Source organism: Lagopus muta, chromosome 29 (genome assembly GCF_023343835.1).
Source record: "Lagopus muta isolate bLagMut1 chromosome 29, bLagMut1 primary, whole genome shotgun sequence".
Lineage (NCBI taxonomy): Eukaryota > Metazoa > Chordata > Aves > Galliformes > Phasianidae > Lagopus > Lagopus muta.
In genome coordinates this window covers 452,721-574,482 of record NC_064461.1, presented here as the reverse complement: position 1 = coordinate 574,482, position 121,762 = coordinate 452,721, and the positions used below count along the sequence as shown (strand labels likewise).

General features: G+C 48.2%; 9 protein-coding genes across 10 annotated transcripts; 5 read left to right on the top strand and 4 right to left on the bottom strand.

Moving 5' to 3' along the window:
* Positions 1-10,830: 10,830 nt before the first annotated feature.
* On the bottom strand, positions 10,831-21,964 carry NCSTN (nicastrin). Its single transcript, XM_048929084.1, has 17 exons — positions 21,816-21,964; positions 21,111-21,215; positions 19,533-19,656; positions 19,055-19,173; positions 17,880-18,025; positions 17,547-17,697; positions 17,320-17,429; positions 16,870-17,022; positions 15,401-15,505; positions 15,158-15,235; positions 14,834-15,003; positions 13,520-13,622; positions 13,174-13,269; positions 12,647-12,734; positions 12,364-12,518; positions 11,862-12,074; positions 10,831-11,711 (listed from the first exon to the last, which is right to left on the bottom strand). Exons 1-17 carry the CDS (start codon positions 21,937-21,939, stop codon positions 11,589-11,591), a joined length of 2,163 nt encoding a protein of 720 aa, XP_048785041.1. The 5' UTR covers positions 21,940-21,964; the 3' UTR covers positions 10,831-11,588.
* Positions 21,965-22,013: 49 nt separating this feature from the next.
* Positions 22,014-40,522, top strand: COPA (COPI coat complex subunit alpha). The gene is made up of 33 exons (XM_048929083.1): positions 22,014-22,146; positions 22,235-22,348; positions 22,762-22,835; positions 23,127-23,207; positions 23,508-23,584; positions 23,897-24,006; positions 27,675-27,784; positions 28,294-28,393; positions 28,894-29,029; positions 29,438-29,520; positions 30,047-30,197; positions 30,613-30,679; positions 30,789-30,864; positions 32,528-32,610; positions 33,184-33,323; positions 33,798-33,883; positions 34,281-34,419; positions 34,760-34,922; positions 35,034-35,180; positions 35,449-35,638; positions 35,756-35,851; positions 36,039-36,127; positions 36,353-36,476; positions 36,756-36,845; positions 36,924-37,033; positions 37,243-37,320; positions 37,507-37,575; positions 37,798-37,934; positions 38,350-38,536; positions 38,618-38,728; positions 38,958-39,119; positions 39,219-39,413; positions 39,730-40,522. Exons 1-33 carry the CDS (start codon positions 22,107-22,109, stop codon positions 39,787-39,789), a joined length of 3,675 nt encoding a protein of 1,224 aa, XP_048785040.1. The 5' UTR covers positions 22,014-22,106; the 3' UTR covers positions 39,790-40,522.
* A 293-nt stretch (positions 40,523-40,815) lies between these two features.
* S100A11 (S100 calcium binding protein A11) lies at positions 40,816-42,591 on the bottom strand. The gene is made up of 3 exons (XM_048929085.1): positions 42,417-42,591; positions 41,312-41,461; positions 40,816-41,088 (listed from the first exon to the last, which is right to left on the bottom strand). The coding sequence occupies exons 1-3, from the start codon at positions 42,417-42,419 to the stop codon at positions 40,936-40,938; spliced, it is 306 nt and encodes a 101-aa protein (XP_048785042.1). The 5' UTR covers positions 42,420-42,591; the 3' UTR covers positions 40,816-40,935.
* A 17,971-nt stretch (positions 42,592-60,562) lies between these two features.
* LOC125685840 (cornulin-like) lies at positions 60,563-61,827 on the bottom strand. Its single transcript, XM_048929284.1, has 2 exons — positions 61,690-61,827; positions 60,563-61,576 (listed from the first exon to the last, which is right to left on the bottom strand). Exons 1-2 carry the CDS (start codon positions 61,825-61,827, stop codon positions 60,563-60,565), a joined length of 1,152 nt encoding a protein of 383 aa, XP_048785241.1.
* A 12,396-nt stretch (positions 61,828-74,223) lies between these two features.
* On the top strand, positions 74,224-76,104 carry LOC125685916 (keratin-associated protein 10-7-like). The gene has a single exon (XM_048929388.1). The coding sequence runs from the start codon at positions 74,224-74,226 to the stop codon at positions 76,102-76,104; it is 1,881 nt and encodes a 626-aa protein (XP_048785345.1).
* Positions 76,105-81,589: 5,485 nt separating this feature from the next.
* On the top strand, positions 81,590-82,180 carry LOC125685931 (proline-rich protein 9-like). The gene has a single exon (XM_048929422.1). The coding sequence runs from the start codon at positions 81,590-81,592 to the stop codon at positions 82,178-82,180; it is 591 nt and encodes a 196-aa protein (XP_048785379.1).
* Positions 82,181-88,725: 6,545 nt separating this feature from the next.
* Positions 88,726-89,643, bottom strand: LOC125685935 (protein TsetseEP-like). The gene has a single exon (XM_048929427.1). It carries the CDS (start codon positions 89,641-89,643, stop codon positions 88,726-88,728), a length of 918 nt encoding a protein of 305 aa, XP_048785384.1.
* Positions 89,644-95,436: 5,793 nt separating this feature from the next.
* Positions 95,437-101,970, top strand: LOC125685816 (keratin-associated protein 10-4-like). 2 transcript variants are annotated; one of them, XM_048929246.1, is made up of 2 exons: positions 95,437-95,524; positions 100,396-101,970. In XM_048929246.1, the coding sequence occupies exons 1-2, from the start codon at positions 95,516-95,518 to the stop codon at positions 101,956-101,958; spliced, it is 1,572 nt and encodes a 523-aa protein (XP_048785203.1). In that variant the 5' UTR covers positions 95,437-95,515; the 3' UTR covers positions 101,959-101,970. The 2 variants fall into 2 exon arrangements, with proteins under 2 accessions (XP_048785203.1, XP_048785204.1); XM_048929247.1 differs by lacking the exon at positions 95,437-95,524 and adding an exon at positions 99,505-99,528.
* Positions 101,971-106,602: 4,632 nt separating this feature from the next.
* On the top strand, positions 106,603-107,541 carry LOC125685933 (uncharacterized). The gene has a single exon (XM_048929425.1). It carries the CDS (start codon positions 106,603-106,605, stop codon positions 107,539-107,541), a length of 939 nt encoding a protein of 312 aa, XP_048785382.1.
* The last annotated feature ends 14,221 nt before the right edge of the window (positions 107,542-121,762 follow it).

The window sequence follows — 121,762 nt, the reverse complement described above, 5'->3', positions numbered from 1 at the left end:
GGGGGAAAGGGAAAAGGGGAAAGGGGTAAAGGGGAAAGGGAGAAAGGGGGAAAGGGGGAAAGGGAAAGGGGAAAAGGGGATGGGGAAAAGGGGAAAAGAGGAAGGGGATTGGCTCCAGTGGTTGAGACAGAGCTTCAGAGTGGCTCTGGGAGAAGGTGGAAGCTGCTCCTCCCGGCTCTCCGGAGGGATGACAGGTGGTGGATGAGTGAAGGGGAAAAACAGACTGCGGGGGCGAGGGGAAGGGGGGCTCAATTGTATACTAAATGAGCCCGTATGTCATGGATCCTGGCACCCCAGACATATGGAACCCAACACAGCTGCTTTGCTTGATATGTCCAAATAGGAGCTGGCTGCGTGCTCCCTGAGGGCTCCTGGCCCCGGGCTCTTGGTGCTGCGAGCAGGGACCTGTACAGGTGCCCACAGCCTGGGGATGGCTATGGGGACAGTGATCCTGGGCAGGGGATGGGGAATGAACTTTGGAAGGGGAAATGCTGCTGAGCAAAGAGACAGCGGCCGGACTGGGAAGAGAGCCAGGTGGAGATGTACAACATATTACATCTCTCTGGCCTGACAAGCTTGTAATGAGCCATATGACTGAGAAATGGAAACCAAACGAATACAGACAGGTGATGGCTGGGGAGAAATAGCCCACATCCCATTCTGAAGGATGGGTGATGGACAGAGCGCTTGATGTGCTCTCGTAGAAGCACATACATACATACAGTCCCCACCAATCTCACATGCAATTATGACCATTAATTCCCACCCTCGTTCATATCTCAACTCACCAGGTCTCTGCTCACTCCTGCACATGCCCTCCCTTGCACTGAAATACTCAGATTTCGCTAAAATAAATTACCTGGACTTTTTCCTAGAACACAAGCCAGTGAGGCAGTAGAGGTAAAGCACCAAATGCTGAACAAAAAGTTGTTCCTGCAAAGTCCTTGGCCTGGAGAAGAGGGAAGGAGCTGCTTTAGGTATGTGCTGATAGAAAGGCAACTCTTGGGAAGTAACCTTAGGGCTCCGAGTGTCCAATAAACCCCATAATAATGGACTGCATCCTTGGGGGAAGCCTGGGCTGAGCTCTGTGTTTGATGTGCTCTGCTCACTCTCAGCACAGATACAGACCAGCCGTGTTCCAGGCAATGGGAGAAGCATGGAGCTGCGCACCTGAAGTTCCTGAAACAGCCATAGGGACAGCAGTGCCTCCTGCGCTCCTTTCACCTTCTCCAGCTCCGTGTTCCTCTCATCCCACCATCCTCTCACCCCATCCCTCCTGCTGGTGGCTCTGGGATGCATCGCTCCCATCCACTGCCTGACCTATCGGTGCGAGGTGAGAGAAAGCAGATGGCTGGGCTGCCTCCTTGGATGCTGTCACCCCTGTCAAGTGGCACTCCTGTGCCATGGTGTGCAGAGGGCTGTGGGATGCAGAGTGGTGCTGCCTCTGCATCCTCGCGTGTAAGTTGTAGTGTCAGCAATGAGTTCTGCACGGGGCCTCTCTCCCTGCTCTCAGGAGGATGTTGGCAGTGGACACCGCACTACTTGCACGAAGACAAGTTCCAGTGCTGCACCCCCAGTCCTGCTCAGCCTTGCTCCCTCTTTGCAGGGTTGGTCCCCCCTCAATAAGCTCTTCCTCTGCATGGGTGCCTCGTACTAGAGCTGCTCCCTGCTCTAGATGAGCCATAAATCTCCTCCTAAATCCATCTGCAGCAAGAACTCCCCTTGAACCCACACTTGTCCCAGTCCTACCTCCAGCAGAGCTCTGGTGATGCCCCAAGAGAAGCAACGCTTCCAAACCTCACCCTTTTCCTTGTCTTCCATTCCAGCAGTGTGACCATTTCTGAGCACTCCCCACCAGATCCACTCTGAGGCCGTTTGAGTGGATGCTCCTTTCCTTCTTTCTGCTCAGAAATCCCTCTCCTGCCCCTCTTTCACCACCCGACAACCCCACAGCATCGCATCACCGTCCCACCCCAGCAAAGCCGCCTTACCCCTGAGTTGACGACCATTCCCAGGCTCCAGCTTTCCTCTTCCTGAAGCTCAAAGTAATCCAGGAACCGCTTGCTCATCCGTCCATGGAGGAGGCAGAAAGTTGGCGACCCGCTCTGTGGGATGAGCCCCGGGATCCTTGGGGCCCGAGCATGCCACGAATGGGGCAGGAGCTCAAGGACCGTGCGGGGAGATGGACACCAAGGAGGCATGTGCCCCACGCGCTATATATGCACCCCGGCCTCGCACACCGGGTCCGACCCCAGCTGCCTCATTGGCCGCTTCGCTGCTCCCCCCCTCATAAATATTAAAGCCAAGAGAGGGGATGCCATTGGCTGTGGGGGAGGTTGGAGCCCCCGGGAGAGGAGGGAGGTGGAGGTTGGATGTGGTCCTGGAGGGTGGATGGAGGTGGTGGGCTGGGAGGAGGGAGGGAGGAGGGTGGGGGTGCTCCGGGAGAAGGCGACATCTGTTCTCCATGCATATTTCATAAAGGAGAAATGGAGAGATGGGAGTGAGCGTAGGAAGGGGAGAGATGGGCAGGCGTAGCGCTGGGTGGGACGGGAGCGGCGGGGCCGACGGCGCAGCTCTGCCTGCTGCAGGGTGAGGCGGGCTGCGCTGTGCATGCATCACCCAGGAGTGGAGATCCAGTCCCAGGCAGCTCCAATAGCATCACCGTCCCATAGGTGCTCCCCCTGTGAGCTGTTGTAAAATTCACCCGGAGTAAAGTTTGGGGAGGAGAGAGAAAGTGAAAGGAAAGGGCAACCAGAGCACGCAAGTGCTGCTTTGACACACTGCTCACCACGAGACCACGATCTCTTTTGTGGGTCAGATTCATCTGAACCTCTCGCCCATTCTCTGATTTCAAATTCTCCCATTAAACTCTGCCTTGAAAAAAATCCACTCTGTTAACAGTTCTCTCCCGGCTCTGAAAGCCGCACATCTCCCACCCTACACTCCATTCCTGCATGTGCTCTCCTGCCTGCAGCATCCTCCCTCCATCCCCTCCGCCCCTCATCCCTCGGTACTGGCTCCCTGCCCCACTCCTGGCCCCTGGGGCAGCTTCCTCCCAGCACGATGAAGCCCAGGTGATGGGCATGGGCACCTGGGCCAGCTCCAGCCCGCGGCACGGCTCAGCAGATGGGCTCAGGGTTTGCAGAGCGAGCGGCGGCCGAGGCGGAGGGATCAGGTGGTGGTGAGAAGAACTGCCTCACCATTGCTATGGCACCGATTAGCAAACAATATTCGCCTAATGAGCTCATGGCAATCATTGCATCCACCCCGAGAACAACGCACAGCACCCGGGTACCGCACGGGATGCAATGCACACCCATCACCCCGCACACATCGCTCCTCACGTAAGGGAGAGCAGCACACACATGTCTGTAGGGTCCTCAGCCCCGCACCCCCTCCTCCCCACACTCGCAGCCTGGCCCCATCTCCCCCGAGAGCCCACTGGGCTGTTTGCATTCACTTCTTTCTGCCTCCTCTGCTCCGTGTCCCTGCCAGGACGCCAGCAGGGCCCCCCCCTCTCTCTGCAGCTGATGCCGGGCTGCTGCGGGCACCCTGCCGGGTGTGGGCAAGGATGGAGCAGAGCTGCTCCCAACAGGGAAGCCAGGACTATTCTGCAGGGTTCCTGCTTCTTGCAATGGGTTCCCACTCCCGTGGCTCCCTGCTCTCTCCCCACTGCGCTTCCAGGGGCAGTGCACAGGATGTGGGTAGGGGACGTCAGCCAGGGACAGCCCCTTGCTCAGAGCTCCATCACCTTAACTCTGCCCTTCCAGCCTTCCTCCCCCCACAGGTGCTGAGCTGAGGTTACAAAGGCCCCTTCACTTCTCAGCATCCATTGCCAAGAGTGAGGGTTGCTTCTGGGGATACCCCTCATGTGAAGCCACAGCCCCAGGTCTTGCAGGAGGCTGACAGCACCATGAGAAGCTCAGGGCCATCCTCCTGTAACCCATCTCCATGTTTCCCCTTGGCTCTGACCTCCACTTGCTCAAGGCCCATGTGAGTGACCACGGTCCCTACGAGTTTGGCTGCTGCTTCCTTTGCAAGAACTTCTGGGCTTTGGCTGTCCTACAGCTGGCCAAAAACTGATGGGAGTTGGGGGAGGAAGAACAAGAGGGCCTTTGGCTTTGCTCTTCACTTCTGAATTTCCCAATTCCCTTCTGGCAGGAATTGGTATTCCTCATCATGACCACCTGGGCTTCTCCATGGCGGTGCTCACACACCACAGCTTGCAGGAACCCTCAGGATTCCCAGGTCTGCTGTTCAGTACAGCACTCAAGGAGCAGCGAATGGCAATGGAAGCACATTCAACTGCAGCACTCCCTTCCCTCCCTGTGCCCTGCGATGCTGTGGCTGAGGGAGGTCTGTCCCTGTGCCCACCCCAAGGGCTGAGCTGCTCCTGCCTCCATGCTCAGTATGGAAGGAGGCTCCGAGAGGCAGCGTTTGGCAGGAGAGGAGGTGACATATTGTACAAAGCCACCCGGGACCATACTGGCCTCTGCTTGTCAGGGAAAACAGGCAGCATTAACCCTTGGGCTGCTGGGGCCAGACCCAGCTGGAGTAACTTTCCTACAGTGAGGGGCCACACACCCGAAGGATGAGTGGGAGAGCTTTGTGGAGGCGTGGGGGTCCCTGCCACACACTGCCATTGCTAAGGGATGGTGCTGGGGCATCATCACTTCTGCACCACGGACTCCATCTCCATGCATGAGGTGTGAATGCATCCACCTCTCCAGTGAGAGCCCTCTGCAGAATCAGAGGTGCTGAGCTGCCTTTGCTCCTGCAACAACCCCACTGCTCCCTCAAAGCAAAGCCTCCTGCAGCAGCTTTGGGCTGTTCCCTGCAGCAAAGCTCCTCCAGCATCAACAGGGATGGTTTACTGCTGCTGCTCTTTTCCAGGACTGCACAAGTGCAGTTGGTAAAGCGGACAGCTGCCATCCCCATCATGCCTGGTTTGCAACCAACTGCTGCAGCTGAGCGGGCTGCAGAGGGCACAGTGCTCTGCATGGATGGTGCAAGGCCTTGCCAACCACATCGCAGTGCACGGCTGGAGCTCAGCAGGGTGATGCTCCAGCCCTTGGAGCTCCAGCCCAGGGCTCGAAGCCTCTTTGGACAGTATTGGAGCATGTGTTAGAGCAGGCTGGCCATGCAACCTGTGCACACTAATGTGTGCAGGAGCAAAGTTGTGCTACAGGACACCTGGGGAGGTGGCAAAGCATGGCTCAGCACCTTTCAGCATGTCTGTGTGCACACCCATGTTTCCCTGTACGTGTGCCCATGTACCAGCAGCCCCTGAGCCATGCAAAACACCCCAAGCCTGACTTGTGTCGTGTCCTCCTCTCCTCTCCTCTCCTCTCCTCTCCTCTCCTCTCCTCTCCTCTCCTCTCCTCTCCTCTCCTCTCCTCTCCTCTCCTCTCCTCTCCTCTCCTCTCCTCTCCTCTCCTCTCCTCTCCCTTTGTCTCCCTGCCTTTTATTGAGTGCAGGTTTTGTGAGCGGCCGGTGACAGACGGCCCCGGTGCTCGATAACCAGACAATCTGTCACCACCACCACTGACAGCTTTCACAAGGAGCCCCTTTCCTTTCATCCTTCCCAGTTCCCTTCGCCTCCGCTTGTCCCCCTTCCACACGTGCTCTCTGGCTTTGTTCCCCCTAAAAGCCAAATAGCGACAGAAGCTCCTGATCATAATATTGCTCTAATCGAGTCTGTCATAATCGGATCCAATCTAATTACGTTCAGATCCCTCTCTTCTCCTGACTCTCTCTATTGCCTGTCCATCTGTCCCTCTCTTCCCTTCCAGTCTTTGTGTCCATCCATCTGTTATCTGCAGGCCTTTCTCCCTTCCCATCATCTCCCTGGGCCCCTGCCCCATTCGCAGCGTGGCCGCCCCGGCCCTTTCCTCCAGCGGCTCCCTCTCCAATCCATCTCTCTTAAAGGCCTCTCCATCAATCCATTTAGCAGCAGCTCCCTGCCTCCTCTCGCCCATCTGCTTCTCCCTTTCTGCTGGCTGCGAGATGCAGAGATGCTGTTTTGTTTGTATGTCGATCTTGATTAGCCCCAGAAACCTTTCTGCTGGAGCCGTGCTGGCGACGAGGAGGGATCACCTGGGCAGCAGCGTGCTGGAGGTCCTAAGCAGCATCCTCCATCCCTGCAGGACCACGCATTGCTCATGGGCAGGTTGTGCAGAAAGGATGGCCAAGGCGCAGAGATGAAAGGACAAGGCCACAGGAGCACAGGGTGGGCAGGGAAGGAGCGAGTTGGAACCACTGAATGGGAGTTTTCCCATCACCTCCTCTCCAGCTACCTCCAGGGTCCTCCCATACCTTTCCCAGCAGCAGGTGCCGGTCTGTCGGAGACAAGAGCAGCAGCAGAGATGGACCCTGGGCATGATCCAGCCTGGCAATTCCTGTGATGTTATTTGTAGTTATTCAGACCCTGATTTTAAAACACATGTTGGATTCAGATGCCCACTGGGTGCCAGCCAACAACCTCTGCTTTGCTGCAGTGGGCTGAGCCTTCTCTCCTTCGTCTGGACTCACTGCTGCTCATTGAGTACGACACAAAGTTGTCGATGATCACAGCAGTGGGAGTGCTGGAGAATGACTGTAAGCCCCGTTTGGGACACAGCCTATTTTAGCTGCTGATAAAACACTGAAAAATTATTTAAGACACCAATTTTTTTTTTCTCCCTGTCTCCACTGCTTCCTTGTCTCAGAAGCCAAACAGCCTTGGCTTTGTTCTGGGTATTAATTAACTTTCCTGCCTCTTAATATTCTGGAGCCATAAAGTTCCCATGAGCTGGGATGCTGGGCACTAAGAAAACACACATTTCCTCTCCTTTCTCCTTGTCTCATTGACTGTCACCCCCATATGTCTGCCCCCTCCAGGCACAAGGGCAGCTGCAAACCCTCCTCTCTGGGCTCAGCCCCAGCCCTCTGCCTCCTGGGAGGCAGCTGAGTTCAGAGGTCAGGAGCGTCAGTGGCATCTTCTTTTTGTACAGAAATCCCTGGTAGAGTTGCACCGGGGAGAGAGCAGAGGAAATTGATGCTCGCAAAAGATGCGTGGCAGGGGAGTGTCTCCGTGAGATGCCTGGAGGCTCTGCTGGAGAGACAGCATGTGCCAGCTGCCCTTCTCAGCAAGGGGAGTCTGTGCTCCCAAAAAAAAAGCTCGTCTGGGCTTTGATGTTGCTAGAAGTGGAATGGGGAAAATGTCTTTAGAGCTGCGCCTGGATTACTGACCGACCTCAGCAGCAGGGCAGGGATGGGAGGTGGATGAAGGGTCTGAGGGGAGCTCAGTAAGGAGTGAGCTGGGCAAGGCAAAGAGATGAAGTAGATTTTGGAGGCAGAGACCCCTGTGTTCCTGGCTCAGCACGTTGTAGCAAAATGACAGGCTGCAGGTTAGTGAGCAAATCACTGCTCTCCAAGCACATCAGGAAAGCTGGTTCCAGCACTGGTGTTCTCCAGGGCTGTCCTGCCACCACCAGGCTCACCTGAGCTGGGCAGTTTTTACCTCCAAGAACAAACAGCACAAAGTGCAGACAGGCAGCTGCCCCTGGGAACTGCTGCCCCAGCCCTCACTGGCGTCAGCAGCATGTTTATTTTGAAGAGCAGTCCAGCAAGACTTGCAAGAGGTTGCATCACTTCTTTTTCCCTTGGCAGGAGGCTGCAGAACTTGCTTCTCCCAGGCTCCATCCCTTGGGGGTGAAATTGCTTTTGACTGCACAGTTCTCCCTTTTCTCCCATTTCTTTGGTCAAACACGGAGCAGGAATGATCTCCCAAACCCTTCACCCCACTTAACCAGCAGAATAAGCAACCTGCTGAATTCAATGCCTAAAAAACACCAAGGATGCTGAGTGCTTGGACAGCACTCAAAGCTGCCCAGCATCTGTGTGCATCAGGAAGAACAGGTTAGACCAAGAATGATGTAAAACAACTTCAAGTTCTGGAAGAAACTCAATATTCATGCTTTGGAAGAAGCCAAAGTCTGAGAGGCAGAAGAGAATGTTTTTTTACCCAGTACCTGCACTTGATTGCAATGCAGCAACTGCATTGGAGGGAGCTTTTGTGCCCTTCAATAATGCTGCTGGAGGGGTGGTAACCTCTGTCATTGCACAAAGCTTGCTAAAGGTTTCTCATAGCAAGAAAATAGGGAGTGATCCTATGAGTTGTTTCCCCACTGACCCACGTCCTCCTGGACAACCTGGGACACACGAGTGGTGCTTGCTGCAAACCTTCCTCACACCAAGAGGGTGCGCTGCTGTGAGTGGCAGCTTCGAAAGAAGAGCAGACATGAGCAGCAAAGTTGTTTGCTTTCCATATGCTACGCATAATTCCCCATGCAAACTTATCTAATTATCACAGAGAACAGGCTTTGAACATGGGAATTATCTTGCTTGCATCAACCTACCTCAAGGAAGGCCGTACCACCAGCTTTGCACTGTCACCCAGAGCAGCAGCAGCACGAATGGGAGCAGAGATGAGGTCCCTGACTTCAGCTTTACCTTACTTAGCCAGCACCCATCCAAATGCAAGCAATTGCACCTCAAAAACTCGGTAATTTTGCTCCTACTGCAAAGATAAAAATAAATCTACGTTTATACCAACACTCAAACGACTTTCCACATTTACGTACTAAGAAAGCCCGTATTCCCCATTGCTTATTAGCATTAGGGATGCTCTAATTAATGCACATAATCTCAGGAGTGATGGAGAAAAGTGTATCAGGGGAGTTATCAACTTTAAGGTTGGCGCAGCTGAGGACAGCTGCTGCTTGCTGTATGAGGATGGGAGGAGGAACGGGGACGTGCTCAGCTCCAAACCAAAGCAGCTACTGCATGCTGTAAAGGAAGATAAACAGGGAGTCGAGCTTATTTTATTTTCAAGCTAGGGACATGCACCTATTGCAGATAACTGTACTCAGAGTGAAGGCATGGGGAGGATGGCTTAAGAGTGAGCATTTGCAGGGATAAAGCACGAACTCTGGGCTTAAACCAGCCAACAGCAGCTCCCCAAGGGGCAGCAATTTACTTGCCATACACAAAAGCAGCAAAGGCTTTCCCAGTCCCAGCGGAGGGGAATGAGCACTCCCAAATCCACTGTCAGCTCTTTGTTTGGAGATCAGCGGTGAGACTGAGCAACTGAATATTGGTCATATTGATTCCAGCTCCTCCTGGCGCGCCCCATTTACAATCTGGAGAAAGATGCATGTGTGTTTCCATATAAAATGGGATTTCATTCTCCATGACACAAAAAGCAGCTCTTCTATCATCAACATCGTTTCTACTCCAACATTACACCTCTGTATTTTAAGTACTGTTCAGCTCACGGTCTCGAGAGCATCCCTCACCACTGGGAAGCAGGGCAGGAGTCGGGCTCGTGCCACAGATGGGAATGGGCACTGTGAGAGGGCAAGGCACAGAAACCCAGGCACAGACTCGCTCCTGTGGCTCATTTACTTCCCAACGAATCCAGCAATCCCCTTTCTTCCCCACCCCCTTTCATCCTACACTCAGGCCCAATTCCCAGAGGAATTGAGGCTCAGATCCGAGCAGCACAGCCCGATCATCAAAAGCCAGCTGAGCAAAACTAATTTACTGACCATGGCAAAACACAATGAGGAGGGCTGGAAGCACACTGATGGCTACTTTCCTTTCACCCTTCTGCTCAGCAACACTGCTGGCACCGTAAGTTTGAAGGACACACAGATCTATGATGAGGGGTAAATTTTGGGCTGACAGTCGAGCGAAGACTTTTGGTGTTCTCCAGCATTGGCAGCATTATGGAAAATGTGTCTCTGCCACAGCAGCTGCCAGCTTAGCCCCTTGCTTCTCCCGTCCCCTTGTCAGCCACTGATAGGAGGGCTGCTCATTGCACTGTCCACAGGGAGACCTGTTGGCCATCTGAGGAGTGGCATAGGCACAGACAACGGAGGCAGCTGTTTGTTTGCTTCGCCAGAGAGCAGCTCGGAACAAAAAGCTGGGAGTGGAAAATGGGGCTGGGAGTGGTGAAAGGGTTTATTTCTGTTTGTGTGGGGAAAACGAGCGAGGAGAGGAGAAAAAAAACCCAACAAAACCCAACCAGAAGCCTTAATGAAAATAAAAGCCCAAACCCAAGCATCCAATCTAGGTTTGAAATTAATTGGCTATGTAAAGAAAATACAACCCACTTACCTTACGAGGGGGAAAATGTACTTTACAAAACTCTTGTCAGATCACATGTTGTTTTGAGGTCTTCTATCTCACCTGAAGCATGTTCCAGCACATAAATAGTCAATAATTTGGGGGAAACTGATTCATTCTGTCCAAAGATTAGGAGTTAGAGGCTATGAAAACCCTTACTATGAAAAAAAGATATCTCCATTTAAACTGAGATTTCAGTTTCTTCGGTGCTGCTAGAAGAAATGAAAATAAATCAGGCACTGAAACATTCTGCCAAGTATCAGGAACAGTTTTCCTGATAGCAAGATGCATTAGCAACTGGAAAAAGTCTCCCTCAGGGAAGCACTGAAAGCACAAGGTCTGAATTACTTTAAAACTCCAGAGTTTATGTCTAGTTGAGAAAAGACTTAAACACAATAAGCCTGCATAGCCCTCTAGGGAAGCGAAAACGATGCTGGCTTCAGTGCTAGTCAGCTCTGATTTCTGTGATTAATCCTCCCTACCTGTTTTTGAGCTCCTCACTTTGGACAACAGCACTATCACATCTTTGAATCAACACTGCTGAAGAACAGGTGGATTTTCACATAAAAGGAACAAGCAGGAATGGCTGAATGCCTGGTCAGTCATCACTGCTGGCCCTCAGAGCCCAGTCCTGCTGCGAGCACGCTCTTTATTAAATGTTTAATATACCAGTGCCTAAAATGAACCAAGGCATCACCACAGACAGCACTGTAAGAAATGAGCAGCCATCCCTGCCTTGGAGAGCTATCAGTCTAAGCTGAAACAAATGCTGTTCCTCCCAAGACCAAAACGTACTGCAGCACCCACTGATTTTGGTCCTTTGGGCAGCAACTAAAGATAATGCAGGCAATGGGTTAATCTGTAAGCAGAGATTTCTTTTTTAATTAAACAGAACTATTTATATATATACATACAAAACCCAGAAAATATTGCACCATTTAAAAAAAAGGATATTTTACAACTAATCATGTGTTAAACACGCTTGTCCTCCCTGCATTGTAGTATGTACACAGATTCACAGCAACTGTTGGACGTTAACAGGCAACCCATGCTATTGGACACCATGGAAATGCACTGGTCCACACATATCCCAGAGAAAATACCCCTCCCACCCTCACCATCACGTAGGGAACACGTCCATTGCTTTGTCACCTCGGTGGCATTCAGGAACAATCCTCTCACGTCTCTCAGAGTAAGGACAAATTAAAAACAGAAGGCTTCGGGAACTTCTCAGTCACAATTTCTTTTGGGCTTGATAGGCACACAGTCTCTTAACATTTCAGGGCTCCTAACTTGAGCATGGAGGCTCTGGAGAGAACCATTTCCGTCCCTATCCAGAGAGAGGGGCATTCCAGTGTAGTTTTCTCTTTGATATTTGTAATCCAAGGACTAAGACTTCTCATGCTTTGAGAGCATCTTCAGTAAGCCACAGCCCCAGGGTCCCGAGGGATGCTAAAAAGTACATCTGCTTTGGCGTTGATAAAATGTGTGGCGACAAGAGAGAAGACCAGAATGGCAATGCCCACAACCAAAGTGATTATCTAGGAAGGGATGAGAAATACTTAGCATTGTTGCAACAAAGATAAGACAAAAATCTCATAGAAGTTTTATTGAATGGGGCTGGGGTGGTCACTGTCAGAAAGCCACAGAGACGACTCACTATTAAGGCACTATGCAAAGTGCAAACTCACCTCTAGCTCCTTGCTGGCTACTAGAAATATTCTGGCACGGATCTCCTTCCATCGACTCTCTGTCCATGTGGAATACTCTGTAGATCCCCATTCCCTCAGCTCAAAGGCAGGAGAGAGTGCTTTGCTCAGGCGAACGGTTGACCGAACGCAGTAGGGGACTCGTGATGTTGAATTAGGGTCCAGGGAACCCTGCACCCAGGCATAGTCATACATCTGCAACGAAAACAAGACATTAGGAGACAGCGAGGCACTAGCAAATAACCAGACTGTCTTCTGGTAAGAGAGAGGAGGGTTTTTCTGACTGTTCTCATTATCAGGGGATCCTTTCATTTACTCCTCCTCTGCCCTTCAGTGTCAAAACGCCTTCTTGTTGAAGGATTTGATCCAGCTCTCCCATGTGTGATTACAGGCAGTACAAAGCAATCCTAACTAGCTTCCCTCAAAAGCAGAAAACCAGAAAATTGAACAGCAGATCTGTCCTTGCCACTCTAATGGCACTTACTTCTTTCTCAGCATTAGGTGCTTTTTCAGGGTTCAAGCACTCTTCCTTGGTGAGGTTAACAACAGTGCCTGTGAGATTGGCCAGAACATACTGCACAAGGTAGGTAGTGTTCACAGGGCTGGAAACAGCAACGTAGTGCTGGGGAACATCATCACCTGGAACAGTCAGAGAATTGGAATTGATGGGGAAAATGCCAGAAGCAGTGATACTGTGGAGCTTTACAAAGTTGCCAGGTAACATATGGGGTCAAACACATCCCTGTGTTCTTCCCTATGTTGCTTACCCAGAATCCCTTTCAGGTCTGGTTTAATGATGGACTGAAACCAGGAATTGTTCATTTTAATCAGAAACCCATAGAGCATTTGAGTGATCTGGAAAGAAATGTAAATTGGTTTATACAAAGAGGAAAGAACACAGCGTCTTAATGGCTACATCTCTCAAGATTATTTGGCACAGAATACACTTTTCACTACAGAGACCAAGAGCATAGCAAAGCAGAGACTATATGTCACAACTGTACATTATATGAAAACAAAGGCTTCATTCCAGATCCATCGATTCCTTACTTGATCCCTGTGGCACACGCTACCACCTCACCTCAGTTTCCACTTCTTTGCCCTGAGACGGAAAGGCAAGGAAGTAGAGTGAAAGTTTTTCCATTCAGCTGTGATGGAGAAAGGGGGGGAGAGGCAAAGCCCTCATGGAGACAGACAGGACAGCATGCTGTGTAAACACACATAAACAGAGACAGAAGGGAAGTACGTGAGGGCTCATCATAGATGCCAGGGACTCAATTCCATCTGCTCGTACCGTTTTTGGATCTGCCTGAATAGCAGAGGTGTCGTTGGCTCCCCCTGCAAGCCGGTAGAGAGCACGGGCGACCACTGTGGCAACTTCTGCCAGAGACTGCAAAGGAAGAGTACTTTGTGTTAATCAAGATAGACAGACCCAGCAAAACAATTAAGAGCAAGCCAGAACCTACACATCCATCAACATGCTTATATCGCACCAGCATTTGAGTGCCTATTGCCTTTGGAAACGTTGAAAGCATTCCCACCTTCTTCCCCCTCTCTCTGTGAGCCCACCTGCAATCTGCCCCTACTGAAAGCCCCATCCATCCCAGACAGAGCAGCTAAAGAAAATGTAAAGTTGGAACCTTGGCTGTGTCTGTAACATACTCCAGGGTCTCCTCGGGGCTAAGCCCCTCGGGGTATTGCATCCGGATGTTCTCTGGAGTGTCGTACATACTCTGGTAGTATCTGAAAAGAAGAAAGCAAACAGAGGTTGGGGAGGAGCAGAAAGAAACCACAGGGCATGGAATTCAATTCAGAGTGTGCTTAAAGCAAACAGTGGGAGCAGTCTCCTGGGAGCAGAGAGACAGCTCTGCCAAAGCACTGCCCTGCCACACGCTCCTTAAACCATTTAATGAGGCTTTATAATTAACTTGGCCCTTCCACAGCTTCTCCCATCTGAGGATCTCCAAGCAATTTACAAGCTGTGATTAGCTTTCAGGTGGGCGACAGCCCCCATCTATTAAATGGATAGAGAAACTGAGGCAAGGACAACTCATGCAGAAGGTCTCGTGGGAAGAGAGCTTTCAAAGCAAGTCATGCTAGTGGATTTTTATTAATGCCTTGTTTTAAAGGCAGTGAGGAATTCCAAGCAAACTTTAGGAGAGATTTATACCAAAGAGTCTGCAACACATACAGCTGAACTGGGAATTGCATGGTCTATACACCTGACATTCCCAGACAACCTGGGATCGATCTCCCCAGCCTACAGATGGTCACAGACCAGGGAAGTGTGCTGTCCTTCACCTCAGCTCCTCCTGCACCTTCAAAGCAGTGCACATTTAGAGCTAAAAGGGAAGAAAGGGAAGCCACTTCCTTTTGATCATGCCAGAGATTCTCAGTAACAGAGAGGGTAGAAAAGGCAAAGAGACAATTTGAAGAGCTTGGATGAAGGGGAAAAGGCGAGAAGAGAAGAAGCGAAAAGGGGACATCTATCCTCTACCCCTCATCCCCATTTCCAAAGTTGAAGAGAAGCAGATCCCTAAGGAACACCCAGTATTAGGGTCATGTGAGGTGAATGAAAGTGCCCTTTGTAATGCCTGGGGCTTTCTGCCATCATAAATAGAAAGCTATATGGAAAAAAAAAAAAAAGAAAAAAAGAAGCATCTAGCTTCTGGAAGAACAGATGAGGCTTAGGCACGCTCAGTTGCCATTTGCTCACCTCTGGCTCCCAGCCAGCTGTGGGGAACATTTTCTGTACAAAACTGGATTTCTTTCGGTTGTCAGAATAATTATGTTGCGCTTGTTCAATTACATGGCACACGTTTGCTCCTCCACTCCCCCCAGCCTGCCGTTCCACATGTGTTGGGCAGCACAGGCCTGGCAGAGGCCTTGCAGGAGCTGGGGCTGCCCTCTGCCGGCCCCACTGCCTCTGGCCATGGGGCAGCCCAGAGTGGTACCTGTTCTGGAAGGAAGCCTGGTGGTCGGTCAGGACAACGCCAGGAATGTGCCGGGCTCGAAGGAAGCGTTGGAATGAAGATGGAGGAAGAGACTGAGAAAATCCAACTTCCTGGAAAGTGACATTTGCTCCTATGCTGCTATTAGTCAGAATATCGAGCAGGTTTTTAATCTGAAAAGGAGAAAACAGCACTGTTCCACTCTTTTTGTTTTGAATGTGCAGTTGTTTTTTTATCTGGGAAGTTTAACATCCTGAACGTTTGTAAAATGCTAAGGATGCCTCAGAATTTCAGTTAGGTGAACAACTACAAACTGCTTTCACTCACCTGGGGCTCAACAGTTGCATTCAATCGAGAGACGGGGTCTGTATGCATCCACAAAATGGAGCCATTCCTTAGAGCCACCTGCAAGGAAAGAAACAAAACCCCTTCAACACATACTAGGGCATGACTAAATCCTGATCAGAAAAAAGAACAACCAAAGCAGTGAAAAACGATGGTTGAGAAAACCACACCTAAATGATTACAGACAAATAAAGAATCAAAAATATCCCCCAGCTCGTCTCTCACCTGATTCAACTCCACAAAAGAATGGATGTTCTCCAAACGGAGAGGAAATTTATCTTTTTCCATATCGTACACCATTCGTGAACTGCCAATATAATCAAAAGTCTCCTGCAACAAGGTAATAAAAAGAAATAAGAAACAAATCCACGCATGACTCACATACAGAACGCTGCTTGGCCCAATTAACAGCATCATTTGAGAAGCTGAGGTGGAACAAAACCAAAAGTTTGGGGGCTAAGTGCTGCACCAAGTATTTCTGAAGGTTTGCATAGCCTGGCTGACACCAGAATACCAAAGGAAATATTATGTTGTAGGCTGAGATGCAGCAAAAGGCAAAATTGAAGGTAAACAGCAAAAAACCAGGAGATAGCTACTGCACAAGCAAGAAAGGCACAGAGAGAGACTTCTGCAAGTACTGATAACTCACAATGATACTGCAAGTGAGTGACAGCAGAGAGGCAATACTACACCCTCTACTTTGGTGTACAACCCCTCTGTTTCTGGGTGAGTAGAAGAGGAAGTCAGGGAAAAGGGCAAATCCTCCATTCCAGGAATTAAACATGTGAAGCTCTCCTGGAAGGAGGGGTATCTGTTTCCCTAGAAAAAGGAAGGGAAGGCAAGATGACATCAACAGTCATGGGAACTGCAAGAAGCTGAGCATTGTCTAGAATGAATCAATGCCCCAAAGAAGAGAATCCCCATGACAGAAAAGGACAACGAAGTCAGCCAGCCACCAGACTTTCCTCTGGACTATTATACAGCCAAGTCTTATCACTCCACTTACATTCTGGGAGCACGACAGAGAGTGTTTGCTCTACAGTGCTGTACGCTCACCTCCCTGAGGGAAATTCTGAATAGGGATGTATGTGCTGGGGAGGGTGAATGAAGGGAATCACATGGCCACAGCATGGGGCTGTGGGAGCCAGTTTCACAGAGCTGCACAAAAGAAGCCATCAATGTAGATGCCTTCAGGGGAACATCAGCTGTTGGCCGTCAGTCTCTCCTCCACAAGCTTGTTCTGTTTTTTTCCACAGCTGCCAACTCCAGTGCTGGGCTCTCAGAAATGAACTACATTTTGATGCTGTCAACGCATATATTTTTAATCTAGATTTTTTTTTCTGGGCTTTGTTTCAGAATTTAAAGCCTAGCCATTGCTGTTCATTCTGAATGGGAGTGGGACATACAGAGAAGCACAGTGGGAAGAGACAGGAGGAAAAGTAAAGTTTGACTTATTCATCCAGAATGAACTGTGGGGCAGAATATGCGCTGCCCCATTGGAAGCTCCATCTGCTGTTGTCATCCCAGTGAAATTAAGATCCTGTTCTCACCAGGGGAGTGGAGAGAACCACGGTGTGGGGATGCAGATAAATGACTCTGCACAAAGGGTAGGAAAGAGTTCATTTGCAAGGAGCCAAAGGCTGATTTGCTACTCTGAAACAAGCCAAATGGTGGAGCGATGCTGCTGCTCTTACCCCTTGGAAGAAGGTGAACATTATATTCCTTTGCAGCAAATGAACATCTGATGCCTTATGAAGGGCTTCAGCAGCAGCCAAGTGGGTCACAAAAGAGGAGACAGCACTCTCTGCCCCAGGTGCAATGTTCCAGAAGAAGGAATGGCTGTCAATCTGTAAGCATGAACAGCAGGCATAAGAAATGTGCAGAGGGATACTGTACTGGGAAAGCAAATCTGCTACCTCTTTTTAATCCCACTCATGCCACTGATAAGGGAAAAAATCAAATTATACTGCCCAATGAAACTCCAAACATCAAGTGCAATAGCCAATCCAATCCAAACGAAGGGCAGGAGCACAGGAAGAAATGGAAATAAGTAAGAGAAGTGTATTCTCACAAGACCCTACACTGACATCTTCCCATAACCCTTCCAGTCCACCCTCTGCAAAGCAAGATTAAGAGATACTTACCCGTGTAGCAACCATAATAAACTCCTTCTTAGGATCAACTTTTTCAGATGAATTAATAGGGTGCAAGGTGCTCCACACATTGTAATCAAGCAGAGGATCGCATACAGTCTCTAAAAAGCAGAAACAACACTGCTTGAAACTTGAGATTACAGCAGAGAGAACTGAAAGACAATCTTGTCAGCTGCAGCTCACCAGTTTTATCATGACAAGGAGAGAAATCTGCTCACCTGGATTAATGCTGAAGGTGTTTTGGATGGAGTTGCGTCTCATGCAGGTAACAGTGCTGGTGACAGCATGCATGTGGGAAAAAAGCTGCATGGCACACAGAGGGTACTCAGGGCCAGATCCATCAGTAGGGACGTTATGGTCTTGGTAACACTGGACAGAAATAAACATCATCACGAAACTTGTCTGTAATCGTATGATGTACTGCTTATAAAGCTGGATCATGTATTTTTTTCTGTAGGTGACAACATCTGTGCTGAGTTAGCTCAATTTCAGGCCCCTTTCCTGAACTGTGTGGCAGCTCCCCTCTCTCACAGTCTGGGAAAGTTAAGTACCTGCTTAATAACTTGAGTCTCATTGGCATCTTCAAGTAAAAAAATGGGGAAGTCAAAATCCTCATATGAAAGCCCACTCCCCACTGGATTCCACACAGTCCTATTGCAGTGTGCATACTGAGGGCCATAGTCTTTGGAATAGACACCTGGAAACAGAAAGAAATGGGCAAATCTGAGCCTGCAGAGAGAATAACAAACTACAGCAAAGGTAGGGCCTGCTGAGAAAATGGCAGCAAGAACAGAATGAGCACCATTATGGGCTAGGGAACCAGCTGACAAAGCTTAGAAGTGGAGCTGGTCACTGCATGAGGCAGAGTGGCAGAGTCTGAACGCTGTGCCACGCATGGAGAATAGAAAACATGCATGCTCAAAGCCATCCCATGCCAGGAGGCTGGCAGGAGCACTCAGTGAGCATTTATCACATGCTGAGAGAGCAGTGGAGGCACACAGAGAAACATTATACTCCAAAAGGAGGAACATACTAAACAGCATTTTCTGAGCTCATCATGTGCTGGAAATACCCCTAAGGCATCTGTAATGTGCCAATGGTTTTAACACCTAGGTACTGAGCAAGCAGCATGAAGGCAAAGAGGCAACAAATGCCAGCACAAACTCATCTCAGAGTTTGCACATCATCCTTCACAGCTGAGGAGGAGAAAGTTGAGTGCAAACTACAGAAAGGCAATTTCTCTCCACACAGTGTAAGACAGTAAATTAACTGCCTGAAAAAATAAATAAATGGTAAAGTGAAAACCTAACTGAAATCACGTGGGGAACTCAGGCAGGAATCAGAAACAGTACCAAATGGCTCAGAGTGGTTTCATCCACTTTATGCAAAATCAAGCTTTAATGACAAGGTGTGGAAAAAGTTTGTGTTTCAAAAATGAAAGAAAAAGAAACTGCAGCAAACCTTGGTTAGACTGAATAGTGATTTCATGCTGGTTTATCCAGCTTATCAGTCTTCCCCCAAACATCAGTCCAGGCCTCACTAAGAACTGATGAGATTCCAGCTCAGACCAGTTATTTCAAAAGGACATATCAAGCAGGTTATCTTAGACGAATTTTGACATGTGAAGTTGCAATTTCACGTGCCCTTTGCCCTTCTTGCTTTGACCTTACAATGTAATGGCACTACTTCTCCTCCCAGCAATAGGAAAAACTTAACATTTCCTTACCAAACCCATCATTGGGGCACTTCAAACCAGGAGAAAATCCCTGGGGAGGGTTAGGTTTGGCAATAGACACTGCAAGGCCTGACACTCGTGAGGTTCCCTTCAGCTGCTGCATTACCTTCCTGGAACAGAGAAAACATAGGTGATATTTTGAATTCATTAATGAAAAGTTACAATCCAAGACGTGTCATTGCTGATGCATGCTATGCTCAAGCCCACGATGATGTTTTTGATCAAAATAACCTTTCTCCTCACCAGTTGAGAACTGTATTAAGATGGCAACAACCAGAAAACTTCAACCAACCCATGCAGTAAAACACAGTAAAAACAAAAGTGCCACCCTCACTGTACTTCAGTACAGTCAAAGATGATTTTGCCATCTCTCATTTGAAAAATGACATTTTTTATCATAAAATTATGGGTCCACAGTGGTCTTTTGGGCTCCTGTGACCTAGGGAAGATAAAAACTATGACAACTGACCTGTTGAAGAGATTTCCATCTAGTAATATCATGTAGGGTGGGTGTGGGCCATCAGCAAGCACCCAGTTTAGGTCCTCCTCCTTCTCGACCACATGTATCACCCCTGTGTCTCCACTGATGGAGGCTGTGGAAAGAGAAAATACCCTTCATGTTTCACTGTGTTCTACTTCCTTCACACCCTCAACAACCCCAAAATAGGGCAGCATGGATCGAAGAGCTTTAAGGAAGAACAGCTGATACGAGATGAGAGATGGAGGAAGCAATTTGGTGAAGTGGCACCGTTTCACTGACACTGAAGAACAGCAGTTTCTCAGGAAAAAACAGTGAACAGTGCAGAATAAAAAGTAATGGAAACAAGCTCAGAGCTTTAAAAGCCTGCTTTGTTTGAGCACTGACTTGAGCTGCAGGCAGTAAGGCATAATACAGCAGAAAAATGAGATCTCAAGACAGAAAAGCACATGAGGAAGAAAAACACAAGGGGAAGACAGGATCTGCCTGTCTCAAGGACACAGTCACAGCAGCAATGGATTGCTAAAGATTGCAAGTTCAGAAACTGGGAGCTCAAAGAGAGCTCAGCAGGAGGCCTGGAGGTGCACAGGGAGAAATAAGAGCAAAAGATCACGGCCACAAAGGGGATGAGCAACTGAGTAGGTCTCCCTGCTTGGCATTTCATCCCATACCAAAGAAAGCAGAGGGCAGACAAAACACTTTTACAGGAATCCACTGATACAAACAAGCCCACAGTTAGTAATGGCTATCACTGGACACTGCTTATGACTGAGAAGGCAGAACCCCATGCCCGTGTCTGCACTAACACCAGACTCACGTCAGAGGGCAGAAGTCAGGGAACAATGCACCTTGTGCTACCTGTCAGACTACGCTGTGCTGCCCTGCAGTGGCAGCTGACAACCTCTGCTGCAGGAGTGACTCAATCAGGAAGCAAAATTCAATTACAAATTAACAAAACGTTGACTCATAGGAACCCCTTTCTACACACAGTAACTTCAGGAAAGAGTACTATGTGGATTGGGCTGCCTTGTTTTTCTTCTCATTTCTACTAGCTAAGCAGTCCTGTTCCTATACCTTAATATGACAAAAAACATACAAAGTTAGCAAGTAGTGCAGAAGCAGCTAAGCCAAACCCTCCAGTCCCTTCAGATGTCACTTTCTTAATTCCTAACACTCTGTCCCCTTCCTGTCCTAACTTGTTAACACCTAATACATTCTGCATTAGGCTCACAACTCTGCCTTGTACCCCGGGATGCTGGCTGGGCACAGACAGCAGAATCTGCAGCCACGATGCTGTGCTGTACCTTAGCTTTGCCCTGAGCAGGAACTGACTGTGTGCACTGAAAATGCTGCTCTGTGCCAGTCAAGGCATGGATTTTCAAGGACATGGCCTCTCTTAAGGCCCAATCCTCAATATGGAAGAAACACATCAGTATGACTGAAATGGGATTGGAAAAGTCAGCAAACAGTGATGAGAACACAGGGAATGCTGACTCAGGCAGGACAGCAGCATTATATCCCGTCTGTCTGGACACAGCCACCCTGAGGAACATCTCCAGCTGTACTCACACTGGCAGCCAATCTGGTGTGTAGCATTCAGAAGACGAACACACGGCGCCGTTTTGTTCAGGGGGATGTAGATCTTCCTCTCAACCGAATTCCCCTCGCAGGAACCTGAGGAGAGGACACAGGCCCACTTCAGGGAGGATAAACCAGGAGCTCCCACACTTCAAAGCCCTCTTTAAAATAGTGTGGGGGGGCACAGGAGAGGGCTCACATAATCACAGAATGGCCCAGGTAGGAATGGACCTGAAAGATCACAAATCTCCAACCCCCCCACCACATGCAGGGCCACCAACCTCCACATTTAACACCAGCCCAGGCTGCCCAAGGTCCCATCCAACCTGGCCTTGAACACCTCCAGGAATGGACGGGGCATCACAGCCTCTCTGGGCAGCTGTTCCAGCACCTCACCGCTCTCACAACAAAGAACTTCCCTGACATCCAACCTCAATCTGCCCTCCCTCGACTTCCGACCATTTCCCCATGTCCTGCTGTCATCTCCCCTCTCCAAGAGTCGACTCCCCTCCTGTTTGTAGGCTCCCTTTAGGTACTGAAGGCTGCAATGAGGTCACCCCGCAGCCTTCTTTTCTCCAGGCTGAACGAACCCAGCGGGGCTACCAGTGCCCCACCTCGCAAAGGACCTCCACCTCAGCGAGGGGTCGGCCCCAGATCACACAGGCCCAGCCCTATCCCTCCACCAGCCAGCCTCACCCGCCACCAGCACGGCGAGAAGCAGCGCCGGCAGCGGCCCGCACCAAGCCTGGAGCGAGACCCAGCAGCTCCCTACAACAGCCGTCAATCCCCGCCTCCTCCCGGCTCTCTCCATCGCCGCCATCTTCCAGCCCAGTTCCTCCAGCGCCACCGCGCATGCGCGGCGCCGGAAGCCTCACTGTGTCAGCGGAAGGACCGCCGCTCGATGGCCGGAAGTGGAAGTTGGGAGAGGGTACTTCCGGGGCGCCGACGTGGAGGGTCGGGGAGGCGGCGGCTGGGGGTGCAGCTGTGATGTTGACTAAATTCGAGACCAAATCGGCTCGGGTGAAAGGTAGCCGTAGGGCTGTGCGGTGTGGGGAGGTCTGATAGAGTTTCTCTGTCATCTCTGTTTGTGTGTCATCTCTGTTTGTATCTCGTAGGGCTCAGCTTCCACCCCAAGAGGCCTTGGATCCTCACCAGCCTACATAATGGCGTCATCCAGCTGTGGGACTATCGCATGTGCACCCTTATCGACAAGTTCGACGAGCACGATGGTCAGTGGTAGGGAGGGATGGGGGAGCTGCAGTGACCCGTAGGGTGGGCCCGGGCCTGGCCCTCAGACCTGAGGAGCTGTGTGACAAACCTTGCATTTCATTGCAGCCTCTTTGCTGGTCTCTGAATGCTTCTTTCGTGTGTGTGAAGTGAGGCTGCCGTTTTGTTTCTAGTATAAAAGCAAACTTGTCAATGCGTAAGCAAAAAGTCAGGGCTTTGCAGTGTGTTTCTATAGTTGTGCCTGTAGAAGTGAATGGGTTTAAGAGCGGGATGTCAGATTTCAGTGTGGGTTTTTGTTGCTTCGAATTTTTTTATCAAAAGAAGTAATGAAGAGTGTGAATTGCATGCTTTGAGTGATATGAGGGTCTGCTCCAGCTGTCGTTTGCCCTATTCAATCTGCTATTCCTTTTTGTAGGACCTGTTCGAGGTATTGATTTCCACAAGCAGCAGCCTCTGTTTGTTTCTGGAGGTGATGACTATAAAATAAAGGTAATGTTTTACTGCTTTAGCAATTCTTATTTCAAAGAACACCGCCCAAGGGAGGGAATTGCTGTGGAGTTATGCTCCCTCTGTTTCAGAAGGATTAGTGCTAATCACAGCAAATTGAAGTCTCTTTGAGACTTGCGTTATAAATGTTTTAAGATGGAAGAAGGTTGCTTGTAGGTAAATTAGAATACCAAAATTTCAGCCTATTATGAGGAAGTACAAAAAAGAAATAAAAAAAAGAAATTCTAGTAGGTCACAGATATAGCCTGATTGTTCTGCTTTTGTGTTGCACAGGTCTGGAACTACAAACTGCGCCGCTGTCTTTTCACTCTGCTTGGGCATTTGGACTACATCCGCACCACCTTCTTCCATCACGTAAGCAGCTTTAGTTCTGAAGTCCATACCCCAGTTTGTGGCCTTCCTTCACGGAAGGGAATTTGTCTTTTGATGCCCCAGATGGGAATATTGAAGTTGTGCTGGAGCTAATGGTATGAGTGTGCAGATATGGTGGCGTTCTCTAGAGTTGTAAGAGGCATAAACTCTTTCCCCTAGATCCTAAGTAAAACAACACAAAAAAAAAGGGTAAATTTTTGGTGGCAATTGAAAAATATTCTGTGGTGAGGGATTGTATGGGATGTGCATTTATGTCACATGTGAAATATTTTGACTTTTTAGGAATATCCGTGGATCTTGAGTGCTTCCGATGATCAGACCATTCGGGTTTGGAACTGGCAGTCCAGAACTTGTGTCTGGTAAAATCCATAGAGGCTTTAAAAAGTAACTGTGGAGTTTGGGGGCGAGCAATTTTAATTTGTTTTCAAGCAGAAAGAGTTACTGATGTTTCAAACTGTGTGCAGTTAAAGGAATAGAACTGACATCAAGGGCAGATCAGTTACGAATGCTCTGTCAGTTGTTCTTGAAGAATGGCATTTTTGTTCCAGGTTTTGTTACCAGTCATATTTTTCATTGTCCCTTTTAAAATCTAGCTTGTTGTTGTTGGTAGTAATTAAAATGCATGTTGATATCTTATGTTTATATGGTATTTTCTGTCCTTTTTTTTGTAGTGTGCTGACAGGACACAACCACTATGTGATGTGTGCCCAGTTTCACCCCTCTGAGGACCTGGTAGTGTCAGCCAGCTTGGATCAGACCGTACGCGTGTGGGATATTTCTGGTGAGCTGCCCAAGTCCAAAGGGTGTCCTGTGGCAAAGCCCACTTCAGAACTGCAATTGCTGAAAGCCAGACAAGGCAGATTCAGATCTGAGAGCAGAAAGAGTTGGCTGAAAGAGCCTCAGGCAGAAAATTACAGAGTATTGATGGGGATTTGTTTCCATCAATTTCGGTGAAGTTCTAGGTTGCTGTAGGGGAACTGTAAGGTCAGGGCTTGAACTGGTGATTGAGCACCTGGTAATGGGATTTGATTAGCCCAGGGAGTGCAAATTATGTGCATCTGACCAGAAGGGGTGGAGGCACCATGGGCCCATAAGGGCCTGCTACTGAAGGGAGAGCATCTCTTGGACCTAGGCTGCTCCTGAGGAGGACAGTTATATGACCAGAGAGCTCCTTCACCTGTTAGATGAGTTCTCCTCTTTTTCTGTATATGACTATTGGCCTACCTGGGAGTATTTTGCCTCATGTTGCCAAGAACCTGCCAGAATTCTGTTTCTTCTTGAGCAGAGCAGATGTTGACTCAAAGTAACTGTTGGGGGCTCATCTAGTCCAGCTTGTTGATGGAGCTAAGGCTTTTGCAATGGTAGGTGAGGCTAGCTGTAGCTTTGTACAACCAGAAAACTAAGGATCTGACTTTACAGCCAACATAGGTAACAAATATTGGTATCAGCATGGAGGTAATGTTATCAGCTGATTAACTTCCATGTTCCAGGTTTGTAGGAGAGATTTTAGAAAGTTCTGGGTTGCCTCTAACCCTTTGAAGAAGTCTTGGAGGCAGCAGTAAGTCATTTATAGTGAGATGAAGACAAAAATCCTCTCTGCTGCACAATGAACCAAGGCTTTTTTGGTAGCCTTGTTGTGGGTGGTGACAGGAAGCTGTATCTTCAGCATCCAGTTTGCTTCTCTTCTATAAAGTGAAGCATTGCTTGGAGGTCAGAGAAGGAGTCATAAGTCAAAACTCCAGAGTACTTTGCTGATAATCCTAGCTGTTCTTTAGGTTGTACCTGGACCACAAGATCTCACTTAAAAATACGATCCGTGGGTGAAAAGCCAGATGTACAGAAAATACTGGGTGGAAATAGAACTGGTGGAAGGCAGGCAGGGACAGTATTGGTGGTGTGCCAGTGGAAATTGTTCTAGGGACAGACTGTGGGCCTTAATCTAACCTGCCGCTCTCGCCATTGCAGTTTTGGTTGGGCATGCTGCAGTATTTGTAGTACACACTCAGACATGGCCAGCTGTGTCAACAGTAGGGACTGGGGACAGGATATCCTGGTTATTTAAAACCTGTCACCCTCTCTGTGCTGCCAGCATGGAGAATTTAACAGCTACCCTGCTAGTAAGCTTTGTTGCTGCATTCTCCCACACACTCTCTCAGTAGAGTTCCAGCTGCCAAATTGGTTTGGAGATGGTACAGAGCCTTTTTTTTTTTCCCCCCTCAGCTGATATATGATGAGAGGTTTTAGAGACAGGCTGAATTATTGACTCAGCTGTTGCTCCAGTCAGACACAACACTGCAAGAATATTAGTGTGTGTATGGGGGGGGGGGGGGGGAGGGGGAAAAATGTGGATAGATGAGAAGCAGATTAAAAATCCAACTTGCTTTTTCCCTCAAAAAAAGTTTCTCTTTCTCCAGAATGACTTCTCCTTTGCAGGTTCTGTTCTGTAGCATTCCAGTGGAAATGGTTATTTCTGATTGTTATTTTTAATGGGTAAAATCCTAGTCGTAAAGAACTCCACTTCAGAATGCTGCTGCTTATCAGTGGATTTAGTGCTCCTTGGTTTGAACCCTGCTGATAAAGGATCTTCAGTGTAAAACAAATATGCTGGAGGTTGAAGTCTATTTCCTGTTTATCTCCTGAGAGAGACTGCGTGAATGCAGCAAGAATAAGCTTTTTGATATATAAAAATGCATGAATATTTGTGTTGTATTATTCACCAATGCAGTGGAATGAAGTTCTTGCTTTTGTGGCTGATACTAACCAACAAAAACTACAAGATAACCTTCTGTTTTTCTGTCTCTTTTTAAGTATTAACCAGCAAGGAGGTTGTTAGTGGTCTTATCCTCATCAGAGTGTTTCTGTGTGTGCTGCAACACCGTGCACCAATTCCTGTTTAACCATCATCTTGGTTGGCAAATACTGAAGCCTGTTGCTTGGCAGGAAAATTCCACTGAATGCAGCAGTGGCCAGAATGCCCCAACAATGAAAGAGTCAGCAGCCAACAGCCATCTTTAGTTCCCATCTTAGTAGGTTTCTGACCTTTAAGTATGAGGTCTGAATTGTGAGGAAGAGAACAGAGCATAAGAATCTTTCTAAGGACCATCTTTGGGTCAGAGTTTTCTAACACGTCGTGTGTTCCAGAAAATGAATCACAGGAATGTTCTGATGTCTTGCTGTTCTCTTTTTTTATTCTCACTTAACTCCTGACTTCTGATTCTCAGTATGTTGCCCCTTTTCTCTAGTGACTTTAATAACTGTTCTTCTGAGTGCTTGTGTGCGTGTTCAGCTGTTTCCCCTTGAGCTGTTTTTCTGAACAGCTGTCTTCAGAATGCATGAGATCTGCCTTTCTGCTGCAAGTCCCCTCTCTGTCCCTGCTCCATCCTCAGAGCAACACAGGAGGCTGCAGTGTTCTGTGAGTGTCCTCCCTTTCCTTAGATTTGTGCAGTCACACCAGAAATTTTCCACTCATGTTCCAGTCCCGTTTCACTGGCTTGTGAAAGGCTCAAGTATTTTCTCTTGTGAAAGTCCTGCATTTCTTCACTTGCCTTCCCCAAACTGTGTATGTTTTACTGCTCCTTTCTGGAGCAGTTTGTGTTGGCTTTATAGAAGCTTCCACTTGGCTGTTCAAGCTCATATTGTTGTTTGGATCACCTGTGTGTGCTCCTCACCCACTGTGCTGAGCATTTGTGCTTTGCTGTGAGACACTGCTTTACTTGGTGACTTCATCAGGCTAACATTGCAGAAGATTCTGAGCTTTTGAGCTGCTGATCCAAGAGGAGTATAGGAATCAGAATTGCAGATGGCAAAATTGCCAAGTACTTTTATATTTAAAAGCTTATTTTGAGGTTTTGTTTGTGTGTTATGTGCAGTCTTTTCCCTTGTACTGTCAGTTCAGAGGCTGTTTTCAATTCTTACTTTCCCTGCTGTATTCCATGGGGTTTAAGGAAGGATTGCTTGATGTAGGTCTTTTTTAACTTGGAAAATTTAGTGTTTTCCAGAACTAGGAGAAGGCTTTCCTATAGCTTTAGCTCCTGAAAAATATCTGGTGTCCAGGCAGGCTGTCCAAGTGCATTATCATTATCATGAGGTCATCCATGGGGCATGGATGAAAGTCTTCTGAAAGCTGCAAGCACAGGTTAGTGAAGGAGTGAGAGGAAGAGGAGTTGGAATCCTTTGAGATGCTTCAGTCTGCCCTGGTGAGCTGAGGCAATATGTGCTGTGCTGCATTGCAGACTTCATTTTTATCATGCCTCATCTGAGCTTATGCTTTTGGGGGGAGTAGGAGAGTGTTCTGGATATTTCTCACCCTCTTTGAAGGTCTCTCTTTGCACCTGAATGTATCTGAAGGGCAAAGGGGAGCCCTCGACTTGTTGCAACATTAGAAATCTTGTCTCTGATATAATTTTTGCTTCTTCTACCCCTGCTTCTCTTTCCTGCTTGTTCTACAAGGCTTAAGAAAGAAGAACCTGTCCCCTGGAGCTGTGGAGTCAGATGTCAGAGGAATAACTGGGGTGGATTTGTTTGGGACAACAGATGCAGTTGTGAAGCACGTTCTTGAGGTACAGTGCATGTGTGCTGTGCAGTCTTTTCAAAGCTGTACAATGAAATCCATGATGTGACTCATCCTCTAAGAGAAGAAGAAAGGCTTAAACCACTGAATTTGGCTCTGTGGAATTTTGTACTTTAAGAATTTAAAAATACTGAAGTCTGGAGGTGTTTGCACTGTAACCAAACTAGTGCTGTTGTCTCTGTATGGCTAAAAGCTCCATGAAATAGCAGAAATTACTGCCTTGTGTTGCTGGAAACAGCAGAGGAGATTATGGTAGAGACAACAATGGCTTGTTTAAAGCTAGGAAGTAGTGCTGCCCTGCAGCTTTGCTCTACTGATGAAGAATGGTATCTGCAGAGCTTATCACTGTGGGCAAAGCCTATGTAAGCACTCAGTGTGAGCAGCATGACACACAAAGAGTGAGAGCTGTGTCTTGGCAAGCCTGGCTGCAGTCTTGTCTTTCCTTTGCTCTTCAGTCACAAAACTGCTTCAAGTGAATTTTCTGGTTCTCTTTTTTAGGGCCATGATCGTGGAGTGAACTGGGCTGCCTTCCATCCCACAATGCCACTGATTGTGTCAGGAGCTGATGATCGACAAGTGAAGATCTGGAGGATGAATGGTGAGTGGATTTTCCCTAAGGGAACCCTTAGGGATAAGGGTGATAAGAACTGACATTTGTTTGAACATCTGTAGGCTGAACCTGAAAGGAAATTATGCTTTGGAAGCACATCTTTATGATGCAGTGGTAAATAATCCCAAGCAGCTTGACTTTTGCAGTCTGAAGAGGGTTCAGTTTCTTAGTAAACACTTCTAGCATCTTTTGATTTGCATGCACTGCTGAGCCTGTAGGAACAGAAAAAATCCACTCTGAAGGTTGTTTTTGTTTTGAAGCTGTACCCTGGTATAGAAAGGGAAATGATTCCACAATCAGAAGCCCTCCACTACCAATGAATGTGCTTTTGCTAGCAGTTAAAGATCACAAACGTAAATTGCAGAGAATGATCTAGTAATTAGCAGATACAGCCAACTTCATTAACATGCTTGCTGTACATCTGCTATCTGATGTGTTTAAGTGTTGTTTTTCTCCTTTTCTTTTCTTTTTTTTTAACTTCTGCTTAGAATCGAAGGCCTGGGAGGTTGACACTTGCCGGGGGCATTACAACAATGTCTCCTGTGCTGTCTTTCACCCTCGGCAGGAGCTGATCCTCAGCAATTCAGAGGACAAAAGCATCCGTGTGTGGGATATGTCAAAACGGTCAGTGTGTGTCAGATTCATCTGTAATAGGGAGGATTTTACCTGTATGAGAGGCCTGCAGTTCTTACAGAAACTGAAGTCTGGTAGTTCATCTATTCTAGTGTTTGGTAACTTGTGAGAGAGAAATGTTTTTCATGTTCTGTCCCTTTTGAGATGCATGTTATGAGCATAGCTTTTAATTTAAAATCAAGTGGAAGAATGCTGACCTGTCCACTGATATTGCTGCTGTAAATATTTTTAAATGGGAATATATTCTTTGACAAAAAGGCTGTGAATACAATATTTTGAACTCTGTGGACTCCCAGTTCTGAGTGTTAGGGATGATATGAAGCTCAGATGTTTATTTTTTTGGGAACTAGTGCTTATGCTGAAATCCTATGTTCTTTGTTCCTTTTCTTGCACGTTTAGCACGGGTGTCCAGACCTTCCGCCGTGATCACGATCGCTTTTGGGTATTGGCTGCTCATCCCAATCTCAACCTCTTTGCTGCAGGTAAAGAAAATAAAAGCAACGAAGAAAAACCAAACTCGGGTGTCTGGCAGGATGCTTGGAAGTGTCTTCCTTATAGGAACTCTGTGAATCAAGGATTTACTTTTCCTTAGCACGCTCTGTAGAACGTGCTGACTTGCAGATGTGTCTATTAAATGTCCTGGAGTGAAAACAGCCTTATTTAAATTCACATAACATCTGAAAGCATCGTGTGGAATGCAGTCTCATTGTTTCAGCTGCTGTTTAATGCTAGAGGAACTTAACTAGTGAATGATCTGAGGCTGAGGGCTGGGACAAATCCAAGGGGAGCTATGCTGGGCTAATCACACTTAGAGAGATGCGTGACAGCAAGGGAAAACGTTTCTAGAAGGATGTCAGGTCTGAGGAAACCTAAATGGATGGGAACAATGAGGGGAGGAAAGTGGTATCCTTGTTGGCTCTTTCTTTGTTTGAAGGGCTGGGTTTTCTCAGCAGTAGGAGAACCCAAAGGATTTAATTCACATTTGACCTCTTGTGTGCCTTTTCCCAGGCCATGATGGTGGCATGATTGTGTTTAAACTGGAGCGTGAGCGTCCTGCTTATGCAGTGCATGGGAATATGCTGTATTATGTGAAGGACCGATTCCTCCGCCAGCTTGACTTTAACAGCTCAAAAGATGTTGCTGTCATGCAGCTGCGCAGGTAAGAGATGTGTGCTCAGAGTTTAAAGAGCTTTCATCAGTATCCTGAACCCCTTGGTAGTTCCTCTTACAGATGGGTTGTTTTGTACCATGTTATTCATATGACTTTGGTTCAGCCAGCTCTGTCAGAGGAACTTACAAAGCCTGCAGAAGTGTTTTTTAGATCAGTGTTGTGGGTAGATAAAAGCTCTTTTGGTTGCTGGTTTTGTGTTTCCAGTAGTTCAGATTGAAATGTCAGCTCGTGCAAAATGCTGATATTCTGCTTTTCCAGGAAGTGTTTTCCAGGTGGTTCAGGAAATCAAAACAGTTGTTTTGATTTCTTAAATAAACCAAGTACCAAAAAAGTGTTTATTAAAGACAACTGTTTTAGAAGTAATAGTAGCTCACTGTAACTTCAGTTTGTTTCTTCTCTGCAGTGGTTCCAAGTTCCCTGTGTTCAACATGTCATACAACCCAGCTGAGAATGCTGTCCTTCTCTGCACAGTAAGTCAAGTTTGGCTTCATAGTGTGCTGAAGAACTTTTCACAAGGCTGTGAATGGCAGTTCTGTGAAATCCTACCTCAGAATATTTTCTTCCCCTCTTTTTTTGCAGAGAGCAAGCAACTTGGAGAATAGCACTTATGACCTATACACCATTCCCAAGGATGCAGACTCCCAGAATCCAGATGGTAAGCATGTCTTCACATCAGAGTGTGTTGCTGAGTAGCTGTTCCCTTTCCTCTCCAACTGTGCTATAAGTAAAAAGAGAAGTCTCGTTTCTGTCAGCCTCTCATTAGATTCTTTCTCCATGTTTCCCAGTGTCCCTGCAGCACACATCATTTGGCAGGCTTCCTGCTTACTATATCACACTACACTGACTTGAAAAATTCATGCTCATCCCAAACTTTTACTGCCACAAATATATATTTTATAATTTTGTTATTAGGAACTTTCCATTCTCCCTTTTGACTCAGCAGGCAGCATTCCTGGCTTGTCAGCATAGATGGGTTGTAACCAGATATATTTTGTTTGAAGAGGTTTTACGCTCTGAAAAGTGGCTGTAAAAGTGACAGTGCCAGGATGCCAGTGTTCATTCTTTCTCTCAGCAAATTTCACATCAGTTTTGTGCAATTTACAAGTCAAAACATGATTTAGGAGAAGAAAAAAATTTCTCCTAACTACGAATTCCATTTGGGATCTGAAACTCCAGCTGGTTCCTCTTGCCTCTGTCCTGGCAGTAAGGATCTTGAAATGAGTGGGAGTGATGAATGAGTGAGACTGGAATTCAGCTCCCTTGTTTGCAGATATTCTGATTTCTATGGAGGAAGGGAAGATTTCTTTGCTGAATACAGAAGCAGGTATATTTGGGGAATAAAGGAAAGGGAGATTTTAAGTAAGTTTATATAGATTAAATGTTACTGAGTGTATTTCAAATGTTTATTTTGACTGAGTTGGTCAGAACTTGCTTGTCTGGGGGCACCCAGCTTGCCTTCATTTTAAGGAGGAAAGGGTTTCTTCCAGATGAAGTAGTGTCTAGGCCTCAAGAAAACCAAGTACATTTTTAAGGCATCTTCAGGAGCAGCATGTAATTCTACTGATTGATAAATATTTTTCATAACAAACTGCTATGTTTGCAAGCTTCCAATCATCTCTCTTGTCTTGGATGTAGGCATTTAACACATCCTTAAGCTTTATTCCTCTTAAGGAGGAAGTATCTCTCTTAATGAGATACTGATTTTTACCAGAACAGCATCAGCTCTCTCCTCCCTCTCTGTTCCCTACCCCCTCTTCCAACAGCCTTCTCCACACCCCAAACATCCTGCAGCATGGTTCTTTATGCACCCCTGACATGCGGAGCGCTCTGTTTATATTAGCATTTTAAAACTGAGAGAACAGCTGCGTGCTGGGGAGAGTGCAGCCTTTCTCCTCCAGCTCGTTATGTCAGTTTGCGGGGGGGGGGGGGGGGGTGTAGAAATAGAGAGGAGGGGGGTGTTGTACGTTGAAGCCGGGACCCTCGCTGCTTGCATGGTTTGGCTGGTGAGGCTTTGCTCGTTAGCTTGACAGACGGTGCTGTCGCCCAGGATGGTTGCTCCAGCGCCAAGCAGTGGCATTGGCTGCACAGCCTGCCACTTGTCTTGTGCCTTGGCTGCAGAGAGGGGCTGGCGCTGGCCACGCTGTGATCTGAAAGGACATCGGGGGAGGAAATGAGTCTCGCGAATAGCCTCAGGTTAAACATGAATTAGCAGGAAGCGGCTCCAACAGCCAAGATGGGATCAAACAAGACTGACTAATGTGTTGCCATAAGAGCCTGCCAGAGGTTTTTATTCACTGCCTGTGTCTTTCTCTCCCCAGCCCCTGAAGGGAAGCGCTCCTCGGGGCTAACAGCTGTGTGGGTAGCTCGTAACCGCTTTGCAGTCCTGGATCGCATGCATTCGGTAAGGGGACAGGCTTAATAGGGTCATCTTTTCAAGGGGGGAGTATTGTCATCTGGAAATACACAAATGGTTATGGGAGGAGTCTGGGTTAACAGAATTATTAGAGATCCGAGTGGATTGGCAAAGAGCTCTCAGCAGAGGCTGGGCTGCAGGTAGAGATGGAGAAATATAATGCGGTGAAAATGTAGCGAGTTGAAATATTATTTAACTTCTTATGGCAAATGTTGGCTTTGTTGCTGGAAGCCTGTTACAGCAGCTGGTTCACATATGACAGCTGACCAGAGCAGGACTGTGAAACAACTCTGGTTGCTTTCATAGCATGGAAGTAATACAATGGTGAAAAAGCAGCTTAGGTTTCTTTATACCAGTCTTTGTTCTCTTATGTGAAGTGCAACAAGAGAAAGAAGGGGGAAAGAAAAGAACAGTCATGGAAAATCTTGTGGAAGGCCACATGATTTGTTTTGCATCTTGATGCTGAGCTAAAATTTTGGACTAAAATAATCCTAAATTTCTTCACTGAATCCTCCTAACTGCTGCTGGGTGTTGTTACGTTTTTCTCTCATCGCATGGCAGATCCTCATCAAAAACTTGAAGAATGAGATCACAAAGAAGGTTCAGGTGCCGAACTGTGATGAGATTTTCTATGCTGGCACAGGGAACCTGTTACTGAGAGATGCAGACTCCATCACCCTCTTTGACGTGCAGCAGAAGCGGTAAGATCCAGTCTGCTGGGAGAAGTTTTAATATTGTAATCCTGTTGGCGTGAGCCCTCTGGGGACGAGTAATAGCTATTAATGCACTCCAGAATTCAGCATCAGCTGCAGGCTGCATCAGTCTGATCCAAACCACGGCTAACAACTGTTAGGAAGAGCAGAGTGCAAACATAGCCAAGGTGTAATTTATGCTGCAGGCATTATGCCATTGATCACAGGGAGATGCGTGCCATACCCTGGTAAATTCTGTGACTGTAGAATGGGGTGCTGTAAAAGTGCAAAGAAATCAAAAATCCAGACTCAATCAAGCTAAGCTTGCCCAATGCCTTGTCCCTTAGGTTTTGTATCCCTTCAAAATGCTCTTAAAATTGCAACATGATAGCAGGCTTGTGCTGGCTATGTGTTGCTAGCCACAAAGAAACAGACCAGGAATATTGTTTTAACTCTTTAATGTCAGTGCTGTCTCTTTTCCAGGACTCTGGCCTCAGTGAAGATCTCTAAGGTGAAATATGTCATCTGGTCAGCTGACATGTCCCACGTAGCTCTGCTGGCTAAGCATGGTAAGCAGGCAGGGCTGCAGTGTTTCACCTGGGTACTAGGGCATGCTTGTTCCTTCCTTAGTTGGAGCATGATCTGCTCCAGTAACTGCTCAGAGCTCTGGTTAGCAGTGATGGTACAGCTGGAGACAGATTCACAAAGTGAAATTCCCTTTCACTTTGTCTTTAGCAAAATCTTACAGGACACAGGTTTTCCTTTGTTCCTCAGGGTATTCAGCTAGTCTCTCTTTCACAAAACAAGGGCAAGTGGTGATTTCATAGTGATTACCATCATCTCCTTAATATCTGATTGTGATTACAGTCAGTATTTCTGAGGCTGTGGAGGAGAGAAGCTGTAAGTCAGAAGCAGATACTTGATAGAGCCAACTGTACCTCTTTTTGTTTCTTTTCTTGTCACCAGCCATCATGATCTGCAACAGAAAGCTGGAATCACTGTGCAACATCCATGAAAACATCCGTGTTAAGAGCGGTGCCTGGGATGAAAGTGGTGTTTTCATCTATACCACCAGCAACCACATCAAATACGCTGTCACCACAGGGTGGGTCTGGGGGTCACACACCAAGTCCTTGAAATGATTGACCTTGCACCGTGGTGATTTTTTTTCTTGGCAGACACAAAAGCTGGTGCTGCTGTAATTGTGCTTTTAGTACAGTGTGGATGTACCCTAAGACAGGGCTAAACGTTTGGTTTCTGTTTGGTTGCTTACCTTGTGCACTAGGGTTTTATTGCTGGATTGAGTGGCTGCACTGTTTGTCTGACTGGCGCTTGCTTTTATAATACAGGCTAAAATAATAACGTAGTGAGCTTCCTTTGAGGTGGGAGATGTGGCCATACAGATGTGTTGGTGTGTTTGTCACACGTGTACTGTGTTGGCATAGGGACCATGGCATCATCCGCACCCTGGACCTGCCTATCTATGTTACTCGTGTGAAGGGGAACAATGTGTACTGCCTGGACAGAGAATGTCGCCCCAGGGTCCTCACCATTGATCCCACAGAGTTCAAATTCAAGCTGGCATTGATCAACAGAAAGTATGATGAGGTGAGGAGGCATGAGAAACTCTACAGTGTTCCTTGACTGTGGCCTGAGGGTTAAGGAACGTGCCTTGCAAGTGGTGTTGTCAGCATGACTGCCTGGGTGTTTTCTTTGCAGGTGTTGCACATGGTGAGGAATGCTAAGCTTGTGGGTCAGTCCATCATTGCCTACCTGCAGAAAAAGGGTTATCCTGAGGTGGCCCTGCACTTTGTCAAGGATGAGAAAACCCGTTTCAGTCTGGCACTGGAATGTGGCAACATTGAGGTGAGATGGTGGGCAGTGTTGTGAGAAGGATGTGTCATTGGGTCATTGCTTCCTGGAGGGGGAACAATAGCAGCCCTGCTAAGGTGCAGGCCTTCTGCTGGGGTATGATTTAGTTCAGAGAAACTTGTAACCTTGTTCTTAACATCATGGGTATTGCCTGCAGAGAACTGCAGTGGTTTTTGCGGGGGGCAGAGAATTGAGCTCAAGTCTTGTGTGTTAAACATTTCCTTCAGATTTGTTGTTGTAACCACATCAGTTCTCTTGTTAGATTGCTCTGGAAGCAGCCAAGGCTCTGGATGACAAGAATTGCTGGGAGAAACTGGGAGAAGTGGCACTACTGCAGGGAAATCACCAGATTGTGGAGATGTGCTACCAGCGCACCAAGAACTTTGATAGGCTCTCCTTCCTCTATCTTATTACTGGCAACCTGGAGAAGCTTCGGAAGATGATGAAGATTGGTGAGTGCAAAAGTGAATGAGATGAGGAGCTGAGCATCATTCCTAGAGAAACTGCAGCAGCTCAGAGAAGGCCAAGAAGAGCAGTTATCTTGACTGACTCTTTTTGCTTTGGTTTAGCTGAGATCCGTAAAGATATGAGTGGCCACTACCAGAATGCCTTGTATCTAGGAGATGTGGCAGAGAGAGTGAGGATTCTGAAGAACTGTGGACAAAGTAAGTAATAGCAGATTAATGTGTTTCTCTCTGGCTTAGGGTGGAGCTGGAGAGTCTTTTTGGAATGACCACTAATTTTGGGAGAGAGATGAGAAATGGAACTAGGTGGATAGAAAGCTGATGTGAAAGGCTTTTCTTCTCCAGACAACAAAGGGCGTGCATTCATGTTAGTTACATCTAATTTCAGAGTCCCTGGCCTATCTCACAGCTGCAACTCATGGTCTGGATGAGGAAGCTGAAAACCTGAAGGAAACGTTTGATCCTGAAAAGGAAACGGTTAGCAACTTGATTAATGCTTCATAACAATGACACTGGAGTTTGGGATGATTGACAATGGGATTGGATGTTAATTTGACCAGTTTGGCAGTTCCTTTCCTGGGAGTGGGGGGGGTACCATCTTCTTTCCAATCACCACTTCTCACAGACTTGAAATTGTGCTGCTTGGTGGTGGGTGGGTCAAAGATGGAGACTTCCCTTACGTGTCTTTCTCTTCCATTCCAGATTCCAGACATTGATCCCAATGCAAAACTACTACAGCCTCCTGCTCCTGTCATGCCTCTGGATACTAACTGGCCATTGCTGACTGTCTCCAAGGGGTTCTTTGAAGGAACAATTGCTAGCAAAGGTATTTCATTGTACTTGGAAGGCTGTATTAAGTTAAAATATGCAGAGCAGATAATGTTTGTTTCTATGTCCCCTGAGGTGTTGCTCTTAAGCCACAGATTTGTTATTACTACAGGTAACAAATCTATAGATTTTTGGAATGCACAGTCAGTATTTACATTGCCCTTGGCAAATCTAAAAAATCTTTGTCTTTTTAACATAAGATGTGCTTTGGCAATTATTTTCTTAATTCCTGGCTCGCTCAGAGATGAGTAAACAAATGACCCTATCCTTCTTTTAGGCAAAGGGGGTGCCTTGGCTGCTGACATAGATATTGACAACGTTGGTACTGAAGGCTGGGGAGAAGATGCAGAGTTACAGCTCGATGAAGGTGAGTGAACACTTCTTAGAAGTGAAAAGCATGGGTCTGAGTAAGAGCTCTAACTGTGTTCCTCCCCTCTCTGTGCAGATGGCTTTGTGGATGCTGGAGAAGGCTTTGGAGAGGAAGGTCTGGGTAAAGGACAGGAAGAAGGAGGTGGATGGGAAGTTGAAGAAGACTTGGATCTTCCTCCTGAACTGGTAGGGAGAGTTTTGAGTCATTGATGCTTTTGGGAGGCTTCTCATATAGCCCAGTTGTAGTGAATTGGGAAGCAGTGGCAGCTTGGGCTTGGATGGGGCAGGTGAATACTGATCTGGGATTCATCAGGAGCTTGGTCACTACAGCTGAGGCCGCTTCTGATTTCATCTGGGTGCTGGGAACTAATCTCTACTCTGTGTTGTTCCCCCAGGATGTTCCTGCTGGTCCAGCAGGAGGAGCAGAAGATGGCTTCTTTGTGCCACCCACCAAGGGCACCAGCCCAGCACAGGTAACATCACAAGTCTGTGATTTCTCAGAAACTTTCTACCTAAATGCTGCTTCATTTTTTCTCCCAGATTTAGTCATTCCTAACACTTATGTGTGCACAGCACAGGAGCGTGTGAAGGGAATTAAGGGTGATGAGTGTGTGCATATGCACAATTCCTCTTGTATGATTTCCCTTCTGTTCTTGCAGGTGTGGTGTAACAATTCACAGCTTCCTGTTGACCACATTCTGGCAGGTTCCTTTGAGACAGCAATGAGAGTAAGTTACACCTGGAGTTTTGGGGGGGGGGGGGGGTTGGAAGAAAAGTGCCCTTGTCCTCTTCTGTTTTTGTCTCTGATGCGGTCTGAAGCTTTGTTCTGTGAATCATTCTGCATGTTTCTTTCTCTGGATGTAAATTAAGAGGATCTGTGAGCCAGAGTGATGTCTGTGCAGCTTTCTTATGGTTCTGGACAACTTAGTACATCGGTGTATCCCTTTCAGCTCCTCCATGACCAGGTGGGAGTAACAAACTTTGGACCCTACAAGCAGCTGTTCCTGCAGACCTATGCCCGTGGTCGTACAACCTACCAAGCTCTGCCATGTCTCCCTACCATGTATGGCTACCCACATCGTAACTGGTAAGCAATTGGGTTAGCTCCTCTCCTGTGCTCTTTTCCTGTTGCTATATATCTGTGAGTCTTCACCAGTTGTAGCCTGAATTAACCCTCTGTTAGATGTCCCAACCTTCAGGCTAGTTTTGTCAGAGGTAGAACATGTAAATAAACACAGATGTGTCTTTTTATTGTGATGGCAGGAAGCTGCTGTAGGAAAAATAAGTCAGATTTCTCCAGCCTGTGTTAATGCAGAGAGGTTGGTGTTGAGGGTGACAACAGTGGGAAGCACAGGCGTTGTTTATGCTGTGCTAATGGCCAAGATAAACAGCACAGCTCTAGGCCACAGTGCTGCTAAGTTGTAGCCGTGTAATGCTGGTGTGTACTTGCTGGCCTTTATGTTACTCCTGTTTGTACCCCATCCCTTTTATGGTGCCTCCAGGAAAGAAGCTGGCTTGAAGAATGCCCTCCCAGCTGTTGGGCTGAAGCTCAATGACCTGATTCAACGCTTACAGCTGTGTTACCAGCTCACAACAGCTGGCAAGTTTGAGGAGGCTGTGGAGAAGTTCCGCTCCATCTTGCTGAGCGTGCCCTTGCTGGTGGTGGACAATAAGCAAGAGATTGCTGAGGTGGGGGGCAGCTCTTCTGACTGCTGTCAGTGTGGCCATATGGTTGGAAGTCAAATGCCTGATTGTCTCCTTTTCTCAAAGGCCCAGCAGCTGATAGCCATTTGTCGGGAGTATATCGTAGGGCTCTCAATGGAGATCGAGCGGAAGAAGCTGCCCAAGGAGACCTTGGAGCACCAGAAGCGAATCTGTGAGGTACAGGAATAGAATTTCCTCATTGGGTGTCAGAAGTAGCCTTTAGGTTTAAAAAATAAAAAAGGCATGAGGAGAATCCTGTGTTTGGCCATTTCTTGCCTTTTAAAACAGATGGCAGTGATGAACTGGGGGAGGTTGGTGCGTTTCCTGAATCATTTTCAGGGCATCCAATTACTTATAGGGTTGGTAGTGATTGAATCCTTGCTTTTCCTCCTTCTCCCTGATGCAGATGGCTGCCTATTTCACCCACTCCAACCTGCAGCCTGTCCACATGATCTTGGTGCTGCGCACTGCTCTCAACCTCTTCTTCAAACTCAAAAACTTCAAGACAGCTGCTACTTTTGCTCGTCGGCTGCTGGAGCTGGGTCCAAAGCCTGAGGTGGCCCAGCAGGTATGTCCATGGTGCACAGCCTGAAATATTTCTTGTGGCAGATTCTATTTGGTTTGCTTTCTAGTTGCCCCTCTTATTGATATGCTTGCTTTTCTGCAGACCCGCAAGATCTTGTCAGCATGTGAGAAGAATCCCACCGACACCTACCAGCTCAACTATGACATGCACAACCCCTTTGACATCTGTGCTGCCTCTTACCGACCCATCTATCGTGGCAAGCCTGTGGAGAAGTGTCCACTTAGTGGAGCTTGCTACTGCCCTGAGTTTCAGGGGCAGATCTGCCGTGTCACAACAGTAAGGGAGTTTCTGTTGCCACTCACTCCTACCTACTCTATGTTTTCCTTGAGAATTCCTCTCCAGTAGCTTTCCCCTTGCTCCCTCTAGTCCTGATTTGGGTTTTGGATTATGTTGGAGGGCAGAGGACTTGACATTGGAGGTGGAGCAGTTTGGGAATTACGAAATACAATGTAGTTTAGATGCTGTCGTCGGGGCCTGACACAGCAGGGATCAGCAGAATTCATTATGAGAACCATCCAGGCTCTCAATGCTGCTGTGGGGTTGGGCTATTCTGTTACTTTTAAGCATTAATCATCACCCTTTCATTCCTCAGGTGACAGAGATCGGCAAAGATGTCATTGGGCTGCGGATCAGCCCCCTCCAGTTCCGCTGAGGTGTGTGCCAGTCCCTGGGAGGTGTGAGCTCAGAGGGAGATGGCCCTGTTTCACAGCATGTTGTGGAAACTTTCACCTCCCACCATTCCAGCTTCTAGTCGTGTCCCTTCACCGTAGCTGTGCTGTGTCTTAACTGCTCTTCCCCACCCAAGAATGCTGTAGTGAGGCTCTCTGCTGCTTCTAAGTAGTAATAACTTGGAATCCCCTTTCAGATCCAGCTGATGTTGTGTTTGTGTACCGTTGCTTCCAGTCACATCTTTCTCAGAGGGTATAATGTGGCTCTTGCTGAGACCTGCATATGTTATAGTGTACTCAATAGGAACTGCTCAAGAGGCACTGCTTGCCTCTCTCACTCTTTAGCGTTGGGCTCATTAAAGATCCTGGAGCACATGGATGGCAGAAGCAGCTGAGCCTGACTCTCATAGGAGTGTGGCACTGTCTGGAACTGGGGCCAGCACAGCACTCTCAGAAGTAACTGGAGAGCAGCTCAGCACCCAAGTGCTTGTGTTGACTTTGTTTTGTTGTCCTAGCAGCATTTCTCTGCATAATCTGCCTCTAACATGAATAAAGTAAATTGACTGTCTTGATCTTCCTGTTCTGTAGCTTAGCTCTTAAGATACTATATTATACTTCCTCTTTCCATGTCACCCATCCCACCCCTTTGTGTTGTTAGGCTGCTCGGTAACAATTTTCTCTATTTCCAAACAATAGAAAATACAGTACTGAAATAATCATGCTGGCAGGAGTTGCTTCTACTCATTCTTAGTGTGCAACTGCTACTGCCTGTGCTCCATCTATTTTCATGCTCATTACCTCATGCAGTTGTACCAGTTGGTGTTGCTGTGCCTTTCCTTGTGGTAGGCAGCAGACTGGAGGATCATCCTTGTTGGGCAGATTACACTTTGGAGCAGAGATGAGTGAGAACACGTGTTCTTGCATCAGCAGAGACAGCCTAGAGCTCTTGCTCCCTCTGGGGTTGGGCTAGTTGCTTGGTATTCTCTCTGAAATAAAGTAAGGCTTTAGGATAGGATTTTCAACTTTTATTCATAAAAACAAGGAGTGGGGATGTTGTGGCCTTTGTTCCACATTTACAAGGGTCTTGGTTGAGGAATGTTCACAGTGGGGGTGAGATGAGGCTGTTGGGACTAGGGGCGAGGAGGCTGAACGAGCAGCGCATCGTGGCAGGCCACTGCAATGCCTCCTATGAGATTCAGGAACTCCTGGAAGTCCAGTTGCCCATCACTGTTCATATCAAGCCTCTTCATCATCCTGTCCACAACAGCAGGGTCCTTCTGATTCTGCAAGAGACCAAAGGAAGGGATCAATGTCTGCCTGGAGAGAAAGGCACCTCCAGGTATGGACCCACAACTGCTGTGTTTGACAGAAGGAGCAGCATCAATTTGGGGCAGTGCTGGTCAGCTTGTGCTCTGCTTGTGGAAGTCAGGGCCTTCCCCTCCACTCTGTGGCACAGACACAGGTTTTTCACTGCCCTGGGAGCCTCCTGGCCTGGCTTTCACTCACCTTTGTGAAGGAAGCCAGCTCGGTGTTCATGAAAGCCAGGAATTCCTTCTTGGAGAGCTTGAGGTTGTCTCCTTCACGCCCTGCATACCGCTGGAAGACAGCCAGCAGTGACTCTATGCAGCGCTCAGTCTCAGTAGGGGAAACCTTGGACTGTGAAGCAGAAAAAGGGTTCAGAGTATGCTTGCAGGTTGCTCTGCCTTTGCAGAAGGGTTGTGGTTCCTAGAAGAAGGCTCAGGGCCACCTGCCATCTATTGTTTTTCTGTGCCCAACCTGTCCAGCTGCATTTTTCTTTGGTATTCATTTCTTTCTTGCTTAGCACAGCCCTGTGGTGAGAAGGGATGGGAGTGGTGCATTGGAGGGAGTGGTGGCCGCTCTAGGGCTGCAGCGGCTCCTAGGAACTCTGGCACCATGGAAACTTCCCTGGGGAACCATCGGTTGACATAGGGGTGAGGGCAGCTGCCTCTTCCTGAAGTCTTGCTGCCTTCCTCTGTGCTCTCCAGTACTACTTGGCTGAGCCTGCATGTCTGTCTTTGCCTTCTCCCCATCCCCCCTTCCCTTTGCGCTGTCTGGTCAGAGCAGAAACTCTGAGTCACTGGTGAAAAATGCGATGGGGTTGGCACCCACCTGCAGCCAGAACTTGGGGAGCTGGGCTGCTCCAGCAGGATGAGGTTAAGGCACAAAGCAATGGGCAGAAGGGGGATGTGAGGCTCTTCCCCCATCCTGTGGCTCCAATCCTGCGGGCAGGGCTGGGTGGAATCTGCACTTCCCTCTCCAACCTCAGCCTCCTCCGGCCTCGCTGCCACATCCTGCACTGCCACCCCTATTTGATGGACCTGCGCCACGGAGCTTCCTCCATCCTCTGCCTCTGCTCTCGGTTTCTTTGTATCCCCCACCTTGGATCAGCACTGCAGCCCCCCAGCACAGCGCCCGAGAGAGCAGATGAAGCAAAGAGAAAGCTTGCTGCAACCCCAGGGATCCTCTGCACCCCTCCCCGTGCCCAGGCTCCTCCCTGAGCTCCTCAACTCAGCTTTTGGCACTTTTCGCAGTGCCGCCACTCATCCCAATTCGCTTCTGCTTCTTCCCCCCCCGCCTTGCGCTCACTCACCATGGCTGGGGTCGGGGGCTCGGTGCGGTGTTCGCGGTGCGGTGCTCAGCGTTGTGCAGCAGTTGAGGGCGGTGTGAGCCTCGCCCAGCTGCGCCCGGCCCTGGTTCAGCCCCCCCCGGGGCCACGTTGGGCAATCGCCGGCTGTAACGGCGGATCGGGACGTGCCTGCGGTCCCCACGTCGGCCCGGGCCCCTCCCTTCCCTTCCGCGTTGTAGTTTTTGCTGTTATCATGCTTCCATTTTGTTTTCTCCATTTTTTTCTCTCTTTCTCTTTTTCTTTTCTTTCTTCTTTTTCTTTCTTATGCCTCTTATTACACCTCTATATCTCTTTTCTTCCCCAAGTTTAGGACTGAGCTCCCAGTGCTGCCCCACTGCTCCTTGCTGATGTGAGCTGATCATCTTTAGGGTTTGCTTTCGCTTTGGGCTTCCCTGAAGGCAGCTTGCCCCATCTCCCTGCCTTTTCTCACTGCGCAAAATACTCTGCCTGTGTTATGTGCTCCTCTCTAGGGTGTAAGGGGCTGCTTTAGAGCTAAGATGGGACTGTGGGGTCGGATGGGCACAGGGGGAACACCGGGAGCTGCTCGGGCATGTTGGGTGCACCCACGCCTGCTCAGGCATTCCTCATGGAAACTGTGATTCAGAGCAGGGGAAAATTCAGAGCAGGCAGGAAATGGGTGGGGAAGGGCCCTTCCCCCACCTGATTTCCCTCATTTACTGCCCCTCATGTTGGAACTAATAATTAAAAAAGAAGTTGCTTTTTCTTTTCCCCGAACTCCAACCTCTTCTAAATTGGAAACAGCTTCACTGCAAACAGAACAGACCTGAACAGGAAGGCTATTGCTCTGCAGGCTTCGCACTTCCCCCTGTGCTTTGCACTTCCCTCTGTGTCCTGAACATGGAAATGAAAACTGAGCCAGTGGCCGAGTGCTGTTTCCCACCTTTGCGAGAGGAAATCCCAGCAGGGCTGTGCCTGGCCCAGTGCTGTCTGTAATACGGGGTCATTGGAGGTTTCTGCTGCTGCTGTGTTTGCTATGGAGGTGTTGGCAGTGTGTGCAGACAGCCCATCTGTGCTGCTGTGTGTTTGTCACTGGGTCACACAGCAGTCGTGTGCAAAGGAGGGTGGTGGGGAGCAGAGCAATGCAGCTGGATGGGGCAGGGTCTGGTGAGAGAGCTCCTGGCTGCGTGACCTGGTGTGTATCTCAGATCAAACCACGTGAGTAGGACCCACCAAAAGCAAAGTAGGAGGATTTAGTGCTATTTTAGCAGCTCCTGTCTGGATTCAGTGCCTGAAACAAGGAAAGATCTGAACTGAGACACCCTCCCACCAGACTGAGCCCTTGTAGAAGTTACAGATGAAGACAGCAGCAGGCAGTGCAGTCATCAGCTATTTATTATGATTTTTCATGCAATACATCAGTGTGAAGAAGAAACCCCAATGCACCCTCCACCACCATTTCCCTGTGGTATCCACGCAGAACTTTGCCACTTCAAAGCCTCCGTGATGCTGGGACTGGGATTCTGCTCAGCTGCTGAGAGAGCAGAAAGGTGTGACCAAAAACTTCAAGCCTGCAGAGGTGTCTTCCCAGCCTTGAGGAATTTCAGGCTCCAGGAGTACAATCAAGTGAATGGGATTTTTTTGTCTGTGCAGTGCACAGTAAGCAGCAGAGCCAGCCACGGGGCGAGGGAGACAGAGCACTGAACTGCAGAGCTGTCATGTCACAGGGCAGAAGAGACGACAGGAACGCAAAAGACTAAGACCCAAGGAATCCAATTAGAGCAGGAAACTAACTAAATACTGCAATGGGGGGTGGGGGGTGGGGGGCATAGACATAAAGAGGGCAGGCAGGAGCTTCTGATCCTGGCATAGCTCTCTACCTGTCTGTGTTGCTGAGGGTTTGTCAGGATGGGAATCCCTAAAGCCTCTCACCACCTTGCAGAGCACCCCTTTGTGTCGAGCACTTCTATGTCACCATGTGGTCACATCCTAAGTGTAGGGCAGAAGATGCTCAGAAGAGCCCCGTGGGTGCTACAGAGGGGATGACCCCTCAGGGTGCCTTGACTTCATCCCTCGTAGGACGGCTTGGTTCTTGTGGGGCCTTGGGACTGTGTTCCTCCTCACATTGAGCATGAGTGGTAACTTCTTGCTGGGAGCTCCTTTTGCTGTTTTCCTCTTCTCGTGTCTGGCGTCTCCTCTCTGGTGAGGGGAGCTCTGCATCCTCGTGGCGGCAGCCAGCATCGTCCTTTTGGTGACGTGGCTCTTCTGCAGCTCGCTGGCCCTGCTTCTGAGCTTCCTGCAGCTCTGGATTCCGGGATGGAGGTGGTTGGCTCTTGGCCTCCCTGTTTTTGTTTCCTTGGGAATCATCTTCCTGTGAGACTTCCTCTCCAGTGGCTTTTGGTCCATCACCCTCTGGCTGATGATTCTTCTCTTCCACATCATGGAGCCGGGGACTTTGGTGGTCCCTCCTGTCTTCCCTGGGCTTGGACTGGCTGGTGTCACCCTTCAAGCCTTCCAGCTCAGGGGCAGAAGCCTGCTGAGTCCTCTCCTTTACTGCTATTGCAGACCTTTCCCGAGTCTCACCTTTCCTAGGCTCCTTGAGCTCCCTTGCATTTTCCTGGGAACTGGAAGATGGCAGATGCTGTGGTTCAGGCTCCAGGACACTACTGTCTTTGCACGGCCCAGCTGTTGGCTGTGGTGAAACATAGCATTTCCTTACATAGACAGGCTGCTCTGAGTCATCGGACTGCTGACGGATGATCTCATAAGTGGTAGCTTCGGGATCATTCTGATTCTGGATAACATGGATCAAATATGCAATGGTCTGAGGCTCACAGGGCTCAGGGACAGTCTGTACCTCTGGGCGTACATCAGGGTCAGAGGGAATATAGCGGACCCTCACATCACTGACAGATGGCACTTCTCCACGGGGGACGAGGTCTCTGCTATCAATGTCCACAGTTTGGTAGAGGCTTCTGTCCTGCCTTCTTCCCTGATCATCGTGTGCTGGGAACCTATTTTGCTCTACATCCAGGTCCTGCTGACGATCAAGTCTCCTTTCCTTTACAATGGCCTCTTCCCTCACTTGTGCCTCTACAGTCCTCCTCTCCTCCACAGGTTCCTCAAGATTATAGAGGCGATCTCTTTGCTCTGCCTCTCCATGGCAGATCCCCGCTTCAGCTGCAGCCACAGTTCCCTCTTGAGTCCTTGCATTCGTCACCAATTTACGTGGTCTCCTGTCCTTTTGTTCATGCAACCGTTCTCTGGAAACGTGGAGGATTTCTACATCAGCTTCAGCTTCAGCTACAATGTCCTCTTGTATCCTCTGGAACCTGGCTGATTCTTGTGGTCTCCTGGCCTCCTCCTCTCTGTCCCTTTTCCGGGTCACACGGCAGATCTCCACATCAGCTTCAGCTTCAGCCACAATGTCCTCCCGTGTTCGCTCAGACATCACTGTTTCACGGAGTCTCCTGGCTTGGTCTTCTCTCTTGCGTTCCCGGGAAACACGGCGGATCTCCACATCAGCTTCAGCTTCAGCCACAATGTCCTCCCGCGTCTTCACGTATCTCACCGACTCACGGGGTCTCCCCTCCTGTTCCCTGCGCTTTTCTTGGGTCACACGGCGGATCTCCACATCAGCTTCAGCTTCAGCCACAATGTCCTCCCGTGTCCGTTCATACCTCACTGATTCACGGGGTCTCCTTGCCTCCTCTTGTCTCTCCCGTTCCCGGGAAACACGGCGGATCTCTACATCAGCTTCAGCTTCAGCTACAATGTCCTCCCGTGTCAGTTTGTTCCTTATTAATTCACGGGGTCTCCTTGCTTCTTCTTGTCTCTCCCGTTCCCGGGAAACACGTCGGATCTCCACATCAGCTTCAGCTTCAGCCACAATGTCCTCACGTGTCCGTTCGTACCTCACTGATTCACGGGGTCTGCTGGCCTGTTCTCTATCCCTTTCTTGGGTCACACGTCGGATCTCCACATCAGCTTCAGCTTCAGCTACAATGTCGTCCCGTGTTCGTTGGTACCTCACTGTTTCACGGGGTCTCCTGGCTTCCTCTTGTCTCTCCCGTTCCTGGGAAACACGGCGGATCTCCACATCAGCTTCAGCTTCAGCTACAATATCCTCCCGTGTCTTCACGTATCTCACCGACTCACGGGGTCTCCCCTCCTCTTCCCTGCGCTTTTCTTGGGTCACACGTCGGATCTCCACATCAGCTTCAGCTTCAGCCACAATGTCCTCCAGTATACGCTCAGTCCTCCTCACTGATTCACGGGGTCTCCTGGCTTCCTCTTGTCTCTCCCGTTCCCGGGAAACACGTCGGATCTCCACATCAGCTTCAGCTTCAGCCACAATGTCCTCCCGTGTCTTCACATACCTCCCTGTTTCACGGGGTCTCCTGGCCTGTTCTCTGTCCCTTTCTTGGGTCACACGTCGGATCTCCACATCTGCTTCAGCTTCAGCCACAATGTCCTCCCGTGTCCGTTCGTACCTCACTGATTCACGGGGTCTCCTTGCCTCCTCTTGTCTCTCCCGTTCCCGGGAAACACGTTGGATCTCCACATCAGCTTCAGCTTCAGCTACAATGTCCTCCCGCGTCTTCACGTATCTCACCGACTCACGGGGTCTCCCCTCCTGTTCCCTGCGCTTTTCTTGGGTCACACGTCGGATCTCCACATCAGCCTCAGCTTCAGCTACAATGTCCTCACTTATCCGTTCATTCCTGATGGATTCACGGGGTCTCCTGGCCTGTTCTCTGTCCCTTTCTTGTGTCACACGTCGGATCTCCACATCAGCTTCAGCTTCAGCCACAATGTCCTCCAGTATACGCTCAGTCCTCCTCACTGATTCACGGGGTCTCCTGGCTTCCTCTTGTCTCTCACTTTCCCGGGAAACACGGCGGATCTCCACATCAGCTTCAGCTTCAGCCACAATGTCCTCACGTGTCTTCACATACCTCCCTGTTTCACGGGGTCTCCTGGCCTGTTCTCTGTCCCTTTCTTGGGTCACACGTCGGATCTCCACATCAGCTTCAGCTTCAGCCACAATGTCCTCCCGTGTCCGTTCGTACCTCACTGATTCACGGGGTCTCCTTGCCTCCTCTTGTCTCTCCCGTTCCCGGGAAACACGGCGGATCTCCACATCAGCTTCAGCTTCAGCTACAATGTCCTCCCGCGTCTTCACGTATCTCACCGACTCACGGGGTCTCCCCTCCTGTTCCCTGCGCTTTTCTTGGGTCACACGTCGGATCTCCACATCAGCCTCAGCTTCAGCTACAATGTCCTCACTTATCCGTTCATTCCTGATGGATTCACGGGGTCTCCTGGCCTGTTCTCTGTCCCTTTCTTGTGTCACACGTCGGATCTCCACATCAGCTTCAGCTTCAGCCACAATGTCCTCCAGTATACGCTCTGTCCTTTTCACTGATTCACGGGGTGTCCTGGCTTCCTCTTGTCTCTCCCGTTCCCGGGAAACACGGCGGATCTCCACATCAGCTTCAGCTTCAGCTACAATGTCCTCCCGTGTCTTCACGTATCTCACCGACTCACGGGGTCTCCCCTCCTGTTCCCTGCGCTTTTCTTGGGTCACACGTCGGATCTCCACATCAGCTTCAGCTTCAGCCACAATGTCCTCCAGTATACGCTCAGTCTTCCTCATTGATTCACGGGGTCTCCTGGCTTCCTCTTGTCTCTCCCGTTCCCGGGAAACACGGCGGATCTCCACATCAGCTTCAGCTTCAGCCACAATGTCCTCCCGTGTCTTCACATACCTCCCTGTTTCACGGGGTCTCCTGGTCTGTTCTCTGTCCCTTTCTTGGGTCACACGTCGGATCTCCACATCAGCTTCAGCTTCAGCCACAATGTCCTCCCGTGTCCGTTCGTTCCTTATGGATTCACGGGGTCTCCTTGCCTCCTCTTGTCTCTCCCTTTCCCGGGAAACACGGCGGATCTCTACATCAGCTTCAGCTTCAGCTACAATGTCCTCCTGCGTCTTCACATATCTCACTGACTCACTGGGTCTCCCCTCCTCTTCCCTGCGCTTTTCTTGGGTCACACGGCGGATCTCCACATCAGCCTCAGCTTCAGCTACAATTTCCTCCCGTATCCGTTCATTCCTGATGGATTCACGGGGTCTCCTGGCCTGTTCTCTGTCCCTTTCTTGGGTCACACGTTGGATCTGCACATCAGCTTCAGCTTCAGCCACAATGTCCTCCAGTATACGCTCAGTCCTCCTCACTGATTCACGGGGTCTCCTGGCTTCCTCTTGTCTCTCACTTTCCCGGGAAACACGTCGGATCTCCACATCAGCTTCAGCTTCAACCACAATGTCCTCCCGTGTCTTCACATACCTCCCTGTTTCACGGGGTCTACTGACCTGTTCTCTGTCCCTTTCTTGGATCAAACGTCGGATCTCCACATCAGCTTCAGCTTCAGCTACAATGTCCTCCCTTAAACGTTCGTTCCTTATGCATTCACGGGGTCTCCTGGCTTCCTCTTGTCTCTCCCGTTCCCGGGAAACACGGCGGATCTCCACATCAGCTTCAGCTTCAGCCACAATGTCCTCCCGTGTCCGTTCATACCTCACTGATTCACGGGGTCTCCTTGCCTCCTCTTGTCTCTCCCGTTCCCGGGAAACACGGCGGATCTCCACATCAGCTTCGGCTTCAGCAACAATGTCCTCCCGCGTCTTCACATATCTCACTGACTCACGGGGTCTCCCCTCCTCTTCCCTGTGCTTTTCTTGGGTCACACGGCGGATCTCCACATCAGCCTCAGCTTCAGCTACAATGTCCTCCCTTATCCGTTCATTCCTAATGGATTCACGGGGTCTCCTGGCCTGTTCTCTGTCCCTTTCTTGGGTCACACGTCGGATCTCCACATCAGCTTCAGCTTCAGCTACAATGTCGTCCCGTGTTCGTTGGTACCTCACTGTTTCACGGGGTCTCCTGTCTTCCTCTTGTCTCTCCCGTTCCCGGGAAACACGGCGGATCTCCACATCAGCTTCAGCTTCAGCCAGAATGTCCTCCCGTGTCTTCACATACCTCCCTGTTTCACGGGGTCTCCTCCCCTCTGCCCTGCGCTTTTCTTGGGTCACACGTCGGATCTCCACATCAGCCTCAGCTTCAGCTACAATGTCCTCCCTTATCCGTTCATTCCTGATGGATTCACGGGGTCTCCTGGCCTGTTCTCTGTCCCTTTCTTGTGTCACACGTCGGATCTCCACATCAGCTTCAGCTTCAGCCACAATGTCCTCCAGTATACGCTCAGTCCTCCTCACTGATTCACGGGGTCTCCTGGCTTCCTCTTGTCTCTCACTTTCCCGGGAAACACGTCGGATCTCCACATCAGCTTCAGCTTCAGCCACAATGTCCTCCAGTATACGCTCAGTCCTCCTCACTGATTCACGGGGTCTCCTGGCTTCCTCTTGTCTCTCACTTTCCCGGGAAACACGTCGGATCTCCACATCAGCTTCAGCTTCAGCCACAATGTCCTCACGTGTCTTCACATATCTCACCGACTCATGGGGTCTACCCTCTTCTTCCCTGCGCTTTTCTTGGGTCACACGTCGGATCTCCACATCAGCTTCAGCTTCAGCCACAATGTCCTCCCGTGTCCGTTCGTACCTCACTGATTCACGGGGTCTCCTTGCCTCCTCTTGTCTCTCCCGTTCCCGGGAAACACGGCGGATCTCTACATCAGCTTCAGCTTCAGCTACAATGTCCTCCCACGTTTTCACATATCTCACCGACTCACGGGGTCTCCCCTCCTCTTCCCTGCGCTTTTCTTGTGTCACACGGCGGATCTCCACATCAGCCTCAGCTTCAGCTACAATTTCCTCCCGTATCCGTTCATTCCTGATGGATTCACGGGGTCTCCTGGCCTGTTCTCTGTCCCTTTCTTGGGTCACACGTCGGATCTCCACATCAGCTTCAGCTTCAGCTACCATGTCATCCCGTGTTCGTTGGTACCTCACTGATTCACGGGGTCTCCTGGCTTCCTCTTGTCTCTCCCGTTCCCGGGAAACACGTCGGATCTCCACATCAGCTTCAGCTTCAGCCACAATGTCCTCCCGTGTCTTCACATACCTCCCTGTTTCACGGGGTCTCCCCTCCTGTTCCCTGCGCTTTTCTTGGGTCACACGTCGGATCTCCACATCAGCTTCAGCTTCAGCCACAATGTCCTCCAGTATACGCTCAGTCCTCCTCACTGATTCACGGGGTCTCCTGGCTTCCTCTTGTCTCTCCCGTTCCCGGGAAACACGGCGGATCTCCACATCAGCTTCAGCTTCAGCCACAATGTCCTCCCGTGTCTTCACATACCTCCCTGTTTCACGGGGTCTCCTGGTCTGTTCTCTGTCCCTTTCTTGGGTCACACGTCGGATCTCCACATCTGCTTCAGCTTCAGCCACAATGTCCTCCCGTGTCCGTTCGTTCCTTATGGATTCACGGGGTCTCCTTGCCTCCTCTTGTCTCTCCCTTTCCCGGGAAACACGTCGGATCTCTACATCAGCTTCAGCTTCAGCTACAATGTCCTCCCGCGTCTTCACATATCTCACTGACTCACGGGGTCTCCCCTCCTCTTCCCTGCGCTTTTCTTGGGTCACACGGCGGATCTCCACATCAGCCTCAGCTTCAGCTACAATTTCCTCCCGTATCCGTTCATTCCTGATGGATTCACGGGGTCTCCTGGCCTGTTCTCTGTCCCTTTCTTGGGTCACACGTTGGATCTGCACATCAGCTTCAGCTTCAGCCACAATGTCCTCCAGTATACGCTCAGTCCTCCTCACTGATTCACGGGGTCTCCTGGCTTCCTCTTGTCTCTCCCGTTCCCGGGAAACACGGCGGATCTCCACATCAGCTTCAGCTTCAGCTACAATTTCGTCCCGTGTTTTCACGTACCTCACGGATTCACGGGGTCTGCTGGCCTGTTCTCTGTCCCTTTCTTGGGTCACACGTCGGATCTCCACATCAGCTTCAGCTTCAGCCAGAATGTCCTCCCGTGTCTTCACATACCTCCCTGTTTCACGGGGTCTCCCCTCCTCTGCCCTGCGCTTTTCTTGGGTCACACGGCGGATCTCCACATCAGCTTCAGCTTCAGCCACAATGTCCTCCAGTATACGCTCAGTCCTCCTCATTGATTCACGGGGTCTCCTGGCTTCCTCTTGTTTCTCACTTTCCCGGGAAACACGGCGGATCTCCACATCAGCTTCAGCTTCAGCCACAATGTCCTCACGTGTCTTCACATATCTCACCGACTCATGGGGTCTCCCCTCCTCTTCCCTGCGCTTTTCTTGGGTCACACGTCGGATCTCCACATCAGCTTCAGCTTCAGCCACAATGTCCTCCCGTGTCCGTTCGTACCTCACTGATTCACGGGGTCTCCTTGCCTCCTCTTGTCTCTCCCGTTCCCGGGAAACACGGCGGATCTCTACATCAGCTTCAGCTTCAGCTACAATGTCCTCCCACGTTTTCACATATCTCACCGACTCACGGGGTCTCCCCTCCTCTTCCCTGCGCTTTTCTTGTGTCACACGGCGGATCTCTACATCAGCCTCAGCTTCAGCTACAATTTCCTCCCGTATCCGTTCATTCCTGATGGATTCACGGGGTCTCCTGGCCTGTTCTCTGTCCCTTTCTTGGGTCACACGTCGGATCTCCACATCAGCTTCAGCTTCAGCTACCATGTCATCCCGTGTTCGTTGGTACCTCACTGATTCACGGGGTCTCCTGGCTTCCTCTTGTCTCTCCCGTTCCCGGGAAACACGGCGGATCTCCACATCAGCTTCAGCTTCAGCCACAATATCCTCCAGTATACGCTCAGTCCTCCTCACTGATTCACGGGGTCTCCTGGCTTCCTCTTGTCTCTCACTTTCCCGGGAAACACGGCGGATCTCCACATCAGCTTCAGCTTCAGCCACAATGTCCTCCCGTGTCTTCACATACCTCCCTGTTTCACGGGGTCTCCTGGTCTGTTCTCTGTCCCTTTCTTGGGTCACACGTCGGATCTCCACATCAGCTTCAGCTTCAGCCACAATGTCCTCCCGTGTCCGTTCGTACCTCACTGATTCACGGGGTCTCCTTGCCTCCTCTTGTCTCTCCCGTTCCCGGGAAACACGGCGGATCTCTACATCAGCTTCTGCTTCAGCTACAATGTCCTCCCGCGTTTTCACATATCTCACTGACTCACGGGGTCTCCCCTCCTCTTCCCTGCGCTTTTCTTGTGTCACACGGCGGATCTCCACATCAGCCTCAGCTTCAGCTACAATTTCCTCCCGTATCCGTTCATTCCTGATGGATTCACGGGGTCTCCTGGCCTGTTCTCTGTCCCTTTCTTGGGTCACACGTTGGATCTCCACATCAGCTTCAGCTTCAGCCACAATGTCCTCCAGTATACGCTCTGTCCTCCTCACTAATTCACGGGGTCTCCTGGCTTCCTCTTGTCTCTCCCGTTCCCGGGAAACACGTCGGATCTCCACATCAGCTTCAGCTTCAGCTACAATATCCTCCCGTGTCTTCACGTATCTCACCGACTCACGGGGTCTCCCCTCCTGTTCCCTGCGCTTTTCTTGGGTCACACGTCGGATCTCCACATCAGCTTCAGCTTCAGCCACAATGTCCTCCAGTATACGCTCAGTCCTCCTCACTGATTCACGGGGTCTCCTGGCTTCCTCTTGTCTCTCCCTTTCCCGGGAAACACGTCGGATCTCCACATCAGCTTCAGCTTCAGCCACAATGTCCTCCCGTGTCTTCACATACCTCCCTGTTTCACGGGGTCTCCTGGCCTGTTCTCTGTCCCTTTCTTGGGTCACACGTCGGATCTCCACATCAGCTTCAGCTTCAGCCACAATGTCCTCCTGTGTCCGTTCGTACCTCACTGATTCACGGGGTCTCCTGGCTTCCTCTTGTCTCTCCCGTTCCCGGGAAACACGGCGGATCTCCACATCAGCTTCAGCTTCAGCTACAATGTCCTCCCGTGTCTTCACATACCTCCCTGTTTCACGGGGTCTCCTGGCCTGTTCTCTGTCCCTTTCTTGGGACACACGGCGGATCTCCACATCAGCTTCAGCTTCAGCCACAATGTCCTCCAGTATCCGTTCGTTCCTTATGGATTCACGGGGTCTCCTTGCCTTATCTTGTCTCTCCCGTTCCCGGGAAACCCGGCAGATCTCCACATCAGCTTCAGCTTCTGCCACAATATCCTCCCGCGTCTTCACATATCTCACTGACTCACGGGGTCTCCCGTCCTCTTCCCTGCGCTTTTCTTGTGTCACACGTCGGATCTCCACATCAGCCTCAGCTTCAGCTACAATGTCCTCCCTAATCCGTTCGTTCCTTATGGATTCACGGGGTCTCTTTACTTCTCTCTCCCTGTTTCGTATCACATGTTGGATCTCTATGTCAGCTTCAGCTTCTGCCACAATGTCTTCTCTTGTCCTTTCATACGTTGTGGATTCATGTGATCTCCTGCCCTTCTGTGTTTTCCCTTGTTCATAGATTTCTTCTTCTAGCTCCCTTGTGTTATTGTATCTGCGGTCTATTACTAGCGGTTCTGGGAGGTATGACTGATGCAGCCTTTCTGAATCCATGTATTCAGACTTGCACGGCTGGCGGCTGCTTCTTTCAAGTTCTTTTTGTTCCAGCTCACGTAGGTGGTTGCGGCTTCTCTCTTCTTTGAGTAATTCAGGCTTTTGCATTTGATTGCGCGTTCCTCTATCTGCTTCTTCTGGCTCATGTGGCCGACGGCTGCTTCTCCCATGTGCCACTGCCTCTTGATCTTGTGGTCGATGGTTTCTTTGATCATACACTGGCAATGTTGATTCACGTGGCTGACGGCCACTCCGCCGGTCTGGCAGCAACTGTGGTTCACAGGAATGGCTGCAGCTCCTCACGTCTGCTAGTTGCTCTCGTTGAGGCTTCTCTTGATTTTGTCTTTCATCTCTCTGCGCTGTCTTCAAGCTGCCGCGCTTGTGGTTTTGTAAATCTCCCAGTCTGTCCAGCTCGGGTGGCTGATGTCTTCGGCTGCTTCGTTGGTTGCATGGCTCTTGGTTTTGTTCTTCATATTCCTGAGGGGTCATTTCCCTTGGCCTGGTGCTTTGTCTTGCATCAGCTCTACTTTGTGTGTTACGTTGCTGGCGATGACTTCCCGTCTCCTCTTGTGTCTCAAGATCCTGGGCCCTGGTGTCTCGTCGTGGCTCAGGTATGCAGGGGGGATGGCGATTGCGTTCAAGTGTTCGTGATTCCTCTTCCTGGAACTGCTGACAGCTCCCTCTGCTCCTAATTTCAGGCTCTTGGACTGTCTTGCTGCTGGTTATCAGCTTTGTTCTTTGCAGAAGGCATCGTCCCTTCTGCTGGTACCAGTAGCAGGCCTTAGCCACTCTGAATACTAAAAGCAGGAACTCATTAAAATCGATTTCTCCATCCCCATCCCACTCCAGAAACTGCAGAATCTTGTCAATTGTCTGAGGGTCATGTGGGTTCTGTAGAAAAAACACACAAAGAGAAATAAAAAGCCTTGCTGCTCCTTGTCAGGAAATGCAAACCCAGCGATCATGACAATCTCTTCTACTTGCATCTCTCTTAGGTTCTCTCAGCATCCCCTCCATGGCTGTGTTCTCCATTTTCCTGGTGGTGGTTCCCTGGCAACAGCTAAACATTTGGTGATGCCATATCCCTCCTCCAAATGCATTTCTTTCCTATCTTTGAAAGTAAACTAACTCACTATTCTTTCTCCAATTTTTCCCATTTGTTCACAGCAAAATCTATAGAAAGAACTTTTGCAGACAGTACAAAATGCACATCTGCTGTGTCCCATTGGCAAAAGCCTCTGTATCCCACTTCCCTCTGGTCACAAGAATCACTCCCTCTCCAGAAATTTTTCTGGTCCCCACACTTCAATTTTGTCCTCAACCTTTGCCCATCACTGCAGCACTCACCACTATGGCATCTGCAAATTCCTTCTGGATGAACTCCTTCATCTTCCTTCGGTTGAGTTTGGATTGGTCTCCATCTTCCTTTGCGTGTTGGTGAAAGACAGTAATGATGGTGGAAACGCTGTCTAAGAAGTGAGACATCTTTCTGCAGATTCAAGCAAGCCTGCAAGAAAAGTAGCAGACCTAAGGATGGGAGATTTTTTGGCTGAGCATGGAAGAGGGGGAGGATTGCTGGGGTCAAGCTGTGCACATTAATGAGAGTCTGGGTGCTCTGAGCTTTGTGTCCGCTCCCCTACCATGGCAAGCTGTTCTTTACCAGGGCACTGGGAAGATATCCAAATGCTTAGGGGTTTTGGTGGGATGGGGAGTGTCCTCCAACTTGTCTGCTGACGTATTGGAATGACGTTTGGTATGGGATGGCATGATGCCAGCATTTTTGGGTTGCAGGGAGGGGATTGGGGATGGTGACTCAAGAGATACCCCAAGAACCTGTCCCTGTGGGCTCTACCAGCTCCTTCAGTTTCTAGAACCAACACAGCTCTTTCTGCTTGGCATTGAGATACACCAGCTCCTCTGGAGAGGTCAGAGGATGTCTAAGGCAGTGCTGGCGCATTCTGAGAGAAGACCCAGCTTGGGCAGAGGTGGATAGAGCATTCACAAGCATTCGCTTGTTTAGAGGGTTAAGGAAGCCCTGTGACCGGCAGCAATGCAAATCAAGAAATGAATCTCATGTTACAGCACCAGCTTGTTGTCCAACAGATTTTGGCCAAAGAGAACAGTCAGATCACCCAGGTCAGAAATACTTTTTTGAATTTAATGGCAATCTCCTGGGCAGAAAGCAGTGCTCCTGCTTGAGCTTTGTGTCTGGAAACCTCAAATGCCACCACCATGCTCCTTGCAGGATCCCCAAGCCTGTTATCGGCTGCATTGGTGCCAGGATCTTGGCTTGCAGCTGGGGAAGCTGCTCCCTGCCTGCTTGCAGTGTGCACACATGCATGAACACGTGCACGCACCTCTGCATGCAAAACCTCTGTCTTGCTATTTTTATGGAAAACCAAACACTTCTTCAATCTTTTCACCCTGGGTGGGAGATGAGTGCAGACCAAAGCGAGGCGCCAGACCTGGCTCCGTCTCTCCTTTTTGTTTAGAGGAAAACTGCCTTTCCACACAACACACAACAAAGAGCACGCAGCTGTCCAAGTGGTGAAAAATAACATTTCATTGAAGACAAACCCGAAAGACGCCCGGAAAATACTGCAGCAGAAACGTCATTGCCACCCAAGGCAGATCCTACAGAAATCATTCATTTTCAGCCAGCAAAGCATGCTTTTCAGAAGGAACGACTTACCCAAGTCACCAACGGGATCGAATGGGATTCCTGTGAAGCCGTGCGGAGTGATCGGAGGACCCGAGCGCTTTTATAGGGTCCTTGGTGGAGGAGCAGAAAGGAGCCACCCTTTGTGGACATTGTCCTGATTCATCTTTGGCCAAACCCAGCTGCACCTTCATGTCCTCAAACGGGTTATTTAACTTATCATCCCATTACCTATCATTTTAACCCAGAAATAGCAGTTGCCATGTGGCAATTCAGGCATCTGCTGGTTCCGCCTAATCCGGACTGTAAAGTTATTTTACGGGCTGATTGTATTTCAGATTTAAAAAAAAAGAAAAACAATATCTAGACTGCCTATAAAGTATATATATACATTAATGGGAGGATATATTTTTTTATGAACATGTATCTTCATAGGTATGCATTTATGTATGCATAATACATGCAAATAAAAATAGCACCAGAGTGAACCTGGGAGGGTGTTGTAAGCAGATTTGGGGACCTGCCCACCGTTTTGCAGATCCTTGGGGCTGGGGTCTAGTAGTTTGGCTTTGGGTTTTGCTCATGGAGGAAGGATGGAAGAAGCCCCAAGAACTACAGAAGTGAAATGTAGGTGGGCAGCAGAGAGATCTCCAAATCCTGCAGGAGATCTTTGCTGTTGTAGTGATCTTGTAGCATGTGCTGAAATACATATATATATTTTTTTCTCCTTGATAACTTCTTATTGAGGAGCTTTTCGTTGCATTATCCAGATTTTGGTTGGAAAAAAAAAAAAAGAAAAAGAAAAAGAAAAAAAAGACTAAACCAACAAAAATTTGTGAACAGTAAAATCTGCAAAACGGACTTCTTAACCAGAAAACGCCTATTCAACGTGCAACGACTTTTCATTGAGAAAAATGATGATACAACATGTTTTCATGTTAACTCTTTTCCGTGAGCAGATTTCATTCCAACTTTTCTTGATCTTTAATTAAAACTAAAAGTGGAAACGTCTCGGCTGGGAGCTTGATTCATGTTGAATCTGATCGCTCTAGGCAACTTTTGCTGTAATTGCCTCTCTAATTCCCCCCCCTTTTTTTTTTTCCTTTAATGCAAGTGTAAATGAATTAGAGACCAATGGGTTCCTTTATTGCTCCCAAACTCTCCCCATGCAAGGAGCATACAAGAAAAGCTTTGGCTATGCCACCTGGGCTCTGTGTTGGAGCTAAGCCGCATGACATGACGGAGACATTGCGGGCAGCTCCGGAGCAGGAACTTGCCACACAGCCTTGACAGAGCTGCTCATCTGTCCCATCTGATGGTAAGAACATACTGGGTGTAGGAGTCTAATTAATTAGTGCTGGTAACACCTTGGGGATACTCATACAAGTGCTCACAGAGGATTGTTACTAACCGTGCTTCATTTTTGAGCTTTTTTTCAGGATTAAATTATACTGGTGTAAATTATACCCCACCTGCGGGATAATGATACCCTTGGGAAACTGTAATTTTATGGTAGATTGCAGTTATTATTAAAATTAGAGCATTACAGTGTGGCTGGAGCTTGTACACACAGTGTCCTATAACAGTCTGCAATCCCCGCAGGGGTTGAGGACATCGGGAGGCACCGGGCAGATTTCAGGGTTTAGTAGAGGCAGAGGTCCATGGAAGCAGCACCAAACTTTGTTCTCCAAAGGCTTGAGAAGGGGCTCTCAAAGGGGGCTTTGGGTCAATTTTTCAGTGCTGTTACCCAGCAGGGTGGGCTCCATTCTCCTCTCTCCATCCAGTTCTGTGTGAATCGCTGTCTGTGTTCGTATAGGGTGGCCAAGCCTCATTTGGTTGTTGAGATCACCCATTGGTCATCCGTCAGTGGGATCATCCATTGGTGTTTGGATCATCTGTCAATCAGTGAGATCATCCAATGATCATTGGGATTGCCCATTATTTAATAGGACCATCCAGAGATCATTGGGATTGCCCCTTGTTTAATAGGATCATCCATTGATTCTATTCATAGAATCATAGAATCATAGAATCATAGAATCACTAAGGTTGGAAAAGACCTAAAAGATCACCCAGTCCAACCGTTCACCTATTCCCAATAGCTCCCACTAAACCATGTCCCTCAACACAACATCCAGCCTTTAATTATTATTATTTAATCCCAGAAGAACTGGGCTCCTCATGGGGCACATAAGAGACATCTATCACCTCCCAGCCTTGCAGATGTCTTGAACAGGTCCTTGTGTCTGCAGGGTAATTTTCACTCTGCTGTAATGTTCTTAAAATGAACCAAAAAAAAAAACCTCCCCCCAACTAAAAATACAACACTCCAAAAGTAGAATAACTTGGAATAGTGTATAATTATCACACCATTAACAGAAATTGTGGGTCGTTTTTTTACTGGTGCTGCAAAAGGCTGTAGTTGATGGACTGAGGAGTCTGGTGATAGGAGAACTGAAGTGGGGCCAGTAAGTAGCAAAGGGCTCTTCAACAATCCTCAACTAAGAGCTGTTTTGCAAGAAAAATACCATTTTCTGGAAAAGAAAATGTTCTGAGGAATATCTCAGATGCAATGGGAGTTTTGATGGATTTGTGATGGAATTTGAATCTTGTCTGTCCCATTTCATTTTGACAACACTCGCAGCTGCCATTAAGGTGGGTCAGGGTCTGCTTTCTCCAACGTGTTTTATCATCACAAGAGCAGAGTGGTGCATTTTGTGTCCGGCGCATTTAACATCAGTGCTTATAGACCAAATCATTTTCAAAAAGTGTCTTCTTAGAGATGATCTTCAAATGCTGCTTTTTTTTGGTTCTGATTCAGCACACAGCAAATTGTGAAATTCCGGTGTGTCCCGGAGCATTGACGTTCTGTTTCCCGGTGAGGTCTCTGTGTTCTGCTTGTCACCGGCCACAGAGCAGGAGGTGCGGGTGCATTTATCATCCACTGATTTGGCTGATAGGTCGCCGGCAAAAGATAATATGGGGAAAAACAGGCTGAGCATCACCTCCCTGCGGGATGCGGAATCCTGGTGGTCCGGCACATCCAAACCCATAATAACCCCTCTGACTTCAGTGGGCTGCTTGCACCCACAATCACCCACATCCCTACGTGCACATCCGGAGCTGGTACCCGAAATTCCCGAGGCTGAGGCCAGGTCCACGTGTGCATGGATTGCGTGTCAGCTTTTTGCACTCAGCCTCCCAGGTGTTACTGGGACCGTGTGTATGTGAATAATGAGGATTAATATCCCTCAGCTCCTCTCGGATCATTCAGTAGCTAATAGGGATTTTCCATTTTCATATTGTGTTCCGCATCTCCCCCTTTGTTTATTTTTTTAATAAGCGAGGATAAATAAGACAAATCCTTCCCACTGAGCATTCAGAGCTCTTGATTCTTTTTACAGCAGACATGCACAGTGTCTGGAGCAGATGCATGCTGCCAGGTAGCTGCTCAGAGGCCATCATGCCATCGCAACCAATCCAACTTCGCAGCCAATCCCAACATCCACCCTCACTGAAGACATTGGGTGTCACATCCCTGCCTGCAGGGACACATCGATTCACCTTGGGCTGCATGCCGCCAGGACACAGCACTGCAGGGCCATGTGGCTCTGTGTCACGCATGGGATGGACACTGAGGTCCTTTGTGCTAGCTCAGAATGGTGCAGCAATACACCAGGACACTGTGCTGGTTTGCAGTCAGTTTTATTGCTTTGCTTAGATAGGCAGAGGTAACTTAATACAGGATAAGAGAGAAGGTCTCAAGCCAGGAATAGTTCAGTACAAGCTAGGGGTGCAAGCCCAGGGTTAAGAAAAGATTGGACAAGATATAACAAATGGCACTGGACAAAATATCCCACCTTGCTGGCACCAATAGCCACAATTGCACTGGGCTCACTGCAGCTCTTACTTCTTCGGAGGCCACTGAGGCTGCAGGTGCTCTTGCTCTGCCGCATGTTTTCCTTTGCCATGAGCCCCATGTTGCTGTTGTCCTGGGACACGTTCAACCTCAACTCCACTGCCTTCTCGCACCATCACTGCGGGGTCAGGAAGGTGAGCTGGTTCATGCTGGATCCCTGAGGAGGCCTGGGGATCTGGGTGGGGTCTTGTGCAACTCACTGGAGGTGGCAGCTCTTGGGTCCTTTTGGGGCTGGGGTCCTGCCAATGGGCTGCATGGTCCTTGGTCTTGTCCATGGTTCTTTCTGATGTCTTGGTGGGAGAAGTGTGGCTGTGCTCTGCTGGATCCAGCTCTTGCCTCTGGTAATGGCTCTGTCCTAGCTTTGGTGTCTCAGTCATTTTGTCCTGGTGGAGTGTGGGGTCATGTTTTGGTGTTTTTTCGGCTTTTGGGGTATTTCTGTCCTTCTCTAAGGTCTCAGTGACCACGTTTTTACCTCTTTTTGGACCCTCTTCTTGTGCCTTGGCCCTGACATCCTGATGGATTTCCTTTGGTGTCTCGTTCTTCTGCTTCTGTTGGGTGCCTTGGTGATTCTTTGGTGTCTCAACCTCCTGGGTCTTTTGAGTTTCTTGAACCTTTGGTGTCTCACTCTTCTCAATCTTTTGGGTGTCCTGGTTCTTTGGTATCCCATCTCCCTTATTCTGTTGGGTGCCGTGGTGCTTCTTTGGTTCCTTACCTTCCTGGTGCTGCTGGGTGTCCTGATCCTTCTGGGGTGTCCCACCCTCCCGCACCTGTCCACTCACCCCCTCCTCTAGGACCTGCTTGTGGTGCTGCTCCCTATCTGCCTTCTCCTGCACTGTCAGCTCCTGATCATCTTCTGCGTCCAGGTAATGCTGGAGTTGCCTGTGGCAAGCCCTGGCCACGCGGAAAACCAGGTTGAGGAACTCGCTAAAGTCAACCTTGCCACTGCTGTCTTCATCCAGGAAGAGCAACACCTTCTCAACAGTTCTGGGATCCCAGGCATCCTGCAAGGAAACAACATCAGCAAGGCCCATGAACCCTTTGCAGGACATCTCTGGGATCAATCACTCCAACATAAACCCATCCCCATGGCCCCACGGTGTTGCTTGATCCTCACCATGATCACATCCTCAAACTCCTGCTCGATGAGCTGCCGCAGCTCCCCTCTGCTCAGCGTGCTGCAGTCGCCGTCACTGCTGGCATAGGTGTAGAAGGTAGCGATGATGCCATTGATGTTCTCCTGGAGCTGGGCCATCTCCCAACAGAATAGAGGCAGCCTGTGAGAAAGATACAAAAAAAAAAATCCCCAAAAGGGTCTTTTGCTTCGTTTTCAGGTAAGTCCCTCTCATACAGCGCAGCTGGACAGGAAGATGAGCCAGAAGGACTCAATAAAACCAGAGTGTTTTTCCCTCTAGGAGAGCACAGCTTTAGGAGAATGCTCAGGGCCCTGAGCTCCCACTTTCCTGCCTGGGTCTGTCTGGGCTTACCTGGGTGAGAAGAGCACGGTGTGCAGCCAACCTGCTCCCAGCAGCCTTATATACAGCAGCATCGTGCAGGGAGACAGCGTCAGCAGGGTGCCACATCCTCGCCCAAGGAAACTGTCATCCCCCTGTCTTCATTTGTCTCTCGCTCATTAACTTGTGCTCTGGTGCTTTACTCTGGAGTGAAGAGATGATCCTTCCTAAGCTCACCCCACCTGCGGATGCATTTCAGAGGAATTAAGCAGAAAAGGTTATTTTTAGTGCTGTGGGATTTAGCTGAAGGTGATGCCCAAGCAACACCCAGGTCTCTCTAGTGAACGTGTTTGGTGAGCAATGCGAGTGACTTACACGGGAGGAGGCAGCCTGGGAGTGCCCGTATGGGAATGAAGAGGAAACAGAACAAAGGGTAAAAAAATAAGGATATGCCATGCCCAGATCCAAGTGACCCCTTCCCCAAAGTTCCACTTTTGGGTGCTGGCAGGGAGGCAGCAGGCGAAGAAATCCTTTCCAACAGTGCCACCAAGTGGCACGCGGAGGGGGACAGGAGGGTGGCACGAACTGCGGTCACCCCTGTACAGCATGGGGAAACTGAGGCACAGTGAGAGGAGGGGACACCTGCTCCTCGAGGTGGTGACATCCCCAGTGTTCCCTTTGTCCTGCTGGACGTGGCTACTAAGAGAGACTGAAAAATAATAACATTGGAAATCCACACAGCTCGTAATGTGTGTTGGGTTTTGGGTACAGAAAATAACACACAGTTTTGTGCAAGAAAAGGCATTTTCAGGAAAAATGCCTGGCATGGGGAGAGGTTAATAGGAACCAGTGGTAAACCCCTATGGTTGTGCTGGGATGGGATAAGTGGGGGAGCCAAGGAGCCCCCCACGCAGCTGGGGCTGCTGCAGGACAGGAGGCTTTGGTGACCCAAACTGAACAGAGGGAACTTGAAGCACGGATTCTGCTTTAATTCCTCTCCATTAATCTATCAATCTGTTGAACTCCATGAAGACTCCTCTTCAGGTGGGGCCCATTTGCTTCTCATTAAGCTGCAGGGGGGGGGTGGGGGGCAGTTTCTGGGAGTATCAGAGAGACAGAAGTACAAGGGATGTTCCCACAGCTGCTATTTCTGGGCACCAGGACCCCATGCAGGGTACTTTCCTGCAGATAGCCATAGACAATATCAGGTTTTATGCTGCACAGGGTTTCACACATGCTTTACAAAGCAGAAAGGTTGGGAGGTCAGGAGGTAGGTGAAGTTAAAGAAACAAAAACGCTGCTCTCAGCAGAGCTTGAAGCAAATGGCCACCGAGCGAAGGACAGGTGCTGCAGAGCCCTGGGCTGATGAAACCACCTGAAATGCATCTGAGTAATGAAACCACCTGAAAATATTAAGAGGCCTTTAGGGCTGCTCCCCTTGTTAGAAGTTCTCCAGCACCCTGTGACCCTCAAGGCGCTGTAGTGCTGATGGGTGTGACTTGGAGGGAGGGAGGGGAACATTGCAGCACTGGTTGTGGGGCAGGATTTTGCTTTAATGTGACTCCTCCTGTAATGCCACCTGTGCTTATGAGAAGAGCAAATATTGTGGGAGTTTGCCCTGGAAACAGCCACAGGGCAGTCAATCTAAGAAAGCACTGAGCAGGGTCTGCCCAGTTGCAGCATGAGGTGTGGCAGAGCAGCGGGTCTGCAGTTTACTCACCGTAACCATCCCAAATCATTGAGGTCTATTTACCAAAGGAGCTCCATCTTCTGAGCTCACTGGTAGGAAATGTGCTGGGCACCGGGCAAACCTGCTTCTCTGGTAGGCAACTGTGTGTTCAGGCTTAGGCTGCTGGGAGCCTTTGCGCTCCGTTGCCTCCTTTAAAGAGTTGGGCCTCCTAATTTTTTCCACGTCCACCCAGTCCGCCTGTCTTTGTCTCTTGGGCACAAAGGAGCCTCTGTGAATGCCAGAGTGTGTGCTCATCCCCAGCTGGGATGGGGGTGATCCGGTGTGCTCTCGTTTGGAGCGTGATTCATGTCGGACGTGCAGCAAAACAAAGGAAAGGTGTGGAAAATGCAAGTGTGGAGCGTTGCACAAGAGGCTGGAAAGAATTTAGCGGCTTTGATTGATATGGGTCTGCAACGTGGGCCAGGCTTAAACGTCTCCTGCTGTATTTTCATGTGTAAGACCTAAACTTGGGGTGAACCAAACTCACCCAATATTCTGTTTGTTGAATTCGGGGAGCCTTAGGAAGCTTCAGAAAGCCCTTGAGCTCCAGGGGAGTTGGGATGGAAGGGATGCAGGGGCAGTGCTGCATATGAGAGAGCGGTGGCTGCTGTGAGGCTGGTGCTGAGATGTGGGGCAGGGGGTGTATGGGGTGGGGAGGGGTCTGCCCCTGAGGTTGAGTTTCTCAACAGAAATGCAGCAGGAAATTCCTGTTTATTCCCGCATGACTCAGTTTAATTGTTCCTGCTCAGCAGGGAAGGGCAGAGGGGTGGGTTAGCACTGAGGACGGGGGCGACGGTGGTGGTGAAGTGTTGCACCAAGTGTTCAAGGCATTGAAATGCAGGTTTGGGGGAGATGGGGGGTTTAAGGGGGCTCAATGGCCTGGGTGTGCTTTGGGGGTTGGAGGATGGAGCCAACGCTGTGGTGCCTTTGCCCTGTGCAGCACTGGGAGGCAGTGGCCATCGCAATGAGAGCCTTCTCGGCCTTTTCCCCTCTTAATCTCCAAGGGCACCTGGTGCTGAGCCCCATTCTGCCTCACTGTACACACAAAACACCATTCCCAAACTCTCCCGGAGCCCATTATGCAAAGCACTTTATCACTACATCGATGTCATTATCAGGAATTAAGGTAATTGGAGTAAAAATGCTTTATTTTCCTGCGCTGTCTGGGCATTTCAGCAAGTTATTGCTGTTGCTGCCTTCTTCACTGCTAATTCATTGTGACATTAAGGAGCGTAATACATCAGCTTTTCTCTAATACATGTTTCTACTTTTTTTTTTTTTTTTTAAACATATTAATGAGCACATTTAACATATTTCTTCAGAGATAATTGGATTCTGAGGCTCCCTGTGGTAATGCACCCAAAACCAACGAGCAGCGCCTCTAATAACGAAAAGGCTTTCCTGCATTTGAATAATCCCACAATGAAAATTAGGAATTAATCTCCCGGCTGAAACAAGGCTTTCCAGGATACTTTGTTTTGAGGCACTTTTAATACACGTGTTAACCATCATTCTGGAGAATCTTAATTAAACTCTTCCTTTGCGTTTCTAGCCCAGGACCCACAGAGGGGCACAGGTATTTCGGATTATCTCATCCCCTTAATCCTCCTCATGAAGGCAGGATTTGTCTGCACTCTGTTTGCTCGCAGCTTATCGAGACGGCTGTTTGAATGCAAAGCACAGAAGGCGGTTTTGAGCACATTGTTTCCTGTAGGGGCAAAGGAGCTTCTGAGTTTCTTTTCTTCTCCCAGACCCAGATCTGCTTAAGCATACGATGGTGCGTAGCTCCCGGCGCGCCGTCACTATGGCGCTACACTGAGAACGTGTAGGAATGCCTGTATCTCATTTTAAGCAAATATTTAGTGATTAGAGATAAAAAAAATACAGCTAAGAGGGCAGGAGGAAGGTGAGATGAGATTATCCCGTGTTTTCGGAAGCACTGCCTGTGTTCTCTCTGCAACGTCTGCACCAGCAGGAATCAGCGCAGCGCGCACCGCCAGAGGGCGCGCGGTGTGCGCGTGCACAGATTTGTGCGCGTGCACAGCGGTGCACACAACGGCTGGGGGCGTGCAGGGCTTCAGCTCTGCTTCTCCTCACCTCTCCCCCGTGATGCATCCCGCTATGAGAATTTCTTGGAAAGCTTCTGAGCACAAAGAAGCTCTATGATAGAAATTGCAGAATCGTGGAATCCTTAGAGTTGAAAGGGTTTGAAGGCCGTCTATTCCAACTCCCCTGCAGTGAACTGGCACACCACAGCTAGATCAGATTGCCCAGAGCTTTATCCAGCCTTGCCTTGAAAGTCTCCAGAGAAGAGGCATCAACCACATCACTACATAACCTCTTCCAGTGCCTCACCTCCCTCACTGTAGAAGATTTTTCCTTTTATCTAACCTAAATCTACCCTCCCTGAGCTTGAAGCCCTTGTTCTGTTGCCACAGACACTGCTAAAGAGCCTGTTCCCTTCTTTCCTGTTAGCTGCCCTTTAGATCCTGAAAGGCTGCTCTCAGATCACCTCGCAGCCTTCTCTTCTCCAGGCCAACAGCGCTCTCAGCCTGTCCTTACAGGAGAGGTGTTCCATTCCACTGATCATTTTTGTGGCCCTTCTCTGGACTCTCCATGTCTCTCCTGCACTGAGGACTCCACATGTGGGTGCAGTACCCCAGGCTGCTCTTTGTGGCAGCACTCAGAGGCCAGGCAGGCTGTGAGCTCTTTGCTTTCCTCTCCCTGCTGTGTGTTAGGAGCTTGGAGACCCCTCTTCCTCTCCCCAACCAGAGCTGCTTGCTGCCCTCTCCCTTCCCAGCAGCTGGTATGGGGCCGTTCACTCCCTTTGGGCTCACTTTGCTCGGGACTGAGGGTTTGGTGGGGATTTGAGTCACCTCCTGTGGCTGTGGTGGTAGTGAATCATCTGCGCTCACTTCAGCTGCTCCAAGTGGTGGTGATGGGGACAATTTCAGTGCCTTTCCCCGTTAGCTTCCTTGCTGCCCAGTGCTTCAGAGGGAAAGGTCGGTTCTTTTTGCTAGCTGCTTTAGAAGGAAGCCACAATGTGGGGTGATGGATTTTGAAGCATGAACCTACTTTCTGCTGTCTGGAACAGAAGAGAGCACAGCAGCACCCAGAGCAGGCACAGAGGAAGTGATGGGGAAGGGCAGGGAGGTGGCTGTGGGATGGGATGGGGCAATGGGGACGTGTTGGGAAATGTGACCTCGTGGAACCCCATGAGGGCTGGGAGCAGAGCTGGGGTGGTGGCAGCACAGGGTGAGGAGCTGCCTCTTGTCCTGGCAGTGCTGCAGCAATGCAGCCCTGGCTCACTGCTCTCCTCTACCTCGAGCTGGAGAAACTACCAGCGTTCCTTTTGACATTGGGCTGATCTTCCTTCAGCCTGTCTTTCCCAAGAAGCACAGTTTTGATGCCCCCAGTCATTATATCCTAACCTATTATTTGCAACCAAATTTGGCTCAGTGATACGGTTAAAACAAATGCTAAATTTCTACAAATCTAATGACAAAAGAAGCACAAATAATGCTGCTGCAGCAGAAGGAAGTGACCTGTTCTCCCTTGGTGGGGCTGTTGGATGTTGGAGAGGAGGAAGAAACCAGGCTCTACCAGTTCTGCCTGTGGGCTGCTGTGCACAGAGCAGTGTGTGTTTGCATGGGGATGGTGCTGGGTCTGGATGTTCCAGGAGCTTCTCTCCCTAAATTTAGAGCTGTGCTGTGCTGGAGACGGAGCCAGCCATAGCCCATGGGCCAAAGCTGCCTGACACTGAATATGAACTGGATGAATGCTGAACTGGATCCTGAATACAAGAGGGAAAAAAGTAGGATTTTTACCCAGAGCCAACCTGGAAATATCTGAAGCCTTCTTGTTAAGTGTATATCGTGAAGAGCGTCCTGGATGCACTGATGTGAGCACTGGGCACAGGGAGGCCATGTCCCAGCCTGGCTCCTACTTACTGCCCCCATTGAGGCAGTGCTTGAGGTTCATTTGGTCAATTAAGGATATCTGCTCTCCAGAAGGTGGCATTTTGTCTTTCCCTTCCTTTCTGTAGGCAAGGGGCAGATGACGAGCTGATATGTTAGGAATGCCACAATCACACCTCATGCTTCTCCTCCAGCTGTACCAATTACACTCCACCCTGATGTTGATGAGCTGTCACAAGGCAGGAATAATGACAGATGAGAGGAGAGCATGGCAGGGGAACATGAGAACTGCCAAAGGAATGGGGTGCTGGGGGAAGGAGATGGTGCCCCAGTTTGTCTGAGTGAAGAAATGGTTGGACTGGATGATTTTGGTGGTCTTTTCCAACCTTTATGATTCCATGAAACATTCACTGAAACTAAAAAAGCAAAAAACTAAGTTAAAATTGTCATATAAAACACAAGAAACCATCAATAACTGTGGGATATGGTGTCCTTTGAAGAGCCAGAGGACGTCTTGGTGAGCACCTCATGGAGCTTTGGGAAGGGAACTGCAGCTTCCTGGAGGAAACAGCTCAAGCTCAGGCTCTGCTTTGTTGTCTTTAAGTGCTCAGAGGCAGCCAGGGTGATGCCAACAAACCCTGAGCACCATGAATGGGTGTCTGAGCACCATGAATGGGTGTCTGAGCACCAGATGTGCTGGGATGGAGTGCTGTGCTGGCATTGCTAGATATGGGGATGGGAGGAGAAGCACAGCCAGGGTGATGCAAATGTGTAAGGAAGTTATTATTTGAGACGATGTGGGAGAGCACAACAGTTTATGAAGGACAGCTTAGTAATAGGGTGTCAAAAGAGGGTCTTGTAGCAATAAGCTGAACCTGTCTGACTTTGCAAGAGCGTGTTTGGGATTATAATAAACAGTAATCCTCTGCCTCAGTTATTTTTATGTTACTATAGGCTATCTCCACTCAAGTTTGATTTATATTTTCTCTAAATCTAATACTGCAGATCTAATCTAACTTGTAAAAGAGTCACATTGCAACACAATGGGCAGTATATATAGTTCCAGGCACGAGAATCTGGTGGTGTGGCAGAATGAAATCTGTTGATTTATTTACTGAGAGGGGAAAAAAAAAAAACCAAAAAAAAAAAAAAAACAAATGGATGACAGATTCAGATTGATGAGAATTTATTCCCTCCACCCACTAAGCTTTAATTCTTGCTCCAATATAAGGGCTCGCTTCAACTCTTTGCAAACGCATGCAGCACACTAAGGTGTAGGGATGCTTTATTGGATGCACACATGGAAGCAGAACAATCCTCACTAACAGAAGACATTAAAGACCCAGCCATAATCCAATAAAAATGGCTTTCATTGGCAGCTGTGTAGATGCCTGCACCGGTTCCATGCCTTTTCCAGGCAGCAGTGCCCAGGCTGCATTGGTTTATCCTTCTCCCCGTGATATTTCTATGACTCCTTTACCCACCCATGGCACAAGACTGCTGTGGATATTTAGAGAGAAAACTGCACTCCTGGGGAATGCTGTTATGAGCAGAAAACTTTTAATTATGCATCCAGTTTACCCCAGACTTCACCGGACATTGTGTGGCATTGTGTGGAACTTCAATTTCTCAGCACTATTGTTCTTCTGCTGTTCACTGCAAGTTTTTTGTTCAGCCTTTGCTCTTTCCTCACCCTAGATGCCTTCTGTCATTTTATATCTCCTTAAAAGACCTTTCTGATGCTGCTAAAATCGCACCTCTGAGCTATTTTCCTCAATATTCTCATAACAATTTCAATCTAAGAGACCATTAGAAAAAGATGATAGAAAACCCACAGGCAGAATCCTAACTGAATTTAAGGCAGATTATGAAAGCAGTTATTTATATGTGGGAAGCAGAAAGGCTGAAGATGATGAAACGGGGCTTGGCGAACGCAATTAATACATGCATTGCACTTTTGCCATGATTATTGCAGCCCATATGAGGCAATAAAGAATAAGGAGCGTAATTAACCGATGATTGAAAAATATTTTTTATTTAACGCGAGGCAGTTTTCTCGCCTGTTGATACAGATGAGAGAGCAGGAACTCACCAGGGGAGCTGCTGCAAAGAGCCCTTTCTTCACTTGGTGCCACGTAGCCAGCTCTGACAGCGGGCCAGGCAGCGCTCCACGATGGCAGCAGTGCGGGTGTTGAGGCGGAACGGTGCCCGTGGGCTGGAAGCACTGCCAGGGCCCTGGGTGACTGCAGAGCTGCAGGGTTCTGGGCACACCGAGGTTTGAGCCGTGCAGGGATCCACGCATGGAAGCGGGCACTGCTCAGGATGGGAAGCGATGGCAGCCTGGGGGCAGCTGGGATCCTCTACGCAGATGGTGGGGGTGGTCTCCGTGCAGGCTTCGAGCACCTCAATGGTGCAGAGTGGTTCTGGGTGCTGTAGGGGAGGTGTTTCCACGCAGGTCCCAGTTGTCTTGAGGATGCAAAGCTCCACCGGTGTGATCCCATGCTGGCTTGGACAGGTCTCCACGCCCGTCCCTGCTGTCTCAGGGGTGCAAATCTTCATGGATGAGACTGGGTGCTGTGCAGGGATGGTTTCCACACAGATCTCATCTGTCTCAGGAGTGCAGGGTGACACAGCATGCTGGTGGGGGAAAGTTTCCACGCACGTCCCCACTTTCTCAGGGGCACAGGCGGCTGCTGGAGAGGTGGAGGACTGCAACAAGATGCCGGTCTCTTCCTGGCATTGCTGCAGGTCACACGGGTCCCCTGCTGGGCACACACAGGTGGTGATACATTGGGATGTGCAGGGGTAGCAGATGTCCTCAGGCGCAGGGACAGTGGGAGGCGGGTAAGTAGGGCCACAGACATCAGGGCAGGAGGGCACAGCTTGGCACAGGTCCACCCCAAGAGTCTGCTCGGGACAGGGACATGCATTCTGCACAGAGCAGGTGTCAGGGTGTGCAGCGATACTGCATGATGTGCAGAGGTCAGTGGGCACAGCAGTCCCCACACAGGAAGGAGGTGGCAGGCAGGACTGCTCACATGGCTCTGACATCTTCCTTCCTGGAGGAAATAAGAATAACTCAATGTCCACCAACCCAATGCTTTCAAAACAGTTGTTTTCCTTACTGCTAGGCTCCCCAGGAAGGTTTGTGCTGATTGCGTTGTAATTCAGGTATGAGGGAAAACTCAGTAGAGGGGAAATCAGATGTTTGCTATTTCGAAGTCTACAGGCATTCCTTACCAAAAGAAGCTTGGTTATGCTGTATTTCTGCACAGACACCCAAACCCAAGTTCTATATTTAAAGTCAGTGTTCAGCCAAATAATTTAACTTCAGCAGCCCTTCCTTGTGCAGATAAGGATGGATTTAATTAACACTCCTAGCAGAGCTTTGTGCTTCTCTCTATCCCTCTCTTTTTCAGGTGCTTTCTCCTCACCCTGTAACACCCTTGCAGAACACCCAACTCATGTAGCCCTCTCCATCCCACCTTTCTCATTGCTGAAGGCAGCAAGAGGCTCAACAAGATGGAGCCAGGAGTTGCTAGCATGGAGCTCAGGGCTCTTACCTGGGACCTCAGTTGCTGCCTTGTGCGATGCTGTGCTCTCTTTGCCCTTCCACGACAGCTGTGTGGCTTCTGCCTCTAAATCCAGTGCTGGAATACCAGGAAGCATTTCACAGAGCATCCGTGGGAATTACAGCAAAATGCAAAGGGAGAAAACGATTACTCTTATCACCAGCGAGATGGAAGAACTAACAAGCAATTCCTCATCATGCAGATGGTAGCAGCAGTCATCTGTCTCAGGGGAAGCCTTACACCCTAGATGTGTAAAGCCTAAGGATACTCACCTGGCTCGATATCAACGCATGGAGATGGCGAGCAGACCCAACAGCCTCAGCCTGGGATCTGCTGTGTGCACACAGGAGCCTGGCCTCTGGAGACAGGTGCCCCAGGCACACAGACAAGCAGCCCTTCCTAGCACGGCCCTGCTCCGCCTCTGCCCTCTGATGGATTATTTGACTAATTATTTTTAATGGAAACCGGCTATTTCCGTGGCTGCAGCATAACCTCGAGTGATCCAAGATGGCTTGTGAATTCACGTGGCCTTCCAGCGGGGCTGACGTCAGGGAAGAATTTGGGAAATGAATGGATTCTTGCCTCGCTGGCAAATAGCCGGCCAGTCACAGCTCAGTTTTTCCTCCAGCCCAACACATCATCACTGGCCACTAAGTGCTGGATGGGATGTGGGATATGGGGGATTCTTTGCTTTTTAGCCACGGTTGACCTGCTTCTGTCCCTGCCCGTGTCCTGTTTGGATGCGGTGCTACCGGCTGTATGCTCCTGTCATGCTCATGGAAACTCTTGTATCATTACCGGTCTCGTGATATTTTGCATCTTCTCCTGGAGCTCCAACTTGAATGACAAAGTACTGTTCCACCACCTAGACATTGCCTTTACCCTTGTGTAGGTGCACACCTGAAGAGCAGAAGGTTGGCAGGAGCACTGACCACCACCATCCCCATTCAGCCCGTTGGTTTACCAAAGTCAGTTCAATTATGCCAGTTCAAACCACTGTGGTCGGCAAAACACTGACAACCCAAGTGGTCACGCATCCTGATTTGATTTCAATTTCAGTAACCGAAAGTCACTACATGGGGCATCACCATGCTCAGCAGTGTGAGCTCACACTTAAAGGGAGGGCAGAGCACAGACACAAGAGCACTCCTTTGTCTCCAGATGATATATGGCCATGTCTCTGCCTGCAAGTAATACTGGTTCCATGCCTGTGTCACAAGTGACTTAAGGCCAATTCGGAGCCAGCACAGAAGAAATTCTCAGTCTTTGATCTCTTGGAGGCACTTCACTCGTTGGCTCTCCATTCTCATTTATAACCAGGGGATTTCCAAGGAGAAAATATTTCCTCCACTTCAACTGTGGCAGGCAGAACTACAGCCACATTGCATTGCTGCAGTGCCACACAGCGTGCTATCCTTTATGAAGGGTGCGTCTTGGTCTTGGTTTGGCCTCTGCACCATAGATATGGGCACAACAAACCCCAAATGGGCACTGCTGTGGTCAGGGCACCAAAGGCAGGAGGTGGGTCATCACCCTACAGCGTCACTGCAGAGGGATGGGCTGCGGCAGGAGGTGTCCTACAAGGAACCTAAGTGACATTAAAAGCCTTTGCACAGTGTGAAGTCTTCCCTGGCTGCCTTACTGCCACAATGCAACACGTTCAAGTCTTACTGGAGTGCTGCCTTTGGTTGAGGAGCACATGAAGCGGCCCATGGGAGACTCCAATTTTTGGTAGAAGAAATATTGTGTAGAAGCAAGAGCATGGATGCTTGCACAGGACAGTGCTATCCTACCTGTAGCCCTGGCCTGTATGGGTGTCACGGTGGAAGGTGCGAGAACACATACCGAAGTAATATTTATCCAAATATGAGTTTAATCCCAAAGGGGATTGTTTCCAGGCTGTATCACCAATGGTTTGTTCCCTAACTCCCGTACATAATACGTGGATCAGGAATTCAGCCTTGCAGGCAGCTGTCATCGTGTCGCATGTACCACCTCAGTGGCTAGGTTTCATTAAAAATTATAATGTAAGCACGTAATTTTAGGATTGGAGGTGGAGCAGGTCTGGATTATTAAAAAATTGTATTTCCATACCCCTGAGGTGTCTCACTTCCGGAGACACGGACATTGAAATCGTATAAAAGGGTTCATATTGTAGTGTTTCCCAAGCCATTTTGGTTTCGTTTGCTTGTTCCTGGTGGTGAATTGGGTAAGTCTCTCTTGGCTTACTGGGATGTAGTGTAAAGGCTGGGGAGATTGGATTTTTGGATGGTACCTGCAGAAGCAAGTTAGAAGACTTAGATGTTACAAGTGCTTCTGCTTAGTAAGATTTGTATGCAGCACTTATCAAGCAGCTAAGCTAAGGGTAAATATCCATTTCACCTTCTTCCAGCTTCTATTTGCTGTGTGTTTTGCAATTGCTGTGTTTTCTCCATTGGGGTGTATCTCAGGGCAGCTGAGAGTGGACCAACCTTCCCCTTTCCCAGGCACAGTGCTGCCCTGTATTAACCAGGAAATTATTGGGTTTGAGAGGGATCAAAAGGCAAGGCAAGGACTTCAAAGGCACAAAAGTGGGAGGGAAGATAAGAAGTGGAGCCTTGCAGGCTGCGGGGTAAGCCATGCCTGGAAGGGAGTCTGGATGAGAGAAGCTGAAGACTTCTGTGGGCAGGTGGAGGCTGTTGTGCCTTCTGCCCATACAATAGAATCTGGCAAAGTTTGCTTAACACCATTTTTCACTCCTGTTTTGAGAAGCAGTTTGAGATGTACGTGCAGTGAGCAGCTGCAGCCATACCTGAGATGCTTCCATGTGGAGCTAGTGCCCTGCTGTGATTTCAGTGCGCTTTCCCAACACGTTGCTCAGTATTCCAAGGGAAAAAGTATAGGATACCTCACTGCATAAAACAGCCTTGTGAAAGATGAGTGCCTCTGTTTTCCACACAGGGTATTCCTCTCCTTTCAGACTTTCCTCCTCCTTCAGCCATGCTTTGCCAGACCGACTGCCAGCGCAGACAGCCCTGCCTCCCACCTCATGTCGTCCTGGTGAGGAATTTGCCTGTCAGTAGGAGCGTGGATCCCTGCAGCTCCATCCGCAGCATCTCATGCCTGAACACATGTGCAGATCCCTGCTACTACGCCAGGGTTCCTCAGGGCACCACCACCTATCTGAAGCTTGGTAGCTGTGACTTGAGGCAGATTGCCTTGGATCCCTGCTGCCTTGGGATCACCACACGTGTGGATCCCTGCTGTCAGGATGTGACCAGGTGCAGCAGCACCAGGTATGTGGATTCCTGCTGTCAGGATGCTACCCAGTGCACCACCAGGTGTGTGGATCCCTGCTGTCAGGATGCAACCCAGTGCACTACCACATGTGTGGATCCCTGCCGTCAGGATGCAACCCAGTGCACTACCACGTGTGTGGATCCCTGCCATCAGGATGCAACCCAGTGCACCACCAGGTGTGTGGATCCCTGCCGTCAGAATGCAACCCAGTGCACTACCACGTGTGTGGATCCCTGCCGTCAGGATGCAACCCAGTGCACTACCACGTGTGTGGATCCCTGCCGTCAGAATGCAACCCAGTGCACCACCAGGTGTGTGGATCCCTGCCGTCAGAATGCAACCCAGTGCACCACCAGGTGTGTGGATCCCTGCCACCAGGATGCAACCCAGTGCACCACCAGGTGTGTGGACCCCTGCCACCAGGATGTCACCAAGTGCACCACTAGATGCGTGGATCCCTGCCACCAGGATGCAACCCAGTGCACAACCAGGTGTGTGGACCCCTGCCGCCAGGATGTCACCAAGTGCACCACTAGATGCGTGGATCCCTGCCGCCAGGATGTCACCAAGTGCACCACCAGATGTGTGGATCCCTGCCGCCAGGATGCAACCCAGTGCACTGCAAGATGCGTGGATTCCTGCTGTCAGGATGTCACCAAGTGCACCACCAGATGTGTAGATCCCTGTTGCAAGGAAATGACCAAGTGTACTACTACCAGATGTGTAGACCCCTGCTGTGAGGAAGTGACCAGGTGCACCACCACGTGTGTGGATCCCTGCTGTAGACCTGTGACCAGATGTGCTACCGCATGTGTGGACCCATGCTATGGCAGATATACCAAGTGCACCACCAGATGCGTGGACCCCTGCTATGGAGCAGTAACCCGAGGCAGCACTAAGTATGTGGAACCGTGTTGTGATGAAGTGAGCAAGTGCACCAGCAGATGTGTGGATCCCTGCTGTCATGAGGTGACCAAGTGCACCACCAGATGTGTGGATCCATGCAGCGGATGTGTGACCAGGTCCACCACTAAGTGTGTGGATCCGTGCTGTGGCAGAGTGACCAAGTGTGCAAGGTGCAAGAATCCCTGCTGTGGGGAAGTGAGCAAGTGCACCACCAGGTGCGTAGATCCCTGCTGTGGCAGAGTGACCAAGTGTGTGGATCCATGCTGTAGGGAGGCGACCGGCTGCAAAACCAGGTGTGTGGATCCCTGCTGCACTGAGGTGACAAAGTGTGCCACCAAATGCGTAGATCCCTGCTGCCAGGATGCCACTAAGTGCACCACCACATGCGTGGATCCCTGCTGCAAGGAGGTGACCAAATGCACTACCACGTGTGTGGACCCGTGCTGCCAGGATGCAACCCAGTGCACCACCAGGTGTGCAGATCCCTGCTGCCAGGATGCAACCCAATGCACCACCACCTGCGTAGATCCCTGCTGCCAGGATGCAAACCAATGCACTTCCACGTGTGTGGATCCCTGTGTGGCCCCCTGCTTTGTGAGGCCCACCCCACTGTGTGCCAGCATCTGTGGCCAGCACTACTCCATCAGCTGTGCCGACATCTGCTGCCACAAGTGAACGGCTCCTTAAGGGGTGGTCCCACAACAGGAGCTGATAGGGGACCCCTCTGCTGTGTCCCTGCTCTGTGCAGCTCCAGCAGCTACGGAATGAAAATGGTTTGCAGACCTCCTGAGCCCTCTGATGTTTTCCTCACCTCTTGCCTCTCCTCGTGCCCTGTCCACCCAAGGAAGGGCAGATCCTCACATGGTTTTCCTTGCATTCTGCATCATATATAATAGATTTATGTAAAGAGTAATGCCTTTCCTTGTAACATGTAACCAATTGATTTTGTGCCCCCAGGATATTTGCCTGGGTGAGAGACTCTCTTGTTCTTTTCTGCAGTGATGTGGCTGGAGGAATTTGTCCTTTCTCGCCATCATCTCCTTTTCTTAAATGAAGCAATAAAAACACTTGATCTTGGCATCAGCTGTCTGCAAGCTCTCCTTCTCTTTTGCACTCCCCCACTCTCACACCTTCTCTTAATTTCTACTTAAAAGAGTGTTCTCTGCAGTGGCAGCTCTTGTTGGAAGGTATGACAAGATGTAAGGCAGCACCCAGAGACCCAGCACTCATCCAGACTTCCCCAGACGCTGGCTGGGAAAGGGGATGCTGTGTGTCTTGAGGAAACATGCTGAAGTGGAGGAGCTAAATGTTCCCTTCAGAGCAATGGGCAAATGAGCCACTAATGAGGGGGAAGATGGGCAGGACTGAGAGACTGTGCCTTATGACCCTGCTGCCTGTGTATAGGAGGTCCTGACTTGGCCTGTTGGAGCTCACTTGTGTTTCCTCATCTCTGCTGGTGGATGGGTGCATCTCACCAGCTGGGCACAATGACAGGGATTTGCTTGTCACTGAACTCTGCAGAAATGCTGTCAGTGTGATCAAGGTGTCCTGGGCAATTTCTGTAGCCCTCCATGAACATTGATTTACAAGGGTCCAAGGGGTTCCTCTTTAGCACTAAATCTGTTTGCAAAGTCTGAGAATAAGCAACCTACCCAAGAACTCAAAGCCCCATCATTGCTTGTGCCAAGGACACTGCTCTTCAGTTCTCAGGGTGCAGATACTGCAGGGAGATCAGCAACTGCAGAAGGAGGGAGGCAGCCACCCATACACTGAGCAGCAGCGTGGGTGCTCCTCTGTCTGTAGACATGCACTGCTTTGCTCTTAAAGGTGCCCCAGGGCGTGGGGCTGATGACTAACCTGCAATTAACACGTCTGGGTTAGCCGGACCAGTAGTTGGGATGAGCTCAGTCCTACCCACGGACACAGCATTGCACGCTATGGGATGTCTGGCATCATGCAGATCATGCTGCCCATGTGCAAATCATGTTGCCTTCTCACCTCTCCTAGTCCTATTCTCCCTGCAGAGCAGAGCTCTGCTGCTGGTAGGTAGTACTCAGGGTCCTCACCTAGTGCTCAGATGCTGCCTGAGTCCCATTGCCACACCACAGAGGCACCAAGCCAATCAAGGCTGGCTAATTACCCCTCTGTGGAGATTTGGCATGGCTCAAAGGCTCCTCCAAAACTCACTGTGCAAGCAGGGATTAGCTTTGGTCCTGCTCCCAAATTCGATGGAATGCTGTATAGTTGGAAGTCTGTGGCTCTGAGACTATTATAACAGTTATTAACAGCTTTCAGTGTTTGCTGGGCCAGCTAATGCACTCTGAGCTCTGAAATGTACTCCTCAGGGATTGAGACACAGATTTATTCAGGAAAGAAAAGTCAGATTCATGTTCTTGAGTGCTGGAAAATCAAGGCAAATATTTGCAATAGTCAGAAGGCTAAAGCTAGTTCCTCTTTTTCAGCCTTAATGGCATTCAGCTGCTCACTTATCATTCTTCACAGAGCACTCACCTTCCTGAGTAAACAGGAAAAGAGGTGGATAGTGCTGGATTGGGGTTCCTCTTAGTCCAGAAGTAACAATCTCATTACTTGATCAAACAGACCCTGGGGCATGGACTAGACAAGCGACTTGTTTTCATGTGATGCTAATTTCGTTGCACTCAGTCTGTTGGCATTTCAGCTATGTGAAGATTTCCAAACCCCAGTGATGGCCATGGGAAACCTCCCTGGTGCTGAGCGCCTTTCTGCTGGTAGGGAATTATGGGAGGGGAAAGTCGGGTGTAATGAAGCCCCACATTGAAAGATGTAATCACAGGAGAGCATGCAGGGAAGTCCTTGCTGTGCTAAGAACAAAGGGAGAATCCTTATTTTCTATGGAAATGCTTTGTACACCAAAATATGGGTGGTGTGCTGAATGGGATGCTGCACAGACACAAAGCTTCTTCCAGTTGTGTATGAAATCCCTGATGCCAACAGTGCTGGATGCAACAGAGGAAGAAGTCTTACTTAGGAGGCTCTTGGGTAAAGCAGAAGATGCAAAGAAATCCATGGGTGTCCTATCTCTAAAGTCTTCAGGAGCCTCTGAAATAATTCTTTCTCACTGAATAGCTCAAAGTAGTGCAGCCAAAATGGCCACCAATGGACATTGCTGCGGAGTGCTGACTCATTGAACTTAATGGGAACAGTCAAACAGCCAAGTGGCTCATAAATGTAATAGAGATCCACAAATAAGTGCTAATTTAAAATAATAATCCAGCACTCTGGTGTTCCCACGTATTACAAACGTGGATCAATCTATATCTCCTAAAATATCTATTTCTCCCAGAACTCATTACAGTTTCTTGCTAATCAAATATAACAATAGGGTATAGAATAACACGGTACAAAAAGGGAGAGGTAGGACCAGCCCTCACCATTTCAGAAGCGAGCCTGAAGCCCTCGGTAAGTGTGGAGAATGGGACAGAACAGTCCTAGAGAATCTCCTAGTGAGATAAGTGATGTTGGCAGCTGCTGTGAGGGGACCTTGAGGTGCTGGAGGGTGCCTGCTTTTTTGAGCATCATGGAGAAGGGTAGTGTCAGGAGGAGGAGATGGGGAGATGTTCTTCCACCAAAATACTGAGCTCAATACTGAATCTCAGCTAGTTGCTCTCTGTATGTTTTTCAGTCTGCAGGGTCTACTTGATAGGTCTTTCCCCTCACTTGAAACAGATGTCTAACATGAGCAAATCACACCTTATACGTTCCATTCCTTCCTTGGCAACCCTGCATGTAGCACGAGGTTTGAAAGTAGATGATTGTTATGGCCCTTTTCAACCCAGGGCATTCCATGATTCCATGATTCTATGATTCCATGATTCCATGATTCCATGATTCTATGATTCTATGATTCTATGATTTCTTGATTCTCTTATTTTATGGTTCTATGATTCTACGATTCCTATCTCTTACAAAAGCTGTAGTTCAGGTTTAGGGGGAAAAAAGGCACGTGATGCACCACGTCCCTGCTGCAAAGGAAGAGAGAAGCGGAAAGAATGTATGAACCATGAGGTGCTGCTGGGAGGATGTCAGGAGCAATGCAAATCTGCTCACATGGGCTCAGGACAGGAACTCAGGTTCCCCATGTAAACACCAGAAAGGAATTGGTGCTGGTGAATGTCATTCCCCGGCACGATCCTCGTGTCCAGTATAAACAGGATGCATCATGCATAGATGCTGAATGGGTTGTTGGCTTTTTTTCTGCCCATTCAGCTTTTTTGTTAGTGATGTAGTTGCCTGCCTACACATCACTTGGTGATGACATGCCATCTCCATGAGTGGAACATTTTGGAGAAATGAGCATTTTCTGTGCTGTGTATCTGAGTGGTTTATCATGGCTTCAATAGCTTACATGGAGCCCTGGGCCTAAATTGTGTTTAAAATGAAGTGCTTTACACTGCTCTGACAATGAAAAATAGGCCTTAAAATGTGTCCCCCTTTTCTATTTATTACCTCAATAGCTTGTAGAGGTCCCCATTGGAGTTGTGTTCCCATTGGCATTGCCAAGTATGAACGTTGCTAATAGGGCAACAGTGGGTAGGAGTGGGTGGAGAACATTTGGTGGCCAAAAAGGTACTGGAGAAGCAGAAATCTCAATATATTTTGGAAGCATTAGTGGAACACTGTAGGATTAGCTCCCTCTTTCTATGAGAAGTAGGATGCAATGTTTCTCGTAGTAAATCAGATCAATTGCCCACGTACCCTAATAATGGCTGTCTGTTCTTACTTTACAGAAAAAAAAACCAACAAAGGTTGTTCCGGTATTTATGGAAAAAAATGAGGTGAATATATCCAGGTGTACTGAATCTTTCTGGAAAAGCAATTCATTAGTACTTACATGATTTTTTTCCAGTTACTGTCTCATTCCCATTGGGATCCGCGTGACATATGTAGGAGGTGGAAGCAGGATTTGCTCAGGATCACGTTTTGCCTGGAAGAAGGTTTCCATCAAAAATTAGGCTGTAGACAAATATGTAAAGCATGTGCAGGTGGAGCCTATGCAGGTTGTTAGTGGTCAGGTCTCCATACCCCTGGGCTCCCTTGTTTCCGGAGGTGACGCCACTCACGCCATATAAAAAGGTTTGCATTTTGATGCCCACATCAGTTCATTTGTCTACTCCCTCACTCACTTGTGTTGGTGAACGGTAAGTCTTTCTTGTATTTATCAGGGGATAATTTGATGACTGTTCTTGTTGGTTGTTCTGGTCAAAAGGATATATTAACTGTCACGGGAAAGCTTTGCTTCAGGTGCTCCCATTCCAGGATCCACCTTGGAATGGGAAGAGGATGTTTGAATCTTAGAGATTGCTCTTCCTTAGGTAGCTTGCAAATGTCCTGTCACATCTTCAGCAACCACCTGTCTCTTATCCTCCTTCATGTTCTATCTTCATTAACCTTTTTTTTAAACCTCATTAAGTCGGGAAATTAACAAAATTACTGGATGCTGCAGAGTAAGACTTGAGACTTCAAAGGAGATGGGTGGGAAGAAGCATTATCATGAAGAAGGAAGCTGCAGGACACCTGCGGGCTGAGCTGCAAGAGGCAACTGGGAGAGTTCAGTGTGGGGAACTGAACCAGAAACAGGAGCTGCAACCTCTGGGCTAGCACTTTCCTTGTGAAGGAGAAGCCCATTAAAACTTACTTAACTCCAATGCTGTACTATGATACACAGTACAGAGTATCTGAACTGGTGGTCTTTGGGCTTTCTCCCCTGGGACTAGCAGCTTGATGTCTACACAGATGGGATTGTGCTCTGTGGTCTGTTTGAGGAGCTGAAGAAGTGACCAGCAAAAGATATGCTGTGGAATGTCTGCTGATATAATTAAGAAAATAAGGAAATAGGCTATTGTTACTTTATGGCTTTTACAAAGCTAAACTTTGTGCAGCAGTTCTGAGTTCGTGGTTGTGGTTTTCCTGGCAGTGATGCCTTCAGGTTCCCAAGAAAGTGTTAACTGTATGTATCCAGATCCAGAAATCATTCAAGCTTGAAATTTTCACTAATTGACTTCTCAGTCCACCAATTAACTGCTATGCCTCTTTGAAGGGCTTCAGTTGTGAACTGTGGCTTGGGGAGAAAAGAGTCCTGATCTGTTTGTCTTGTCTTTGCCTTCCAGTATCCAACAGGATGTCTTACTACGAGCAGCGCAAGCAGCCCTGCCTGCCGCCTCCCATCTGCCTGCAGAAATGCAGCCAGCATGTGGAGCCCTGCAGCAACATCTGCGTAAAGCCATGCCCAACGCAATGTGTGGAGGTCTGCCAGAACCCCTGTGCCACTGAGTGCACCACATGCTGCAGCACCCAGTGCGTGGAGCCTTGCAGCACCCAGTGCAGCACCCAGTGCGTCACCCAGTGCGTGGAGCCCTGCAGCACCCAGTGCGTCACCCAGTGCGTGGAGCCTTGCAGCACCCAGTGTGTGGAGCCTTGCAGCACCCAGTGCAGCACCCAGTGCGTGGAGCCTTGCAGCACCCAGTGCACCACTCAGTGTGTGGATGTCTGTCCTCCTACGTGCGTTGATGCTTGCATCAAGCCCTGTGACACCCAGTGCCCGACGCAGTGCCCCGTTCCATGCGTGGAGCAGTGCAGCACCCAGTGCAGCACCAAGTGTGTGGAGCCCTGCCCAGCACCATGTGTGGAGGTGGGCACCAAGAAGTGTGTAGATACATGTGAGACCGTGTGCCTGGAGCCGTGTGGCACCGTCTGCACTCGTCCATGCTAATTGCCTTCACTGCATGGGCCTTGCAGGCAGCCCCAATGGTTTGCAATATCTGCTGGCTTGTAAGAACCCAGGGAATGAAATACAGATGACAGACCTACCTGCAACGTATCAAAACCTCTCTCGGTTAAGCCATGCTCTCTTTGACTTGGAAAATATTTCTCTGCATTTTTCTTCCCGTATCTCTTCTTCCTGTGCTACATCTGCAATCTCAGCACCTTTTTCTTGGTAACTGCAGTTGGCCAATCTTCTATTATCTTGGGGAGATATTCTTCAATGGTTGTACTGGGAGCAGTTGGTGAAGATGCCTCCCCTTCTATTCTTTAATTCTCTTCACGTCTTCTAATGTTTGTCCTCTTGCCTTTCAATGTCTACATGCAGCAATAAAATTTGACCATCGATGGCATTAATGTGTCATTTTTTCTTTCTTTGGTCCCCACATTTGCATATCTTCAGACCAAAGAACACAGTCCTTTAGTTTTCCTCTTAAAAAGCTGGTAAGGTCATGGAGGATTTGTGCCTACAATGCTGTAAACCAAGCTTGCACCCTGATGCTGAACAAAGCCAATGACATAAACAAAACATCACCCCATGAATACCACTCTGACAGGTGTCACAGTTTCATTCTACCTCAAAATAATGGTATATTTGGTCCTTGGGGCTCTGGATTTTGGGGCCAAATCTGTTAAAAGGATACTTCAAAAGGATACTTCAAAAGTAACAAAAACCCTAACCTAAGGGAGAAGGCGTTGAGAAGGCATTAAGATCACTAGTGTGATCTTAATTATTCATTTAAACCAATCCAGAGGAGATGAAAATGGCCTTTTCAGGCAGCTTTTCCCATGATCTTCACTGACTAAAGACAGAATGTAGAGGATCTGGCTTCAGGAGGTGAACCTTGTCATCACTCAGAAGCAGATCCTCGCCTGCAAGACTGCAGTTTTGTTCCCAAGTTTGCTGCAGATTCTTTGTATGACTTTGGGAAAGTCTCACCATTGTTACCTACCCATTCTCTACCTGCAATAAGAACTTACCTCCCTAGCTGATAAAGCAATTGGCACTGCAGGCTCATCAACATCTGGCAGGGGATGATAAGGTTTTAATTCATTCACAAGCACACGTTATTGATTTGGAGTCACAATTCTGAAGCCAATGGAGAACCATTGTCTGGATGGAGTTATAACCATTTAGATGTCAAGTTTCAGAGATAATGCTCCCTTTGTCTTACACACCTGCATGTGACTTGCTCACCTCTGTCTTCATGATGGCCATACAATTTCCATGTCTGGGACAGAGGGTTATTACCCACCTACCATGTCATTATGGCAAGGGTGGAGAGGGACTGATCTAGAAAAGAAAAGAGTTATATTTAGGTGTGTGTAAACACTGTTACCAAATCAGCTTTTAATGAAACCTTGTGTGCAGGTGTAGAGTTTGACTGTAGATTACTTTTTGTCTTATTTCTGTCAACACCAAAAGGAAAATCACTAAATAGGAATAACGACAGACAAAATGTTGTATCTCACGAAGGTAAACTGTTTCTACGCTAAACATACGTTTGCACATGGAGAGACAAACTGATGGCAGGCGGATCAGACAGCAAGAAAGGGGAAGGCATGACAGAGACCACACATATGCTGTTGAACACAAACTTCTTGTGTTCAATGAACTTTGCCATCCTTAACCCCACAAAGCATCAGTGCCCGCTTCCAGATGTGGAAAAAATTTGTCAGGCAGTCATGTGCAGCTGCTAGTGAGATCTGTTGTCCAGTTTAGTCACCTCTGACTGATTCCAGTCCTCTTCATCCAGCTCTATCAGCCGCATTAGTCACTGAAGTTTCCTCTTCTCCCTCTCTCTGCAAGCACTGCTCCAGGCACAGTAATGATAGATGTGAGCATGCTGGGGGAAGTGGCAGAAAGAGCTGCTGGGCTGTGTCCATTGTGCTTCCTGTGCCTGATGGACCATGAGTTGCAAAAGCCCTGACACATCGCTCCCCTATGCACCTGTGGTCAGAGTTGAGCATTGCTAAGATTCTCCCATGCGTTTAGAACAAATGAATGATGTTTCGTCCATGTTAACCTCATGGTCATTAGGACCCCTGATTAATCAGCAATGAATGGGGGATATTACGTGATGGGATTTTCCATTAGCACCTTCTGCTCTCCTACAGCCGGTGGAAGCCATGTCCTTTGTTTCTTTGCATATCACACCACTAAATTGGAGATTGAGCTGTAATTCGTAGGGCTGAACGTGACCCCACAGGGCAAAGCACTGAGGAACACTCAATGAAGTCCTGAACAAGCTTTTCCATTACAGCTAGAGGCAATGTTTCTGTTGAAAGATTTTCTCTGTTTCTTCCTTGGGAAAAATTCAAGAGGACTGACATTTTTCTCAAACATAGACCCATTCCCAGCAAAAGGAATCCTGCCATGACCTCAGCAAGCCAACCCGGTGCTTGTAAAAAATTTTAGATCCTTCAGTGAAAAACTAAGGAAAATCTCAAAGAGAAATAAGAGGGAAGATCTCCATTTCTTTTTTTTGATAATACAGAATGTTTCAGTTCCCTTTTTGAGATGGAAATGGAGAAGAGAAGCAACAACTGTCCTGGTGATCATGGGCAAAATTACCAGGAGACACCTCAACTTTATACAAACATGTTTTAATGACATCGGATCTGAGCTGGAGCTGAAATCCGAGTTCACCTGTGGGATATTTGCCCAGGGTCGGGACGAGATGAATTATTAATAAATTAGCCAGTTATTACCAGATTGGGTGTGCCTCGGATTAAAAACAACAAATCCCCCGCACCCGAAAGAGGAGGCATCTCTGCAGCCCTTGACTGAGGTCCAGGAGTATGGAGGTGTCAGTGGAGCAGGTTCTGGTTGTGAAAGATTCTGGTCATCAAGTTAATCTGTTGTCATCAGCTCCTGGGGCTGCCTTTGGAGCGCATATAAAAGCCTCCTGCTCCTGAGGCTCCTTGTACCCGGTGGCTTTTCTGCTTCTGCCAGCAGCAGCTGACGCGAGGTGAGTCCCTCCATGCAGATCCAGCAACACTGGGGGTTGTCATGGTGCTCTGCTCTTGGGAAATGGGATGGTTTCTCTTTATTTTATTTCTCTGCTAGCAACTCCAGCTCATTTTCTCCTGCATGTAGGTGAAAACCATATTTTTTTATTCCGAGACTTTCCAGACAGAGCCTCCAGACAGTGGCTCACTGACTTTCAATCAGCAAACCCTTGTTATCCCTCAGCATTTTCTTCCAGCTGATAAGAATCCTTTTGGATAACCACCAGGTGTTGAGGATCAGACACCAAAGGATGGCATCCACCAACTCGTTCTGTGTTTGCAGAGCAGTTGTGTGCTGATCACCAGGGCTCTGAGTCTCACTTCTGTGCACAAAGTCGTAGCAGCAGGAGGACAGTTCTTTGCATTTGCAGCAGGGGACACAGCTCCTGCTCTGGGTTCTTAGAGCTCTATGCAGAGACGTGACCATAAGCAGAGGGATTGCCATCCAACTCTTCTCTCTTCCAAATAGACCACTTGGAACACTGAAATATCACTGGATTTTTGCTCCTATTGCACCAAACAAATACTGCTTTGAGGTCTTGAGCCTCCATGATTTCATCACAATTTGTCTTGCTTCTTAATCTATCAATGTTCAGAGTACATCGAACAGAAGGAAAAACCCACTCATTTTTTCTCTCCTCCTCTTCCCTCTTCTTCTGGAACAATTCACCTATTGGGATCACAGCTTCATTAGGGCAGTGCTTTCTTCCTGCATTCTCTTCCATACAGTTATGCCCCAGGGCCTCAGCAGAGCTCCATAGAATCCTGAAATGAAGTATGGGGAACCTACGACAGGCTGGAGTCACTAATACAGGGTTGGTTTGAACAGCCTCATCCTGAGGGATTTCCAAGTTTTTGTTGGTTTGGGCTTTTTTTTTCCCCATGTTCTTTGACTGCTAGAAATGACTTTTAAAGGCTCCTCATTGCTAGCTTTGGATCAAGGCTAACAAAGTGACTGAAGCTACAATATCCAGAAAGAGAACTTTGTAAGGCTCAAAGTAACCAGAGGGGAACCTTGCTTTTCTTCCAGGCTCAGCAGAGATGTCTTCCCACCAGCAGAAGCAGCAGCAACAAATACCTGCCCAGTGCCAGCAGAAGTGTCCCCCAAAGGGTGTGGAGCAATGCCAGGCCCCCAAAGGACAGACCAAATGCCCTGTGAAGAGCGTCCCACAGCAGCAGCAGCAGCAGCAGTGCCCCAAGCAGAAGTAGAGCTCCCAGCAGCGACCACGAAGAGCTATGGAAAATGCAAATGGGTCTTTCCGTGCTCTCTTTCTGCTTTCCAGCTCTGCCTGAATAGCTAGAAATTTCCAAGGCGCCTTCTTTGCTTGCAGAAGTCACAAAGAGATGCAATTCATTATCTCAGATTTATTCATCTTCTATTATAAAAGAGTCATGGGGCTGTTTCCTTCTGATCTTTAATTTGGGACACGCTGCAATAAAAGTGTAATTAACCTCCTCACTTGCTTCCTGATATATATATATTTAGCTTTACTGGTATCAATCATTATCTTTTGCCTTCTTTTTGTAATCAGAGTCACCTTTCAGTATACACATGCATATAAGGCACACCCACAGGGACCCATGCATATCCAGGTTTCCTATGGAGGAAATGGCATTCTCAGGTCTGGATTATGAAATTTTGCAAGTTGTTTTCACCCTGAGCTCGTGCAAACCAGGCAAAACTCAGTTTTCTGCAAGGTATAACGTTCTGAAGTACATTCCTGTGGGATTTATCAAAGCAATTAATCACAACTGGGAGTCCCAGATATAGAACAGCTGTGATCTTTGGATGTTCTGACGCTGAAAAGAAACTTTTGATTACTTCAAATGATTATTTCCAGTTTTAAAAGAGCCAGAAACAGGATTTTGAATGTTTCTGTTTCTCGGCAGGAAATATTGGCTCAGCTAATTGATTTCCAGCCAGCTGTAAAAAAATGCAGAGGAGGAACATTATCACAGAGGCAGAGGCGGTGAATGATGTGATATTGATGCCTTGCAGTCAGACACCAGCAGGCTGTGCAAGCCAGAGGCTGTGTCTGGTGTAGCTCTGCAATCTGGTGATGGGACTGCACACATCCCACACCCATCCAGCAGAGCAGGGTGAGACTGAATTTCTCCTGGCTCAGCAAGGGTGGGAAATCTGTGTGCTGCTGCTTGCAGCTTGCCCTGTAGATGGTGTTTGAATAGGGCAGATGGAGCAGGATGTGAGCTGCGTCCTGCTTTGGGGTGGAGCGTCCTGTGGAGGTGTGTCAGTGAAATTCATTAGTGTTTCAATGCACAATTAATTAGTGTTGCAGTACAATCAGCCATCCCATGGGCTGGTGCAGCACACGGTCTCTTGCAGGCGCTTTCAGAGGAGCAGAAGACTCAGCATTCCTCTCAAGCACCCACATTTGAGTCCCCAGTCCCCTGGCATTCAGCTTGAGTGATGTGCAAGCTGAGAGCCCAGGTTCTCTTTGTGAGAAGAAGCTATTAAAAGTCTCACAGCTCAGTATTCAAAGTCATTTTTATTGTCCGTTTTCACAGTGAAATAAATCCTGGATACAACATCAGCCTAAAACAATTAGGGTGAAGCACCAAACACATATGCAAGAGCAGTGTGTGGTGAAACATGTTGCAGGGTGTAACTCAGACCGTGCACGCCTCCTCCTTCATCCTGTCTGACAGCTAGAAGCTGTGCTGGGGGTTAATCTATTTCAAAACACGTCTGGGTTGCATTTAATTACCTATATCTTTTCCATGAATACTGTCAGCTTGAGCTGCTCCTGACACATCCTAGAAAATCTGAGGTGAGCTCTCTCAGGAAAGCAACAACGACAATTAGTTTAGCAAAGCAGGTAATTAAGAGGTGATGGTTCTTTTGTAAAGATCTATCCCTTTCCTCTAGCTCAGTGGGTTTTTTATTGCATAAAATATTCAGCACTGTGGATTCATGGTCCAGAAAGCCTTGGTGCCACCAACCAGAACCCCTTAGCTGCAGCTTTAGTGGAAACCTCAGATCCTATTAGTGATAGGCAAAGCCCTAAATGTGAGGTGGGAGATTGTGCTGGCGTGCAGGGAGCTGGGGGAGGGATGCATGGGAACCAGGAGGCAGCGTGCAGGTCTGCAGGATGCATTGACTCATCGGGTGAAGGTGGAATAATTGGCATGATGAGCCCTGGCTACAGCCCACCATCATGCTCTTCAATTTTCTCTCCGGATGATTGAATGATTGGGAGACGGCAGAGATTCAGGTTGCTGGAAAGCCAAATGCTCATGCCTGCACCACTACTGGGAGCCTTCCTATCTATGGCAGCCCTGACGTGTCAGGTAGCATATAGCTGTTAGTGGGGACAACGTGAGCGTTAGTGGGGGGAGCTGGGAGCTGTGCTTAACAGAAATTCTGCAGTGGGTAAAAGGGCATTGGAAAATGACCTGTGTGAGATATGGGGGGAGGTCTTGCATCCTGCTTCTCTCTTTGGGGCTTCCCTTGCCAGCTGCAAGTTATTTCTGTGTCAGTGGCCACGGGCTGGGCTGTTTTACCTGCTGCTGCTCAAGGGGAGGATGCTTCTCAGGAAGGGAGCTCTGCTCTGGCTCTGGGCCGGGTGCAGGGATTGGCACAGGGACCTCCTTGCACTCCTGCTTCTCCTGGGGACATTGTTCAGGGTCAGCATTTTGAACAGGGACCACCACTGGGACCTCTTTGCATTCCTGCTTCTCCTGGGGGCAGGGTGCAGGCTCAGGGTTTTGGACAGGGACCACCACTGGGATCTCTTTGCACTCCTGCTTCTGTTGGGGACACGGTGCAGGTTCAGGCTCTTGAACAGGTTCTGGCACAGGGACCTCCTTGCTTTCCTGCTTCTCCTGGGGACAGGGTACAGGCTCGGGGTTTTGGACAGGAACTGGCACAGGGACTTCCTCGTGCTCCTGCTTCTCCTGAGGACACTTTGCAGGTTCAGGAGAGGCAACAGGGTCTTGCACAGGGATCTCCTTGCACTCCTGCTTCTGCTGGGGGACAGCTTCCGGGCAGACAGCAAGTACTGGCTCTGGCAGCTCTTTGCATGCTGACTTCTCTTGGGAGCATGCAACAGGTTCAGGCTGTGATACTGGAGGGAAATTTGCTGGTAGCTTGCTTTGCTGCTGCTGCTGCTGCTCTTGGGGTGGGCACTCAGGTATCACGACTGCTGGTGCTTCTCCCTTGCCTGGTTCCACTGATGGTGCTGGCAATGGCTCTGTTTCTTCTGGATACTGCACCACTACGACTGCAGACACTTCTGTGACTTGGGCTTCAGACTGGTGCTGCTGAGGGCATGGGACAGGCTCAATGCAGGGCTCTGGCTCTTGATTTTCCTTTGAAACCGTTTTGCCCAGGCCAGATGGGAGAGTGATTTCCTGCTTGCATTGCATCTGATTCAAAGACATCTTTGCAGGAAACAAGATTATCTGAAAGAAACGTCAGAGTGTTATTGTGTCTGCTGATCGAACAGCATTGGGATAAGAGTGAAACAATTATGAGAAACATTCATCATCTGCAAGACTAACTTTCTCTTAGCTTGCCCTTGGTTACCCAAGGCAGGTTGGCTCAGGAGGAATTATGATTTGCTCTTTCTTTTTCATCCTGTCTCTGACTCTGCCTTATCTTGTTCCTCTGCTCTGCTCTGCAGTGTGGGACAGGTCTAGCAGAGGTAGAATCACTCCTTTGAAATCGGAGCTGATTTACACTTCAGAGCTCTTCCACCCGTTGCTTTGCTCTTCCCAACGTGTTAACTCCCTTTCATTTCTTTCCTGGGGGACTGACGAGAGGAGCTGGCAAATAACAGATCTGCTGGATTGATAGCGGTTTCAGAAAGTCAAAATAATCGTAATAAAACGGACAGCTAAAGACAAGAATTAAAAAAAAAAACAAAAAACACCTGTGCATCAGAAAGTAGAAAACATGAATCTGGGTCCAACGGAACACCCCACACTGACAGAAATGAAATCATCTGTTTTGTTTGCCCCTTTTTAAAGTGGTTTCCAGATTTTTCTTGGAATTAAGGCCTCAGGGTGGACCTCCCCCATAAGTAACATCTTTGTGTAGCACTGGGAGCCTTAGAAGTGCCCATGTCATGGGTCAGCTTCACCTCAGTGCTATCCCTCACTTCATGGTGATGTAATGGACCAAGGCTGCAGTGTCACAGTCCTTTCAGCTGCCATGGAAAGAATTAGCAGTGGTGATGCTGCCCTACATTTCTGGACTATCATCACTAGCATCACTCATAATGCATGTAGTTCACATGAATCAGGATAATCAAAAGGGATTTCTTCTCCCAGGATGTGCAATGTGCCAAATGGGTTCTCCTAAAGATTTATGAAACTCCCTCTCTTTGGTGCACTGCCGAAGCAGGATCAGGCTTGGCTGCCTGGTGCTGTGGCTCTGGCAAATCCCATGCTGCTCTTTTTCTAAAGGACACAAAGAAAAGGTTAAAATCATGGAAGCATGAATTGGAAGAGTTGTTTTAAAGTCCCACCAAAAAGGACTGGAGTCAATGCTGATCAAGTGTGTGTGCAAGTGTTCTCCCTTCCCATGGCACCTTCCCTGCTCAGCACATCTTCAGAGCAAATCATTGCTCTCTTTCCCATCCTCCCAGATCATCCAGATCATTATCTGATGCTCTTACTGTTTCCTTTCCTGATGGCATCTTAAGCCATGGATGACAGAGCACAGGAGGAGTATTTTCTCCCTTCTGCTCTATCAGCCCCTCATACTCACAGGTCTGTCTTTTGAATAAATAATTACCCCATGATACTAAAGTTTTAAAAGCTATCATATTATAAATAACAGTATCATAGAAAATGGATTTGGAAGGACCTTCAGTAGGCCGTTTAAACCTTCCCTTTCCCTGAAGGCAGAATCAGTTACACTTAAACCAACATAATTTTATCTAATTTCTTCAGAAAGGATCTAATTTGGCACTTAACTATCCCCAAATTTACAAACTATCTGAACTTGCCTTGCAGAGCCATTCCCAGACTGCTGGTCCAACCCCAACGCCCACAGTTTCTCTCCTCTGTAGGAATCTTTTGCATGCTCAAAGTTACCAAATAAAGCACGTCTTTAAAGAGCCTGCCTAAATGAAACCTCTGTGAGATTCTAGCTAGCATTAAATCATAAGCATCACAAGAAGGATCAGTATTCAGTGACTTACCCAACCAGTCAACAGGGAGAAGTGCAAAGTTGAGTGGATGGAGCAGTGTGGAGATTTGGGAACTTTTATATGGTTTCAAAGCCCTGCCTTCTGGGGATGAGTCCTCCAGGTAATGAGCTCACTCTTTCACAACTGCCGTTGTGTGTTTCCTCCACAGACTTGTTTTACACGTAGGCAGTGTGAAGAGACAGCTATTTTTTTTGTGCAGAAAGCATTTTGATCCCTTTTCTGGTTGATCAGAGCCAACGCAAAACTTTCTCTGCGAATAAAGGTCATTGCCTTTGGTTAACACTGTCACCACAGACCCACCGAGGTCTTCCATGCCAGCTAATGGTCTTGCCCCCATTTCTTAGGATGCATTTGTGGCTTAAGACCTGGGGACTGTTCCTATTCTCGACATCTGCCACCTCTTTTTCGTCAATGAATTCTCTAAAGCGATTTCCTAGTCATTCTATCTGCTCATGATGGATGGGTTTATTTTTTTCCCATTAAGATCTTCATAGCTTTCATTCTTCCCTCATTTCAGAGCAGATTATTTCGAATGCATGTTGTCATCCATGGTGTGGTTCCCAGCTAGCAAACATGACAGAAGTGGGACCTGAGTATATCTTCATCCACCATATGAGGAGTAAAGGGACTTTTAAGAGCATATGAGATTTATCACAATAGGATGGAACTGGGACATCACACTGGTTTGGATGCTGGGATGGAATTTGAGAAGAATGTTTCAATATAACAGTGAGATGAAGGGAGTTTGTAGTGCATGCAGTGTATTCTCAGAGAGTTATTCCATGTTCGAAGTACATGAAGTGAAAATAGCTCGCTGATGATTACCCTCAGATCTCACAGTGCTGTTAGAATACAATCACATCGTCCTCACCATTCAGGGTAGGGGCAATTTGATCCCACACGGTGACACGTCCCACACAGAGGTGAATTTCATCACATTTGGTTGTCTCAGGTCTATCTTTGTCTCCTCTCCATGGTTTTACCAGAGTACCTTATCACAGCACACACTGCAGATGCAATCATTACAACAGGCTGAGCTGGTACCCAACACTGCTGGGGCTCCCGGTGTGAACTCGCTGGCTCCAGCTGTGGTGTAACTTCCTCTGCTGATAATCATTTAGCAACTGAAGCACAGAACACCTGAAGTTTAGACCACGCGTTGTCTTCTGCCATAGCGTCACTTCACCCATGCAACTTCCTTTCTTGCCTCATTGCAGGTGGGGCTGAGCTGGTGCCTGGCTGGCTCTGGAACCTGCTGAGTTGTGGTCACCAGCAAGGGATGGTCCCAGCCTGTGATCTACCTGCATCTGAAGCCTCACCCATGCTCTGCTGGCACAAATTGTAACCATGGCCCCACTGAAGGCAGGAGGCAGAATGCTTTCCAGACACAGATAATCTGTCTGTCTGCTTTCTAGGTAGGATCAGGCTTCGTGGTTACCAAAACCCTTTGGCTGAGGTTCCTATAGCCCTTCAAAGCGGGGCTATAGGAATACAGCAAGGGGGGAATAAGCCCCTAAACCCTGAATTTTATAATGTATCCATTAGCCTGGAGAGAACAGAGCAGCTGTGTTCAGACTGAGACAGCACATTTCATTAGGTCAAATATTGCAATGGAGAAAAGCAAACGTGCAGATTCAGGCCAGAGCTTCAGTAACCTTTGTTACAGCCATCGAGGAGAGAGAAATAGGGCACGTAGCACCTGTGTCCAGCACTGAGGCAAAGGCAGCTACAGGTGCAACCACCACGGCCCTGTGTTGAGACACTGCTTTCATTTAAGCAAGCAGTCAGCTTTCGGGAATATACAACCAATTTGGGTGCCAATTTTCCAGACTCAGCTTGCAACACTCCGTGAGTAAAGAAAATCACTTTCCATAGCTGGAGGGGAGACGACCTGCGCCGTGTCTGCAGACCAGGCAAGGCTGTCCTGACCTTCCGCCCTGGTTTGGATCCAGCTCTGCAAAGGCTCCAGGAGGTCATTTCACATCCACAGCTGCAACCTCAGCAGAAAAATGATGGCAATTATCACTGGAGAGGCTCTGAACTCAGCCTGTGGATAGGGAGTGAATGTTTTTCACACCGTAGCAGGATAATTGCTTTCCCCTTCCATGCGAATTGCACAAAGGCTATTTTTAGAGGCAAATGCCATATGCAGTGAAACCTGCCTTGCTCAAACCTCTGGGGAACTACGGGAGAAACGTGCATCAAGGAAAGTGGCCTGGCAGCCAATGTGGGCTCAGCTCCCGCCTGGCGGAGCCCTGGCTTTGCTCCTGCTGACCCCAGCTCCACCCCACTAATTCCAGGCAGTGCAACACCACAACTGAAAGAAGTGTCCTGAGCCTACCCTTCTTCCTAGACAGAAACTGCCACTGTGGGTTCCACTCAGCTCGTGGAGGTCCCCCAATGGCTTTACAAGCGCTAATCACATCATTAATTACTCAGGTCCCCAGAGTCTAAGATACCTGGAGGTGTGCACAGCAATTACACTAGCAGCTCCAAATGGAGGTCTGTAACAGCCTGATGCACCATGGAGGTGTCTCAGTACCTCAGTGATCCTTGCTGCTATACTACTTCACTCTGAAAGAAAGGAGGAGCTTTCTTGGAAGCACAGAGCACTGCAGAGCACCTCAGCTTAGCAGGTGAAATGTGACCCTCCCCTCACATCCACAAGGGTGCTCATTGATTTCTATCTATGCAGGGCTTGGAACCTTTGTGCACAGAGAAAACGATCTGCAGTAGCTGTTGCTCTCCTGGATTTCACGTCTTGGTATGATTCATGAGCTGCCCAACTGGATCTCCCAACACAGGGCTCACCCCGATGGCTTAATTAGACACTGTTTCGTTAACTCCCCATCTTGTTCTTTATTATTGTGCCTGTCATCACTTCAGGGTGGACACCTCGATTAGCTCATCTCATGAGACAAAAGACTTAATTACCAGTTACTGAGTTTCCTAGTATCGGTCTGTCTGCTGCCATCCCAGTAACTGAACCATCTGCAGACTCAATCTTCCCCAGTCCCACAATGATGGCCAAGCAGTCTGCACTTGACTTTTTTTCCTCTGCCTGTTATTCCTTGAGAGACTTCTCTCAGTTTTTTGCTGTAACACAGCACCCAAGTTCCCCACGATTACTTTAACAGCTCTCAAGAGACAAACAAGGCCGAAGCACTGAATTGTCTGTGATTCCACATTCAGAGCTCAAAAAGCTCTTCTGTAAATCCACCAACCTTCATTTTCAAGGTTTTTATACATTTTACTTCCAGTTCTCTGAGATGACAGCCAACTCCAGGGCCCCCTGCACTGCCTCTTGGATGCCTAATCCCCAGCCTAAATGTATTCCTAACTGCTGGTGCAGAATTGCTCTGCTTCTCAAGTACAACACAGTGCCTCATTGAAAACCCATTGAGCACAACAGAAACACTTTCCAGGCAGTCAGCATATCAAAGAGACTAATTCTCAATTGCTTCATTCATGCGCTGGTGCTCAGGAGCGGACTTGTTGGAGCTAAGCCTGCCACCAGCCCTTTCTGGCCCAGGCAGGAGGATTTGCAAATTGCAAAGCAGAACAGCTCCAGGGGTCACCCTGAGTTTGTGCTCAGCTTTGCAGTGCTGTTGGTGGGGAACAGGGAGCAGTTGGGGTGCAAATACAGATTCCTGGGCTTCTGGGGAGGGGATGAGATGGTGAAATGGCATCTGCACACAGGCAGGTGCCTGCTGCAATGGGGAGCATTGCTCGCCTTCAGATTAAGGTTGCTTTATGCTTCCGAAAAGATTTTGAATATCCCTGATGTTCAGGTACTGCCTTTGCAGCCTGAACTGCATTTGTTGTTATTTCTGGCAAGACTGAAGCTACAGGGCTTCAGATGAAAGCATTTGAAAAGTGCCAGAACAACAAGGAGCTCCTAGGCTTCAGGTGCAGACAACAGGCTTCAGCTGCTAAAATACAAAATGCTGGAAAAAGGGGAGCATTCACTCCCAAAAGCCAAAAGGAAGCACCTGTGCTCTAGAGCCTTCCTGGGAAACTGAGCTCCTGGGGTTATAAGGACTTTTCTGACACTCCAGGCCCTTCCCCTACCTTTGCATTGATTCATTGCTTCACTGATGGGTGGGGTGAGTTGTATTCTGGTGAATCTGTTAAATATTGTTGGGAAGGCTGTGCAAAATATGACTTACTGTGGACTTATAGTTCAGCAGTGGCAATTTCGGACTCTTCCTATTGCAAATGGAATTAATTGAGATTGAATAGCAGGAGCTGCAGGCTCTTATGGAAAGACCAATTCTTCTCCAGCTGTTTCTGCATCTGTTTAATGCTACAGATTAATGGAGATAATCTGAGTCATACCTGTGCCAATCTCATGACTTTGATGGCATCATACCACTGTACAAAGAGATTACAGGAAAAGGATCAGGCCCAGAGATTATACAAATGTGTTAATCTTAAAGCCATGCTGCTAGTTGAATTGCTATGGAAAAGGGAAACATTTAAGTTTAGTATGTGGAGAGCATCTGAATTAATAATGAACCCTGGCTGATAGAAATCCTCCCAAACCCAAGGAGGGGAGGAAGGGGCAAATCCCAAAGCAGCAAAGTTTGCAGTTAGGCGCTGCAAGCCAACACTGAAGTGGCAATCATGTTTTGGATGCAATCAGGTGCTGGTAGCAGCAGCATCCCAGCTTCTCTTGCACTGGAAGCCTAGTTGGTGTATCTAATGGATGTGGTGCTAGGGGCAGTGTTGAAACTTCAAGTCACCAGAGCTATTGCAATCATGCAGTCAAACTTTCTGCAGAGGTTGACCTCATGGAGCCTGGTGGCAGCCAGAACAAAGAGGTGCACTGGGGCTGCTAATTGCAAAACAGCAAGAGTTCATTAAGTAATAAGAAGCTTTTAAAATACAGTAAGGATTCTAAGAGAAGATTTTTTTTTTTCTTTTAATGCATGATGATGAGGAGGTTTGTATGTTGCCTTCAGCACTGTTAAATCATTGAAACATCTATACTGTAATTTTACAGCTTGCTAGGCTAATAATACAGTGTTTTATTATCTGCAGCTTGTACGCTGCTATCTAATTACAAGTCTGATACAATAAAAATATGCCATGTCTGCTTATTCTCTTCTTTTTCCCTATTCTTCACCTTCCCCTCATTGTGAAGCTCCTTGCTTGCAGCCTGGCATCTGTTTCAAGTTGTTTTCAATGCCCAGAAACACACATGCATGTAAGCAGCTGGAATGGAGATATAAGTCTTCAGGTGGGCTGCAGGATGCATTGATGGCTTTGGTTCAATACCTGCACTGCTTTGAGGAGCATTCAGACGTTACAGTGCTCTGATGCAAAGGCAGCAATTTGGGCTGAGCTCACAGGCTGCCAGGTCAGGCAGATTCTTTTCTTGGAGAGCAGAGAGCATTGGGAAACACATTCCGTGCTGCTGTTGTCGTGCAAAGCTGCTTCAGGAGGCGGTTTATATGTGCATATGCTGCGCTCTAGTGGCTTGTAGGGCTCTGAGGACGTGGCTTTGGCAGTGCTGGAGGATGTGGCCAACCCAGACCTGTGCAGTGACTGTAACCAGTGGTTGGCACCCGAGAGTTCTCCTTAAGCTTGTGAGGTGTTGAGCAGAACTTGTCCGTGATGGTACTCCTCCAAATCCTTTCTTCAAGGAAAGGCCCTCTCATTTGCCTCTGCTGTAGCCCCTTATGAACAATGTTAAGCACTATTTTACTGTTGTAGCTCCCTCCTGCTTTACAACTCTGTCTTGTTAATCACTGTTTTCTTGTTAAATTTAATGGAGCGAGGCTAATTCTATGCTGCCTGAGATTTCAGCCTGGTGTCTTGGATCACATCTGGCCTATTTACTTTGTTTCCTCCATCTTCTTTTCTCGCCTGCTTGCTCTTCCAACCACACTTCTATATCTGGAGCTGGCCAGGAGCTGTGCATTCCTGGGGCATTAGCTCATGCTCCCAAAATGCCACTGTGTGACGGTGCTGCTTTGCATTCCTGGCTTATTAAAGAGAAGGCAGTGGTTTCCCAGCATCTCCCCTGGCATCTCCTCCAGGAGTTTTTTCATCTTCTCTCTCCATGGGAAGATACCTTGGCTCTATTCTAACTTAATTTTCCACTTCTATCTCAAGCTGTTGCTCATGCTGCCAGATCAGCCAGGTACATTGAAAAGAGCCCAGAAAATTCCCATAGGTGACAACCACTGCTGGGAGGAGCTGGATTCTATTGGGATGTGAGCAGGTGACAACAGAAGCACACATTTTTGACAGATGTCATCGTGTGAGAGTGAAATACTCATTCAAATGCCATGCAGTGAAAGTCTCCCAAGTTGCCCTGCTGCCAAAATTAAAGTGGATCCTCAGTGGTTTTTCCTTCTTTGAGTCTGCAGCTTTGGAGTGTGCTGAGAAAGTGGATTTGGATGCATATTCATGTACATATAATGGGGTATGGACATAAAAAGACAAGTTGTCATTGGGATCTGCTAATTAAATTTGCTATGGCTTTCAGTGAGTTAGGCAGGTATGTATGGGTTGCATCCAAGTACTGAATGAAACAAGGATTTGTTTAAAGGTTGGGGCAGTGCCTGCATCCAGACTAGAGTAAAACTAACACAAATGTGAATTGCTCACCTCAGTAACAGGGAGGATCAGACCTGCAAGCTTTGGAGCTGAAAAGCAGTGAGGAGTTATGGCTTTGGATCAAAGAATGGGTTTCCATGGGAGGGAAGCCACAACAAAGCCACACTGCTTGTGGTTCAGCCAATGATGAGCACACTCAGTGCTGGAGATGCCTATGGTAAAGGGAGCATTTCATTCCCTGCAATTCCTGCCTAGTGAAATCCAATTTTTCACCCATGAATAAACCTTGAGAACCACTTTCATTGCTGCACAAAAGAGTTGCTAGGCTTTCATATTCAGTTGCATTATGAAGCTTTTTTATGGACCTCGTTCCTGGCCTCAATAATCACGTGGGAGGGCTATTTCTGTAGCTCACAACAAACTGAGGTTCTAATGAGCATGTTCAGGAGCTGCCCTCCTTGGGGTGAGCTCCATCTCCCCCAGTGCTCAATGCTGCTGTGGCTCAGCACTGTTCTGATTCAATCCCCACATCTTTACATGGAGTCAGTGGGGAGAACGTGTCTCTTTATGGAATGTTTAATGAGCCAAAATGCACATGAAAGCATTGATTGGATCTTCAGTGACTTCAGAAAATTAATATCCCCATTTTCTGATCTGGGCACTGCATGTGATAAGATGTTGACTCACTCAAAGGCACCACAAGACCTGAGGAAGTTTATCTGCTCCTGGTGCTGCTGGTGACAGCTGAGTTACGCAATGGCTGCAATCAGATGTGACTGTAGATCATCTTTTCCGCTCATATGAGAGTCACTGAATGGTGTTTTCCCACTACTCTGATGATGCTGATTGCATTGGGATCATGGGATTATTGGGATTGGCAGCCACGCTCCAGAGCTACATGAGCTGAGGATGCAGGTGGCTCTGGATCACCCACCCAGGGGGGTGATGTGGATTCCAGTGGGAGCTTTTGGTTTTCCCTGGAGGAGCCAGTGTCTGTGTCCAGCTGCACACACAGCTGGACGTTATAGTGGGGATGGGAGGTGCTGGCCTAACCAATGATTATGGGTAGAGAAGGATGCGGAGGACTCAGTGAGGTTCCCAGAGCCATTTGTGTGCAAAAAGAGGCCGTGTGTTGGGACAGCCCCACCTCTGGGGTCCACCAGGCGGTTTCTGGGGCTGGGAGAAGGGCTTTGGAAAGCCACCACTGCTTGATGGTGTCTACACTCCTCCCTTGCCAGATCTCTGCAGGTGGGTCCACCACTGCCTCTCCAAATACCATTCAATCTTACCATGCCAGGGAGGATTAGACAGGAGGTAATTACACTTACTACGGGGAGCGAACATCCAACTACTCATCCGTGAGGATGAGCGAGTCGATGCTAGTCACTGTGAGCATTGCACACAGGGCAGCTTTTACACGGAGCTATTAGGCTGTGTCGTGGGTTCCTCATGCCTTCGGGGCACACTTAGCATCTATATAAAAGGTCAGCTGCCATTAGAGCTCACTGGTCACATCACAACACCGTTCTCATCGGGGAGCTGGGTAAGTCTGCTTTGTGCTGAGCCTCTGCAGCTGTGGAAATGCAGATTTCTTGCTGCCTTTTTACATATGAAATGCTTTGTGGGTAAGGTTTTTAATGCTAGTGAGTGTGAATTGCTGTGTTAGTGTAGGAATGTGCTCTTGCTGTGTCTCCAGCTGGGTATCCGACCCCAAGGGCCACTTGTGAGCAATCTGAGGAACAGCTGTTAGCAGTAATTGGGGTGCTGTTGCTGTAGTTTGCTTTTGTGGGTGTCTGACAACATGCAGAGCTGCTTTGGAGTATCAGGGATCACGGTGCTAGAAGAGCTGTAAGCAGGCTGTGTTTGGCTGTGGTATTGCTGCCCCTTAATTGGCTTTGGCTTCCTAATGAGAATGAACTTGGTAATGCTGAAACCAGGCTGTGAGCTTCTGTGTGTTTGTGGTGCTTTAGGGTCAGCAGGCAGTGTTGCCTTGGGTGCTGCTTGTCTCCTGCTGTGGCAAATGGGGTCGGAGGATCTGAGATGCATCTGGGTTGTGGCTTTTTTTCAGCATGTCAGCAAGAGGTCACAGGTGGTCCCCAACAAAACCAGAGGGCAAAACCTGGGCTGTGTGGTTGGAAGGCAGCTCAGATGAGGAATTTCTCCTCTGACCTCAAAGATCAGTTCTTCCTTCTTGCAGGTCTAAGTGATGTAGAGTGAGATGACGTCCAGGGTGATATTTCATGCTGTGTATCTCTGAATGTCCCTACTGTTAGATGTCCCCTTACTGCCATGTTTTTGAGTTATAAGTTACAGGTTGGGTGCAGCTCTTGGACTCCAGCATGGATGGATGCACCTCCAGCACCCACTGGGTGCCTCTCTAAGAGCTCTGCTCTCTCACCTCTCATTCCAGCCCTGCCAAAACCTCACTAAGATGTTGTGCTACCAACAGCAGTGCTTTTCTCCTCTCCACCAAGAGCACATCTCCATTAAGTGCCCCCAAACACACCCTCTGATGCACAGATGGCAGTCAGCAGTGTGCACCCCACAGTATGTGACCCCCTGCACTCCTCGGCAGCGGTTTCTGTCATCCAGCTTCTCCCCGCAGCAGTGTGTGACCCAGTGCATACCACGGCAGCAGTATGCAACCAAGTGCATTCAACAGCAACAGCGTGTGACCCAGCACATCCCACCCACCAGGTGTGTGACAACCTGTGTGCCACAGCAGTCATGTGCCACCCAGTGCACGTCGCAAGAGGCATGTGTGACCAAGTGTGTGCCCCAGCAGCAGTGTGCAACCAAATTCATCCCACAGCAACAATGTGCAACCAAGTGCATCCCGCAGCAACAGCATTCAACCCGGTGTGTGACCACATGCATGCCGCAGCAGCCGTTCCTGACCAAGGGAATCCACCAGCAGCACAGTGCGACCGTGTGCATCCCGCAGCACTGCGTGACCACATACACCCCACACCAGCAGTGTGCAACCAGATGTGTGACCACGTGTGTGCCACAGCAGCGTGCCACCAGGTGTATCTCGCAGCGTTATGTGACCGCTTGTGCCCCGCAGCAGTGTGCCACCAAGTGCATCCCACAGCAACAGTGTGCAACCAGGTGTGTGACCACATGTGTGCCTCAGCCATGTGAGACCAACAGCGCAAGCATCTGTGTCCCACAGCAGCACCAGTGTGCCACCAAGGTCGTCCCACAGCAGCACCAGTGTGTCACCAAGTGTGTCCCACAGCAGTGTGCCACCAAGGGTGTTCCACAGCAGCACCAGTGTGCCACCAAGGTCGTCCCACAGCAGCACCAGTGTGCCACCAAGGGTGTTCCACAGCAGCACCAGTGTGTCACCAAAGGGATCCCACAGCAGCAGCAGTGTGCCACCAAGTGTGTCCCACAGCAGTGTGCCACCAAGGGCATCCCACAACAGCACCAGTGTGCTACCAAAGGCATCTCACAGCAGCACCAGTGTGCTACCAAGTGTGTCCCACAGCAATGTGCCACCAAGGGTGTCCCGCAACAGCAGCAGGGTGTTACCAAGTGCGTCCCACAGCAGTGTGCCACCAAAGGGATCCCCCAGCAGTGCCACTGTGCTACCAAGTGCATCCCACAGCAGCAGCACCAGTGTGCCACCAAAGGAATCCCACAGCAGCACCAGTGTGCCACCAAGGGCATCCCACAACAGCATCAGTGTGCTACCAAGGGCATCCCACAACAGCACCAGTGTGCTACCAAGGGCATCCCACAACAGCACCAGTGTGCCACCAAGTGTGTCCCACAGCAATGTGCCACCAAGGGTGTCCCGCAACAGCAGCAGGGTGTTACCAAGTGCGTCCCACAGCAGTGTGTCACCAAGGGTGTCCCACAGCAAAGTGTGACTCAATGTGTCCCACAGCAGCCTTATCAGTCAGGTGGAGTAAAAATTTCAAGCCATTCTAAGAAATACTGCTCTGCATCCAAATGGCCCTGGTAAAGAGGAGCAGGGAAAAGGAGAGTCCATGGAAAACCAGTGAGGTATGGCTTTGGGGCAAAGTTATTTATCTTCTTGTATCACCTGACAACTTATTTCTATAGTTAAATTCTGCTTTATCTCTGTTTTCCAGTCCTTTCCCTGTAGCTCAGTTCTGTTTTGGGCCAAGGTGAAATATTATTCCCTGCATTCCAGATATCTGTGGCTTGTTACTTAGTCTGCTGCAAGAAGTAGTTTAGTGGGATGTTACTGAATTCTCACCTCGATGAAAGGAATAGTTTTAATAGGGGAAAAAAAGTAGAAATGCCAAAGGAATCCCTCTGATGACAGCATCAAGAGGACCAATGGAGTGGCCAACAAGGGCTCTGGGCTCAGTCCTGGCCTCAGGAGATGATACCCAGGCTGTCCTGGATTCCCCAGAGCTGCACATTCTCCAAAAGAGTCATTTTTGCTCACAGATTTGGAAGCCAAATGTAAATTTGCTAAGCAAAATGTATCTGAATCTTGTTCCAACAGCCTTCATTACAGGAGGTGGCCAGCAATCCCTGCTGACTCCGCACTGACTTCAGCGGAGTCCCCGAGCGAGGCAGGATCTCTGGTCAGAGAAGTTGGTTCTGCTGAAACTTTGTACGTGAAAAATTTTTTTTTATATTCACTTGGTTGCTTTGGTTATTGTGGAAAACAAAGCCTGAAACAAATGAAAGTCTTGGAAATCAGACTGAAAGCTGTAGCACTACTCCTTTATAAATGTTTGAGATACCGAAGTGATAAACCATGTTCTTTATGCTGCCTGAAGATGTGTACTCTGCATTGTATTGAAAACAAACTATATATATGTATACTTATGATATACATATATATATACCTAAATAAATATAGTTCTCTGACCTCAGAGTAAACATTTTGTCTTTTTGCCCTTTGGTGGTTCTTCTTTATTACAAACAGTGTCTGTGCAAAATACAAAAATCCTATGGCATGCCCTATCATTAAGAGAATGAATCGGAGGCTGTTCACGCCAAGCAGATGATGCCTTTTGGGAGAGCCAAAACAAGTGATGCAAGAGGAGCTGGGTGTGACCCAGGCTGGGACGCTGCCTTGAATCCTGCCTGGTTCTGACCCACTTGGTGACCTTGGGGTGCCATCGTGGGCTGTGCTGGGGGATGAGGGATGGCTGTGGTCAGAGCGGAGCGGCTGTGTCCTGTGGGGTGCAGGGTGTGATGAGAGCTGAGATCCCACCTCCTCAGAGGGCACAAGGAAGATAACTGGGGATGGAGCATGAGTGGCACTGACCACGGCTCTTCTCTCCTGTGTGGAGCTAAGGATGATCTTGCAACCCAGTGCTTTGCATTCCTTAATGGGAAGACCATCACTGCAGGCTTTGGGGAGACTTCACACCACTGTGACTTCCCTGTAGGAGTTGGAATGACCACAAAAATCACCCAAGTTGCAGAGCTCATCCCATGGGGTGGAGTAGCCATGAGAGCACAGAGCTCAGATTGAAGCCTGGCGCTGGCCCTGACTCATTGGGTGACTGCAGAGCAGTGCGCCTCGATTTCCCCTGTGCTTAATTGGGAATAATAACAGCCCCCGCAACTCTGCCCTGCGCTACATTGTGCGTCTCCCTGAGATGAAAGGATTTTAGAGGACTTCCCAGATGCTAATTAAGAACGTTTGGATGACAGAGCACGATGCTATCATCGGGTTAGTATTTTGTTACCTTACTGGAAACACTAAAATATGTATTAGGATTACTTGAAGGCTACCAGACCTGGTTCTACAGTATGAACTGGATTTATGGAGCTTATAAAAATGTTCTTAATCTGCTTAGCTGCTCTTTCATTCCTGCTCTTGGTTCCTAAAACCTTGGGTCAGATCATTTAATATTAGGAAGGGACATTTCATGGTAAGGAAGATCATTTAATTGTAAGAAGGGTGTTGTAATTCAGGATGAAGCACAGCTAATGGAAGCACGGGTAGGAATGAGTGCTTTTGTCTTCATTTGTGGAAAACAAGGTAAGCCTGGAGAGTGCACGTGTCCCTTTGGTTAATGTTGCTCTTGGAGCTTGGTTTCCTGGCACTCTATGATTCAGCAGCTGGAGATTTTCTCCTTCTTATGGATGAGAAATTTTCCACCTCCTCCACCAAGGGGACACATTTCAACTCTTTGTGCTCCAGCAGGGAAGGCCTTTCTCAGATTCCCAGCATGCTGGAGCACAGTTGATAGGCGTCTAATTGGCATAAGCCAGGGCCTTTGCTTATGTAGACATGGTTGTGTTAAAACTCATTCCCTGCCAGCACTGGATGCTGCTCTTAATTTCCTCTTGGGTTTAAAACTAGCATAAACAGGGAACAAAGAGCAGGAAAGAGGATTTGTGTGTTTAGGACTGCAGGGATTCAGCTATCCTTCCCAAGCTGCCCCAATGCTGCCCCTTTTTTTCTGCCCTTTGTTGTGCTGGGAAGGCATCCTCTCTCAGCACAGCCTTTTGTTTGGTGTGGGTCATTCCAGCAGTGGCCATGCCCTTCACCCAAGGCCTCTTAGTCCCAGTCACCCTCAGCTCCTGTGCAGGTGGAGGAAGTCTGCATGCCACAGTAATTACGGGCTGCAAGAAGTTGACGAGAGTCCTTCCTGGATGGTGTTTTCAAAGGCACCAAAGGGCCTTATGCATGCAGCTCCCATGGAAATGAACAGTCCCTCGGGCAGCCCAGACCCTTTCCTCTGTTTATCTCAGCCAGTATCTTTTTCTCTGTAGAAAAGCACAATTTTACTGCCCTGGAGTTGCCACAGTGAAGCAGAGGAGCTGTTGCACAACGCACGGGGACTCACAGCATCAGAGCCACTAACAGCACATGCAGGGGTTGCCCTTGGCCATCCAGGTGCTCTACTTAGTGTGGGGAGAAGCAGGATGTTCTCACAGGGTCTTCCAACTCAGCAATGTCCCCATGGTCCCTGGTGACAACAGCACGGCCATTCCCTCCAGCATGAAGCTGCACGTGGCCTGGCTGGTACTGGCAGCAATTAGAGCATCGCGGGCCAAACCACCTCACCCTCCAGGGCACTTATTCACTATATAAAAGCTCAGCCATCACGGGGCTCTCCTAGGCACTTCTCTCCGGTTGTTCTCACTGATGAAGTGGGTAAGTCTGGCTTCTCACAGAGCTGCTGAAATGTTGCTTTGTTCCCCTGGGTGGCTGCAGCAGGCGGCGGTCCTTTGCTCGTGGAGATACATCCTATGGGGATGTGTGTGGCTCTGACATCAGGAACAGCTCTGTGCTGAAGGGAAGGATGTTGGGCAAGCACCTCCTGAAGGACTGAGGAATTGGGAACGGGATTTGTGGGCTTCTCTACGCTTGCTGCTAGGTCTGGTCCAAAGGAAGCTATGGGCTGCGTGAGGGGCTTGTTGCTGCTGGGAGTCAGGCACTGAGCCCACATGTGGAAAGGCGGCTGATCTAAAGGATCTGGTGGAATTTTTCTGCCATTCCATGGAATCTGAACAAAGCAGCTTTTCAGAGGACAGCAAGAAGCCTATCAACTTCAGGATCAGCATGAAATCAGCAGAGATTCTCCAGACAAACCTGAACGTGTTTACATTTCTCCATAGGCGAACAGCCAGGGATGCAAACATCTCCCTGGATGTGAATAATCCCCCTGTTCTAGAAGTTTTTTATCTTGCTGAGCATCACCAGATGCTTTGGTATTTTATGTGCAGTAGTAGCATTGTGATTCTTGTTTTTCAATGGCTGTTTGTATTAGTCAATGATTATTGTAATCATAGTGATAATGATAGCAACATGCAGTGATGTTATTATTAACAGTCACCCAGCAACAGGCTTTTGGGCTGTAATTATAGATAGAAAGAGGGGTGCTCAGAAGATGCACTTTTTTTATGATCACTTAATTACAGACTTTAATTCCTAAATAACTTCAAGATGAAAACAAACAAAGAAAAATAAAAACCTGAACATTTTCTGAGCGCTTTTCATATGCCATTGCTTCCAATACCTGGGCAGGACTGGGGTGAAATCTGCCAGAGATTCTGCCTTGATGCTCCTCCTTCCTTCCTTGGTTTGACCAAACAGAATGCTTCTGCTGCTCTTCTCTTCTTACTTTTCTTGATGCTTGCCCACACGACAGCACAAAGCAGGGACTGCAGAGGTGCTGCTATGGTATAAGGGACCAGGCACCGATTGCAGCTCAGCTCAGATGTGCTCCACAAACCTGTCCTCACCCTCAGCCCTTTTAACCATGGTTTGTCTTTGTGCTGCTGAGCTGCAGCCACGCCTGAGGATTGCAGCATGGGCACACCTTTAATTCTGGCTTGTCTTTCATCCTCAGTGCTTGGGAGGTGCAGGATAGGAACTTGAAAGAATGTCCCAGTGGGGATGGGGGAGGTTTAATATTTAGCTCATTTTTGAAGGGCAGAAAGCAGCTGCTTTGTTTTCCTGGCTCTGGTTGTTTTGGGGCTCATCAGGATATAGGGGAGGGAGCTGAGAGCAGCTCCCCTGGGTAATCCCAGGTGGGTTCTGAATCACCTACAGCCAGTGACCTCCAGCAGGACTGGGTGCAGGCATCACCAGGAAACAGCCAATGTGGGTGTGAACTGTCCCTCTTCTTCCTGCTTCTTCCAGGCTTAACAACCTCCCAGGACCATGCACTATTATGGGGAGAGGTACAAACAACTGTACCTGCCGGGCTCCAGCTACGTCACCGAAAGCCACCAGCATTGCACATCCCAACCTGATGCATGCAGCACCACATGCCACCCGCTGAGCATCATCAAGAGCCCAATGCCCAGATGGCAGAGCTACGTGCAGCCTTTCACCTACGTGTGCTCACAGCCCAGCGTGACCCACAGCACGCTGCTGCCCTGCCAGCCCTGTGTGCAGCAGTGTGTCATGCTGTGTCCGGAGCCCTGTGAGACCACACGTCTGCTGCCCTGCAGAAAGCCCAGCGTGCGGCTCAGCCCTGCTCCAGCTCTGCAGTCCTGTGAGAACGGCCACTTGGAGAAGAAACGCGTGGCCAAGAGCCTCCCACCCTGTGCTCCACGGTGCCCAGAGCCAGGCAAACTCAAGTTCCCACCATGTGGGATCAGGTATTCATCCTCCTGCAAGGATGAGTGCAGGTCAAGGAAGGTTTCCAGGTGCCTGTCACAGCGGTATGGTGCAGAGAACCGCTGTCTGCAGGGGATGACCAGCGGCTATTCCCTGCCACTTCGGGGGGTCACCGAGTGCCCCCCGCAGCAGTGTGTGACACAGTGCTTCCTGGAGGAGTACATCAGCCCCTTCCCCCACCAGAAGTGCTCCAAGGGGTACCCAACGCAGGAGTGCATCACCACCTGCACCCCACAGCAGGTGCCCAAATGCCCCCCTGGGAGTGGGGCGAAGGTGAGCTCATCCCAGCAGCGCCTGGCCAAGTGCTCGCTGCTGCAGGAGGGAGCCAAGCATAAGAGCTCATCGACTCAGCACATCAACAAGTCCAAGTGCCTCCACCCATGTGCCATCCAGCGCTCACCGCGGCACCATGCGGGGGATGTGAAGCGTTCGAGCCACTCCAAGAAGAGCCGCTGTGCTTCCAAATGTCTCTGGTGAAGGGGCTGAAGCTGCTGTGACAACAGCAAACCACGTAGCTGGGCCTGAGGCTGTGTTTTCCCCTGTTCCTAACCCCTGAAAGTGCTTTGCCCAGTCTTCCCCTTATTGTAATCAATGCTAACCTTGTATGGTGCCTTGCCTTCCTCCTGTGGTTCCCCTGTAGTTACTCCTGCAACAGAATTTATGTTAATGAGATACTAAGTAGCTCTGAGCAGGTGCTCAGATTTGAGCTTTAAGCTGATACAACTCTGCTGTAGCATTTGCACTCCAAGAGGTTGTTACTGTTACTTCATCAGTGATTTTAACTGGTTGTGCCCACTGTATTAAATTTCAGGTTGCAGCCAGATCCCTGCTGTCTGCCGTCTCAGTCATTTTCCTTGTGTTCCTGTCTTTTTTTTCCCCACTCTTTTCAACACCACCTGACAAAACTGCTCCCTGTTGTTGTGCTTTCCCTCTTTGTAAAATAAAGACAGCAGTCGTGCTGTTAGGACTAGAAAGGTTGGGCAGAGACACAGCAAAAGCAGCAGCGCAGGCTGTGAGACAGAGGAAAACTTCATTAGTGCAATGAGGCTCATTAGCAGCTGTCTGCTGTAATTTCACCAGTGCTGAGCAAATTATGAATTTGGTTCTGTGGCACAGCCCCTGGGATAGCAGAGGTGGGAGGGTGATGTCAAAGGTCCCTGTGATGCTGCGACTCCAGGCTGGCTCTGCCTGCTTTCAAAATGATCAGCATCAACCGTCTGCGGTGATGAATCTGCAATCAGTCGGACAAACAACTTGCAGCTCCAGCTGTTACCACACGGGGACATCTTCCTAGAGAGCAGGAATTAGTGACCTTGCTTGATCAGTTTTTTGCCTAGCTGGTGTATACACATAAGGTCCCAAAGCACACCGCCCTGTTTGTTCACTCAGTGGAACAGTGGCCCTCTGCCACCACCTAAAGGTGCACTGCAGAACCTGGTAGGTCTTTCCAGTGCTGCCTTCATGCTGAGCAGTGTCCTGCCTGCTAAACTCCTCCTGGCCCCTCTGCTTCTTCTGCAGCCCACCAAGCAGGATTTCCATAGCCTCCTTTTTCTAATAAAGTGACAGATTTACTCATACAAAGAGACCAATGCTGCTTGCAGTCCTCCCACACTGGAATTGTTATTCCCTGTTGGGAGAGAGCATTCATTTAGGGATGTGATTTAGCAGTGGGTTGTTAGAATTAGGGTAGTATGGTTAGGTTGTGGTTGGACTTGATGATCTTGAAGGTCTTTTCCAACCTGAGCAATTTTATGATATTAACTTTAACCCTGGGGAGTTAAATGCAAAGAGAAGAAGCTGAGCGAGGTCCTGGCGGCCTCCCCTGGCTCAGCCCCTTTCCTGTCCCATCTCCATGCAAACCTGGCTCCTCCTTCATGTAGCACACATCACAGAGGCATGAGGATGCAGCCCCATAGGGAGATGGAGCTCCACAGCTGACAAGGGGGAGCTCTACCACCAGCATTTATGCTACTTGCACAGCTCAGAGCACTTCACTACTCTCTGCTGCTTTAAGCACCAAAGGGCCCATTTTTCCCTTTGGTTTCCATGAGAAAGACCAGCAAAATAAGGCTTCCTTTTAAAAATTGGAAGTTGTTTCTATGCTTTTTGCTTTTGACAAAGGTGTTTGGGCTTTGATAAATAAAAAAGCTGGCCTTTCCATTAAATGGTGCCTGGACTTTTTATATTGTTTTATTGGTGAGAGTCAATAATATAACTGTTTTATAGATAGCAGCTGGAGAAAGGCTGAAGAGCCCCAGGTGCCTTTGACCACTTTGCTCATGCTTACATGGCCCCTGCAGTATCCCAAGTGAGAGAGCATCATTTCCCCTCTTCCCTAAGCTGCTCTGGCAGCAGATCCATGTTCCATCACTGTCATTGTGTTGGATCTGCTCACAGAGCGCAGGAGCCTTGCAAAGAGCTGGTGGCCCTGAAGGTGAGGTAGCTCTGATGGCCCTGGTGGTGACATGAGGCAGTGCTGCATCCTTGTGGCAGTGAAAGCCAACCACAGGCTGCCTGTGCCACAGCGTGGGCAGGAAGAAAGTGATGATTTGCCTTCCACTGGCATTCAGAAAGCCACATGCAGACCTCAGCATCTGTCTCTGAGTGTTCAGATGGGCAGTGGCAACAAGCCAGGGTGGTGGGAGTGAGAGAAGAGCTTGCTGGGTTCATCTTATTTCTGCCTTCACCCACCATGTAAGTGTTGAGAGAGGATGAGCTCTTCTCTGATGCACACAGTGATAGGGTCAGCTACTAAGCAGCTTTCTCTGTGTTTAATTTCACTTGGCACAGCCTTTCAAATCCTAGAACTGGATGTCCTGTCCAGACAAGCTCCATAGTGAGCACTGTTATTAATTGGTGCAGGATGTCCAGGATTGGGTTGCTAAGCCCAATCCCAGGTTGGTTTTGTGCAGATAACATCTGAAAATTGAACAGATGAGGAGGTGTCAATGAGTTTCCAGTTTGAGCATTTGGGTACTCTGCAGGTAAAGCAGCACAGAAACAGGAATTTCCTATTTTCTGAGAAACGTGAAGCACAATTATATGCAAACTGTCTGCCAGCCCTATTAACAGAGCTCAACAGGGCTCTATGGGGAGCCTGGAATCCTGGCTCTGGTTTTTCAGATAAGTTTATGTGAACTTTTCACTGTTGTTTGTGAAAGAATGGGGGAAATAACCCCAACAACTGAGACCGGTAAGGTGAGGTTGCCACACAGAAAGGAATGTCAAAGCATTTCCAAAATATTCATTATCGCTTTATGCATGCAAAGAGTTTTATCATTATACTATTAATAGCACGACAGCTGAGATAAACACCTCAGGGCTGAGTAATAGCACCTTAAGAATATGCATTTTTTTTTGATTGAAGTGCCTACGCTGTTCCCACAAACAGGATGTTGTTCTGAGCCCTGATAACTCGCAGCATTTTGCATTTTCATTAAATGCTGCATTTCTGTTTGAAATCAAAAGCAATCATATCAAATGGATTAGAAGGGCTTCTGCTCATATCCCCACACACCAACAGTTGCATGTCCCCACTGTCCAGGCTGTTCAGATGAACCCTTCCTGACCGCTTATCAGATCCGCTGCTCAGAGCATCCATGAATGGATGGAGACTCCGTGATATCTCTCAGCAACTCCTGCATGTCAGTAATCATGTGAATAAAAAAATTCCTCCCTGCTTAATTCTCCATGATGGACTTTTGGCCCACGACTGCTTCTCTTGTCTTCAACAAGTATAAACTGCAACTGAATGCTTCCATTTTTGTATCTACCTCTAATCTGCAGACATTCTTGCCTTATCTCCCTCTCCCCCGGTCTTCTGTTCTACAATTGATCATCATTCAGGATTATGTTTTTTAAGTTTCTGATCTCAGTGACTGGTGCCAGATGCTCACCAGCTGGTTGATACCTGGAGCATGAGTGGGGATACCCAAGCAGAATGTCAGCTTCCATCTATAAAGTCGTGACAATAGTCTGGGAAACAAGGAACAGGAACCGAATAACCAGATTTGTTCCACGGTCACCAAAATTGGGGATGTAAAGTCAGCAAATCTTTGCTCTCCCCTCCTCTGCAGTGCTTACAGGGATGAACACCACAGTGCCCCCATGTAAGTGCTATGGTGGATATAGGGGCCTGAATTAAAGATCCCATAGCTTGATGCATATCACCTTGCACATCTGCAATGCTTTGTTTGTTATCTGCAAACCACTGCTTGCACAGTCAGCACTGAAGCCAAATCCAGACAAACTGGAGCTCAGTGCATTCCCACACTAAGACAGGCGGAAGTGGGAGAATCACATCAGCAACAAATTCAGACCATAACGATACACAGGGGAACCCTGAAGCATGTAACAGTATGTACTGCTGAGAATTGAATAATGTTGGTAAACAATGTTAAAATAATTATAGTAATTATAAGTGTTACACATGCGGGAAAAATTGTTTGGAAAGTAATTAAGACTTCATGCACATGTCTCATCTTCCTGGAAGTTGAAGAAGGAATATAAAACTCAAAGGATTCAGAGCTCCTCTGGCCATTTCTCTTGACTTCCTCCTGGACAGCTGGTAAGTCTCATTCACATCTATCTAATTATATCGAGCAAGATGTTGCTTTAACATCAGCTGGGATTTAAAAGCAAAGCACTCTGGTTTCTAAAAGTAGAAGGGAGATTCTATCTAGAGAAGTCCGCTAGAAATTACCTGGTTGTAGACCTGGACTGTGTTCAGCCTCAAAAATGCATCAGAGGAGATTCACACCCTCATTAAAAAATGAAATGTAATTTTCTTCTTATTAAATAATTGTACATATCTGCATGTTACCTAACAAGAATGATATTCTAAGCCTGATTCGGGTAGAATTTGGGTAACTTTTTCCATTAAAGATTGGAAAAGATCTGAGATGATGTTCAGGTGGGGTGTGCAATGACAACCATACTTGCATGTGGAAAGAGCAGCGTTCACTTCACTAAGAAGTACTGTCTCCCAGACTTTGCCACCAGGTATTCTTGCTGCTCTGTTCGTAGCTGGAGCCTTCCTCTTTGAGTGACACTTTATTGGAGCACTAAGAAGAGGAAGTACCTCTGCAAAGACAATAGTTTTCATGCTGAGTGATTTCAGGGCTTTTGTCACGAGAATATCTGATGCTGAGCATTGACAGATAAGAAATGTCATAGGAGCTGGGTGAGGGGATCCCCTACATAGTTTTGTGCTGATGTGGTGCCCGGTGCAATCTCAGCAGAGGTGCAGAATCCTATTAGAAGAGATTGTCTGAATTAGGGCTGGATGTGCTCTGTCACAGACACCACAATGATCCCATTTGGCAGAGCAGGGACATCAAGCACCCAGTCCTGCATGATGAGCAGCTTTGTGGCACCAGCAGTGCTTTGGTTGAAGCTACCAGGCAGGATCTGTAGCTAGAAGTAGAAAAGAGGCACTGAGCAGCTGGAAATGGCCCATGGACAAAAGGGAGAAATTGAATGGGTTGGAGAAGGATTAAACCTGGAGGATTTAACCATCACAGGATGAAAATGGTGTTGGGGTTATGATGAGTGGAGCAAGAGGACTGGAAATAGACTGGGAATCCTGGGCTGACCCAGGAGCTCCATCTCCTGAACTCAGGCTTGAACTGTCTCTGCTGCAGCACCTATATTATATGCACAGCCCCTATGGCTGAAATACCTGAGCTGGGTTCTTACCACTTGCACTGTTTGTGTTTTAGGGTGCTGGGCAAGGTGTCAGCACTCCACGAATCCCTGCTCTGCACTTCAGCACCGCCACCATTCCTCCCAGATGTCCTTCGGGGCCGGGTGGTATGCAGGACCCTGCTCCAATCCCTGCTCCATGCAGTGCCCGCAGCCTCTTGCTACCAGCTGCAATGAACCCTGTGTTGTATCCTGCCCTGCCTCCAGAGTCATCATATTCCCCCCTCCCGTGGTTGTGACATTCCCAGGGCCGATCCTCACCACGTGCCCACAGGAGACAGTGGTAGGAAGTTCTGCAGTCCCGGATGGATGTGCATCAGCCTCCCTGGCATCTGTAGGAGCAGAAGTCCTGCACTCGGAGCCATCTGCAGAAAGATCCATCCCCAGACCTATGTCGCAGTGCACCCCACAGTGCTCTTATGTGTTTGCTTCCCAGTGGGTGCACCCTTGCAACAGAGCCAGCTACAGACACCACCAACCACCTGAGAGCGAGAAGGAAGAGCACATTCCAGAGAAGGAGAAACCAGAAACAGAAGACACAGATACAGCAGATGAAGACAAAGAGACCTCAGAAGCATAGCACAGCAGTACGAGCCCCAACCAGCATGTCCAAATGTGTTGTACATTCCTTCTGCCTCTCCCAAGCAGACTTACCTATGTCTTCTTGAAGTTATGCTTTACATTAGTTCCATAGTATTTTACTCAAGCCCATTCTCAGGCCAGTAGGCAATCCAGCCAAGAAGAAATGCCCCCAGTTCCAGTTTGCATTAACAGGAGCTTTGAAACATCCGGCATCTCATTCTCAGGAAAAAATTTGCTCTTTTTTGCATTGCTTTGCCAGAAAAAGGCAGGCAGCAGTAGTTTCAAAATCAACACAAATGGAGTCAGACAAGAGATTACAAACCCTTTCCTTGCTGAAGCTTGTTAGACTGGTCCTTGCACTTTGGGGAATTAATCATCAGGAACTTCACTTTTTCCTCTGATAAACAAACATATGTTACATATACACAAGTCATTTTCTTCTGCCTTTCAGCTTCACTGCACAGTAGAAGTCTAACAGAAGAGAAATACTGTGTTTATCGTTTACTTTCATTTGAGAAAATAAAAATGCTATTTGGTGAAATGTGTCACTGGTATACAGAAGGCTAAATGCAGCATGAGAATGCCTGTATCAGCATCTTGAATGGTGTCCTTTGCTCTGTTATTTATTCCAGCAGCCTCATCCTGTCCTCTCGCTCCCCATTAAAGTTATTCTGCATCATCACTGTGGTTTTCTCATTTTCTTTCTCTTCAGCTCCAAATTTTTACATGATTTCTGGTGCAATTCACATGGCCAGCATGAAAACTGCTCACCCACAGAGGGATAAAATAATCAGCCCACTGTGTGTCCCCAGTCCCATGCAGGAAGAGCCTTCATTTTCGCTTTCATCTCGAAACTTTCACTCAGCCCTCAGCCTGTTCAGTACACTCTGTGGCTTTGAGAGCTCCTGGCTCAACCTGCTGCTGCAAGCGATAAGATAAAAAGGGACAACATACTGAGAAATATTCCTTGTGACTTATTTTTGCTCAGAAAAATAATCTAGCTCCCCTTCAACTCTATGTCCCAATTCAACTAAGGATTTGTGCATGTTTTATACACATGCATTGCTCGATCCCAGAAACACGTGGGTACAGTCCACATCTTTTGTAAGCTAACAGCCCCTTCTAACCCAAGGCAAAGAAAGTGCACAGGCAAACATGTTCCCAGCACAAGTATAGAATTATTTAACCGCAGTGAAACGGGACAGCTGGTTGAATGCTAATTCCCCATTGCTGCTGAGCTGTGAGCAGATGATGGGAACACTGGGGTGTGCACCTCATGCTGCAAGCAGTCTGTGCAGCCCCACCGACACAGATGCTTTGCCAGAGACTTCAAAGGGAAAAGGAATTGCAGGAAACTTTATGACAAGGTGAAAGCAGCTGGGATTCCTGCCAGGAATGCCGTCTCGCCCTGCCCTGCCTGGTGGGAAGCTGCCAGGGCAGCTCTCTGACACCGTCTGTCTTTCCGCTTGTCCGTCCGTCCATCCATCCATCCATCCATCCATCCATCCATCCATCCATCCATCCATCCATCCATCCACTGTTGTCATCCCCACACTGCTCTGTTCACCTGAATGTCCACCTTGAAGACAAGCAACCCATGTATGCATTCTAACCCCCAAAATCTGTATTTCCTCACACGAGTCCACCCCTATCTTCCAATATAAGGTTGCTCTGCTCACCCAGTGAATCCTAAAAGGCTTGGAGTGATCTGAATTCCTCCTGTAACAAGACAGGAACTCTTCAAACCTGCTTGTTAGTCACTGATGTTAGCATATGCCCTACTTTATTGATCCGATATGGATCAATCGCTGCATCAAAGGATGAGCTTGTGAACTGGGCCTCGGTTCCCCACCTTTGATAAGATGGGAGGTAGTGCAGGCATACAAGCCCATGTTGTTTGCTTGGATCATGCAAAAAGTGTTGTGAAAATGTTGGTAACGAGGTCGTCGACAGGGTGGAGTTCCCAGGAGCCTCCAATCCCAAAGACCCAGTCTGATTCACTGCCTCCACCCCATCCAGTCCGGGGGTTCAAGGAGTTTGGGGATAATCCCGTTGCACAATAGGGTTCAAGGACTGATTTTCACCTGCTGAAGATGACACACAACTTATTTTTTTAGAAAAAAGGTACAGAGCCTGAAAACAGCTTTGGTTTTGGGAACAAAGCACCTTGCACAAGCCTGAGCCTCTCAGCAGAAGAGACTTGGAGCTCAACACCTGCTGGAGAAGTTTGTGCAATATCCAAGCCATAGCTGGAGAGATTTTGATAAACAGCCTAGCAAAAAATCCATTATTCCTGATGAAATTGCATCTTCCTGCTTATTTAACCTCCACTCTTGCTCTTTTCTCCTTTACCTGACTCGAATGCCCTGCCACAAACGTACTTTCCCTGCCTGACCCTGTGTGTTTCAGTGCTTTCTACCTATTTTGCCCTGCACGTGGGCACCTCTGCCTTGCCCTGCTTTTCCATTTACCACCAAGGATGCCACCTTTCATTTTTACTTGAACATCCCACATCACCACTGCTTCTTGCAAGCTCTCATTCTCTTGACACCTGCATGGCACAGACAATTATCACTTTATGAGATAACTGCTACCTAAAAGCTACCTAACCTGTCCAAGGGCACTCTATACAGAAGGGTGGATCTAGGATTTAGACACACCTAATTATCATTAGTCTTAATACTTATAACCTGTCATTATAATTCTAATATTGCTCATTAGCCAGATTTATGATGGAGGCCAGGCAGGCCAAGGCACGGGATGGGCAAGAGAAGGAATAGAATGCAACATGAATGCTTGCTGCAAAAGAGGATCTGGTGCTGTAATTCAGATGTTTGCTCTGGATGGCACAGTAAAATAAAATAAAACAGCATAGTAGAGCTTTTCTGCTTGGTTAGTTGGTTGGTTAGTTGATTTTGGAGGGGATAATTTAACTATTTATTTAATAACTCATTTAAAACTCATTTAACTGTCTTCTGTTCCAGAAGAACAGAATTTTTCTTTGCCCAATAGGCTTGAAGGAACCTGTATCTGCTGCCAGTTCTTCTTGCTGAGATTAGAATGCAAAAAATATAAGAAAGTGATCTTAATGCCAATAAAAACTGACACACTGTGGTGACTCTGTGATCTCCGTGTCAGAGGGATTTCTGAACTTCCAATGCTTCCTAAGTCCAATTCTGCAACGGGCAGCAGAACTGCTCCCTTATGATCACAGAATGATTTTGGTTGGAAAAGACCTTTGAGATTCTCAAGTCCAACCACCAACCTGACGTAACGAGACCCATCACTAAGCCTCATCCTTCAGTGCCATAACATGATGAAATGTGCTTGTGGGAAGGTGAATGCATGAATAGACCTCCAGGTGCTACTGAGTGTGCCTGCTGTCTACAAGAGAAGCTGAAATATTTTCAATGCCTGAGTCCACCTGGGTTTGATTCTCACCCCTGTGTCCTCCTTTCTCCTGTGCCAACCACAGAGTTTCCCAACCAAGGAATTGCTATGGTAAAACCTGTAGAAAAAAAAAAGAGGGCTAAGGATAATGCTTTGTAACAATCTGCAGTAAGAAGATAGGCCATTTCCTTTCAGACAAATGAACCTTCAGACCAATTTAGAAAATTATAGCATGGCACAGGTGAAGGCAATAGCAATTAAGGCGGCTTCCTCTTTAAGATTTAATCTTCATATGCAAAGCAACTGTGTGAGCATCAGTGTGCTGCTCTGGGATTTCTGAATCTCAATGAAGACCAACAGCATCAAAAACACAACATTTTCATCCACATTTTGAGTTTTCTTTTTCATGAGGTGAATTTTAAATTAACATTATGAGCGCCAGCTCTGTGCTTCTTCCACCAAACCAGATCACTGTGTTATGTGGTTTGCAACTCTATATCCGATGCAAGAAATTCTTTAGGGTGAAATATAAGGTCCCTAACTTTGGGTTGGTTTTTTTTTTTCTTCCTACTTTAGAAACATTTAGCTTTCATCTGGTGAAGGAGGATGCTTATTTTTCCATCTATGAAATAATTGTTTGGTGTAAGATAACAGAGATTCAGGTGATGTAAAATGGATGCTGCAATATTGTCAGTTACTCCATTGTATTTTCATTTCCCACCTTTCTTTTTTTTTCCTACATATATTCTTTTAAGAATATTCACTACAGTTTGGCTTGGAAAGCCTCATCTGATGTCTACTTTTTTATTATTATTATTATTTTTAATCTTGTATAAACCATGAATTCATCTCTCTTAGCACCGTCAGGGAAAAACGTTGGTCATAATCTTATGAATGATTAAACCAGCACTGTGTTCTGCCTATAGCATTGGAGGTAGTTAAGAAGCTGTGATTTGAACAAGTTGTGTGTATATTTTGTATATATATACATATTTAAAAACAAGGAACTCAGAAGTTTTGAGCTCCTTATCTTTCTCTACGAAATATTTGGTTTGGTAACTCCTTTAATTGCTTCTGCTATCGATCGCTGTAATTATCGGTTACTTTTCATTCCCAGAAATTATGTGACTCATTCTACTATTCAGATTGCTGTCACATCTCTATTGGCTGCATGCATTCCTCTGGTTATTATTGTGATTTGGGGGTCATGAAATACGAAAAAAAACCCAAAATATAGATGATTTCATTTTAGCTTTGGCTTTAATAATCTGCCACACAGAGATAACTCAGAGGTGAACGACGTAAACGTGATCAAATGAATCGTATCAGTGTTTGCCAGGCCTTGTAAATTTATTTGGGTTGAGGTTATAGGTCTGTATTTAGAGTAATGTTTTCTCTGGGACCTCTGTTCCCAGACACCAATGGCTCTTCAGCATGTAATATTGAATGTGAGTGTATTTCCTTTAAAAGGGAAAATTCCCTAAGTCTCTTATCCGATGTATCACACAATCCTGTGTTTGCACACAGGTCATTGAGTACCCAGCTGAGCAATCCTCACAAAGGCAACAGTTTGAAGAAAAACCAACCTAATTTCACCATGAGATTTACCAGTAGAAGAGACAAGATGGGGGGAAATGTGTATAACATGCTACGTGGGACTGAAAATTATCTAATAATCATAATCTGATATCACAACAGTTGCAACAAAGGATGGTATCACTGGGGAAAACATTCTATTTCACAAGATGTAGGGAATGATTGCGTAAAGGTGTCTCTCAATTTCTCTTCTCTATGACAGCATATAAAAGTGCTCGTAACTGCGGTGTCTTTAGCTGCCTCTGCTGACTTATTCCTCTTGGTGACTGGGTAAGTCCAATATAACTGTATCTGTTTGGAATTATAGATGTGGTTTTATAGGTAACATTAATATGTGATTATATAACCTATCTTCTGGTAGGGTAGGAACTTATTCTCTATGAACATCTTTGAAACCGTAAATGCACGAATAGGATGGACAAAGGCACCATCATTTGAGCAGGGAAATAATAATGGGAGTTTAAAAAATGTGGATGGCAGTGGTTCCTAGGAATTCAGCTACTATCTCCATTTAGAAGAATGGGAAAATGCTGTTTCTTCCCTTGTTGCTGTTTCTGAGTTTTTTATACAGAAAAGAGACCAAAAAGTTCTAAAAGAAAGATATGAAACCTTTAATGAAAGGCGAAGTTTCATATACAGTATGAGATCAGGAGGCTGTGTCAGTTCTTATGATGAATGCTGCCGTTTACAACAGCTTTACATAAAATTAGAAAGAGGTTTCCCAGTTCTCATTGGATCTGACTGATACTGTTACTTTGAAACTGAGCTCATCCCACATATGCATATATCTATTTCTTCTTCAACAACATCTCTCTTACTATTTTTTATTGCAATTCTCCAAAACTATTTCTACATCTAGACTACAAACTAAGTAGTGTAGTAGTTTTGGCCCTGCATGTATTTCGACTGTTAAGGGAAGTGGTGTTATACATTAAACTCTGAAGTAGCAGATCTTTTTAAAGAGAATATCTAAGGAAAGAGAGCACTCCAACACTATCAGGACAACTCTGACTCCTAAGGGAAAAAAAAAAAACAAAATAACCTACAAAAGCCCCAGCGATGTGAAAAAAAGATTGAGTCTTATTTAGGAATACACTATGGGGCAATAGAGCACTAGAGAGTAATGGAAGTTGAATAGAAGTCTCTACCCAGTGATTCCTCTCACTTGATTGAAGAGATCTGCAATGCACAAGTCTCTTTTAGGATGGAATTTCTTCCTTAGAAATTGTGATTTATTTTTTTAATCACTCGCTGTTTGTGTATTATCGTCTGTTCAGATATCTGTCATTCAACTCATCTACACAATCCAGGTTATGCTGTTATTATGCTGTTTGTTCTTTCACTCCTCTGGCTGTAACCACCAGGCTAGTGCACTCTGCCTTTCAGGTTGACTTGCCTTCTGGAAAGATGTCCTATGGACAGATGATAAGCTTCCGCTGCGCTCAACCATGCGAGGTGTCGTGTCCACAACCCTATACCGACTCTCGGAACGAGCCATGTGTTGCCACGTGTGGAGATTCAAGAGCAATTGTCTACGCACCACCCGTTGTTGTGACTTTCCCAGGACCCATTATCAGCTCATGTCCCCAGGAAAGCATCGTGGGAACTGCCATACCTGAAATTGAGGGTGGAGGCATTGGCTCTGGAGGTGGAGGCATTGGTTCTGGAGGTGGAGGCATTGGCTCTGGAGGTGGAGGTGTGGGTTCAGGTGGAGGAGGTTCTTATGGTGGAGGAAGCTCCTATGGTGGAGGTGGATCCTGTGGGATAGGCTCCCATAGCTCTGGGGGCTCTTATGGTGGAACAGGAGGTGGTTCATATGGTGGGGAGGGCTCGTGTGGTGGTGGATTCTCTCGTTTGGGAGGCTATTACCGAAGCTCATTTTATTCAGGATTTGGTAGAAATTATTTCCCATTTTATTCTAGGTACTATAGGTACCGCTATGGAAACTGTGGGCCATTTTAAGTCTTTAAGACAGAGTCATGACTGAAGAAATGATAAGATGCAAACCAATGGTTGACATATAGGGCTGGAAATCAGATGTGTCAAGCAGCCTCTGCTCCAGCTTAATCAGTAGGAGCTGGGGTTGCTTGGGATCTCTTTGCGCTATGTTTTGTCTAAGGCTTAAAATCCCAATGTTGCCTCACTTTGTCACTTGCTCATGTTATGTTTTGATCTTTCTAAACCTGAAGAGGGTAAAACAATTAATGGGACTTGACTGTGGATGCTTCTGGCTGAAAGAACACCTTGTGAACCCTGTATTGTTCTGAACACCTGATCGATTGTAGTCCTTGTTGAAATGGAAATTACATTCTTTGTCTCTGTGTTGCCTCATTCTACAAGAATGTATTCCACATCTTGTTTGTATTAAAACCCTGTTGCATCATAGCATGGTCTTCTGGCTTTCATTTTGTTGCAGTTCTTTACCTACAAACCAGTCTTAAATAATTTTGTGCATCAATTCTGAAGCACCAGAGACTATTGTTAGGGATATAATTACTGTCTACAGTCGATATCACTGTCAGTTACTCCTCCCCTTTCTGTTGTATACACTCTAATAAATAGAACTCAATCATAGACTAGTTTATGTTGTAAGGACCTCTAGAGGTGGTCTGGTGCAGCTCCTCCTCAAAGCCAAGATAACTTTGAAGCTTAGAAATTCACCTTGATGGCTGTGTCAGACATTCAGAGTTGTTTAGATTGTGTTGCTGCTCACAACAATGGACTCATGAGTAGGCTGAGCACAGGCTGCTCTGCCAAGCATAACATTCACTTCCTCACTTTGATTGTCTTAATCCTTGTGGTTTGTTGATTTAATTGGAGTGTTTATTCAGGAAATGATCAGATCTTGTCAAGAACATCACAGTTGGTTCCCTCAGGCAACAGCTACAAGGATGTCCCCATGCTCTCTCGTAATTAAGGATCATGAAGTGTCTCACGCTTGTTTTTACTCCACAACTTTATTCTTTTTTTTTACAATCAGATGTAGAAGTAAAAATTATTTCATATCTTCAATATAGGTCTCCTATGCCCGCGAGTCTTCTGACAAAAAGGGAATTTAGATCAGAAGATTTTGGAGAAATATTCTGATATCTATACTATACTGTGGGTTTATGTGTGCAATGTACCGTAGTGTTAACAGAGTTTTGGTGGAATTATGATTCCCAGCATTTGTTTATGAATTATGTTATTGAGCTAAACAATGATGTTCTGCTAGTCAGACCAGTACACATAGAATTAGGCAACAATACATATTTTGATTGCATGGAAAGCAAGATTGCTTTTGTTTGGATAGACATCCTTTCTCTTAGTGCAAGAGTAGTGTTCTGAGTTGCAGGCTGAGGACATGCATAGTGATTTTATTCAGGATTTGGTAGAAATTATTTCCCATGTCTTTGTTGTATGTGTGTGAGAACCGGGGTCCAAAAGT

What these genes read in the sequence shown, in the direction of transcription:
- NCSTN (XM_048929084.1), bottom strand. Translation starts at nt 21,939, where the DNA reads ATGGCGGCGATGGAGAGAGCCGGGAGGAGGCGGGGATTGACGGCTGTT. An exon ending in GTGCCCCAATGATGGGTTTG is followed by an intron (nt 18,026 to 19,054) that starts GTAAGGAAATGT and finishes TTCTGTTTCCAG; the next exon opens with GTGTCTATTCCAAAGACTAT. An exon ending in AGACTCAAGTTATTAAGCAG is followed by an intron (nt 17,698 to 17,879) that starts GTACTTAACTTT and finishes ATTTCTGTCCAG; the next exon opens with TGTTACCAAGACCATAACGT.
- COPA (XM_048929083.1), top strand. Translation starts at nt 22,107, where the DNA reads ATGTTGACTAAATTCGAGACCAAATCGGCTCGGGTGAAAG. An exon ending in TCTGAAGAACTGTGGACAAA is followed by an intron (nt 35,852 to 36,038) that starts GTAAGTAATAGC and finishes ATCTAATTTCAG; the next exon opens with AGTCCCTGGCCTATCTCACA. An exon ending in AGGAACAATTGCTAGCAAAG is followed by an intron (nt 36,477 to 36,755) that starts GTATTTCATTGT and finishes TCCTTCTTTTAG; the next exon opens with GCAAAGGGGGTGCCTTGGCT.
- S100A11 (XM_048929085.1), bottom strand. An exon ending in AGCTGGCTTCCTTCACAAAG is followed by an intron (nt 41,089 to 41,311) that starts GTGAGTGAAAGC and finishes GGTCTCTTGCAG; the next exon opens with AATCAGAAGGACCCTGCTGT.
- LOC125685840 (XM_048929284.1), bottom strand. Translation starts at nt 61,827, where the DNA reads ATGGCCCAGCTCCAGGAGAACATCAATGGCATCATCGCTACCTTCTAC. An exon ending in AGTTTGAGGATGTGATCATG is followed by an intron (nt 61,577 to 61,689) that starts GTGAGGATCAAG and finishes GTTTCCTTGCAG; the next exon opens with GATGCCTGGGATCCCAGAAC.
- LOC125685916 (XM_048929388.1), top strand. Translation starts at nt 74,224, where the DNA reads ATGCTTTGCCAGACCGACTGCCAGCGCAGACAGCCCTGCCTCCCACCT.
- LOC125685931 (XM_048929422.1), top strand. Translation starts at nt 81,590, where the DNA reads ATGTCTTACTACGAGCAGCGCAAGCAGCCCTGCCTGCCGCCTCCCATC.
- LOC125685935 (XM_048929427.1), bottom strand. Translation starts at nt 89,643, where the DNA reads ATGTCTTTGAATCAGATGCAATGCAAGCAGGAAATCACTCTCCCATCT.
- LOC125685933 (XM_048929425.1), top strand. Translation starts at nt 106,603, where the DNA reads ATGCACTATTATGGGGAGAGGTACAAACAACTGTACCTGCCGGGCTCC.